Source organism: Mauremys mutica, chromosome 3 (assembly GCF_020497125.1).
Source record: "Mauremys mutica isolate MM-2020 ecotype Southern chromosome 3, ASM2049712v1, whole genome shotgun sequence".
Taxonomy (NCBI): domain Eukaryota; kingdom Metazoa; phylum Chordata; order Testudines; family Geoemydidae; genus Mauremys; species Mauremys mutica.
In genome coordinates, this window is record NC_059074.1 from 46156201 (window position 1) to 46300379 (window position 144179).

At 42.1% G+C, this 144179-nt stretch overlaps 1 protein-coding gene across 1 annotated transcript; it reads left to right on the forward strand.

The window, feature by feature from the left end:
- The first annotated feature begins 5435 nt into the window (after positions 1-5435).
- AGPAT5 (1-acylglycerol-3-phosphate O-acyltransferase 5) lies at positions 5436-112785 on the forward strand. The gene is made up of 8 exons (XM_045009000.1): positions 5436-5879; positions 37326-37395; positions 41733-41848; positions 53906-53995; positions 67645-67735; positions 87812-87973; positions 108169-108292; positions 110174-112785. Exons 1-8 carry the CDS (start codon positions 5661-5663, stop codon positions 110397-110399), a joined length of 1098 nt encoding a protein of 365 aa, XP_044864935.1. The 5' UTR covers positions 5436-5660; the 3' UTR covers positions 110400-112785.
- Positions 112786-144179: the final 31394 nt, after the last annotated feature.

Here is a 144179-nt window from a genome sequence, read left to right on the forward strand (position 1 = left end):
TTTGACATTCTGTAGATCTAATACTAAAGCAAAACACATCCCTTCATATTTTTTAAACATAAACTGGATAGCCTTCTAGAGACATCTGTTTGACTTCAACGTTGAACTCAAACTGTTCAGACTAGACATAAAGTTTCTATCTAAAATCTCTGTTCTCAAAGTTTTTCCCATAACAGCAGAATCCCTAGCTGCAGGCTAAGTGCTTTGTGAAACTGCCTGAGTTGCAGCACCCCCTGCAGGAGGTGAGCCATGTAGCAAAGAACACTTTGAGTGTAGAAGATTAGTCGCAGCTGCCCTTCTGAAGTGTGACAGGTCAATGTAAGGACAGAATGGTATAAAAGAATTGCTCTGTGACTATTTATAATAATGAAATCCAGGGCCTTGTCTTAATATAGCATTGGTGTCACAAAATGAACGAAAATGGACATTCACTTCCTGTGCAAATTAATATAGCTATAAAAAGGGCTTGTAAATCTGAAGCCCAGGAGGAATTAATTCTAAAGAAAATGTATAATTGGTGGGTGGTAAATGTGACAAACATAGCTCTCTGCCCCTCACCCTTTTAGAATATCCTCTTATCTGACCCTTAAACTCCTATAGCCATTTTAATTAGACAAGCTCCAAGTATCTGTGCCAGTCTTGACTTGCAGTTATTTGAAGCAACTACAGGCGGTGACCTGAAAAGACTGAAATTTACTGTTACAGAGGACAGCAAGAAAGTATTTGTCTAGGAAAGCAAATCAGGCATCCTCTCCTAATGGATGGTCCCTTGCAACATTCAACTATACAGAATAGCTTCCAGCTGAAAAATGGGGCAAGTAGAGCCTGATGGAGCAGTTCAATTTCAGTGACCCTGAATGGCTCAAAAAGTGTACATATGAAAACAAAAACTCCCAATGCTTTTAAATCATTACGAACTATAGAGCTGTTTACTGGAAGTGTTTCGTGCATGGCTTACATGTATACAAAGATTGAGATAAACATTAATGAAAGACCAGATTCAAAACACACATTTTAAAATGGGGTCTAAAAACTGGCAGCAATGTGGAGTTCCTAATGTTAGATGGCAATAACTTCTATAAACAAGAAGCACAAAAAGAGAAAGTCCTAACCACACAGGATGTCCCGTAAAACAAGAAAACCTCTGCTCTTTGAGGTGCAAAAAGTATGATCATAGAGATAAGCCAGTCAAAAATATATACACCCCCGTGTGAAATGCCTTGCAAATCAGGTGCAGGGAGAAATGCCACCAGAACCTCAGTAAGAGGGGGTGGGAAGGATAGCTCAGTGGTTTGAGCACTGGCCTGCTAAATCCAGAGTTGTGAGTTCAAACCTTGAGGGGGACACTTAGGGATCTGGGGCAAAATCAGTACTTGGTCTTGCTCATGAAGGGAGGGGGCTGGACTCAATGACCCTTCCAGTTCTATGAGATAGGTATATCTCCATATATTGTGTAAATACTAGCTCTTCATAGAGAGCCAAGGCCAATGTGGTCCAGTCTAGGACCCTGACTAGGCCAGGTTACTTGGGTTAGGGCAGGGATAGCCAGCCTGCCTTCCCTGTCTTGGCTTCACCTTATACTGGCTCCTAAAAGCAGACAGCCCAACTCTTGCTGGTTCTGCCTGCAGTTCATCATCAGAGGTCTTTCTAGGCAACCCCTGTAGATCTAAACTTGCTGCTCTTCCCTACCAACAGGGCACCTTCTTAGTGCAGGGAGTGCCAAGATGGTGGGGCCTCTGGCCAGGTGTAGCAAATGCCTGGTACATCCTGCCACAGTGCTCAACTCGATACCCTGGGGTCTGATATGGGGAAGTGCTGAGCTGTGGAAGCTGTTTTTCAAACGTAAAAAATGCTATATAATGCTAAGTAATCTGAAAAATCAGGTGCTAGTCATTTCTAATTAGGCACCCAAAATTACTGAATACTTTTGACCTTGTTCTCTCTCTATTTCAATTCCTTATTTGTAAAATGGGGATAAATACTACCACTCATCTTCACAAGAGGAGTAGTGAAACATTCTGACACTAAAGTGATGCACACCATAGAAGAGCCATGAGAAAATTTATAATTCTGTCTTCAGAACAGAGTTTGAATACTGTGCACTAAATAAGGTATGGAGGGACACATTGAACCATGAGGAGAAAACACAATATTTAAGAGCTACCAGATAGAAGTCCTATAAAAAAATACCATATGACTAGAGACTTTATCACAATGCATATGCACAAGGGGGACAAATTTAAGATGCAAAGTCAGGTTTGCTTCAGAATGTTATCTTTCCAGCTGCAGAAATAATTAATTTCCAAACCTAGCAGAGCATAAGATATCAGACCACAAGATCATAATGTTCTGATTACCACCTTGCTTTTTTCCCCTCTATTTGAGTTCTGGCATGATCTTATTGGCTTCTATCTCAAACCTATATCTAGACATGAATGGAATACCAGTTTTGAAATGGCATAAAAAGTATTAATTTCCACCTCTAGTAATTCAGAAGATGTTGGTTGCAAAAAATTACATCAAAACTGAAGTGAAAAAACAAGATGGTAATCAGAGTAACGTGATTTTATGGACTGTTATGTGACTTGTCGATAGTAGGAGACCTTTGGCAGAGCAGAGCAAATTATTTCCAAACAGGATGTTTTTCCAAATATTGGTCCTAGACCAGTGAACAGAAACAAAATATTGTGATCTCATGAGAAGTAACTTGAATACTATGTCATCTGTGCAATATGACCATGTTAATGTTGCTGTGAGAACTTTGACTTTCCTAACTTGTGAGTTTAAATGTTCATACTTAAGTTGGTATTCACATAGTATTTTATATTTGTGTTTGAATTTTATGTGACATTATCTGGCTTCATCCATTCTAATTAATATTTACTGGTTGTGGGTGATTAAATTTGCCAATACCATCATGTAATTAACACTGAGGAATACAGTTTTAATATTTTAAGCTGTTGCCTCTAGTGCTTTACATTTCAGGGTTCCTTCTGGAGGAAAAGGGTGGGGCTAGGCAAAATGCCATTATATGGTATGAATTGTTTAGTTTGATTTAGTAGGTGGGGGAATTTATAGGTGGAAACCCTAGTCAGAGAGATGAATACACATACATCTGTGAACCAAACAAACCGTGTTTTCAAGGCTGGAAGGCCTAATCCAAATTCCTCTCACCAACAACCAAACCGCGTGAACTTTAGGCACATCAGGTTGCCATCTCACCTTAAAAAAACAAACAAAAAACACAATTTGTCATACGGGCTGTTTCATCTAAGCTGCACTGCTTTGCAGAGACATTTTGGTTTCAACAAAATTTTCAGCATGAAAGGGGAGGAGAGAGGGAGTGTATGGCTTTAGCCTGGTAGACACACACAAACTTCCTGAATTGAAAAGCTCAATCAAAAAATAAATTGACACAATTTCATTTTCACAAAAATGTTCAAAAGATTTGGGTTTCGTTCCAGATTTCAAAAGCTGTCATGAAACAGAATGGTCTTCTGGTCAGCTCTAATACATAACATCTGAGGGCTTGCCCCATGGGGAAATTTACCAGCATAATTATACTGATGTACATTCCTACATGGACACTTATTCCAGAATAAGTGCTTCCACATGTGGAATTATACCAGTATAACTGTAACAGTATAATTATATTAGTAAATTTCCCCATGTAGACAAGCCCTAAACATCAGTACAAGAGTTGTACTCTTTAAATGACTGTGAAAAATACATGGAAAAAGCTGAACCATTTTGGCTGGAATTAACCAACCCCACAATCAGTTTGAGGCAGACACTCAGGATGTAAAATTTCAAGCTGAACAATTAAACTATGGCAAAACTATAAACAACTGAAAACAGGGTCTTAGAATGGGATCTGTCAGGCACCTTGATAATAGGTGGCACTAGCAGCCTTGTCCATATAAATGAGCAGCCCAGGTTTCCAGAAAAGAACTTTTTTGATAGGTATAAACAATCCACTGACTGGCCTTAGTAAGAAATTTTCTCTGTGGGCTGGTTATTATATAAGCATCCTCTACATGGTGCCTTGCACTTTTCTCTGAAGCAGCTGGCCACTGTTAAAGATAGCATATTGTTATTATTTATTTGTGTTGCAGTAATGCTGTGGACCCCATGGTGTTAGACACTGTACAAACATGGGTCAAACAGATGGTCACTGTCCCAAGAAGCCTGCAGTCTACCATCTAGTATGGCAACTCCTATGCAACACTACTGAAAACTGCGTCACCAGCATCCTGCTACACTGGCATCCCAGCAACCATATGCTGGGGGGACCCTCACTAAGCCTGTTCCCCTGTGAGATTAAAAATGTCATGGTGCCTGTGCACTGGCTGGCTTCAGAGGGCTCTACGATGGTGCTGGTGGGTGCCCAGAATAGGGGGCTGTGAGACCTGTGACAGGAAGGGGTGATGGTGCCTGGCCTGGGGAGCTGTGAGACACTGCATGGTGGTGGATGGATGCAGCGGACAGGGACTGAGGCTCAGGGAGGGCAGGAGGAGCTAGGTGCCCATGATAATGAACCAAAGTTTACATTAGGAAGTAGGTGCCTGGGACAGGGCTATGGGGAAGGGGGCAGTGGGTGCCTGGGAGGGGGGAAAAGAAGCATGTGACCAGGCCAGGGATTGGGGCCCTAGTGGGTGATTGGGATGGGGGGGGCTTGGGGTGTTGGACTCTGGGACAGGGCTGTATGCATGTGTGTGCGGATAGGTGGGGGTGGTGGGTGCCCAGGAGGGAGATATATCTGTGCGGATGGGGGCAGGTGTCCAGAATAGGGGTTAAGGGTGAAAGGTGCCCAGGATGTGGGGGTGGAGGGCAGCGGGTGACTAGAACATAGCTAGGAAGGGGGGCAGCAGGGCCCAAGACGGAGGGCAGGCGGGCTATGGGGGGGAAGTGGGTGCCCAAGATGGGGGTTGGGAGGAGAGGGTGGCCAGGACTGGGGGGGGAGGGGAGAGGGAGAGTGGGTGCCCAGGATGGGGGTTGGGAGGAGAGGGTGGCCAGGACTGGGCGGGGGAGGGAGAGTGGGTGCCCAGGAGGGGGGTTGGGAGGAGAGGGTGGCCAGGACTGGGGGGGGAGGGGTTGGGAGGAGAGAGTGGCCAGGACTGCGGGGGGGGGGGAGGGAGAGTGGGTGCCCAGGATGGACCTTGTGCGGGGGAGGGCGGTTGCCCGGGACGGGGATTGCAGGCGGCGAGGGCCCGGGACGCAGCACGGAGGGAGGGGAAGGGCGGAGGCCCGGGGCGGGAAGGGCAGGCGCTGCCTGGTCCCCGCCGTCGCTACCCAGCCCTGCCCCGGGGACACACCTCACGCCGCCGAGCGGGGCGGGGCGGCGGCCTCCGGTCCCTGCCCGCCCCCGGAAGTCTCCCCGCAGCCACTGAGGAGCCACCTTGTTGCGGCCCGCGCCGCCGCCGCCGCCGCTGCTGCCGGGCAATCTGGTGGGTCAGCGCTGAGCCCGGCCCAGCCCCCGCCGCCGCCGCCGCCGCGCTCGCCCTAGCCCGGGCGCCGCCCCTGCCCGTGCCCGCCGCGCGGGCCATGCGGCTCGGGGCCGCGGGCGGCTGGAGGCAGACCGGACGCGCTCTCAGCCCCGCCGGGCGCGGCGCACGTGGGTGCTGAGGGGCGGCGAGGCCGGGCCGGGCCGGGCCGGGAAGATGCTGTTGTCCCTGGTGCTGCACACCTACTCCATGCGTTACGTCCTGCCCGCCGCCGTGATGATGGGCACCGCGCCCACCTACGTGCTGGCCTGGGGCGCCTGGCGCTTGCTCTCCGCCCTGCTGCCCGCCCGCTTCTACCGGGAGCTGGATGACCGGTTCTACACCATCTACCAGAGCATGGTGCTCTTCTTCTTCGAGCGCTACACCGGCGTGCAGGTGAACCCCCGCGCCCGGCGCCGGGAGTGGGCAGCGAGCGGGGCGGGGGCACGGTGGCGGGTGCTGCATTTGGGGCCGCTGCCAGGCTAGCTGCCACGTGGAGGGCACGGGGTCTGTCCTGGCACTTGTGAATCCACCCATCGCCGTGCTGCTCGGGTGCCGAACTGTGCCACTACATGGACTGCTCAGAGCGGGCTGAGCCTGTTCACCCCGCGGCAAGCATTTGTTGCACCTAACCTGGTGCCTTCATAAATACTTAGGCAGATGTTAGCCGTGCTCACCCGACTGGTCTCACTGAGATCAGAGTAGCATGAAGGCAAAGAAAATATACTCAGACCACCCCTGGATCTTGTGATTGCCCACATAACCCTCTGTTTGCACAACCTCTCCCTTCAACCTCCTTGTCACTCCTTCCTGGTCTTGTCTCGGTTTTGCAACTAAGCAAGCTGCCCTTGATTGCCACCACTGACCTTGAAGCTCTTGAGCTGCACCTTTGGAAATCAGTGGTAAAACTCCTACTGACTTCTGTGCAGGCTCAGGCCTTTCCACTGTAAGCCCTTGGGGGGGCCCTGACTCTCTTATTTTGTAAAGAATCATCACAATAAGTTTTTATCTGGCCCTTTTCATTCACTGCTCTTAAAATGCTAGTATTATTATGCTCATTTTACAGGTGTGTAAACTGAGTCATACAGTAGGGAAGAGACGTGGGCACAATAATGCTATGGAATCCAGACATACACGCACACCAGTTAGTGTTTTTAATAACTGAACCATGCTGTCTCTTTTGCACAATCATGATAAATAGACAGTAGGTAATAAAATAATAGTCATATGAGTAAGGCAAGCAGGGTTAATGAAATTACTAGATGTTGCTATTACTACTCAAAGAAAAACTTGAGTGACCCTCCTTCAATCCTTTGCAAATAATGGATCCAAACATATCAGTAGTACTGAGCACTATGAATACAGCTTGGGTCATAATTGCTCATGTCTGACTTTGGGTTTCAAGTTGGACTTTTTCTATCATCCCCTAATTCAAAGTAGAGGGAGTGTGAAAGGGATATCTTTGAGATAAAATAGTATGTAAAGTGAAATTCCTTACTATATTGCAAATAATAGTTTAAATAATTATAACTAATGAAAGTAAACATAACTTCTCAATATTTGTACTGCTCATTTGCCTAAGTTTTGGGCCAACTGAAGTTAATAAGAGCTGTGATCACTCAGTAGCTCTGAATTCAGGTTCAAGATCTCAAGTTAGGAACTCAAGATTGATGGCCTCTCTTGCAAGTTTCAGCCTTCTGTTGCCCCTATCAATATGCATGTGTATGCCAATAATTGTACTTCATATTTATAGAGCACCTTGTCTTAGAGACTCTCAAAACACTTTACAGATATTAATGAATGAAGTCTCCTAATGCTGCTGTGAGACGGTTATATGTCCATTTAGAGTAGGAGAAACTGAAGTATAGAGATGTTAAGGCCTACATTTTCAAAAATGTCTTAGTTATGGATCCCCATTATGAGTCACCTATGCCCTGTTTTCAGAGCAACTGAGCACCCTTTATAGGTCCAACTGCAGTAATAAGAGCTGCAGATGCTCAGCACTTATGAATATAAGCACTAAGTGTCTGAAAATGGGTAACCAAAATAATGGATGCTTCTGAAAATGTAGAACTAAATCATTTGACCAGGTTCACATAGGAAGTTTGTTACAGAACTGGAGATGGAGCCCAGATCTCTTAACTCCAGTCCTGTAACAAGACTATCCCTCCAAGCATGAGCATTCTTGGAGACTTCAGGAGCCAAATAAGTGATGTGCATATTTTTATGTACAAGCTTGTTAGTGCATTTCAGTTCTAAACTTGGACTTCTCCTGTGTGGAAGTTAAATGCATAAGGAGCACTAATTCTTTTGATTTGTGATATAAACTAGAACAGGGAGGAAGGATAGTGTTGTGTTTAAGGCACAGGACTAGATTCTGGGAGTTCTGTTCCCCGCTGTTCCACAAATTGTGTGACTGTGGCCAACTCAATTAACTTTTGTCTCCATTTCCACATCTGTACAATAAAAAAAAAACAATACTTCCCTATCTCACAGGGTGTTGTTAATTCTTACTTTGTTCACAGCCTTCCCATAACATCTTCCATCCAAAGATCTCAGTACATTATTATTTATTAGAATTGATCTACCAGAGGTGAAAGGTTAGCCATTTAACTCAACCAATCTTAAGGACAAAATTCAAAATCAAGACTATATGTATGATATAAACCATAATAGAATAAGTATATGGTTCACATTTCCTATTAGGAAGGTGCCTTGGGGTAAGTATTATGAACAGGACACTTACCATTGAAAAATGCCTGCTCTGTTGAACATTCTAGCACTAACTCATAAGAAAATAAGAATAGAGAATGCCAAGGAAAGACATAGAAGGGGAAACATCAAGAAAACCACTGGCTGTGCCAATACTGTGCTTTTTTCTTAATTTCCCCCGGTTGCTTCACTACAAGTCTATCAGTGATGGCAACATAGACCGGGGTAGGCAACCTATGGCACGCATGCCGAACGCGGCACGTGAGCTGATTTTCAGTGGCACTCACACTGCCCAGGTCCTGGCCACCGGTCCGGGGGGCTCTGCATTTCAATTTAATTTTAAATGAAGCTTCTTAAATATTTTAAAAACCTTATTTACTTTACATACATCAATAGTTTAGTTATATATTATAGACTTATCGAAAGAGACCTTCTAAAAACATTAATATGTATTACTGGCACGCGAAACCTTAAATTAGAGTGAATAAAGGAAGACTCATCACACCACTTCTGAAAGGTTGCCGACCCCTGACATAGACCATCAGCTGCTATTTTTGTCATAGGATCAAGTAACCCTGCTAAGAATTGCAACAGTGGATGATCTTTGGAAAAAGTGCACTGCAGGCAAGGCTAAAAAGGAAGAGGGAACAGAAAGGGAACCAAAAGCTAACAAAGGGGAGAATCTCCAAGACCAATGCTTGTGGAATAATGCTTGTGGCTTAAAACCAGGAGATGGAAAAATAAAGGGAGTCAATTATTTTACTGAAGTCAATAAAACTACACATGAGTTTAAATGCTTTGCTGGATTAGGGCCTTAAGTGACTTGATCAAAGTTGTACAGTGAGACAGTGGTAGAACTGGAAAAGATAATTTTATTTGAGACTGTGTCCTATCCAGAATTCTTTGAAATTGTTATATTTGCATTATTTGTGGATTTTTAATGCAATAATATATCTATTCTGTCATAACTATTGGATGTGCCTGCTTTTAAAATCCTATCTGTCGTGAAATTTCCGTTGATATCAATGGGAGTTTTACCGAGTTAACACTGTAAATTTGAGGCCTATATGTAGATTATTTTTTCAACTAAATTCAATAATAGTGTATCTTATTTTTGCAGGAATGGAGAGGAGAGGAAAGGAGGTTTCTGTGTAGCAACAGCTGTTAATCCACAAAGTATCTAATTATGCACAATTTTTTCATTCCTCTAATTTAGTGTTTCTAACCAACTGAGTTTATAAAAACGAAACCCCTCCTCCATGCTGCATCTGAATTTTAACTTTATAGCAAACACTTTAAATTTAAATTTGTGAAATAAAATGGAAACTGGGATATATATTTAACTATGTAGCAGAGCTAGTCTGATATCCTAATAACCTATAGGGATTGGGACTAGAAATTAAATTTAAATATATACACCTCTACCCCGATATAACACGACCCGATATAACACGAATTCGGATATAATGCAGTAAAGTAGTGCTCCAGGGCGGCGGGGCTGCGCACTCCAGTGGATCAAAGCAAGTTTGATATAATGCGGTTTCACCTATAACGCGGTAAGATTTTTTGGCTCCTGAGGACAGCATTATATCGAGGTAGAGGTGTAATTGTTATCCGCAGAACTCTAAAACTATAAGAACCAGTGCTCCAGTATTTTTGTTTTAGAGTGTGGTTCTGGTACCTTCTTACTCAATCATCTTTTCTTCCTATATTTTCTGAGTAATATCTGCTTACCTTCCTGCCAAAAATATGTTTTTTGCTCCTGTTAGCTTTGCAGATCCCATACAGCAATGAAAGAGAGAACTAGATTTTGTTGTGGCTCTCACATAATCAACAAAACTGTTAATGAATTTTCAAATGCAGTCTTATTACTGGTAATGATGCATGGCTTGGCTTTCAGAAGCCAGAGTGAATTTACAGAGCTGGCAATTAGAAAAAACTTCCTAACCTGCAAATGAAGTCAGTTTAGACAAACATATTTTTGTGATTGTAAACATGAAAACCCATGATGCTACTTAGAACCATTTTCAGTGTATGACTATATTTTAACTGATATTCATGCACTTTATTGAGAATCACATGCTTTAAATATTTATTAAAATAAATCTGTATGCTACATTCTGATAATGCCCAGGAGCACGAGCTTGGATTACAAGTGTATAATACTCAAATGTGTAAATGCAATCTACTGAAAAATGGGGCATGGATAATCGCCACATTCCTTTCCCTCTCACACATCTATATTGTTGCAAGATCATTGTGTTCTTAAGATACGTTTCTATTTTTCTTTGAGTTGGCTGTTGAGTCCCCTTGGCTCTGCTGTGAGCTATAGCAGTGTTACAATATATTTTTTCTAGCTAGAACATATACAAGATGTTTAAACACTTTTTAAATTTAGTTTAAAGTGAATAGAAAGTTTGACAGCAAAGGATGTTAACTGAATGACTTGGTGGGTCAGAATGGCTACTGACACAAACAGGTGCAAGTCCTCTGAGTCATTGGAGTATCATTTGCTATGCTAATTGTGGATTTGGCCCCAAGTTTCTAAATCTTCAAACATATGTGGGCTGTTTGCAGTTGCTCACTTAGTGTATTAATTGTTAGGATGTCTATTGTTTCTTTTTGAATTCACCTTTATGTTCTGAAGGAGTTCTGTACCCTGGCCTATACTTCCGGGAGCCCAGAGTTTGTATGTTCTTCTTTCAAGGTGTGACTGTGAAAACTAAAATGATTAACAATACCTCTGTGATTAGAGTGCTTGAATGGCTGAAAGGATTGGTAATGGGATATGATAAAGCCTTTCACCTCTCAGTGACCATTTAGAACAGGGGTTCTCAGGACAATTTTTTGGTGGACTGGCCTCAGAGTGTGGCCACCAACTCTTGCTGGTGGCCGCTCTCATATTTTTTCCTAAAATACTTGTGGGCTGGAGCCAGAAATCCTGGGTCCAGATCCCGAAGCCCCACAGACGGGGTCTGGGGATGGAGTCCAAAGCCGTGTGGCTGGAGCCTGAGGCCTGCTGCTGCACAGCCAGAGCCCAGGGCTGGAGCCCAAAGCCCCATGACAAGAGCCTGCCTGAAGCCCAGACTGAGCCTCACTGTCCTGGGAAGGTGGGGAACTCACTGGCTGCCTGCTCCTCCAGCATTGTGCCCCAGGTGTCTCCAGAAGGGAGCGGGGTCCAACCCCTGCTGGCAGCCCCAGCAGCCAACACCAAGGCAGTGCATCCAGGAGCAACAGGGAGGGGCTGCTACTTTGCCCCCCCTCCTCCCCCCAATCACAGCACAGGAGGCTGTGGCCACGGTGGCTGCATTTGAGAAACGCTGATTTAGACTCCTATCCCAGTTGCTGTCAGGTTGATGAAATTAATGCCTGTTGTGTTTAGTCATGTGTTTCTGAGCTGGTGAGGGGTAAATGCTCTTGATTGTAATCTTTTCTAATTTTGTTTGGTATTTGTGTTGATTTGCAATGTAGAAATATTAAAGAAGAAGCCAGAGTGATGATTTCTTTAAGAATTATTTTCAAGCTGCAGGGTTTTGACAATGATGTAAAATCCATGCCTGATTTACTGAGATTTTTTTTCCCTTGTCCAACATGCACACATCTGCCTTTCTTTCTCCATCTGCACCCTCTTTGGAGCAGAAAATGTTAGAAGTGATGCTTCAGCTAGGAGCATTGTGAAGTTCTAATTTTAATAAGGCTCAAGTTACTAGGAGAATTGGATGTGTCTCACTGGTAATGCTTCCACAGCTATAGTCAGCACAACCATGTTGTTTCTAACATCGATTACAGAGTATGTGCTACACCACAAGTAGTCTACATTGTATAATATGCTTTCTGCAATGGGAGTTAAAGTTTGGACCTGTATACATTAGTAGACAAATAGTTTTTAACGCTTTAGCCTTGTCTGTACTGGGAAAATGGCATGGTGTTAGAAAATGTGCTGACTAACACATTGTTAAAAAACAGCTTGGCATCTAGTAGACAAGGACAGCTGTGTTTAAAAATGTTAGCTGCTGATGGCCAGGAATGCCTTGTTTGTCCTAGAGCTCTCACTGATATTGCCACTGGTGATGCTATAGTAACAGTCATGAGGCATGTTAGGGGGGAAAAGTCCAGTATAGTCACAGCCTCGTATTTCTGTCTCATGCTAGAAGCTCTTAGTGAAGCAAATGGGTGGCAAAAGTTTGGGAATGGCTAAGGGGACAGGTTTGAGACTATAAAGAGTGTGTTGAGGAGAATGAAAGTTACTATCCCCAGAAAGGTTTCAGAGGGGTAGCTGTGTTAGTCTGTATCAGCAAAAACGAGGAGTCCTCTAAGGTGTCACAAGGACTCCTCGTTTTTATCCCCGGAAAGGACATCCCTTTAGTGACAGGCACTACAGAGGGGTGCTAAATCTCATGATATAAGGTAATGAAACAAGGAAATGTTGGGACCTGACCCTTAGTTTTAAAATTATGACCCATTTGTTTGGGTCTGACTTCAACAAACTTTAGAAAGGATCCCTACTTTTTCACAATTATTTCCCAACAGGACATTCACAGACAGAGACTGGTTTTAGAATAAACTGTCTCACTAGGGATGTTGGATAGATCAGGTGGGTTCGGTAATATCTTTTATTGGACTAACTTAGGGATAGTCAGGAAAAGGATTCTTATTAAGGAATATGTGCCTTATATAGTACAATATTTCTTTGTGTATATTATTGTACAGGTGTTATATGATTCTGCTTAAGCACAGTGGATAAAGTTTCCAAACGTAGATACCTAACCACAAATATCTGCAACACCTGGGCGTTGTAGCCAAGGTGCAGCAAATGTTATTCCTCTTGCCGAGGTGGAGTACCAGCAGCGCTGTAGCCGCGGAGTCAGAGCGCTCTACGTGCCTTGCCAGTGTGGACGGGTAGTGAGCTAGTGCGCCTGGGGCTCCTTTACTGCGCTTTAACTCACAAGTGTAGCCAAGCCGTAAGGTAGGGGCCAGCGCTGTGAGATTCAGTTAAACCATGTAGGACCTGAAATTCAGAGGTGTTATGTTCTTATTGCTCCCATTGTCTTTGATTGAAGTTGTGGGTACTTAGCATTTCTAAAATCAAGCTTCTATTGTCCAAGCCAAAAATAACCTAAAAGCTCAGGCAATTGGCAAACTATTAAAAACTTGTTTGGACAATCTCATAAACTGCACTGTCTTTTTAATCTCCAGGTTATGACTGTACTTGATTCTTATAACGATATAAGCGATCTATGGTTATATCTGTATCTAGTACCAACATGTGGAATTGTCAAAAATATAAAGTTATGCATCTAGGGAAATCCTAAGAAGTCAAAAATATGTGTTGGCTACCACTAAAGAGAAAAGGATTTATGAATAATACAGTGGGGGATCAAAACAAAAAAGGGTTTGTATTTGAAAGCAGGTTCAGCTGCAAGAACAAGAAGATGAACTAGGATTTGCATTTCTAAACAATCATTTAAACAATCCTGTTTGTGATTGAGAGTCAGGAGATTTAATTTAATCACAAAGAGGATTGTTTAAATTGAGAGTCAAGAGATTTGACTTAATTTAACAATCCTGTTTGTGATTAAGTCAAATCTCCTGGCTCTCAATCTAGTGCTCTGTCCGCCTCAACCTCCATATAGGGATAGCAGCAAAGAATCCTGTGGCACCTTATAGACTAACAGACGTTTTGCAGCATGAGCTTTCATGGGTGAATACCCACTTCGTCGGATGTATTCACCCACTTCGTTGGATGTATTCACCCACGAAAGCTCATGCTGCAAAACGTCTTTTAGTCTATAAGGTGCCACAGGATTCTTTGCTGCTTTTACAGATCCAGACTAACACGGCTACCCCTCTGATACATATAGGGATAGTTTCTCACCTCAAATACATTTTACCCCGGTGGTGGCCGAGCAACTGTCCCTTTCTGAAAGGGTGACCGATGTGTAGCTGTTGCCTTATTTCGTATAGTGAAACCACCTTCTCTTTGTCAAGCATCTGTTTTGCAGATTTTCGTACTCTGATTGACTTTATAACTTTTCAGGAATTGTTTGAACTACATTACCCCTTTTTTGGCATCATAGTTATTAACTGATGGATAATGGATCATGGAAATATCCACAACAGCTTTATATTTAATACAACCAAATAGTTTGTGTAAAGTTGACTGTTAATAGAATGAAAAAAGACTCCTTTATATTCTGTATAGTGCCCCTCTTGCTCTGCTGTTGCCACTCACTCTGGAGTGACAGTGAATTCCTTCAGACTTAAAGTGGTATAGCAGAGTAGAATTTATCATAGGGTCCCTTAGTAGTGTTAGATTTGAAAATAGGCTTGAATGAAAGAGATCCTGACACTGCAGCTATAAAGAAGTGTTCTGTTGAGGGGAAAAGGTGGATTAACCTTTGACTTCCCTTATCTATTTTGGATTATTTTCTAAAGAACTTTATGCAGAGTGAAATGGGGGAAATCTTCTCTTTCCCCTCCCTCTGCTTTTGTCACTCAGTATGTGGACAGCAACCCCACTATAATAGACAGGGAGCTGGATGCTCGTAAGTATTGGAGGGAAAGACTAATTTGTTTGAAGTTATTTTGATTTGCATTTAAAATTAGTCATTCATACATGGGTGAATTCTGCTTATTTGAACGTATGCCTGTTTACTAAAAAATTAAATTTCAGACTGCATCATGTTTATAACATGAATATCATTTACAGAATCACACATTGCTGTTAGACCAGAAAAGTGTTGGCGAACTAAGCAAAGCACTTTTGAAAAATTTTAAATAACATTTTCAGAAGTAACTTTGGAGCCTGAGTTCCACTGAAAGTCAATTGTATTTAGGCTTCAAAATCACTTTTGAAAATAAAGAATAGCATTTTCACTATCTTCCTTTTCCATCCCTCATGATTCATTGATAAGAAGAGTTTAGGGCAGAGTTGGGCAAACTACGGCTCGCGGGACCCTCCTGCCCAGCCCTGAGCTCCTGACCCGGGAGGGTAGCTCCCGACCCCTCCCCTCCTGTTCCCCCTCCCCCGCAGCCTCAACTCACTGCGTCACCAGCGCAATGCTCTCTGGGGGTGAGGCTGCAAGCTCTTGCCAGATCGCGGCTCTGCAGCTGCGCTGCTCGACCTGGTGCTCTGTGCTGCGCGGTGGCGTGGCTGGCTCTGTCCTGGTGCTCTGAGTGGCGCAGCTGTAGCGCTGCCAGCTGCCGGTGCTCTAGGCTGCACGGTAAGGGAGCAGGGGGCGTTGAATAGAGGGCAGGGGAGTTTGAGGTGGTGGTCAGGGAGCGAGGGCGTGGATCGGGGTGGGGCGGTCAGAGGGTGGAGAACAGGGGGGTTGAATGGGGGCAGGGGTTCCAGGGGGGCAGTCAGGAATAAGATGGGGGGTTGGATGGAGCGGTGGGGGGCAGTCAGAAGCAGGGATTCTGGGGGCAGTTGGAGAAGGGGTGGTTGGATGGGGTAGGGGTCCTGAGGGGCAGTCAGGAAGGAGGGGGGGTTGTATGGGGCAGCGGGGGGCAGTGAGGGGACAGAGAGAGATGGATGGGGCTGGGGTCCTGGGGCAGCTGTCAGGGGGCGAGAGGTGTGGGGGGGTGGATAGAGGGCGGGGACCGGGCCTCTAACCTCCCCTAACCGTCCCTCCATACAGTTTTGGAAACTTGATGTGGCCCTCAGGCCAAAAAGTTTGGTTGGATGGGGTAGGAGTCCTGAGGGGCAGTCAGGAAGGGGAGGGGTTGTATGAGGCAGCGGGGGGCAGTGAGGGGAGAGGGGGGGATGGATGGGGCTGGGGTCCTGGGGCAGCTGTTAGAGGGCAAGAGGTGTGGGGACCGGGGGTTGGATAGAGGGCGGGGGCCGGGCCTCTAACCTCCCCTAACCAGCCCTCCATACAATTTTGGAAACTCGATGTGGCCCTCAGGCCAAAACGTTTGCCCGCCCCTTGTTTAGGGCATACTTTTATACAAACATTTGTACAATGTTACAGATGGCATTTAACCAGCGTGCTCTTCAAGTCCTTTGCGAGAGGTTAACTATAAGGTCCTGTACAAAAGTGTTTCTCTACCTAGAACTCCTAAAGATGTCTGTCAGAATGTCCCTGATTCTTGCTGTTAGGGGAGGGACTAAGGATAACATTTTCAAAAAGCACGTAAGTGATTTAGGCTCCTAAGTGTTGTGTCACTTTTGAAAATTTTAGCATTCTAATTATTCATTAAAGGAAGGTGTGTTCTTGGGAAATAGTTCTTACATTGCATTTGAGTCACACCTCTCTTTTGAGGAAATCCCAAATTTTCATAGGTCTTGAATGACTGTGCTACAGGATTATAGGGGAGATTATTTCAGGCATTTTTCCTATCCTAATGAAGTCAGTTGGAACAGCTTGTTCTAGGTGGGAAGTGGTTTCAAGTTTTTAAACAATCAAGATGTTCACTTTCCAGGCAATACTCTTCAGCTGTTTCAGCTGAAATTTCTGCTTGTAAATAGATTTCCTCTCACTTTACATTTGCAGTGTGTGCTTGAGGGACCTGCAATCCTCTCTAGAAAATGCAATGTTTCTGTAATTTATATTAGGACCTGCTTAAAGAGTGTATTGCTTTCATGTTCCCATTAATCTCACACTGTAAGGACTGCAAACTTTTGCTTGACTCCTTGCGTCGGCAATGTGTGTATTCTCCAGGAGTGCTTATTTTGATGCACAGTGCGCTGCACCATGGGTAAGTATCCCAATATGCAACTCGCCACTGTCCAACACACTGTCTTTTGGTAAGTTTTTGTAATGCATAGTAAGGCAGAAACAGGTGACTGGGACTATGGGGTCAAGTCCCCATCATACTATTTTCGCCACCCCATAATGCCATCTCTATTCCATAAATTTTGCGCCTATTTTAAAAATCCCATGAACCCACACAGGATTCATCACCGTGTGTCATCTAGGACAGAAGCATGGAGCCTGTACAGCTTTGCACTATGGTCATGAGCTTTGCAAGAACAGGATGCACAATCTTTGTTTTTTGTAGAGCCGCAAGAAGAGCCATGGGGAACACAATGATTTCCTGGAGGGCATACTGCTGTGGTGTTCATAGAGCAGCTGCAAATGGTGGAGTTCTCCTTCTGGGATGGAGAAGTGAGCACTGACTGGTGGGATTGCATCATAATGCAGATGTGGGATGATGATCAGTGGCTGCAGAACTTTCATATGCAAAGGGCCACATTCCAGGATCTGTGTGCTGAGTTTGCCCCAGCCCTCCAGCTCAGGAACACCAGAATGAAAGCTGCATTGATAGTGGAGAAGCAAGTGGTGATTGCACTATGGAAACTTGCAATGCTGAGTTGCTACCACCAGTCATTAGGAAATCATTTTGGAGTTGGAAAATCCACTGGGGGAGCCATTGTCATGCAATGGTACAGGACCATTAATCATCTCCTGCTATGCAAAACTGTGACACTCGGCAATTTGCAGGACATAATGGATGGCTTTGCAGCAATGGAGTTCCTGAACTGCGGTGGAGCAATAGACAGCATTCCTCTCACTATTTTGGCACCAGATCACCTTGCCACAGAGTATGTCAACAGAAAGGCTATTTTTCTGTGGTTACGCAAGTGCTAGTGGGTCACTCGGGGTGCTCCAGCAACATCAGTGTTCGCTGGTCAAGGAAGTTGTATGATGCTTGCATCTTTAAGAACATAGGTCAGTTCAGAAAGCTACAAGCTTGGACTTTTTCCTCGACCAGCAGATTACCATTCGTGATGTTGAAACGTCAATAATGATCCTAGTGGACCCAGCCTACTTTACTCCTCTGGCTCATGAAGCTATACACTGGCCACCTCAATAGCACCAAGGGAAGATTCAAATATTGGCTCAGCGGGTGCAGAATGACCGTTGGATGTACTTTTGGTAGATTAAAGGAACACTCAATTGTTTACTAACAAGATTGGATCTCAGTGAGAAAAATATTCCAATAGTTATAGTAGTCTGCTGTGTCCTGCATAATATATGTGAAGCAAAAGGTGAAAAGTTGTTGCCAGGGTGGTGGGCGGAGGTGGAATGGCCGTCTGCTGAGTTTGAACAGCCAGACATAAGGGCCATCAGAAGAACTCAATGCAGAGCTATAAGGCACTTGAAAGAGCATTTTAACAGCGAGCCACAATAATGCATCACAGTGTACAGAGCTCTACCTGACCCTGCAATTTGGGCGCCTGTTAGGAATTGTTTGGTGCTTAGCGCACATCTGTGAATATAACACTGACAATGTACATATTAATTTTGTGGCACTTGCTGTCCATTTATGATTATTACACTGTGTTTGCCACTGATCCTATGAGTTGTGTCCCAGTGTGTTAAACAACTAGTGGGTGCTTTCACTACCGTTAGGCACTCTTCAGCATATGTTGGGAACTAATAAAGATGAATTATTTTCCAAACAATAGAATTTTATTGAGTAGCAAAAACACCTAAAAAATTCTGTGCAAATTAAAAGCATATACATTAAAACCTTAATACATTTATGGAACAGAGCGTAAAGAAGAGGAAGGAACATTCATGTTCATTTTAGCTACAAATACATCAGTCATAGCTCTCACAGTTCAGTGTATGTGAAGTTGTGATTCTCCTGTATTTTCGCTGGTGTAAAGCAGTAGGGAAGGGATGCAGCCCTTGATGCCACGTGGAATGTTGGAGGGGTGGGTGTGTAGGGAGGTGCTATACTGCAGTTCTCCAGGAACTGCAAAGGGAGGTGAGCCTGGAACTGATGATCCTATTTATCCAAAAGAGTCTGCAGCATCTGTGCTTGCTGCCAGGGGAGCCCCATTATGTCCTGGTGAAGCTATCTCTCCTTTTCCTGCGGGGCCTCTTGGACCTTTCTCCTGTTTGATGTTTCCTTCTCCATATAGTTTGTGTTATTCATCGTCCAGGCCCTCTGCTCATGATCTGATGCAGCCCTGGCTTACAGAATCTCACTGAACATGTCATCCGAAGTCATCTTCTTTCTCCTCCTTTTCTGACACAGGCGTTCCCTGGGAACCCCTCAAGGCCTCAACAGCGGCAGCTACAGATAAAACACACAGAGCTATGATTGTCAGTATAGTCACAATGGAAAGTTGAAGTTAAGATTCAGAACTCCCTTCCCTTGCTTCCCTAAAGTTTTAAACAAGACCTGGTTATTATATACTTCTGCTTGGAGTGCTTGAGCATGGCACCATTGCACCAGCCATGGTGACTGTGGGTGACCAGTGGTGAGGGAAAGGAGGGGATTGCTTGATTACATGAAACTATGATTATAGGGCAATGACACTGAATATTGGCACCATTTTCCATAGGCTGTGGTGACTTTAGCTGATATCTCACTCCAGAGGGTAACAAAGGCAGAGAGCACACAGCTGCTACGGGCATCCCGAAGCCACCCAGGCCCTTTTTACTGGAATGTTTCCTGCCAAAATTATCGCTGACTGGCATGGGAAAGTGTCCTACTGTGGAGGGAGAAATAGGGCTGCCATCCTAGAAACCTTCTGGAGAGGATTGCAGAGTACCTTCATGAAAATTTCATCAAGATCTTTCAGGTAGATTCAAGGGACATCCCTGTACATAAACAAAGTGCTCCGCATGGCCCCTCCCTTACCTATCTCTACAGAGGAATGAAAAGCAGATGACAATGCTCTCTTTGTTCTACTGCTCTCTCTTCTAGTACAAGTAAATTAATGAAAAGTTGATGGCTCTGTCCTGCTAAGTTGGGGGTGCCATCACTGTAATGGGAAATAAATGTACACACTTAGCCAAAGTTCCTTTCCTGCATTGGGCTCACCCATGCTCAACTGCCAGGACTGACTGGACTGCGGTGGAGTCTCAAACAGGTCCTGGCTCATGGCATGGCCTCTTCCTCCTCGTTCATGCCATGAGCCTGTGACTTAAGCTTCGTGGAAATATCGGTTGTGTGCTGGTGGTAGGTATGCAGCTCTTTGTAAAAGTGGCAGGTCTGTGGCTTGGCACTGAATTGACTGTTGGCTTAAAGGTAATAGGTAATAATTGGAGATATACCAATCTCCTAGAACTGGAAGGGACCTTGAAAGGTCATCGAGTCCAGCCCCCTGCCTTCACTAGCAGGACCAATTTTTGCCCCAGATCCCTAAGTGGCCTCCTCAAGGATTGAACTCACAACCCTGGGTTTAGCAGGCCAACGCTCAAACCACTGAGCTATCCCTCCTTCCCTGGCCTTTTGAGATTTCTGACAGTCTCTTCACTGTCACATGGCACTACTGCTGATCCCTGCTGTTGTACTCCTTCTCTTGCATCCCCCGTGCAATCTGCTTGTAGTTTTCCATGTTTCTATGACTGGTCAGGAGCTGTGCTTGCATTCCCTCTTCTCCCCACAGGCCCAGGAGATCCTTTCTATTCCAGTCCAAAGCACATCTGGAGCATGTAGCTAGCATGGTCAGCTGGGAAGTTGTGCATGGCAAGGAAGAGCTGCTAGGTGTGCTCTCCAAGCTGGGCAATCAGGACAAGGCATTTCAAAAATTCACAGGGTTTTAAAAGGCTTCTGGTTTCCGTGACCTCTGGGCAGTGGAGTTCACAATTGTAACCAGAGCAGTCAGTGTTGGGCATTGTGGGACAGCTGCTGGAGGACTATTAGGATTGACATAAGTAGCACAGCGTCTGCATTTGCATGGTGTCAACCTCAGTATATTGACCATAGTTCAGCACTCTTGGGGAGTGGTGTTACAATGTAGGAAAAGCTTACATCAGTGGGAGACAAATGTAAGTGTAGATACATGCACAGCTTTGACGATGCAAGCCATCTGCGGTAGACCTAACTTTGTACTGTAGACTAGGCCTCACTCTCTATGGGACTCCAGTCCCAACTGTGCGGCCTGGGGCAGGCCAGTTGAGCCTTTATTTTAAAAAGTGTCCACTAATTGAAATTACTTGAAGATATTTGGCATGTGGTTGTTCAGTATATCCAAAAAAGGCCTCAATTTAGTACACAAAATTAGTGGATATTTCTGAACATTTTGTTTTTCTCTCGCTTTGTTTTCCCATCTCTAAAATGGGGTCAGTAAAGCACTATAAGACTATTTAGGCAAAAAAGTGTTAATAAAAGAAACTCAGGACTGCGTTTTATATTTTTCTTGGGCTGCTGTATGTAGGCACAGCAAGTAAATACTTCTGTAGCTAGCTTTCCTCTTATGAACTTAGATAACTGAAATTAGTGGTTTAATATTTATAAAATAAGTCTTTCCTACTGTTATCACCTGCCTCTTGTTTTTTTCAGTAAAAGATGAAGATAATGAGCCTTTTTTCACTTTACATTTTCCCCTTCCAATGGGTTATCTGCTGTGGAAATATCTTTATACCCATTTTAATAGAAGTTTTATGATTCTAGATGAGTAGACTACTATAGTTTAAGGCCTGAATATTTGAAAGTTTATATTTTTAGGGTCAAATACTAAAAATATACGTAGTCAGAGAAATATGAGCAGAATGAAAGACTCCAAAACTACATTTTTCGTGCCATTTATAATACTATTTTATTACAATTATTTTTGTATGTTTTCTTTGGCTGACTAAAATAATCCTATTTCCTTTTAAAATGTCAATGATTCCTTTTAGCTAGGAATAGCACCTGCTGGCAAGACTAGATCAGATCCTTTGCAATTCAAACTCAGGACACATTCATGACTATGTCAGATGTTCCTGTTTAATTCAGGTGGGGAAACTAGTGGAGCAAGTCTTTATATTTTAGTCCAACAAAAACTTCAACAGGTGCCTAATTTTATGCTCGGGAGTAATCTCATTGACTTCAGAGTGAATATTCAGGCATGTAAATGTTTGCAGGATTAGGGTGTAAGAATAAAAGTCAGGGCAAACAGTTGAGTTACGGAAGTTTAGTACTATACATCAAATTACATAATCAGAGTAAACAAAATAATAAATTGATAGCTCTAAATATCATTTCTAGACAGAGGAAATAAAATAAATCAAAATATCTTTTTATTAAATCCTCTGCCTCTCAATAAAGCCAAGTAAAGGATTTCTCAGACATCTTAAATTATGCATAAGGCTCTCTACAAGGTTCCTGTGAAGTTCAGTCTCTGGGGTTTGGCAACAGTTTCCTCCCCTGAAGGCAAACAGAACACACAAGTGCACTCTATTTCTGAGTGAATTACCTGCGCTAGTAATCTGGATTGGATGTAAACTGTGACCTCATTGTCTGATGAGGCTTTCAAACCAGGAAATTGCACATTGTGACCATGAAGTCTCTTTGCCCACCGTATTGCTATACTTCATATCTTATTAAGCAGTTGTATAAAAATATATGTGAAATGTAAAGGATTTTTTTCAGGAAAAAATATTATTTAAAGCCAAGAAGTTTGGAGTTGCCTTTTCTTAAGAAAATAAGAACAGTCATACTGGGTCAGACTAAAGGTCCATCTAGCCCAGTATCCTGTCTTCCGATAGTGGCCAATGCCAGGTGCTTCAGAGGGAATGAATAGACAGGTAATCATTAAATGATATATCCCGTCACCCATTCCCAGATTCTGGCAAACAGAGGCTAGGGACACCATTCCTGTCCATCCTGGCTAATAGCCATTGATGGATCTATCCTCCATAAACTTACCTAGTTCTCCTCAAATTAATGGACTAAAAAATTAAAGGATTCTTTCCTTCCCTCTCCTTTCATCTCTCCTGTCAGATGGGGGTTTGAACAATACTTGGGGGGCGGGGGGAGAGAAGAGAGAATATTTTGTTGCTCTTGAAGCACTGGTCCAGTGGTAAGTGCATTAGCCTGTGGACTGGAAGACCTGAGTTAAAATCCCTCTTCTGCCACAGATGTCCTGTGTAACAAGTCATTCAGTTTCTCTGTTCCTCAGTTACCCATGTGAGGGGGAGAATGGGGATAATAATACTTCCCTACCTCACAGGGGTATTCTGAGGATAAATACATGAAAAGGTTGTGAGATGTTCAGATCCTGTGGTATTGGGGGCCATAGAAGTACTTGAGAGAGAGAGAGCGAGTTCTGTGTTCCAACGCCTGCAGTAGCATTCTCTCTTAAGCCCCATTACAGTCAAATGAAGGAGAAGCTCTGTGGTCTGAACTACTTCTGCTGAGAAGCCCAGTATGGGCTATTCTTCTCATCAACTGACTAAGTAGGAAAGACAGAAGGGAGCCAAAAAAAACAGGATTTTTTTTTGTTTAAGTAAAAATTTGAACAACCTCAAACATAACTATACAGAAGCTGTTGTGATTTAATAGTAAATAAAACTGACATCAGAATGGTTATAAATAGTTATTTGTTTCCTCCAGTAAATCCTTTTATAAGAGCAGTAACATCACAGGACCTCAGTACACACAGTGTATGTTGGTTTCTGAATGCATACCTTACAGTTCGTTTGGTGGTTTGTGGGTGAGACGCCAGGGCACACGGCTACAAAAATATCTCCATGCTAATCAATTTCCATTTTAAAAGAAAGAAAGAAAGAAAGAAAGAAAGAAATGAAGTACTGCCCCCAAACTTACTGTATTGGAGTCTCTTTGTGGTAGGTGTTGTATTAAAATAAGCTGGGCTCTGCCCCAAAGAGCTCACAGCCAAAAACTACAATATCATAAGCTGTAGTTATTTGGGCTGTTATTGTACAATACTAATGTACTTTTTTGGGTTGAAGCTAGGCTAATGACTTTTTTAAAAAGTCACACTCACGAGATTTAAAAAAAATAGTTGCAATCTCAGTGAATTGAAAAATATTTATTTTGTTTATCTTTTTTTACAGTGCAAATATTTGCAGTAAAAATAATATAAAGTGAGCACTACACTGAATTCTGTGTCGTAATTAAAATCAATATATTTGAAAATGTATTTTATGTATTGAAAATATTTATAATCATTTTAAATTGGTATTTTATTATTGCTTAACAGTGCGATTAAAACTGTGATAAATCATGACTATTTTTGTAGTTTAGTTAATTTGTTTTGCATTAATTGTATGCATTAACTGCGATTAGTTGACAGCACTAGTTAAATCTTTACCCTTTACTAGATCTGATAGTTTAAAAGGACCTGATCCACTTTCCATTGAAGTAAATAGGAACATTTCCAGGAACTTCAATGGAAATTGGATTGGTACAAGTATCTCTTTATAGAAACATAATAACCTTTATATATACACAAAAGGGAGATCAGGCAGCACTTGAAACCTAGCACTGTGCGGGAAGAGTGAATAACCAGATATTAACTTGCATGGACAGCTGGCTTTTTCTATCTGGTTTATTCTCTTTTTCTTCAGCTCACTACTCTGACACAGTTTTCTCACTCTCTTTAGCCTAGTCACTGTTATTGTTATGTTTCAGTGCTACTTCGCTAAACAGATAACAAAGGAGTCCTGGTGCCAGAGACCTCACAATCTTAAATTAGTAACACAGGAAAAGGAGGAGATGACAACACAGAGCTGGGAGATGTGGGTAGTGGAAGATTGAAAACAATAGGATCCTGTGGTTGTTTGGAGGAGAAATGCTGGTGTGTATTTCTATGACTTCTTTAACCCTTGACTGTTTCCTATTTCTTTTTCACCTATGGACAGGAGGGAGAGTAACCCTGCTAGTATTTTTATACTTGCAATTTCTCTTCCTCTCTAATTGCCATTCCCAGTGTATTTGAAACCTTATGTAACTTTCTGATTACACAGTCCGCCCTTTCCTTCTGTAAAAGGAGCATGGTGCAAAACACTTAGCTTGGTGCTGGAATAGCGTCAAAGAGGAGAAGACTGTTACTTATTGTGTATTTTAATGTGCAGCTGCCATCCAGAAGGCTAACAGAATGTTAGAACCATTAGGAAAAAGATAGATAATAAGACAAAAATATTATAATGCCACTGTATAAATCCATGGTATGCCCACATCTTGAATACTGCATGCAGTTCTGGTCACCCCATCTCAAAAAATATATATTTGAATTTTTAAAAAGTACTGAAAAGGACAACATAAATGATTAGGGGTATGGAACAGCTTCCATATGAGGAGAAATTAAAAAGACTGGGACTGTACAGCTTAGAACAGAGATGATCAAGAGGGAATATTAGAGATCTATAAAATCATGAATGGTGTGGAGAAAGGGTATAGGGAAGTGTTATTTACCACTTCACGTTACACAAGAACCAGGAGTCACCCCACGAAATTAACAGGCAACAGGTTTAAAACTAACAAAAGGAAGTACTTCACAAACACACAGTCAACCTGTGGAACTCATTGCCAAGAGTAGTTGTGAAGGCCAAAAGTATAATCTGGTTCAAAAAATAATTAGATAAGTTCACGGAGGATAGGTATATCAGTGGCCATTAGCTAAGATAGTCAGGGACGCTGCCTCAAGCTTTGGGTGTCTCAACTTCTGACTGCTAGAAGCAGGGATTGGATGACAGGTATGGATCACTTCATAAATTGCCCTGTTCTGTTCACTCCCTCTGCATCTGGCATTGGTCACTGTCGTAAAATAGGATACTGGGCTAGATGGACTGTTGGTCTGACCCAGTATGACCAGCCTTATGTTATCCAGTTTCCTTTTACATTGGGGAAGAATTTCTGCAGCTGACACTGCAGCCGGTTAACCTGTTGGGACTGACCTCCAGGGCTCTTCTACTAATGAAGATTTGCCTATTGTGATAGACCTCTCCTCTGAGCATTTGTACCTAGAATATAATTGAGACCTGTTTTATTTTCTTTAGTATATATGGAGTTTCCTATGTGCAAAGCTTTTTTATTATTATTCTTTAAATATTTGCCTAAATGAAATGATCTCACATATTCTGTTAATCATAGAAGTGTAGGACTGAAAGGGACCACAATAGGTCATCTAGTCCAACCTCCTGCACTCAAGACAGAACTAAGTAATAATTAGAACGTTCCAGACAGGTGTTTGTCTAACCTGTTCTTAAATACCTCCAATGCCAGAGATTACACAGCCTCCCTAGGCAATTTGTTCCAGTGCTTAACTACCTTGACAGAAAGTTTTTCCTAATGTCCAAACCTAAACCTCCCTTGCTGCAGTTTAAGCCCACTGCTTCTTGTCCTATCCTCAGAGGTTAAGTACAATTTTTCATCCTCCTCCTTGTGCACAACCACCATTTATATACTAGAAAACTGTTATCATGTCCCTCCTCAGTCTTCTCCACACTAAACAAACCCAGTTTTTTCAGTCTTACCTCATAGGTCTAGATCTTTAGATCTTCTAGATCTTTAATCATTTTTTTTGTTCTCCGGACTTTCTCCAGTTTGTCCACATCTTTCCTGAAATGTGGTGCCAAGAACTGGACACAATACTCCAATTGAGGCCTTATTAGTGTGGAACAGAGTGGAAGAATTACTTCACGTGTCTTGCTTACAACATGCCTGCTGATACATTCCAGAATGATATTCACTTTTTTTGCAACAGTGTTTTACTGTTGACTTGTATTTTGCTTGTGATCCACTATATTCCCCAGATCCCTTTCTCCAGTACTCCGTCCTAGGCAGTCATTTCCCATTTTGTGTATGTGCATCTGATTGTTCCTTCTTAAGTGGAGTACTTTACATTTGTTCTTACTGAATTTCATCCTGTTTATTTCAGACTATTTCTCCAGTTTGTCCAGATGATTTTGAATTTTAATCCTATCCTCCAAAGGACTTGCAACCCTGCCCAGCGTGGGTATTGTTCACAAATTTTATGAGTATACGCTCTATGCCAGTGGTCACCAATCCGTCGATTGCGATCCACTGGTCGATCCTGGAGCCTCTGCCAGTCGATCACGATCTCTAGGCTGCTAAAAGTCCAGTGGCGCAGCTGGGCTCAGGTAGGCTGCCTGCTTGCCATGGCCCCACGCCGCTCCTGGAAGCAGCTGGCTGCTGGCACATCTCTGCGGCCCGGGCGTGTAGGGGGCAGGGGGGGGCAGCGGGTCTCCATGTGCTGCCCTCGCCCCCAGCACTATCCCCGCAGCTCCCATTGGCCGGTTCCCTCCCAGGGGCCACAGAGACGTGTCAGGAGCCAGCTGCTTCTGGGAGCGGTGTGGGACCACAGCAGGTAGCCTGCCTGAACCTGGCTTTACCACCAGCTGAGGCCACTTGTGGTAAGCACCTGCAGCCTGCACTTCCCCCCCCCCCCCCCGCCCCGCACACCAACCCTCTGCCCTAGGTCAGAATCTTCTCCTGCACCAAACTCCCTCCCAGAGCCTGCACCCCAATCCCCTGCACCACCCCAAGCCACCTCCTGCACCAAACTACCTCCCAGAGCTCACACCCCTCACCCTCTCCTGCACCCCAACACTCTGCCCCTGCATGGAGCCCCCTCCTGCACCCAAACTCACTCCCAGAGCTTGCACCCCTCATTCTTGCACCCACGCTCAGCCAATGCACACCCCACAGTTGTGAATGTTACACTGATTTGTGACAATCCCTGAAGGATTTTGGATCTATAAACCACAAAAGACACTAATAAAAAGTAAAATTCACGAAATGTCCAGTGGATTATATGAGATTACGTGCAGTGTGACCATATGACTCCTGCACCCAAACTCCCTCCCAGAGCTTGCACCCCTCACTTCTGCACTCCAACCCTCTGTCCCAGGCTCAGCCCAGAGCCCCCTCCCACATTCCAAACCCCTCAGCCCCAACCCAGTGAAAGTGAGTGAGGGTGGGGGAGAGCAAGCGATGGAGGGGAGGGAGGGAGGAATGGAGTGAGCGGGGCCAGGCCTCGGGGAAGGGGCAGGGTAGTTGATCTTATATTCAAAAAGTGATCATGTGCATAAAAAGTTTGGAGACCACTTCTCTATGCCATTATCTAAATCATTGATGAAGATATTGAACAGAACCAGACCTAGGACTCATCCCTGCAGGACCCCACTTGATATGCCATTCCAGCTTGACTGTGAACCACTGATAACTACTCTTTGGGAATGGTTTTCCAACTAGTTATGCTCCCATCTTATAGTAGATCCATCTAAGCTGTATTGTGCTAGTTTGTTTGAGGAGGTCATGCAAGACAGTATCAAAAGCCTTACTAAAGTCAAGATATACCACATCTACCACTTCCCCTCTAACCACAAGGTTTGTTACCCTGTCAAAGAAAGGTATTAGATTGGTTTGACATGATTTGTTCTTGACAAATCCATGCTGACTGTTACTTATCACCATATTATCTTTTACGTGTTTCCAAATTGATTGGTTGGTTGTTTGTTCCATTATCTTTCCAGGTTCTGAAGTTAAGATGACTGGTCTGTAATTCTCTGGGCTGTCCTTACTCTATTTATAGATTGGCACTATATTTTCCCTTTTCCAGTCTTCTGGAATCTCTCCCATCTTCCATGAGTTTTCAAACATAATCGCTAATCGCTCAGATATCTCCTCAGCCAGCTCCTTAAGTATTCTAGGATATATTTCATCAGGCCCTGGTGACTTGAAGGCATCTAAGTTGTCTAAGTCATTTTTAACTTGTTCTGTACCCTATTTTAGCCTCAGATCCTACCTCATTTTCAAAGGTGTTCACCGTGTTAGATGTTGATCGCTACTAACCTTTTTAGTGAAAACTGCAACAAAATATGCATTTAGCACTTCTGCTATTTCCACATTTTCTGTTACTGTCTTTCCCTCTCATTAATCAGTTAGCAACCTCCGTCTGTGACCTGGTGGTTTGACTATGACCAAACTGGTGTTTTAAAAATCAGTGAGCTAGACTGTAGGCCGCAAGTCATATTGCATAGACTACAAGCAGGGCTTTGAAATAACCAAAACTGACTAACCAAGACACTAGCATAAAAGTCAGGGTGAAAAATAGATTTGTAGGACTGGAAGGGACCTTGAGAGGTCATCTAGTCCAGTCCCCTGCACTCATGGCAGGACTAAGTATTATGTAGACCATTCCTGACAGGTGTTTGGAGATTTTTAAGAGCAGGTTAGACAATGGTGGAAATTCTACATCTCCCTAGGCAATTTATTCCAGTGCTTAATCACCTTGACAGTTAGGAAGTTTTTCCTAATGTCCAATCTAAACCTCCCTTGCTGTAATTTAAGCCCATTGTTTCTTGTCCTATCCTTAGAGGTTAAGAACAATTTTTCTCCCTCCTGCTTGTAACAACCTTTTATGTACTAGAAAACTGTTATCATGTCCCCTCCCAGTCTTCTCTTCTCCAGACTGAACAAACACAATTTTTTTCAATCTTCCCTCATAGGTCATGTTTTCTAGACCTTTTATAATTTTTGTTGCTCTTCTCTGGACTTTCTCCAATTTCTCCACATCTTTCTGAAAATGTGGTGCCCAGAACTGGACACAATACTCCAGTTGAGGCCTAATCAGCGCGGAGTAAAGCAAAAGAATTACTTCTCGTGTCTTGCTGTGCTTCAACAGTCATATAGTTGCAATTTAAAGCCTAAAACAGTTGTCTACTGTACTTTCTATAGTGTCAATCAAATTTCTGGTTAAAAAACTTAGCTCACTACATTGCTCTTCTCTTTAACTTACTTTCCTTTCCTGGCTTCACTATGCTATTTTTCTCTTCCTATGTTGTCTTCAGTGTTCCCCCCACCCTTCTCCACTTGCCTCAATCTCTCTCACACAAGAATGTACTCTTCTTACTTATGCCACTGGTCTCTCCCACTAATGCATCCGTAAGGCTTAAACACTTTTAACTGGTAGTTAGAGGACTAAACTTACTAGCCAAAGTTTAATATGAAAGGCTGGACTGAGGGTGGGAGGTATTCTCCAGTGTAACTACCAACAGCGCATGCCTCCTCTCCCCACCTCAAGCTGTTGGGATTGACAAGACTAATCAGTTCACTTTGCTGCAGCTTGGCAAAATTATAAGCAGCAGGAAGGAGGCTGGAGCTGTCTGTCTGCAGACTTCAGAGTACAGCACTACATTGTTGACACTAATCTCACTTTGCAACCATAAATGTTAGGCTTTATTGTTCATAGGAAGGCCTAGGTTGCCTAGAAGTTGAAGGCACTTGCTGAGGAAAGCTTCCCACACTCGTCATGGGCAAGTAGATTTTTCAAAATCCATCTCTGAGCATTAGGTCTAGTCAGGGTTTTCAAGACCCCCAGTCAGGAACTCCTGCCTCTATCTGTATACCAGTTATATGTCATAGCTAATCCACAATGTCGAAGAGTCAGAAATTACATTTTTTTTTTTGCTATCTGCTATGGATCATATTAGACTGATTTGAAGAGAGATTTTTATAATGTACTTTCTAGAGCCATCTTTTAAGGTCTTTGTGAGACTTTTCAGCTGAACTTGCTAAGGAAAGTGTGTAAGCGAGACCGCCCACCAGGGAAATAACCCACTTCCTTCCCTGACGGACCAAGGGACACACCCCACCCATGTATTTATCTGCGACACCGATACTGACTTGGATTCCTTATTCATTCCATGGGTGGTGTACCCAAGCCCACTTATCCACTGACAGTTTAAAAACCCTTGCACCCCAATCTGGGTCTTTGCCGGTTATGCGATATGTATGTATCTTTTCATCCTTGCAAATGATATCTGTAACCCCCCATAACCCAAGCCTGACCCCAGATGTACAGTACCTTCCCTCTTAACTCATGTATATTTCCTTTCAAACATTCACTTTAATAAAAATTTTATTTCTGTTCCATAGAGTCCTTGAAGTCTCCACTAGTCCTATGTTTAGTTCCCATGAAAATTCTAGGTACACAGCACTGAAAACAAAAGTTATCCATCCAAAGGAGTAGAACGACAGGAGTGACAACAGTGCAAGCTTCTCAACTGTGCCCTGCTGTGTGTCTCAACGCAGACCTCTTAGAGTGAGAGGGTGGCCCTGTAATTTCCATCAGGTTCTTCTTGCCAACAAGGCTAATGAGGACTTACATGATGTAGTTTCAGTGCAGTTCCTAGCGGATGAGTGTCTAAATTCAGTTCACTAAGGCCACCAAACAGCTGTCAGATGGTAACAACCTTTTGCTCATCACTGAAATGGGCCAAATTGAAATTGGTGACCTAGAAGTGAAAGTCTTTACATCCTGTTAACCTGAGCCATCCTGTCCTTCAAGACTTGACAGTATTTGGATCCTCTCTTTCTCATTTATAAAATAAGAGGTAAAAAAAGGCTGGAAATATTCTCTTCAGTTCAAAACAGGAAAAGATTCATTTTATCTAGATAGCTAAACAATGCATCTCTTTTATTGGATATAGCTGTATTTTGTGTTTAACATGTGTCTTGAATAAATCAATTTTTCTTTGGTCATGTATATGGAAAAACTGTTACGGACATGGAGTACTCACTTTTTCTAAACAGATTTTTTTCAAAGTAACATAAAGGTGCTTTACCAAACTGGGATTATAAAAAATTAATTCTAGGGAAAGATCCAACGCTGAAGAAATAAATAATGCAGATTTCCTCTTGGACGTGGTGGATAATCCTAGCTATAGTATAGGATGCTATCTTTGGAAACAGTACTATTTGTTTTTTAATAAATTAGAAAAATGAATTTAGTCAAAAGTCAATCGTGTATCTCAGTATTGGTGTAGGGTTTGGGGGGAGTAAGGGAGGCACTAAAACTTTGTTTTTTAAAATATTTGTTTCCCACTGGATTTTTCTGTAGATTTATCCCTCTTTTGTTGTACAAGGTTAATGGTAATACACAGTTTTTGTTTCTTATTCTTGCAAGACTTAAATGTTGTGAAATAGCTGGTACTGTTCAGTGACCTTCTGCATAAGTGTTTGTTCTTTGGGATGGATTTAGCTAGGGTTTTCCCTCCTCATCTGAAGCATTATCTTTGCCAGGAAGCATGTCATTTGATTCAGAAAAATCTACAGAATCATAATTTCAATGATATCACCCTCTGTAGCATGGCCAGTGGAGATTTGCTGCCCTTTGTTTTCCCCTAGCTCCAGGTCTTGGTCAATGTTCCTTCTAATTTTTTCCATCTATGTATTGAATTAATTTTGTTATGTGCACCATTTCGAGGTAATGTGCGGGTGTGTGCCACCAGTAGAAACAAAAAACCTAGATATAATATATATTTTTAAGAAGTTACCATAGGGATAATTATTCCAGCCAGGACAGATTAGGCATTTTAGAACTCACTACTCACAGAATTAAATTTAAGCATAAGAGGGAAATAAAAATTATGAAATGCATAGACCAATCAAAACACTAAAATAACACACTTTGAAAGAATAATATTACAGAGAATATATGTGTATTGCATGAAGTATCAAGAAGTAACAACAACAGTAATACAAGTATGTGTTGGGAGGTGAGTGTGAAAGACAGACACACACTCTGTGTGTGTGTGTGTGTGTTTGTGAGAGAGAGAGAGAGAGACATGTGCTGCCCCTTTAAGTAGATCAACACTCACCACTCTGAAGCCTGCTTGTTCAGACACAGCAGCAGCTACCAGCAAGCTCCGTCCCACTCCTGAGCCCTGTCATCATATCTCTCCCTCCCCCCCCCCCGGCTCTGTGCTGATGGGGTACAGGGGCGGGGGGAGGAGGACTCCCTGACATCAGAGCCCCTCCCCCAGCTCTGCACAGCAGGCAGAACGCTCCCGGGAGCAGCTAGCCAGGGGCTCCAAGGCAGAGGGCAAGGGCAGTGGGGATAGGGGCACCTGAAGTGCGCGGCACTGAATAGACTGCTGGGCGGCCATGCATCTTAGAGGGAATTTAGGTGTTAGTGGAAATTTTGATAATACAGTGCCATCAGTCGCACTGGTTATTATTAAAAATCCTTTCTCCCATGAATACAATGGTACCAAACATGGCAAATCTAAACAATTATGTAAATATATGTTCAAGAAAATTTTTACCACATCCTTTCAGGATATGAAACTACTGGAAGGTTGGCTGGAAAACCAAATTATCTTTTTCTGGAAAGCATTTGATTAGCCTCTGAAGACTTTTCTTGCTCAGAAGATGCTTGGAATAGCTGAGACAATCACTGATATGCAGTGTGGATGATGATCCGTGTGACAACGTGTCTAGCAGTGGTGCCCTAGACTAAGACGACACTGATGATGACTTTGATTTGAATAAATGTTTTCAGGCCTACATGTCAAGGCTAACTTCCCTAGAATGACCAAAAATCAGTGTCTATTTTATGTAAGTAAACCATCCCAGTGTTAAAGTATATTTTTAAAAAGTTGATTTAAAAAAGAAAACATCTTCTCAAATATATAGCTACATAATTATTCTAGGCTTGTCGCATTTTATACCATTGCATTCATGGGAGAAAGGACTTTTGAATAATACCCAATTTGATCCATTTCCAACTAAATTGTATTATTAAAATTTTCACCAACCCAGAGGATCTGGAGCTGGGAGATGGGGACAGCAAGTTCCCCCAGCACTCTGCAGAGGGTGACACCATTGAAATTATGATTCTGTGAATTTTTACAAATCAAATGATACCTCCCTGGCCTTTCTATCACTAAATTGCCAATGGAATAAGATTTACTACATTATGCTCCCACACTAAAAAGACAAAGTTTAGTTTCACAAACTAGATGATTTATGATTTCAGTGGAATTCCTGTAAATGAGTTGTAGAATCAGGCCCCTAAACTGTTGCTTTGTTCCTGAACAATGTGTAATATCTACAGATGGCATTAAAATTTTAAAATTAAATTTAAAATTTCTAGTGTAATGCAGTGACCAAAGGGGCTAATGTTATCCTGGGATGGTATAAACAGGAGAATAGCAAATAAAAGTTAGAGATTATTCCCTCTTTGTATTTACGCTGCTGTGACTGCTGCTGGAATACTGTCTAGTTCTGCTGTCTACAATTAAAAAATAATGTTGATAAATTGGAAAAGGTTCGAAGAGCCACAAGAATGATTAAAGAATTGAAAAACATGCCAGATAGTGATAGACTGTTTAATTTAACAAGAGACGGTTAGGTGGTGACTTGATCACAATTCATGGGGCACAAAAATTTCATAATGGACTTTTCTGTGTAGCAGACAAACATATAATGGGATCCAATGGCTGGAAGTTGATGCTAGACACATTCAGACTAGAAATAAGGTGCAGATTTTTATCAGTTAAGGTAATTAACCATTGGAACAGGTTACTGAGATTTGTGGTGCATTTTCCATCAACTTTTAAAATCAAGATTGGATATTTATTCTAAAAGATGTTCTCTAGATAAATCCAGAGAAGTCTTATCGCCTGTGGTTATGCAGGAGATCAGACTAGATGATCACAGTGATCTTTTATGGCCTCACAATCTATGAAATCCTTACATAAGAAAATGCTCAGACAAATTCCATGAAGGTTTTGGAGGGCTGTCATTCAAGATATTTTCCTTGTTGACTGGAATTCAAATTACAAAGACAGATTTAAATTAGAGTACTGACTCTTGGACTAATTTTAACTCAGTGGGAGTTACACCCATTTATATCAGGCCTGAATTTGACGTGAGTGTCTCTTTGCCATATACTGATGTAATTCTCTGCAGACATTGTAATCAAGTATTGTGTGTGTGTGTGTGAGAGAGAGAGAATAAATCCACTAAAGCAGTAGTCCAGTATTTTCTGTGTTTTCTCTGTCTTTAGTAGTAGAAGAGCTGAACATGTATGTAACGTAGTTTTTAGAAAAAAAATGGTTACAGGGATTATGAATAGGAAAGGTGAAAATAAGTGTGGCAGACTTCCTTGGGCGTGAACAGAGACATCTGTTCATAAGAGCCAAGAACTAAAGCTAATCCACAGAAAAATGTTTTGAGACAGTTTTATTGTGGAAGTTGGTGGTTGGTCATGACCTGATTACATTCAGTATGGGCAGAGGACAGTCATAGTATCATAGAATATCAGGGTTGGAAGGGACCTCAGGAGGTCATCTAGTCCAACCCCCAGTCCCAACCAGTAATATATATTTAGTGTTTCAAAAGGGCTATTTTCCCAAAACTGAGGAAAATTAAGACAAAAAGTGTGAATCAAAATTGGCAGCTTCTTTTAGAAGTTTATCAAATGGCCAAAAAGTACAATGCCACAATTAATAAAGAGGACATCTTTGGCTAAAAGCCCATCCTGGGTCAGTGCTAAATTAAAGGCAGCAATTAGATATAAAAAACCAATATATAAGAAATGGGAAAAAAGGGGAAAGATGTAACAATCAGTATAAAGCAGAAGTCATGAAGTGCAGAAAAATTATAAGGAAAGCTAAAGATAACAGGGAAAAATCCATGGCTGGCAGGGATAATAACAATAAGAAGGGATGGGTACGTGTGTGTGTGTTTATAAAGTTTGTTAAGAACAAAAGAGATCCTAGCAATGGAAGAGTTCCATCACTAGACGGAGATGGTAAAATTGTTAGTTTTGATGCAGAAAAGGCAGAAATGTTCAATAAATATTTCTGTTCTGTATTTGGAAAGAAGTGGGATGATGTACTCATATCACATGAGCATTAAGTACTTTACAGTCAGTTAGTAACTAAGGTGACTGTTAGACAATATCTACTAGGAATAAACATTTTTAAATCAACAGGCTCAGATAACTTGCAGTCAAGAGTCCTAAAAGAGCTGGATGAGGAGATCTCTGGCCCATTGATGTTAATTATTAACAAATCTTGGGGTACCAGGCAAATACCAGAGAGTGGAAGAGTGCAAATGTTGTGCCAATGTACAAGAAGGGCAAGCGGGTTGACCCAGATAAATGTATGCCAGTAGTTAGCCTGACATTATTCTGAGACAAAATAATAGAAAAGTTGATACAGGAGCCTGCTTTAAATTCAATTCAATTGATAGAGAATAGGAATATAATTAATGTCAGTTGACACGGATTTATGGAAAATAGGTCTTGTCAAACCTTATTTTATTCTTTGAGATTGCTGAGATTGGTTGATAATGGGAACTGCTTAAATGTAATAGACTTTTGTTAGCCATTTCATTCACACAATGTTCTGATTAAAAAAATTAGCACTGTACAAGATCATTAAATGGGTTAAAATCTAGCTAACTGATAGATCTCAAAAAGCGGTCCTTAGGAAATCATCATCTAATGGGGTTGTTTCTAGTGGGTTTCCATAGCGATTAGTTCCAGGCCTGATGCTATTCAACATTTTCATCAATGATCTGGAAGCATAAATCAGAGTTGATAGCAGATGATGCAAAGATTGGTGGAGTGGTACCAAAATGATGACAGGGCATTTATACAGAGCAATCTGGATCACTTGGTAAACTGGGCCAATTCAAACAAAATGTCTTAATACAGCCAAATGCAAAGTTATACCTCTAGGAATATGGAAAGTAGGCCATGCCTACAGATGGAAGGATTGGATCTTGGATACCAGTGGGTCTGAAAAAGGTCTGCGGGTCCCAGTGGACAAAAAAACCAACATGAGCTCCCCATGTAATGTTATGGGAGAAAGGGTTAAATGTGATTGGGCCCAGTTCTTGTGTTCACATTTTAAAAAGAATATTGAAAAAAAGGTGCAGAAAAGAACCACAAATGTGATTTGAGGGCTGGAAAAAATGCCATGCCGCAAGAGCTTAAAGATCTAAATCTGTTTAGCTTATCAAAAAGATCAAGAGGTGATTTGATTGCATAAATACCTTCACAGAGAGAAAATACCAGGTACTAACATGCTCTTTAGTCTAGCAGAAAAAGGCATAACAAGAAGCAATGCCTGGAAGCTGAAACCAGACAAATTCAAACTAGACGTTAAGAACAAATTTTTAACATTATGACACACTACCAAGGGAAATGGTGGATTCTCCATCTCTTGATGTCTTCAAGTCAAGACTGGATGCTTTTCTGGATGATATGCATTAGTCAAGCACATGTTGTTGGGCTCAATGTAGGGGTAGTTGGGTGAAATTGTGTGTTCTGTGTAAGCCAGGAGGTCAGACTAGATGAGCTAATGGTCCTTTTTTTGCCTGAAATGCTATGAATTTATGAATCGCATCGGCATAAGGATCTGCCTGCCTGGATCCCATCGCAGGATTGAGACTCAATTAAACAAATGTATTTCTTATTTCAGGAGCAGTGTATAGACATTACTCACTGTTCGGAAATAGATTGTACACATGATGGTTCCTGATAGGATCTCATTAGAGGTTATTTTAATTAATGGTGGTAACTGGCTGAGAAGTTCTATTGCTTATTATTCATTAAGTCTCTTTATTAATTGAAGTAATGAATGTAAATAATGAAGTAATGTTTTATTTCTTTTTTAGATTATAATCTATGGAGATTTGCCAAAAAATAAAGAAAATGTAGTATATTTATCAAATCATCAGTGTACAGGTTTGTATCTCATTTGTTTGCACTTTTTTTTCTTAAACTAAAAGGTAGAAAAGCAGAATCTTAAAGCTGTTGGGCATGCTATTTAAAGAGAAATATTTCAGATTTTTCCAGTACAATCTTAAGTATAACAGCGATATTAAATATAGACAGTAAATATGTTTTAGCTAAATCTCTGTAGTATTTATGTAATCCATATTTTTTAAGAACAACTTTAGCAACAAAGTAGGAGATTTTTTTTAACAGAAAGTCATAAACTGACTTTGAAAATTAATATTATAGCCACTTATTTCTTAAATTAATTTCTTAAAAGGAGGGTGTCACAGATTAACTCAGATTATTAGCAAATATGAGTCCAGACAAATATAATCTCCACATCAGAACCTGTGCTCTGAATTTCTTTTGGTGTTTCTGGACCTGAACCTGCAAAGTGTCTTTGCATATGATCCTACTTAGCACTGGGTGTAGCTAATGAGAGGCACTTGGCACCTTGCAAGGTTCAGCCCTATCCGAATTACCACAAAATGTAAGTCATAACATTTAAACTCTAAAATCAAGATGCACCCTAAACGGAGGAGATGAGGAGGCAGCTTAATTCAGCAAGGAAAAACTCCTGAAATTATTTCCTCTCAAGCACCTTTCAGGATCAGGCCCTGAGTACCTTAATTTCCATTGACTTCAGTGAAGGCACTCAGCACCTTAGAGGAGTAAGACTTTTAGTCCAATCTACTATGCATTATAAGGTAACTTGGTTTAGCTGTGCTTAGCCAAGTTTCCTTATGTCTGGATTTCTCTACAGGGAAGACAGATACCACCTGTAACTCAAGGATCAAGGTTCAGTTACCTCCCTGCTAAACATTTGATTGGGTCTGTGCACCTCATCAAACAAAGGTGTCGGAGTGAGAAATCCCACTGAAAACTACAGCTAAGAATTGGTACCTACAAACTTATGTGCTTTATGGCCCATTTGTTTTAGCTTTTCTCAGAGGATTTAGGTGTACAGTAGGCTGATATGTGAAGATGTTGGTATTTGATTTATGTGGTGCTGCTTGGTACAGGCGTGAATTGACAGTATTGCATTTTGTTTTTGTGACTTTAAAGGATTTGCTGGGTGCTCAAACCTTTTTAGTTATTCTAAATTGAACGAAAGGAAATATATTTATGAAACTGTCCACAGCATAGTGTCTGGGCAATGATCAACAGTAATGTTTCTATACCTAACTTGTTGATCATTGTCAACTCTGGATGAGTCTCACCCATCATTTAAATTATATAGCACTCCCATTAGGCAAAAGCCCAGGAGAAAACAGTCTTGCACTGTGCCCTGAAGGTCAATGGAATCTGGCTTTGCCAACCTAGTGAGAGCAGCAAGTCCCAGAGCTAAGGGCCCTCCACTGGAGTGATGCCACTGTGTTTCTTTTGATTGATTTGACAATCTGTTCTTGCTTTAGATAAGTGTTTTGTGCTAATCATCATTGATCTTTGCAGCTGATCTAAAGAGCAGCATTGAAGGACTCCAAAGGAGAAATCCATGGTGTCCTCAGAGGTAGGGGGTCATAAAGAAGAAAAAATTAAATGGCAAGGAAGGGAGGGAATCTCTCAAGCTTGAGTACGCACATACGAAGTAGGGAACCTTTCTGGCTTGGAGGAGAGGAAAGTATATTTTTCATACATGGTAGAGAAAACTAGTAACGTAAACCAAAATTTCCTGATAAATTGAGTGCACCTGATGGCTCTTTACACTAGCAAATTGCAGAGTCACATGCCTAAATGCCACAAATTGGACTTTCAGTTGATCAATGAAACTGGAAAACAGGCAAGACTCCTTTAAAATATATTGACTATAATGCTTAACATATTAAAATAAGATGATCGTCTTCAAATGTCTGCTTTCCATATTGTGGGACATGTAATATGGAAATGGATTCTGATGCCAGGTATTTCAGAAAGATGTAGTTTGTGTATGCACATGTGCATATACACAAAATGTGTGTCGTTTAAGGTTATTGCAAGCAACATGCCTAATGCAAATCTTCAACAACAAAAAGTTAAGTAACAGTACATACCATCTGTTCCTCCATCCAGAGAGAGATACCTCACCACTAGCACAACCACTGCATACCACAGGTAATGTGTATCAGCTGTAACTCTGCCCCATAGGGAATGCCCCTCTTTCAGTGACCACTTTCTGAAACATCCACTACAGTTATCTTCATAAAGACCAGGTACCGCCCACTATTACTTCTACACAGTTTTGGGAATCCACATGAACTCAAGCTTTATAGAATATGCATGTACTTCAATCAGTGTGGCTACTTGCGTGCATAAAGTTATGCTTGTGGAAGATCAGCCCTTTAATCTTTGCAGGTAATTGATGACAGAATTTCAGGTGTCACCAAGTTTTTGGATCTGGAACTAAATTGGTTTGTTTTTTTTTCTTGTTAAAGATGTAGTGAAGTGCTGTCCGTGCATGGGAAATAACTGCCTGGAAGGAGTACTGCAGAAAAGAATCTGGGGGTTATAGTGGATCAAAGACTAAATAGGAGTCAACACTGTCATACCACTGTAAAAAAAAAAAAGGGGGGGGCGGGTTCTGGGGGGACATCATTCTGGGATGTATTAGCAGAAGCATTGAAAGCAGGACACGAGAAGTAATTATTTCACTCTGCTAAGCACTAATAAGGCCTCAACTGGAGTACTGTGTCCAGCTGTAGACACCACACTTCAGGAAAGATACAGACAAATTGGAGAAAGTCCAGAGAAGAGGAACAAAAAAGATTGAAGGTCTAGAAAACATGACCTATGAGGAAAGATTGAAAAAAATTGGGTTTAATCTGGAGAAGAAAAGACTGATGGGGGAGAACATGATAACAATCTTCAAGTACATAAAAGATTATAAAGAGGATGATGATAAATCGTTCTTATCCACTGAGGATAGGACAAAAAGTAGTGGGCTTAAATTCCAGCAAGAGAGATTTAGGTTAAATATTAGGAAAAAAAATACTTAGGGGGGTTGTGGAATCTTTGTCATTGGAGATTTTTAAGAACAGGTTAGACAGACACCTGTCAGAGACAGTCTAAACCAGAGGTGGGCAAACTACGGCCTGCAGGCCCCTCCTGCCCGGCCCCTGAGCTCCTGGCCTGGGAGGCTAGCCCCTGGCCCTTCCCCTGCTGTTCTCTCTCCCCCGCAACCTCAGCTCGCTCCACCGCTGGCACAATGCTCTGGGCAGCAAGGCTGCGAGCTCCTGGGGCAGTGCAGCTGCAGGGCCGGGGCCTGACCTGGTGCTCTGTGCTGCGCGGTGGTGTGGCTGGCTCCAGCCTGGTGGCGCGGCTGTAGCGCCACCAGCCACCGGTGCTCCAGGCAGCGTGGTAAGGGGGCAGGGAGTGGGGGGGTTGGATAGAGGGCAGGGGAGTTAGGGGTGGGGGTTGAGGGTGGGGGTGTGGATAGGGATCGGGCAGTCAGAGGGCAGGGATCGGGGGTTAAATGGGGGCAGGGGTTGCCAGGGGGCAGTCAGGAAGGAGAGGGGGGATTGGATGGGGTGGTGGGGGGCAGTTAGGGGCAGGGGTCCTGGGGCAGTCAGGGGACAGGGAGAAAGGGTGGTTGGATGGGGCAGCGGTCCCGGAGAGGGCAGTCAGGAATGAGAGGAGGGGTTGGATGGGATGGCAGGGGGCAGTCAGGGGTGGGGTTCCGGGGGCTGTCAGGGGACAGGGAACAGTGGGGTTGGATGGAGCAGGAGTCCGGGGAGGGGGGCCATCACAGGACGAGAAACAGGAAGGGTTGGATAGGGGGCAGGGCTGGGCCATGCCTGGCTGTTTGGAGAGGCACAGCCTCCACTAACTAGCCCTCCATACAATTTTGGAAACCTGATGTGGCCCTCAGGCCAAAACGTTTGCCCGGCCCTGTCTAGACAATACTTAGTCCTGCCTCAGTGCATGGGAATGGACTAGATGATCTGTCAAGATTCTTTTCAGTCCTACATTTCTGTGATTCTATGAAACAAAAACAAACAAAAAAAAACCAACAGCCACTTCTTGGAATGGAATATTTAAAGTTATGAATGAACAGGAGTAATTAACGTGTTGGGAAAAGTTGACAAGGAAGTAACAAATAAACATGTTTCTGGGAAGATTTCTTAGTATTGTCATTGAAAAATATCAGTCATCCCGAGTGTTTACTACATGCTTTTTTCCTCTCATGAGATTTCTGTTATGAACATCAGAAGCATAATTACTGTTTCAGAAGCACTTTAGTTCTATCCTGTGTACAAAATGTTTTTTGTTTCCTCAGGAATATTTGAGGCCCAGTTTGACTAAAGAGTTCTGGGTTTTTGTCTTTGCAGTTGACTGGATTGTTGCAGACATGTTGGCAATCAGACAGAATGCTCTTGGGCATGTCCGATACGTTTTGAAAGATGGGTTAAAATGGCTTCCCTTGTATGGGTGGTATTTTTCTCAGGTAACTCCCATTTGTTTGTTTTTTTTCCTACTGTTTGCACATGTAGCATACAATTTATTATGTTCTTTACTGTCTATTTCTAACTGTCTACTTGTTCAAAAGGAACATCAGTGAGTCAGAATGTTCTTGTTGTGCCTTTATTTTAACAAGAAAATTGATTGGTCTCATTCAGAGGGGTGTACATTTGAACATCTAGATAACATTGATGTAAAAGACAGCTGTTTATCAGAGGATTGACTCAGCTTTTTAACTAACATTTCTTAACTAATCTTTCTAATTAACAAAATACTGTGTTTTAGAGTAATATCAGAATTAAAATCATGGGGCAAAATTTAGAGGTGGTGTCTAACTTGGGGTCCTTTATGCTTGTTCTCCCTTTCAGATATTTACATATGTGTGCTTGTCAATGTGTAAGAGCCAGATTCTCCTTTCATCCTTCTGTAAATTGGGGTAATGTCATTGAAGACAGTGGAGTAATACTGATGTAAAACCAGTAAGAGAGGAGAACTGGGAGAATACTCTCTCAATCATTTTGTCAAGGGAGGTTGAAGTTTGCCTTCATGCTATTGCCACTACAGAATGGTCAGGGTTGCCTTAACCTGCAGGTGTCATGAGATCTGCACAGATCTCGTTACACAAATAACGGACTAGTGCTTCTGCACAATTGTCTAGGCCAACCTTTCCCGCATGACAACGTGGCTCCTTTAGTACAGCAGAACCTCAGAGTTACAAACACCTTGGGAACGGAGGTTGTTTGTAACTCTGAAATGTGCACAACACTGAACAAAACGTTCTGGTTGTTCCTTCAAAAGTTTACAACTGAACATTGACTCAATACAGCATTGAAATTTTACTATGAAGAAGAAAAATGCTGCTTTTAACCATCTTAATTTAAATGAAACAAGCACAGAAACAGTTTCCTTACCCATCTCCATAGCTTTGGAGGAGTAGTTGTAGAGATGGTTTACTCAAATTCAGTGCTGCATGGAGCAAGCATCAAACACCCTGTGGATATGGAGGAGAGCATGCCACAGAAGGTATCTGCTTCCTTACTCCTCTCAACTCAATACACACAGAGCCCAAACCCTATGGTGCTCCAGGGAAGGGGCTTCTAGTGAGAAGAACAGGGGAGAATGTGCTATGGAGACAATGACCCTTCCTTCTCTGTTCCCTTCCCTACCCACTTGAACACCCAAGCCAAAGTGACAGTTTCTGATGCTCTTTTATTTCTCCTCTGCCATGGATTAGCAGAGTGCAAGAAGAGAATATGATCTGTGGAAAGAGCACTACTATTGCCCTTGCATCTAGTCACTATGTCTCTGGTGGTCTAATTCTGCTTTTATTATAATGCTAACAATTTATGTTCTCTATTGCATCCACTATCACTTGGTGTCCAAAGTTGTTTTTCGTAATTTTCCAAAATCTTGCAATGGCTCTCTGGAATATTCTGTGTTCAACTTCCTGACTACTATACTGATCGTTAATAAACTGTTCCTCTGGAAGTTAGTGTGAATGTAAGCTACGCTTTTATACAGAACATAGTTATTAAATTAAACCTGTGTAGTTTTGTGTGCCCCACAACACTTTTCACACTATTAAAGACATTAAACACAGACGGATATATTACTAATCCAGGAACACAAATGGAAGACTGTTTACAGACACTAGTGTGTATTTAAGAAAATGTATTTAAATTACTGAAAAAGGATACATCAGGACTGAAGTGCAAGCTAATAGATATTTTTATTGTCTTTATCACACCAAACACTGCAAAAACATAAAACACTTCCTCTTCTTCCTGTTGATGCTCTGTCAGTGATGTCACTCACACTCCACTAAAACTTTCCAGTGATATGTACTTACAGAATACTCACGGAATTTATATTCCCTACGTCAGGTAAACATCCCAAAATACACACATTTTGGCTACCTAGTTGTGCAGAATTCAGGCGCTAAGGAAACATATTTGTAAACATAGGTCATTGTTGATCTAGAAACATGTTTTAAAGTACAGAGGGAAAAAACTGAAAATATAGACAGTGTGCTTATGGACTTCCAGACATCTGTTTTGAGCCTACACATATATTTTGATATTATTCAAAAGCAAATACAGTAGAAATTCAGTATAAATTAGGGAATTGGATCTATAGATGATTGCATAGCTAACAAATTCCTTTTTTTTAAATATGTATTTCTAATGGTAACAAAGAAAGAAGCTCCTTACATTCATCTGCTATGGCACAGGATTGTTCTATTAGCTAAAAATATAATAGCTGTGTATCTAAAGTTGGCTTTAATATTTTTGTGTGCATCTGCAGAACAGTTTCTGACCAGTCCTTCTCCACTAAAATGCAACCATGCTGGATAAGAGGTCAGCAGAGAATTTTGGGGAAAATTAAGCAAAAAATATTATATATTCTTTTTCTATGCTTCCTTCTAGTCTCCTACTAGCCATCACTGCTTGTCTGGGTAAGTAGCCATGCCTCAACTGGCTATTAGCCTGTGGTAGTTTTGTGATTCCCTTCTGAAGTGGAGTGACAGAACAAGTAGAGAGCAGTTAATGCACCATTGAATTTATGCTCCATTTTGATGCTATTTTTTGGAAAGCAATATGCTAACTGTGGCTCTCACTCTTCAAACAGAATATCATTGCTAATACTACGTGGACTTTTGCAACCCACAAAGCTCATTTGGGCAAGTCCATCCTCAGTTTCGCCAGTGTCTAAAAAGATGGACAAATTATATAAATATTTACCCCAAGAGGATTTTTCAAACTCTTTGGTAGTAGAAGCTGCTGTTCAGAGACCTAAGGGTGGATTAGTACACTCTATTTACTCAGATAAAAATAAAGAAAATGAATTTATTGGGAAAAAAAAAGTATCAGAGGGGTAGCCGTGTTAGTCTGGTTCTGTAGAAGCAGCAAAGAATCCTGTGGCACCTTATAGACTAACAGACGTTTTGCAGCATGAGCTTTCGTGGGTGAATACCCACTTCTTCGGATGCAAGTAGTGGAAATTTCCAGGGGCAGGTTTATATATGCAAGCAAGAAGCAAGCTAGAGATAACGAGGTTAGTTCAATCAGGGAGGATGAGGCCCTGTTCTAGCAGTTGAGTGAAAACCAAGGGAGGAGAAACTGGTTCTGTAGTTGGCAAGCCATTCACAGTCTTTGTTTAATCCTGAGCTGATGGTGTCAAATTTGCAGATGAACTGGAGCTCAGCAGTTTCTCTTTGAAGTCTGGTCCTGAAGTTTCTTTGCTGCAGGATGGCCACCTTAAGATCTGCTATTGTGTGGCCAGGGAGGTTGAAGTGTTCTCCTACAGGTTTTTGAATATTGCCATTCCTAATATCTGATTTGTGGCCATTTATCCTTTTCCTTAGAGACTGTCCATTTTGGCCGATGTACATAGCAGAGGGGCATTGCTGGCATATGATGGCATATATTACATTGGTGGTCATGCAGGTGAATGAACCGGTGATGGTGTGGCTGATCTGGTTAGGTCCTGTGATGGTGTCACTGGTGTAGATATGTGGGCAGAGTTGGCATCGAGGTTTGTTGCATGGATTGGTTCCTGAGTTAGAGTTACTATGGTGCGGTGTGCAGTTACTGGTGAGAATATGCTTCAGGTTGGCAGGTTGTCTGTGGGCGAGGACTGGCCTGCCACCCAAGGCCTGTGAAAGTGTGGGATCATTGTCCAGGATGGGTTGTAGATCCCTGATGATGCGCTGGAGGGGTTTTAACTGGGGACTGTATGTGATGGCCAGTGGAGTCCTGTTGGTTTCTTTCTTGGGTTTGTCTTGCAGTAGGAGGCTTCTGGGTACATGTCTGGCTCTGTTGATCTGTTTCCTTAGTTCCTCGTGCGGGTACTGTAGTTTTGAGAATGCTTGGTGGAGATTTTGTAGGTGTTGGTCTCTGTCTGTGGCGTTAGAGCAGATGCGGTTGTACCTCAGTGCTTGGCTGTAGACAATGGATCTTGTGGTATGCCCGGGATGGAAGCTGGAGGCATGAAGGTAGGCATAGCGGTCGGTAGGTTTTCGGTATAGGGTGGTGTTAATGTGACCATCAATTATTTGCACCGTAGTGTCTAGGAAGTGGACCTCCCATGTAGATTGGTCCAGGCTGAGGTTGATGGTGGGGTGGAAGCTGTTGAAATCGTGGTGGAATTTTTCCAGAGTCTCCTTCCCATGGGTCCATATGATGAAGATGTCATCAATGTAGCGTAGGTAGAGAAGGGGCGTGAGTGGACGGGAGCTGAGGAAGCGTTGTTCCAGGTCAGCCATAAAAATATTGGCATATTGTGGGGCCATGCGGGTGCCCATAGCGGTGCCACTGATCTGGAGATATATATTGTCATCAAATTTGAAATAGTTGTGTGTGAGGATAAAGGCACAGAGCTCAGCAACCAATTGTGCTGTGGCATCATCAGGGATATTGTTCCTGACAGCTTGTATTCCATCAGCGTGTGGGATGTTGGTGTAGAGAGCCTCTACATCCATGGTGGCCAGGATGGTGTTTTCTGGAAGGTCACCAATGCATTGTAGTTTCCTCAGGAAATCAGTGGTGTCACGGAGATAGCTGGGAGTGCTGGTGGCATAGGGTCTGAGTAGAGAGTCCACATATCCAGACAGTCCTTCAGTGAGAGTTCCAATGCCTGAGATGATGGGGCGTCCAGGATTTCCAGATTTGTGGATTTTGGGCAGTAGATAGAATAGCCTTGGTCGGGGCTCTAAGGGTATGTTGATTTGTTCCGGTGTTGGTGTAGGGAGTGTCCTGAGTAGATGGTGCAGTTTCCTAGTGTATTCCTCAGTGGGATCTGAGGGAAGTGGCCTGTAGAATTTGGTGTTGGAGAGTTGTCTGGCGGCCTCCTTTTGGTAGTCAGACCTGTTCATGATGACAACAGCACCTCCTATATCAGCCTCTTTGATTATAATGTCAGGATGGTTTCTAAGGCTCTGGATGGCATTGCGTTCTGCACGACTTAGGTTATGAGGCAAGCGATGTTGTTTTTCCACAATTTCTGCCTGTGCACGTCGGCGGAAGCATTCAATGTATAGGTCCAGACTGTCATTTCAACCCTCAGGAGGAGTCCATGTGGAGTTCTTCTTTTTGTGCTGTTGGTGGGAGGGTAACTGTGTATCAGTGCGCTGTTCAGTGTTGTCCTGAAAGTATTATATTCTCACATAGCATATTCTCACCAGTAACTGCACACCGCACCATAGTAACTCTAACTCAGGAACCAATCCATGCAACAAACCTCGATGTCAACTCTGCCCACATATCTACACCAGCGACACCATCCCGGGACCTAACCAGATCAGCCACACCATCAGCGGTTCATTCACCTGCACGTCCACCAATGTAATATATGCCATCATATGCCAGCAATGCCCCTCTGCTATGTACATCGGCCAAACTGGACAGTCTCTAAGGAAAAGGATAAATGGACACAAATCAGATATTAGAAATGGCAATATTCAAAAACCTGTAGGAGAACACTTCAACCTCCCTGGCCACACAATAGCAGATCTTAAGGTGGCCATCCTGCAGCAAAAAAACTTCAGGACCAGACTTCAAAGAGAAACTGCTGAGCTCCAGTTCATCTGCAAATTTGACACCATCAGCTCAGGATTAAACAAAGACTGTGAATGGCTTGCCAACTACAGAACCAGTTTCTCCTCCCTTGGTTTTCACTCAACTGCTAGAACAGGGCCTCATCCTCCCTGATTGAACTAACCTCGTTATCTCTAGCTTGCTTCTTGCTTGCATATATAAACCTGCCCCTGGAAATTTCCACTACTTGCATCCGAAGAAGTGGGTATTCACCCACGAAAGCTCATGCTGCAAAACGTCTGTTAGTCTATAAGGTGCCACAGGATTCTTTGCTGCTTCTTGGGAAAAAAAGTCTTCTCATCTTTCACATTAAGTTAAATTCCATGAATTACCAAGACACAGTGTGCTAACAATACCATCTTTTGAAGAAAATGTCAGTGTTTATTGACTTGCTCCTGAATGAACAGAGGAAACTTGCACGTGCTATCACAATAGAAGGTCTCCAAGTAGCATGACATGCTTTGATAGCTCTAGATGCAGAAGCTAGAGCTGTAGCAGAAGCTAGAGCTGTAGCTACTACAATTTCTATGAGAAGGTATGCTTGGCTTAAATTTTTGGGACTGCCTCTAGAGAGCTAAAATGGAGGATCTTGCTTTTAAAGGAGGAGGACCATTGGGTACCACCGCTGATGAGTTTCTGTAAAAGATGGAAAATAGATACACTGCCAGTTACTTGGGCATCTATCAACAGCACAGGAAAAGGCCACAAGTACTAGGTTTTAAGTTCCAAAGACAACACTACCCTTGATTGTCTTCTCACCTTACTCAAAGGAGACAGTAATATCACCAGCAATAGCCTCCTTGGCAGTTTTTCTCAACCAAAGAGCTTCAAACTGAGATCAAGAGGCAATTAGGCATCTTGAGTAGCTGTGTTATTGGGCAGTATGTCAACTTAGTGACCTAAGGCCCGAGAGCTCTGATCCAGTCTTAATCCAGGTTCACTCCCCTCCATTTGGAGACTGGCTATAACATTTTTTTCTGCTGTTGGACTTTTATAACCATGGATAAGGTTTTTTTCACGGAGGTCGCAGAAGTCACAGAATCCATGACTTCCAGCCTTGAATTCAGCCATGGCAGCTGGGCGTGGCAGGGTCCCCCCCGCCCCGTCACAGTTGGCGGGGGGGACTCCTGCAGCTTCCATGTGGCAGAGAGCCCCCCGACAGTTTCCGGCTGCCATGGGAGGCAGGAGCTCCTGGCCATTGCAGGCAGTGGGTGGACCACGCCATAAAATCAACCAGAGCTGGGAGCAGGCTCCTGCAGTGACCAGCCTCTGCAGTCAGTGTGGGGGCCCTGCAGCTGAGCTCCCCATTTTGTCATGGATATTTTTAGTAAACGTCACAGGCAGGTCATGAGCAATAAAGAAAAATTAATGGAAGCCTGTGACCTGTCCGTGACTTTTACTAAAAATATCCATGACAAAATCTTAGCCTTACCTATGGACAGGTGGATTTTAGAGATTGTCCACAGAAGATATTCAATACAATTAAAAAAAAAATCCATCCTTCCAATCACAGTCTCCTTCCCTCTCACAAGAACCTGCTGAGATCAGAGATTCTAGCTCTAGGAATAAGGAGGAGGTAATATGTACTGCACCTAATAGAACCTGCATCACTCAATCCTTGAGATTGTACTTCTAAAAAAAAGTTTATAATCTAATTTAAATTAAGCCTGCACGCTTATATAACAGTAAAAGTGAATAAAATAATAGTGCTGTACACTGATATAATACCATTCACTTGAGAACCACAAAAGGCTTTGTAAACGTGAGTCGTATCAGTATCACGATCCTGCTATGAAGTAGATGGCCCTCATGCTCCACGACTTCCACTGGTTGCCTAGAGGGATCAGGAAGGAATTTTTTCTGCAGTACACAATTGGCTAGCTGTAGTGTAAGTTTATTTATTTAGCCTTCCTCTGAAGCAGAGACTGGCCACAGCAGGAAACAGGATAACAGATGGTTTGGACTAGTGCTCTGAGGTGGTACAGCGAATTCTTTTTCTATATGTTGGACTGGTGTATCTTGCTCACATGCTCAGGGTTATAACAGGTTGCCAGATTTAGGGTTGGGAAGCAACTTCCCCATGTCAGATTGGCTGGGACCCTGGGATTTTGGTGGTGTGTGTGTCGGGGGGGGAGGGGGCTAGGTTGGGTTTTGCCTTCCTTTGAAGCAGTGGGCATGGTTCATATGCTGGGATCATCTGGGCATCCCTCACCTAATCAGGTCCTTGCTATTGCAGAAGTCTTGGGTATTCATGGCACTTTGGTCTCTCTCAATCTCTCCCCATGACACAAAAAAAAGGTGGAAGTCTTTGCCTTACATTACACCTCAATACTCAAAAGCTCAATACTTTCATCAAGACATCTCGTTTCTGTATGTTACCCTAGCCTCTATCATACCCTCCCTTTGAAAGATTGGCTTGCAGCTTGTGATTTAAAGGATAGGCATTTACATATTTCCTCTTGTTCTTATTGCAAATACCTTAGTTTCATATTGGGAGAGGACTACTTCCAGTACAGGATCCTTCCATTTGGATTTTATGCTGTCCCCATAGTATTCTCAAAATATCTATCACCTAAGAAGAAAGGGAATTCTCTTGTACCCTTATTTGGAGGATTGACTAATAAAAGTGTCATTAAAGGAACATCTTTGTAATGCTCTCTTCTGCACATGTACTGTCTTCAGAAGTATGGTTTCATGATAAACCCTAAAAAGTCCCTCTAACAAATCAGTTGTGAAATCTTATCTCTGTTAGACTCTGAGATAAGCAGAGTGCTGCTTCCTCAAGAGAGGTCCCTGAATGTAAAATCAGCAGTAGAAACTTGGCACTCTCAAAGGGTAATGTTCTATCTCAAGTTGATGGGACTTTTTAACTTCAACAATATACGCATGTCTCAAAATAAAAACTTTACAGCACTGGCTGTCAGCCAACTACAGACAAAGTACAGACAGATGAATCAAAAGCTTTCCATTCCAAAGAAAGTGCTAATATCTCTAGATTAGCAAGGTCAACCTTACGATGTCCTCAAAGGGGTACCATTCAGTCCTCTTCCATCCATAACAGATACTGAATAATCCAACATAGAATGGTATGCTCACTGCTGCAGGTTCGCAGTCCAGGAACATTGGAATTCCCCCCAAAGACAACATTACATTAAAACCTTATAGAGCTTACAGAGCAATTTGTTGAGCATTTAAAAACATTCTAACCTCATGTCCAGCACAAAGTTGTTCAGGTGCTTATGGACAGCATCTGTAATATTATATATAAACAAGCAGGAAAGTGCCCATTCTTAATTTTGCAGTGAGGCAACAGGAATGGTGCCCTCTCCACAACATGTGGCTATGCATCTGACAGGGAAAAACAGCAATCTGGAAGACCAGCTAAGCAGAATCATGATAGCCACCGGTGAGCGGTCACTGAAAACTTCAGTGATACAGGAAATCTTCACATGCTAGGGACACCCATAGACAGACTTCTTTACAATGAAAGAAAATGCAAAATGTCAGAAGTTTTGTTCGAGAGCAAAGACAGACAGACATTCAATTTCAAATGTGTTCCTCAGATCATAGAGCCAAAGTCTCCTATATGCCTTTCCTCCTATTATGTCTAATAACAGAGTGCTGGGGGGGGGGGACATAAAGAAGATAATTTTAATAGCGCCTATTTGGCCCAAGCAGCAATTGTTCACAGATTTACTACACGGCTCAGAAGGGATGTACAGAACGCTGCCTGTCATTCCAGATTTGCTTACTCAACAGGATGGTTGAGTCTGCCATTCAGACACAAACTCTGTTCACCTTATTTAGGTTTCTAACAGAACTGAATTTATTGCCTATCTTGTTCCACTTCTGTTCAGGCTATATTAGTGAGCTCTGGAAAACATTACATTTTAAAATGGAAAAGGTTCACAATGTGGGCAGAGGATGACGATAATGATCATGGCCTCAACCTAATGTATACCTGAGTACTTCCTCCAGCTCAAAATAGCATCACTCTCTTCAATTTAAGGTTCATTTATTAGCCTTATCCGCCTTCCATTCTCTCAATGATAATAAATTGGTGTTTGCTCATGAGACATTTACCATCCTATTGAAAATCCAGCATCCTCTTGGGATCTTAATATAGTTTTCATATATTTAGGCCTGGTCTACACTGGGGGCCTGGGGGGGGTGCTGATATAAGAGATGCAACTTCAGCTACAAGAATAACATAGCTGAAGTCGACGTATCTTATTTCAACTTACCTCCCGTCCTCACGGCACGTGATCGACGGCCGCGGCTTCCCCTTCCACTCCACTTCTGCCTCTCGCCTTGGTGGAGTTCTGGAGTCAACGTGGAGTGCGTTCGGGGATCGATTTATTGCGTCTAGATGACACGAAATAAATCGATCCTCGATAGATCAGTCGCTATCCGGCAGGTGGTGTGGACATACCCTATATGAAACATCTATTTGAGACTATAAGAGAATGTTCTTTACTTACATGTTTAAATCTCTCAAAGATTTTTATTGAAAAAAATCAATGCAAGTAGTCTAGTACAGTTCTTAGAAAAAGCAGTAAATGCAGCAATGATGAAAAGATTATTTGGTAAGATAACAGATTTTAATTTTGAACATGCAAAAAGATTATGTATAATAATGAGGAATTTATTTTTGAGGCAAATTTTATTTATATCCTCTTTTATCTTTTTTGCTTTAGTTGTGTTTCTCTCTTTTCAAACTTAATAGTGCAATCAGTCTCTCAGTTTTAAAATGTTAATAGTAATACATCTGGAACAAGCTATAAAACTAATCTTTTCCAGGAAATGGTTTAGTTTTTCATAAGGTTTCCAAGTGAAAATGCTATTATTGTGAAGAATCTTTTGCCTTCTAAAACAAGTAGTTATTTTAATTTATCTGAGTATCATCAGTATCTAACGTTCTCTTTGCAATTACCAGACTTTCTTTTATTTGTGAAAGTGTATAATAGTGTGATATGGTCAGTGCTGCTTGTTACTACATACGCACATACATACATGTATCTACAATACGATACCTATTACTTGTCTTCAGTATTTGTCTTCTGTTGCTATTTACAGCATGACACCCAGATTTGAAAATTCTGATCTGCAAATACTTATGCAGGTGAATAACTTTACTCATGTGAGGAGTCCTATTAATCTCAGTGGTACTACTTGCATTAATAAAGTTACTTCTATGTGTGTATTTGTAGGAATAGACCCTTGTGTCAGTTCCAGTGTTGTCTTCTGATTCAGTAACATTGTTAAACAAGACAGGTCAGGTCAGTGGTGAGCTGGAGCCAGTTCGCACCGGTTCGTGCAAACCGGTTGTTAAATTTAGAAGCCGGTTTAGAACCGGTTGTTAAAGGGGTGGGCAAACTCCGGCCCGCGGGACCGTCCTCTCTGGCCTGCCTGAGCTCCCGGCTGGGGAGGCTTTCCCAGCCCCTCCCCCGCCTTCCCCCCTCTTGCAGAGCCTGGTGCCAGCGCTCTGGACCACTCCTGGGAAGCTCTGCAGCTCCTGCCGCTTTGAGCGGCATGGTAAGAGGGTGGGGCTGTGAGCTCCAGCGGGCCGCGTGGCATCCATACATGCTGCCCTGAGCAGTATGGTGAGGGGGCCGGGCCAAGGAGAGGATGGATAAGGGGCAGGGAGCGGTTGGAGGGGGCAGAGGTTCTGGGGGGGCGGTCAGGGGATGGGGAACGGGGAGGGGGTTGGATAAGCATTGGAGTTCTGGGGGTCTGTCGGGGTGGTGGTGGATGGGGTTGGGGCAGTCAGGAGACGGAGCGGGCGAGTTGGGTGGGGTCCTGGGGGGCAGTTGGGGTGGGGAGGTCTCGGGAAGGAGTGATCAGTGGACAAGGAGCGGGGGTGGGGGTTGATGGGTTGTGGGTTCTGAGGGGGGCAGTCGCGTGCAGGATGTGGGTGGGGGTCGGATGGGAGTGGGGATAAGCTGTTTTGGGAGGCACGTGGGGCTTGTACTCACCAGGCAGTTCTCTACTGGGTCTTCAGCGACACATTCTTCACTCGCTCCGGGTCTTCGGCGGCACTGAAGGACCTGCCGCTGACATGCCACCGAAGACTCAGAACGAGTGAAGAAAGTGCCGTCAAAGAACCGGTAAGAAACCGGTTCCTAAGATTTTGGTAGCTCATCACTGGGTCAAGTGCTTTCTAATTATTTGTGTGGACATTGTGCTCTACATGTAGAACACTTTCTTATATGTAACTTTGTTAAAGAGTATGTATTGCTTATGCAAATGTAAAATGGTGTGTCTTTCATCCTGAGAGACAATGTTCTCTACTATGCAGGCTGCTAATTTTATCTCAATAGATGCTTCTAATGACCTGTCACCATAATATCGAAAATTGTTTTTATCTAAATTCAAACATTTGTTTTTTCATCAGATGTAGTATGTGATAAATACTAAATACTTTTTATTTTTAAATTTTTATGTCCTAGCATGGAGGAGTCTATGTAAAACGAAGTGCCAGATTTAATGAAAAAGAAATGAGAAACAAGCTGCAGGCCCAGGTGAAAGCTGAGACTCCAGTAAGATTACACTTTTTTCTCTTTATTATTATTTTTAAATAATCAGTCTTTGTAACTGGAATTACAATTACAAAAATCAGAGGAATTAGAAATAACTAGTATCTGTAAATTACAAGACAAGCAACCGTGTGCATGTTTTCTTTAGGTATTTTCACTGATTATTCGTAGAGCTACCATTATAGCAGCTGAGTTTCTTTCCAGAAACAGCCAATTTCACTGTTCCCTATATTTTTAAATAGCGTCTTGCTTACTGTAGTAATGCCTGTCAGACTGATTTTTTTCTAACTGTATATCAAATTAGTTTGATCTTTTGAAAGTCAAGAAACATTCTTACAAAATGTTAATCAATCAGCTATCAGGATGATTAATCATTTTTAATGTAAGTGACATTTTAAAACTGAATAACTTTGTCTGCTACAGGGAAAATCTCTTGATAATTTTCTATTTGAAGAACAACTGTTATTGCCAAGTGACTTTTCTCATGACTCCCTCTATGGTCCGTGGTTCACTGGTTGGAATCACTATGCTTTCATTTGTAGTAGTTACTGTACATTAATATGTTATGTTTTCCCCCTTGTTGGCTTGGTGCATTATAACCTACTTGGTAACACTTGAGATCTCAGTTGATCAGCTCTGCTTTAAATTATATGAAAAAGGAATCCTACAAAAAGTGGAAACGGACAATTTGCTAAGGATGAGAACAAAAGAATAGCACAGCATGTAGGGACAAAATCAGAAAGGCTAAGGCACAAAATGGGTTACATCTACCAAGGAACATAGAAAGACATTAAGAAGAAGTTCTATAAGCACAGTAGGAGCAAGAGAAAGACAAAGGAAAGTGTAGGTCCTCTACTTAGCGGGGAAGGAGAGCTAATGATGGATGACATCAAGAAGTATGAAGGGTTTAATGCTTATTTTACTGCAGTCTTCACTAAAATAGTTAATTGTGTCCAGATATTTAACAAAATTAACCTTAATATTTAGATAAGTTAAGCCTGGTCTATACTTAAAAGTTAGGTCAACATAGCTGCATCCAATCAGAAATGTGAAAATCTACACCCCTGACCCAGGTGTAGCTATGCCAACCAAACCCCCGGGATAGACACAGTTATGTCAACGGAATAATGCTTCTGTCATAGCTTCTTTAGCCAAACAAAAAGAGAGGCTGAGAGAGATATGACTGCTCTCTATAAATATATCAGAAGGATAAATACCAGGGAGGGAGAGGCGTTATTTAAGTTAAGGGCCAGTGTTGGCACAAGAACAAATGGATATAAACTGGCCATCAACAAGTTTAGGCTTTAAATTATTTGAAGGATTTTACCAATCAGAGGAATGAAGTTCTGGAACAGCCTTCCAAGGGGAGCAGAGGAGGTAAAAAAAAAAAACGAACTGGTTACAAGTCTGAGCTTGTTACGTTTATGGATGGGATGGGATGGTGAGGTTGCCTACAGTGGCATATGGCCTGTCTGCATTTGCTGTAGCAAATGTCTGCAACAGCCAGAGATGGAATAGTCAACAAGGAATGCTCTGAGTTACTACAGAAAATTCTTTCCCAGGTGCTCAGGGTCTAACTGATCACCACATTTGGGGTCAGGAAGCAGTTTTCCCTCAGGTCAGTTTGCCAGGGACCTGGAATTTTTTTGCCGCCTTCTGCTACATGGGACACGGGTCACTTGCTGGTTTGAATTAGAGTAAATGGTGGATTCTGTATAATTTGACGTCTTTACATCAAGATTTGAGGACTTCAGTAGCTCAGCCAGAGGTTATGGGTTTCAGGAGTGGGTAGGTGAGGTACCGTGGCTTGCAATGTACAGGAGGTCAGACTAGATGATCATGATGGTCCCTTCTGGCCTTAAAGTCTGAGACTGAGATGCTCCCTGACCCAATCTCAAAATGTTGATGGAGGGCATTGTTCTACAAAGTTTTCTTACACTGAGTAGCACTTACTCATGCAACTGTTCTTAGTGAACTTTTGAAAACGTTTTTCAAGTGAAATTGGGACTGTTCCAGCATTTTAGCAATGGTGTTGGGGGTGAACTGATCAGCATAGCCAACATAAAAATGGGTGTACTGTTTTATAAACTTCTTTCCAACCAAAGAAGAGAGTGTAAGTTTACCAGACTGAAATAGAACTGTCAAGATTATACTTACTAAACCAAATGCTCATGTCTGTTAAGATAAAAGAAGCAGTGCTACTGAGTCATTATTTCAGGGGAGACTTAAGTTTCCATTATCTACTTTGTCTGAGAATAGTTTAAATATAGATGTTGTAAATACCCTTTAATCTACAATTACTATATTGAAACAAGAAAGTGATAGCTTTATGCACTTAAAACTATTCATATAGATACTTGGTAGTTCTGAAATCTAACATGATATGTCCACAAGACCTCAAATTGTGTTTTTAATGGAATACCTTTTAGTCAGACAGAGTTTGTGCCATTGAATTTAGCGCAAGCGTAGATATTGACCCTGACATGACAAATAATGGTAGACATTCCAGAATAATAATTTGTTTACCTGATGCTGCAGTCAGGGCAGAAGAGCAGTGTGACAACATGCAAAAAATAAAACAAATCCTTTTATTTAGTGTTTCTAAAAAATCTTATCTTATTCATTTCTTTAACTGTCAGGGAAAGGGTTGTTTGCAGATTGAGAGAGATGGGGGAATCTGTACTTGGGATCACTTTATTATTTATCATTTTCACCTACAGTTTTAACAAAAGAATCAAAATGATTAATGTTTAGGGTTTCTGGATAATGCCTGCTCTCATTAACAAAGAAACTTGAGAGTTCAAGGAAGACAGGAATGGAGTTGAGGCAGACCAGCTCTTAGTTTAGTGCAGCTTTTGGTTACATATATATATTTTTACTACCTCATGTCATGTGGTCCCCTTCATTTTTCAATCGTTAAAAAAAAAAAAAAACACTTGAGTAAAACGGAAAAAAAAATGACCTCCTCACTGCCTCCTGTATTAAACTGCTGCAAAGATAAACTGCCCATTCATGTCTCTGCTGCTCAGAGTGGTTTCATTCTTTCCAGATAGTGTGTACCAGCTTTCTTTCAAGAGCTGGAATTTGATTTTTAGACGTGTTAGAAATTCTCACAGTATAGTAAGCTAAAACTTCTTGCTAGAATTTGGAAATTATCAACTACTAAATTGCCGTGTTCTTTCAGGAAATTTCACTTGCTTGCTAAACCCACATTGAAATGGATAGTCAGCTGTGCCAGTATCATACCTTTTTATTTTTAATAGGCAAAGCATTTAAGTACCTGTGCAAAAGGGAAATAATGGAAAACCCACCCACAAAACTATTAAATTGTGCTACTTCGCTATCAGCTATTTCTTATATAATTGTAACATTTTGCACTTGCATCATAAGAGCAATAACTGTTTTCACAAGAATTTGTAGGGTAGCTTTATAATCATATCACCATGAAATAGGGGCATTATTACTATTTTTTTAATATTACTACAGCTTGTGTATTAGTATTGTTGCAGTCAGAAAAGTGACTGAAAAAATTACTTTAGTATTCAATATTCTTCAGCAATTACTGATCTACTCAATATGCTAATTTATAAATAAAGTTGACCACTGGCTCTGGTCCTAACTGCAAGCTGTGAATCTTAACTTGTTTCCTGAAAAGGTAGCCTGTATTCTCTCTCGCTAACCATCAAGAAGAACAAATCCAAAATCTAAATCCTGCCTCCCGTATGCTGGAGGACAGCTTGGAGGTGTTCCAGGTGTTCTGCCCATGAATCTGAGAATATAGCCACATCATCAAGGTAGGCGACTGCAAATTCCCCAAATCCAGCCAGAAGGTTATCTACCAATCTCTGGAAGGTGGCGGGTGCATTTCTCAGTCTGAAAGGGAGCACATTACATTCATAAAGCCCTACATGGGTGATGAAGGCTGACCTTTCCTTGGCAGGGTCATCTAGCAGCACTTGCCAGTACCCCTTAGTTAAGTCTAAGGTGGAGATGAACTAGGCACGTCCCAGTTTCTCCAATAGCTCATCTGTGCATGGCATTGGATAGTTTTCTGGGCAAGTTTCAGCATTTAGCTTACAGTAGTCCACACAAAAGCGGATTTCCCCATCTGGTTTGGGAACCAGAACCACTGGAGAGGCTCATGTGCTCTCAGAGGGGCAGATTACACCCATCTGTAACATGTAATTGATTTCCCTTTCTATTGCGGTTTTGGCTTGAGGAGCCATCCAGTAGGGTTGGGCTCTAATAGGGCGAGCATCACTTGTGTCAAAGGAGTGGTATTCCCGTTCTCTCCGTCCTGGGGTGGCTGAAAACATTGACGTGAAGCTGGTGCACAGCTCCTGGATTTGCTGTCGCTGCTTACACCCAAGGGTGATGGAAAGGCTCACCTCATCTATGCCATCGTTGCTTTTTCCTTCATAGTAGACTCCTTCAGGCCACTCAGTGTCATCTCTCTCCTGGGCTGTAAACTGGAGAACCTTGATCCCTTGGGAATAAAAGGGCTTTAATTAACATGGCATACTTTAGGTTTTAGGGTAGGGTCTCTCAGGTGCTCTTGGACCATAAATGGCCCCTCCTACGACGCTTCCATCTTATTGGCCTGGAACGCTTTCAGGACCATGACTTGGTCTCCTACTCCGAAGGAACGCTCTCTGGCATGTTTATCGTACCAGGCCTTTTGCTCTTGTTGAACGTCCTGTAGGTTTTCTCGAGCAAGGGCTAGAAAGTCTTTGAGGGTGTTTTGCAGGTTGGTTACAAAGTCAAAAACGTTAGTTTCTGGAGAAGATGTAATCTCCTCCCCTTTCTGCTTCACCAACTGTAATGGCTCGTTAACTTCGCGGCCATAAAGAAGTTCAAAGGGTGAAAATCCCAAACTGGGATGTGGTACAGCCCCGTAGGCAAAGAGCAACTGCTGCAACACTAGGTCCCAATCATTGGAGTGTTCATTCACGAATGTACGTATCATGGCCCCCAAAGTCTCATTAAACTTCTCCACTAGGCCATTCATTTGATGGTGGTAAGGGGTGGCAACCAAGTGGTTCACCCCATGAGCTTCCCAAAGACGTTTCATGGTCCCTGCCAGGATGTTAGTTCCCGAATCCATAAGGATGTCGGAGGGCCAACCTACCCTGGCAAAAACGTCTGCCAATGCCTGGCTCACGCTTTTAGCCCTAGTGCTGCTTAGAACTACTGCTTCCGGCCATTGGGTAGCAAAATCCATGAAGGTCAGTATGTACAGCTGTCTTCTGGGTGACTTCTTTGGGAAAGGACCCAGAATATTCACAGCTATATGCTGAAATGGAACCGCAATGATGGGGTGTGGCTGGAGAGGGGCCTTGACCTGACCTTGGGGCTTTCCCACCCTCTGGCACACCTCACAAGACCAGACATAAGTAGAAACGTCCTTGCCCATTCCCTCCCAGTGGAATGACTTCCCCAAACGGTCCTTGGTCCTGTTCACCCCAGCATGGCCACTAGGGTGATCGTGGGCTAAGCTCAAGAGCTTTTCCCTATACTTAGTTGGAACTACCAGCTGTCTCTGAGGATGCCAGTCCTCCTTGTGCCCACCAGAAAGAGTCTCTTTGTATAAGAGTCCTCCTGCTATAACATACCTGGACCTGTTAGAAGAGCGGAGAGGCGGTGGATCGCTCCATGCCGCAATCCAAGCTCCCTTGTGTTGATCATCCACATCCTGCTCTGTCTGGAACTGTTCCCCTGATGCTGGAGACATTAATTCCTCGCTGGGTTGTGGACTTGGGCCTGGTCCCAGTGGGAGCGATGCAGGTGATGGGGTTGTTTCCATTGACTGTGAACCACTCTCCACTGATGCACTAGATGGTATTTCAGGCTCTGGTTCAGTCTCTTGCACTGGTCTAGCTGCTGCTGCAGGTGCAGGCTCTGTGGCGCCCTTTGGTGCTGCTCCCCTGACTCTGGTGGGGTTGCAAGCATAGGTTCTGGTGCTGACCGCTCTGCCAGTTCCGATCCTTGCGTTGGTTCTGGCTGGGTTCCAGGAACTGGATTTACAACAGCTGCCACGGACTCTGGTCTGGAGTCCCATTCCACCACCTCTGACTGCGTTCCTGTAGGAGGCTCAGGAATGGAGTTAGGTGTGGAGATCTGTTTAGCCTGGCTGCGGGTCACCATCCCCACCCTTTTTGTTAGCCTCACATGGTTGGCTAAGTCTTCTCACAGCAGCATGGGAAAGGGGTAATCATTATAGACTGCAAAAGTCCATATCCCTGACCAGCCCTCGTACTGGACAGGCAACTTGGCTGTAGGCAACTTAAAAGAGTTGGCCTTAAAGGGTTGCACTGTCATTTGGGCCTCTGGGTCAATAAATTTGGGGTCCACCAGGGATTGGTGGATAGCTGACACCTGTGCTCCAGTGTCTCTCCACACAGTAATCTTACTCCTGCCCACACTCAGCTTCCCTTCGCTCTGGGAGTATTTGCAAGACATCTCAGTCTGAAGGCTGTTGGTGGGACTCCGGGGTGATGAGTTGTAGTCGGCTGGTGCTCCTGGGATAGTTGACCTTCACATGCCCCAGCTCATTACATTTAAAGCATCCCCCAGCTGACTGTGGGCTGGGGCAAGGTGGGTGGTTAGAGAGTGGGGTGGTGGGACAACAGGGCATCTGGGGTCTCCCTGGCTGTGGGGGGGCGGGCTTTGGGCTGATCCCGATGGTGGGGTGTCGCCTCGGGTTGTTCCTTCTGGTATCCACATCAACTGCTACTAGCTTTTTTTCTTTTCCGCCACCTCCACCCATTTGGTTCCGATCTCCTCCGCCTCAATTACAGTTTTGGGCTTTTCATCTAGGATGTACCTTTCTATTTCCTCAGGAACACCCTCTATGAACTGCTGCATTAGGAGAGACAGATCTTCCAGAGATTTAACACTTGCTCCTGATAGCCAGGCATCCCAATTTTTTACAGTGTGGCAGGTGTGTCGGGAAAATGCCACATCTGGTTTCCACTTTAGGGCTCTGAACCGCCGACAGGCATGCTCGGCTGTTAGCCCCATTCTAACTCTGGCCTTTTGTTTAAAAAGTTTGTACTCGTTCATGTGTTCTTTAGGCATTTCAGCTGCCGCCTCTGCTAAGGGTCCACTGATTTGCAGCCTCAACTCCACCATATACTGGTCTATAGGGGTGTTGTATCCAAGGCAGGACCTTTCGAAATTTTCTAAGAAGGCCTCTGTATCATCGCCTACCTTGAATGTGGGGAATTTCTTGGAATAGGGAGCGGTACCTGAAAAAGGATTGTTAGGGTTACCTGGTGGACCCAGCTTAGCCCTTTCCAGCTCTAAGCACTGCAGCTCTAGCTCCGCCTCCAACAGCTTTGCCTGCATTTCCACCTCCAAGCACTTTTCCTGGCTCCTCTCCTCCGTTTCCAAGTGCATCATCTGTAGGAAGAAATATCCTTGTCTTCTGCAGTCAGAACTCGGTCTGGATTAAGGGCATCCCTCCAGCTTGGCACTTGGATCTTGGTCGAGGGAGGGCTGACCCTTCCCTCCTGGGAAGTTCCCGGTCCCCCATCCCCTCCCTTCATTTCCGTCATGGAGCTGGATGTCTGGACTTGATCTGGGTCTGTCTTCTCTGTGGCATGCCACTTTGGGAAGACTGGTTTTTCTAAGGTTTCGGTGCCTGACCTCAACCTCATGCACAGGGCTGCCCTACGCTAACTTAACTATTTAGTTGTCAAGAAGATAGAAGAGAAAAAAAATGGCTTGTTGGACTCCCTGGCTTTGCAGGCCGATCCCTTTGCGAGCCTGTTTCCCCTCAGGCAGCAAATAAAAGAAAAGAGGGGGCGGGGGGGACTCCCTGGCTTTCAAGCAGCTAACAGGAAAAATGTGTCCTTTTAAAATCCTGAGGTCTGTGCTTCTGGTTCAAAACTATCCCACCATGCTGCCACCATGTCAAGGCTGAATCTCCACTCTGGCACTTTGAGTGCAGAAGGTGGGGGCCCGCAAGGATTTTAAAAATTCATACTTGCCCCTCTCGGCTTGTATTAAACTTCCAAGGTTACACCTTTTCTTTGACCTTGGCTTGGTAAATGCTGCCACCACCCAAATGCAAAAAAACCCCAATGCTTAGACCCAGGAAGGAGCACTTGGGAATTCCTCCCTGTGGGGTACCCTCAAGCCCTTTCACTCCCCGCTCCGGGGAAGAGCTGACAAAGAAAACAAAGAAAATTAGCTGTTGCTACCAGCTAATCAAACAACATGCACAAACCTTTTAGGATACGAAAAATCCAATTCTGTTCTTTAAAAAGATAAATTTTATTAAAAACAAAAAGGAAAAAAATACATCAGGAACTTAGGTTTTTGCTATATTTTAAAAGAGCAATTCCAAAAATTAAGCACCCAAAATAGCTTTCTTGTGGTTTAGCTTAAAGGTTACAAGCAAAAAAAAGCATCAGGGGTTAGCACAGAGGAGATTCACAAGCCAGAATAAAGAAATAAACCTGATTGTATCTATCTAAACATTCCTAATTTACTTACATATTTGGGGGGGTTCAAATAAGTAATTCTAGGTATGATCTCATACCTGGCTTAAAGCTTTACACAGCATTCCTGCTGCCCTCTGCTCCCCTCTTTCCCGGAGAGACACAACAGATACAAAGGGAAAGCTTCTTTCCCACTTTTAAAAAGTTCTAGCCTTCCTATTGGCTTTTTTGGTCAGATGCCCACTCCTTTTCTTTTACCTGTGGGCTTGTTTAACCCTTTACAGGTAAAGCAAGGAAAAAACAGACACCAAGAGGGATTTTACAGCTAGCTGGCTGGCTGGGTGTCCATAAAAGGGAGCTACCCCTGCTTCATTTATCACAGGAGCATAAACTCTAGCAAATAAAATGTAAAAATATAATTAGGAAGGCCAAAAAAGAATTTGAAGAACAGCTAGCCAAAGACTCAAAAAGTAATAGCAAAACAATGTTTAAGTACATCAGAAGCAGGAAGCCAACTAGACAATCAGTGGGGCCACTGGATGACTGAGATGCTAAAGGAGCAATCAAGGATAAGGCCATTGCAGAGAAACTAAATGAATTCTTTGCATCGGTCTTCATGGCTGAGGATGTGAGGGAGATTCCCAAACCTGAGGCATTCTTTTCAGGTAACAAATCTGAGGAACTGTCCCAGATTGAGGTGTCATTAGAGGAGGTTTTGGAACAAGCATATAAACTAAACAGTAATAAGTCACCAGGACCAGCTGGTAGTCACCCAAGAGTTCTGAAGGAACTCAAATGTGAAATTGAAAAACTACTAACTATAGTCTGTAACCTATCATTTAAATCAGCTTCTGTACCAAATGACTGGAGGATAGCTAATGTAATGCCAATTTTTTAAAAGTGCTCCAGAGGTGATCCCGGCAATTACAGGCCAGTAAGCCTGACTTCAGTACCAGGCAAACTGGTTGAAACTATAGTAAAGATCAAAATTGTCAGACATATAGATGAACATAATTTGTTGGGGAAGAGTTAGCGTGGTTTTTGTAAAGGGAAATCATGCCTCACCAGTCTACTAGAATTATTTGAGGGGGTCAACAAGCATGTGAACAAGGGGGATCCAATGGATATAGTGTACTTAGATTTTCAGAAAGCGCTTGACAAGGTCCCTCACCAAAGGCTCTTAAGCAAAGTAAGTGTCATGGGATAAGAGGGAAGGTCCTCTCATGGATTGGTAACTGGTTAAAAGATGGAAAACGAAGAGTAGGGATTAAATGGTCAGTTTTCAGAATGGAGAGAGGTAAATAGTGGTGTTCCCCAGGGGTCTATACTGGGCCCAGTCCTATTTAATATATTCATAAATGACCTGGAAAAAGGAGTAAACTGTGAAGTTGAAGAATTTCCTGATGATGCAAAATTACTCAAGATAGTTAAGTCCCAGGCAGACTGTGAAGAGCTACAAAAGGATCTCTCAAAACTGGGTGACTGGGTTACAAAATGGCAGATGAAATTCAGTGTTGATAAATGCAAAGTAATGCACATTGGGAAACATAGTCCCAACGATACATATAAAATGATAGGATCTAAATTAGCTGTTACCATTCAAGAAAGAGATCTTGGAGTCATTGTGGATAGTTCTCTGAAAATATCCACTCAAAGTGCAGTGGCAGTCAAAAAAGTGAACATAATGTTCGGAATCATTAAGAAAGGGATAGTTAACAAGACAGAAAATATCATATTGCCGCTATAAATCCATGGTATGCCCACATCTTGAATACTGCATGCAGATGTGGTCGCCCCATCTCAAAAAGATATATTGGAATTGGAAAAGGCTCAGAAGAAGGCAACAAAAATTATTAGGGGTATGGAACAGGTGCCATATGAGGAGAGATTAATAAGACTGGGACTTTTCAGCTTGGAAAAGAGACTACTAAGGGGGGATATGATAGAGGTCTATAAAATCATGACTTGTGTGGGGAAAGTAAATAAGGAAGTGTTATTTACTCCTTCTCATAACACAAGAACTAGGGGTCCCCAAATGAAATTAATAGGCAGCAGGTTTAAAACAAACAAAAGGAAGTATTTTTTCACACAACACAGAGTCAACCTGTGGAACTCCTTGCCAGAGGATGTGAAGGCCAAGACTATAACAGGGTTCACAAGAGAACAAGATAAGTTCATGGAGGATAGGTCCATCAATGGCTATTAGCCAGGATGGACGGGGATGGTGTCCCTAGGCTCTGTTTGCCAGAAGCTGGGAATGGTCGACAGGGGATGGATTACTTGAACCTGTTCTGTTCATACCCTGTGGGGCACCTGGCATTGGCCAGGAAGGCAGGATACTGGGCTAGATGGACCTTTGGTCTGACCCAGTATGACTGTTCTTGTGTTCTCATGAAAGATTGAAAACATGGTGTGTGGTTAGTCTGGAGGAAAAAAGACTGAGAGGGGACATAATCTTAATGTATGTAAAAGATCATTATAAAAAGGAGGGGTGATAAATTGTAGTCCTTATCCACTGAGGACAGGACAAGAAGTAAGGGGCTTTAATTGCAGTAAGGGAGATTTAGGTTACACATTAGGAAGAAACGTCCTAACTTTAAAGGTAATTAAGCACTGCAACAAATTACCCAGGAAGGTTGTGAATATGTGAATGTCTGAGATTTGGAGGTTTTTAAGAACAGATTAAATAAACACCTCTCAGGAATGGCCTAATGCTTAGTCCTGCCTCAGTGCAGAGGACTCGACTAGATGACTTACTGAGGGTCCTTCCAGTCCTAGGATGCTGTGACAGTGGTTCTCAAACTTCTGTACTGGGGACCTCTCTCACATAGTGAGCCTCTGAGTGCGACCTCCCCTTATAAATTAAAAACACTTTTTTATATATTTAACACCATTATAAATGCTGGAGGCAAAGTGGGGTTTTGGGTGGAGGCCGACAGCTCGCGACCCCCCCATGTAATAACCTCGCGACCCCTTGAGGGATCCCGACCCCCAGTTTGACCACTATGACCACTCTACTCCCTGTCATTCTGGACTGGTGTCATCTTTGACTCCTCCCTCTCTTTTCCTCTACACATCCAGGCTGTGTCCAAGTCCTGTCACTGTTTTTGTCTACAGCCTTTAAATTCCATCCTATTTTTTTCTCTGTCCATGCAGCTGAACTTTCTTATTCAATCTTTCTCATGACAATCAAGATGTTGCCTCTTTCTCTACACTTTTGCAAACCACCCAAGTTGCTCCCTCCAGTTAGTTTAAAATGTAGCTACTAAGATTTCTGCATGTTGCCCTGACCATATCATCTCCACTTGCTCACTAAGGGCTTGGCTACACTTGAAAGTTGCAGCGCTGGGAGTTACAGCGCTGGTCGTGCAGCTGTGCAGGACCAGCGCTGGTGTGTGGCCACACTCACAGCTACCAGCGCTGGTGTGTGGCCACATTTGCAGCATTTACAGCGCTGTTGGGAGTGCTGCATTATGGGCAGCTATCCCAGCATTCAAGTGGCAACAACGTGCTTTTCAAAAGAGGGGGGTGGAGGGTGGTGTACTGTGACAGGGAGCGGGGAAGATAGAGAGAGTGGATTTTTGCAGCCAACACTGTGTGTTAGCTTCCCTGGATTGAAAAATCACAAAATGTTCGCGAACCCTTAGTCTTAATTGCAAACAGCCTGCATCCAACGCTGTTTCTCTGTCAAGCAAACTGCTTGCCTCTCATTTGATCGTTCACAGCCAGGTACAGATAGCTCCTGTTTGCTGTGATCAGTGTTTGTTTTTTAGATAAGCAGTTCAATGGAGCTCCGATCGGAGTTCACAACAAAACAAAGAGAGGCTGCATAACAAAACAAAGAGAGTAATTTAGTTAAAAGCATTCTGGGATATCTCCTTATTCCCTGGAGGCCAATAAAAGCGCTGGTGTGTGTCCACACTCCAGCGCTGCAATCGCTACACCCCAACCTGGCCAGGTGTACAGCCAGCGCTGCAGCCAGGGAGTTGCAGCGCTGGATGTGCCTTGCAGGTGTGGACGGTTACTAATTGCAGCGCTGGAAAGCCTCTACCAGCGCTGCAACTTGCAAGTGTAGCCAAGCCCTAAGTTCCACTGCATAAATCTTAAGCTTCTTTTCCTACCATTTAGGGCTCTTCGTAACTTTGACCTTCGATAATGGTCCATTCCTGTCTCTTATCACATCCCTTCTCCCTCCAAAGACTTCATTCCACAGATGCCGGTCTTGTCTTCTCAGGTGTTGTCTTCTCACTCCAACGTCTCCGTAACTACTACTTCACTGCTCTTATGTATGGAACGCCTTCCTTTGACTATCTACAAAGCCACTACCTTTTTTCTTTCTTCAAATCTTTTTCCACAAGACCCACCTCTGCTATGACACCAGAGAAATCAGCTATTTGGGTTAACCACAACTGTCTGACATGATTTTACACTGAGTAAAATCAAATCATGTTTAATTTCATGCTAGTTAACATTTGCTACAGCATGGCATTTCCAATGCATATTATGTATGTTTTTAATGAAAATCCAATCAAAGTTATGGGGCATTGTCATGTAACACTGTGGAATTTATATTGGTCAACTAATAGACCTTCTGGTGATTATGGGGTGTGAGATAAAGTTTAACATAGTGAAGAAAGTTAAGTTAAAAATAACGTCAGTGGTAAAGCAGAAAATCCAGTTTAGATCCCCTGTGATATGTCAAGGGAAAAGAGTAAACACTTTAAATATAAAGTTCATTCTGCCACTGTATTTCAAGTTGAATACTATCTATACTACTGAAGATTATTACATGAGAACAGGAATTTTGTTCTTAGCTCAGCTGCTCCTGCTGTTTATTTCCTCGGTTGATTTCCTAATCTTCCTTTTGGTATGTGGCTTTTTTATCTTTCCTCTTAAAATTTGTTAAATCACCTAATGGACTTTTTACTGCAGACTTATAAAACCCTGAAAATTGGGTTAATGACTGAAAATAGTTTTAAACCCTAAACTGTAGCATTGCAAATGAACCAGCTATGTATGTGACATAGTTAAAAATAAGCCTCCTATAGCTTTGTAGTGAGTGTTGATTTTCTTCCAATACTTGCAACTGTATCTGGCATGTGATGTTAATCTCCTGTGTAAGGCCAAAATTGTATTAATGTTTTCAGAAATTATCTGCTATGTCTGATTTTAAAAATATGTGCATATATATTTTTTTAAATCCCACAGATGTATCTTGTGATTTTTCCAGAGGGAACTCGTTACAATCCAGAGATGCCAAAAGTCATTGCAGATAGTCAGTTATTTGCTGATAAAGAAGGTAAGCAAAACTTCAAAGAATTTTGGTGAATGAAGAGGGAGGGAACATTATTCTTTTATAACATCACATGTATGTGTTTGTGTGTGTATGAGTGAGATAGAGAACGAGGGAGACTTTTTTTTGTATTTTGTAACGTATAAAAGATTACTTCAAATGTCTTCTGATTTGAATTAGGAATTAAATTTGTCCACTCCATAAATCATTCTTAACAAAATGACAACCTTTTGTTAAGTGCTAGGTTTTTTTGTACTCTGTTTTGTACAAATCCACCAACATACCAATGTTGTCAATTGGCCACTGGATGTCGTTTTACCGATCTCCAAGTGAATGTAGCGATGATTATACTTCCTCATAAATTTGTAGTTGTTACTGCCTACCCAAGCCATACGAAAGAAGAACAAAATCAGCTACCATTTTTATCTTATTATTGATTTACTGATGTTTTTAATAAAGAAATAGTTTACTTTTTGAAGTTTTAATGTATGTATGTTTGTACAAACCTGTGTCCATTTTCAAAAACAAGGTTGTCTGTTTGATTTTTATCTATAATATCTATACTTCAGGGGAATTACTTTAGAAGAGCTTTTAGGAACATGGATCAGACTACATCCTGCCTCTGATGATAACCAGAACTACATGTGTAATGAACCCATTGTATAGAATGACCCACCAAAGGGAAAAGTTTGTTCCTAGCATTCATTCCTAAGAGCCCTCGTCATGGATCAGGTCCCCATTGTGCTAGGTGCTGTATAAACAAACAAAGGATAGTTCTTGTCTCAAAGAGTTTACAATCGACATACAAGACAAGAGAGTACAGATGGTGGAGTATAAAGGAACAATGAGACCGTATCAGTCAGCATAATAGAGTGTGGTCTCAGCGCACCGGTGGTCTAACTGTTGAGGTTGTTGTAGGCATTATGACAGAGGAGAGTTTGAAGGAGGATAATGAGTTAGTTTGGCAGAAGTTTATGGGGCGCTCCTCGCACGTGGGCAGGGAAAGCAAGGGGAAAAGCATGAAGGTGCTTGTTTGAAAATTTAATAAGTAAATTGGAAGCTGATATCATGAGCCAGTTGAAGGCAGGAGTCAACATCTCAAAATGTTTACACTTTTAAGTATAGCTGTTGGGAGAATGCATTTCCTGGGTTTTGTTTGTCTTTTTTCATTTTTTTTTCCTGTTGATCAGAAGTGAAATAAAAAATACAACAATGGTTCTCAGAAAGTCATTTCTGTGACACTGAATTGAATTCAGAAGTATGTGAATCGGCATGCTGATATTGTCAGGCTATTGAACTTTTGTTAATTTTAGCCCAAAGGGATATAATTTTTTTTCCTGCTTCTCAGGAAGAATGGAATTTGTGTGTGTGTTGTGTGCATGTTTAAGTCAAAATGTATACATCTCTTCCTGTTGAAAATGAATGACGGGTGTTAGTGGTATTTTTTCCTGGTCTTAATTATATTTCTGCTATTTTGTCACTTTATGATGTTTTTTCCATGGTCCTTAATGTTTCATAGCATCTGTTTACTTATTCCAGTACCTTCTGAGTGATATATTCTGTTCTTGTTCTAAATCTTAAGAGAAACTCTTGTTTAAAAACACTAAAAATTGATCCTTTTAATATAAATATTTCTAGGCTATTGTCATAAACATACAGCTAAGGGTAGCATAAAATCCCTCTTTACCCTGTAAAGGGTTAATTCCTCTTTTACCTGTAAAAGATTAAGAAGTTCAGATAACCTGGGTGACACCTGACCAAAAGGACCAATAAGGGGAGAATATACTTTCAAATCTGCGGGGGAAGGTTTTGGGTGTCTCTCTCTGGGAGCCAGCCAAGAAACCAGGCAGGGAATTTACATCTTCTTAAATATATCTGAACTAAACATCTAGTCTTGCAGAAATAGTAAGTAATAGCAGAAAAGAAATGCGTTAGATTACCTTTTGTTTTAGCTTGTGAATTCCCGTCTAAGTGGGAGGTTTATCTCTGGTTTTGTAACTTTAAGGTTTTGCCCAGAGGGGAGATCCTCTGTGTTCTTGAGTCTTTTGTTATTCTGTAAAGTACTTACCATCCCGATTTTACAGGGGTAATTCTTTTACCTTTTCTTTAATTAAAATTCTTCTTTTAAGAACCTGATTGATTTTTCATTGTTTTAGGATCCAAGGGTTTGGGTCTGTGTTTACCTGTACCAATTGGTGAGGATATTATTCTCAAGCCTCCCCAGGAAAGGGGGTGTAGGGACTTGAGGGGATATTTGGGGAAGGTAGGGCTCCAAGTCGCCCTCCCTGAATGTTTGTTTAATTCACTTGGTGGTGGCAGCATACTGTTCAAGGTGGAATTTGTGCCTTGGGAAAGACCTAAGCTGGTAAAAATAAGCTTCGGGGGTCTTTCATGTGGGTCCCCAGAGTTGAGAGTGGGGAAGGAACCCTGACAGCTATAAAATGCTTTCAGTTTTAAAGTAGAATCTTCCTCATCTGCATTTTTCTAATTCTCACATTTTTGTTGGGGAAAAAATGGTCTTTCCTCAGCCAAGATATACTAGCTCAGTGTGGATTTGTTCCTGCTTCCATTCATGACAGTGAAAAGAGTCTTAAAGTAAAGTTTACTAATATGTTATGAAATATAATAAAAATGAACTACGGTTGTGAAAATACTGCATTTTGTTTGTACCATCCTTTTTTGTTCACTTGTAATTTCACAAAATTTAGTAATTCAGAATTCATTACCTACTCTTTAAACTTTGCTTTACTTGGACAATAAAAATAGTCTGGTCAGTTTTATCTTTTGTTACAGTCAGTTTGACTTTGATTCTTATGCACTAGCATAATGCATCAATGTTTGGGTTGCAAACACTGTAGGAGGGTTTTTTTCTTTAAAAAAAAATTGAAACTTGAACAAAAAGACAAGGAGACATTTCTCATGATAATTTTTAAAGTTTATTTTTGTTAAACTTAAATTTTGATACCAAATTTATTGAATATAATTCTCTTAAAATATTTGTTCAGAATCAGTTGAAGCGATGAGACCTAAAGCATAAAAGTTTGCTGTAACTACTATATGAATATACAAAATTGTTGAAGATCACAAAGCTGTCCCAGATCACAGAAAAATCTGTTCTTTCGTACTTTGTACTGATGTCTGAGCTCTGGAAACATTGACTGTTTTGAGCATGATTCTGAGTATACCTGAGAAGTTTATTTTGCTTTTACAAAGTGAGAAGTATGAAAAACTTTCTCTATTTTTATCTTCTGTAGGCCAAATTGATTCCCTGGAGAAGATTTCTGAAAACAGGATGAATTTATTCCCCCCCCCCGCCCCAATCTTTGGTGTATCAGATTGATATGTATCTTCATCTGATTATTGATATTAGTTTAACATCAGTTATAAAAAGGCTGCACTGACTACACTTTCAGATTGACTGGATTGCAAGATAGTTTTGGGACTGTAGAGGAAAAAAATCAGACACTTTGGTGAACATCCAAGGATTTGATTTGCAGGTTACTGACCTCAAATACATGCCCATGGCATAATGCAATCTGAAAATGTAAATAAGCTTAACTGCGCATGGATAAGATAGAAGAATATCAAACACAAAGAATTTAAGGCAGTTGAGATCTCTGGTGAAACAGAGATGATTTTTATTTATTTTTATTTTAGTTTTATTAAATAGACTTCCACGTGATGGTTTGCTGAACCATGAAATTTGGGATCTTGTCTGCCTGATTTGGTTAGGAAGCCTCCTGTTTCTAAAACAGAAGCAAATGAGAGGCATAGAATTGTTTCTGCCTTGTGGCAATCTGAGTATGAAGAAGATGATACTGAAGATTGTATTCCAAACTTCCCTGGGAGGAAAATGGGCCTCCTCCTTACCCCAGTGCTCTCAGAAAAAAGAATAGGGTTCTTTAACGTGAAAAATGAGCTCAGTGAACTGGATTTGAAAATTGCCATAATGCGCTCTGCCAAGTTCTCGATTGAGTATACTGCCAGGTTTTTTGTTTACAAAAATCCAAAGGATGCCAGAAACTTCTGGAGGCTAAAGATGGAGTTAGGGGGCATTAATATTCCTGTTGGGAGGGAGAAACTGAGATGGACACACACTGATTAGACAGTACAATCAAATATTCCTGTATATCTGATGAAAAATATTATAAATTGTTCCACATCCTTAAACCTGTGTGTGCAAATAGGAGTTAATTTATAGCCTACAATCTATCCCATAGATAGTATCTGTAGATATGAAGATGGATACAAATTCATAGTTCAGGTCTGTTGATTTTAAAGTATGAAAAGTACAAAAGAACAGCTTTTTTCTGTGATCTGGGACAGCTTTGTGATCTTCAACAGTTTTGTATATTCATATAGTAGTTACAGCAAACTTCTTTATGGCGGACTTGCTTCAGAAATAACTTATCTCCATAACATTCCTGCAGTACATCATGCTGGATACAGTAAAGTATTTTGGATGGAGGCTGTGCTTCAGACTCAAATTATGCCCCAATGAGTAGGGGGCTGAACCCTAATGGGCTGCTGTGAAGTTAATTTTTTACTTCTACTATAGCGGAAGTAGAAGTAACTTTGAGCCAGGGGAAGCAACCTCCATGACATTGCCTACTAGCATTTCGTCAGTAGAGAGGCTTTCAAAAAAATTCCCCATATGTTCATTTTGTTGTTGTTTATATTTGAGCGAGGAAGCACTGTTATTGACAATTGGTGAAATAGTCAGTGAGAGTTTTGCCACTGAATTCATTTGGGACAGGATTTCACCCAGTGCTTGTAAGGTACTTTTGAATATGTAAAGGACTATAGAAGCACTGTTGTTTATAAACATTTGTTTTTTTTATTTTAAAAATCTTTTACTCTTCAAGATCTGAGATAAATGTTGTTATTTTTCACTTTTTAAATTATAGGCTGAGATTTTAAAAGGAGCCTAAAGAAGTTAAGCACCCAAATCCCACTGTAATTCCTTTAGTCTCCATTGAAAATCCCAGACATGAGTGTATTCTAAAATACTAAATATAGGCATTACTTTATTGAGATGTTGATTATGGTGAGATACTTTTATAATCAAATACTGAGGTGACATCAACTCTAAGGAACTAAAAATATTTACTATTCACATTCAGTGGGTGCCAGAAAGTTCTAGGCAACCTCTTACATTTTAGTTGGAATAAGAATAGTCAACATTTTAAAAACAAAATCAGATATTTGGTGCATTTCAGAAGCAAAAAATGTGCTCTCCAGAAAGAAGTATTTAATGAGCCCCAGATATAAAAGTGATTTCTGTGAGGCATGATACAGCAATACTCAGAGAAATGAGGAAGTTCTGTAGAGAGAGGGAAATCACTTGAACCTTTCATTCAGCTTGGTGCCATAAATATAACAGTTCCATTCAAGAGACCTTATAGGCATGACAATCTATGCAAGTTTTGCCAGAGTGCAAGAAAGGCCCTCAGCTATCTGTCAGAGACAGACACAACCCACCCATGATAGGGTTACACACTGTCTGGATTTGGTCCTCTGTATCCATTTATTGTCTATTCTTGGCATGGTGTAGGTGACTGTGTGTAATACAATGCCGTATCTCCTTTCTCCCGCACAGTTGTTTTCCTCATCACTTTCTGATGATATGTCTTTTTATGATTCCTGATAATTTGAGGAAATTTCTTACAAATTTCTTTGTATTTGGGGTATTGGAGTAGAAAGTCCCTTTCAGTTCCCCCTTTGTCACATTGTGTGCATAGTCACTCCTTTCCAGGTTTAGACTATGGTTTTTGCCTCCCACTTTCCATATTTCAGTTTGTGGTCACTGATTCTGCAGGTGGAGAAAATCTTTCCTACTTTTGCACATTTCATTGTGGTGAGGTAGTCAGCTATCTAGTTGTCATAGTTCTGTGTATGATCTGTAGCAGTCTAGCTTGTTGGTGTCTTTGATTTGTTCTTTCCAATGATGTGTATTTTAGGTAATGGTCTAGCATCTTAAGAGCTTTCAGTTTTTATTGTTGACTGCACTGGTCACAGGTTTTGAGTTGTTGCGCCTGAGGAGTAATAACATATAGGTGTGGATTGTATTTTAATTTAGATTTAGTATTTGATCATTTAGTCCTTTGTAGTGGAAGTAGTGTTTATTGCCTTCTTTGGTAAAAATCTACAAACCCTTTATAGCATATTACTGGCCCTCTGCTGGAGACGAATATTTCTGTAAAAGGCACAAAGTATACTTACATTTTTCTTTACACTTTTACATCTAAGCTAGTAGCTGCTCTACACTTCACTATGGATACCATGTTTAATTGTGATCTTTCTCTAGTGGTTAGGCCAATATCATCACAAACAGGAAAACAGGACCTTATTTTCAACATTCCATTAGGTTTAGTAAAACATGAAATTCACTAGATTTCATAAGGGGCACTCAGAAGTTTTGAAAACAAATGGCAATGAACTTGAGCCTTGCCATTCTTAAAATTTCTTTAGTAACTTCTGAAATGATGAGCAAATATTTTTAAATGGTCAAAAATTAAACATGGCTACCGTAACCAAACTGAGACAAAACAATCTTCCCTGGCAAAATACATTCAGGAATTTTCTATAAATGTCTATGCCAGAAATTAGACACATTTTTGCACACATGTTCATACCCACACCAAATAAAAATTAATTTATTAAATGAAGAGACTTGAAAATATTTATTTTAAAATGTTATTTAAATGTAAATATTATCTTGATTGAGATTGCTCTTTCAGTTTAATCTTATTCTGCACGTACAAACATTTATCTTAAATTGTCTGTGAAAGTGATATTTCAATTGACTTAATTAGGTCCTGACACTGGTTTTGGTTTGCGTTTAAAATAATTTGCAATATTTTTATATCTAGAAATGATTATTTGGAACTCTTATGAGCAAATTAAATAATAAATGCAGCACAAAACGTGGAGAGGAAGATGTAGAATAAATTGAAAGTGTGACTCCTGTGTTGCATTGGAAACATTGGAGAGTCATGCTTAGGAAAAAAAACATAAGAGCTCCCTAGCGTCCTTTGTTTCTTTCCATGGGGTGTCTAATACTGGCAACGGTATGTTAAGCAGTTTTGTCTGGGGTTGGTTTGCTATGGGAAAGCCCTGCTGCTTTGGGTGTTAACTGCAAGGAAAGAAACTAAGTATGTAGTAACAGCAGTCTATCTTACCCAGAAGGGTTTGTAATACTTGTATTAATGTCTTGAATTATCATTTGAGTCCCAGCTCTTGGCAATGCAGAAATGGCATTCTTGACTGTGGTGGGTTGTTACACAGCACTTCCCTTTAGAATTGTTCAGTGTCACAGGCAGGGTAGGATAGGGGCATTCTCTTTAGCTTGTTCTAAAAGAGACAGTAATAAGGAAGGGACATTGTTATCCCAAGCCATAATCAAAGGCTAAAATGTTTAACCTAAGGTTCCATACTTAGGCATCTACATTAAGTAACCTGATTTTCTTCTTCGAGTGCTTGCTCATGTCGATTCCATTCTAGGTGTGCGTGCCACATGTTCTGTTTGATCCAGGGGATGGACAGGGGCTCCCTATCAGACGCATTTCTCATCCCATGGGTGGGGGCTCTAATGTATGATTCACACGGTTCTAGTGAAGATTATCCTAATAGCCCCCATATGGCTTCACCAGCACTGGTTCGGAACTTTGCTGAACCTTTCGGTAGCCGCGCTGCTGTAGCTGCCCCTCTGGCCAGATCTGCTGTCCCAGAACCACGGACGTGCGCGCACTCACACCCAGAATGGAATGGACTGGACATGATTAACACATCTCGAAGAACAACAGTTACAAAAAGGTAGGGTTTTTTTTCCCCCAGAGGGAGTTGAGCAATAGTAATTCCCATTAAAACCACTGGCAATTATGTTTTCTTGGCACTGCTGAAAATCTGACTACTTTTTAGATGGCTGGCTTTAGGCGCCTACATTTGAAAACTTCAGATTTATCATAATTATCCAATTTCTGAGTATGCTCTTTTTTTCTTAGCATAATATCAATTTTTTCATTATGAGTATATCCTTTCAACTATGTGCAATGAATTTTGCCTGCCATCATCAAATTACTGGTATATAGTAGAGAAGATGAGCAGGCTCATGAAGAATTTAGAAAACAAGCCCTGGAGAAATAAAGTATACCGTATTTTTCCGTGTATAAGACTATACTTTTTCCTAAAATCCTTAGACTAAAAATTGGGGGTAGTCTTATACACGGAAGTAAGCCCCCTGTTCCCTGCCCTCTGACCCCCCCCAACCCTTATCCACCCCCCCACCCCGGAACTCCCCTGCCCTCTCTCCAACACCCCCTCCCTGCCCCCTTACCGCACTGCCTGCACGTGGCTGGCGGCGCTACAGTCCATCCGCGGCTGGAGCTGGGAGCGCGGGGCCGGGACAGGAGTCACGGGGCCGGAGCCGGAGGATGTGGCGGGAGCCGGGCGGCCGGAGCCACGGGGCCAGGCAGTGTCCGGGGACGGGCATCCGGGTAGGTGGGGTCGCGGCCGCCGCAGTGCCCGGACCGCACTACCAGAGCCGGGCGGCCGGGGAAACGCGGGGAGCCGGGCGGCCGGGGAAACGCGGGGCTGGGCGGCCGGGGGATGCGGGGACGGGCGGCCGGGGAGCCGGGCGGCCGGGGGACGTGGAGTCGGGCGGCTGGGGACGCAGGGAGCCGGGTGGCAGGAGTCGCGCGGCTGGGGAGGGACGCGGCAGGAGCCGGGCAGGGCCGCTGCCGGAGACCAGTCGGGGCGCACAGCCCTCCTCGTTCTCTCTACCCCTACCTCCGCGTCCTCTTCCTGGGCCTGAGCGGCAAAGTCAGGGGGGGACAGCTGCAGCGCGGCTGGAGGGCAAAGAAAACAAAACAAAAAACGTGTAGTATGGTCGGAACGGCAAAGCAGGAGGGAAAAAAACCAATCAAAGAAAAAAAACCTGCGGCACAGCCGGAGCAGCGGAGGGGAGGGACCTGCAGCGTGGCCGGAGGGGCTAAGCAGGGAAAGAAAACAAAACAATACAAAAAAAACCTGCGGCATGGCCGGAGCGGCAAAGCAGGAGGGGGAAAACAAAACAAAACAAAAAACCTGAATTTGGGGTTAGAAAAGTGGGGGCGTCTTATACACGGAAAAATACGGTATTTGATAATCAGCAGTAGGGTTCTGAGGTGACAGATATGCAATTTCCTGCAATATCCTTGAAAAACCTTATTGAATTAAGTTTAAGTATCTTTGGAGTCCATTGTATTAAATGCAAAGGTTATGTGTTATTGTAGGCTGGGTTTCATGTAACTTTTGTCAGGGGAGGTGAATGCAATTTTCCTACCCCCAATTATGCAAAAAAAGTCTAGCCTTTTGAAGCTGCTCCCTGAGGTGTGGACCATTGTCCATAAGAATGATAGTCCTGGCTCATACCAATAGTCCATCAAGCTCAGTGTCTAGTCTTCCAACAGTGGCCGATTCGTTATCAACATTGAAATTTCATCTACCATTTTGTTGCCCAGTTACCCAGTTTTGTAAGATTCCTTTGTAATTCTTCACATTCTGCTTTGTCTGATCACCTGTTCTTGGAACCTGAAGATCAAAGGCCCAAGTTGTGTAAAGGAAAGACTGAATCATTCATGGTTGTGCTAATTATGAGCTCAGGCTGTTATGAACTTGTAACCACAGAAAAAACCCTTGGTGGGGTTTGAAGGACTGACTCCTTCCAGAGCCCTTCAGGTGTGACCTTTAGTAAGCTTATTAACAGAGATGACGTGTGGGGGAGCATGTGAGGTCATGTGCCCTCTCCCTGACTTCTGCCAGTGTTTGCCAGCCCTGCTTGGCCACATGGTGCAGCCAGACCCCTCCTCTCTGCCAGTAGCTGCCAGAACCAGCAAGCTGCGTGCCATGGGAAGACGCAGGAGCGACAGCTGGGAGCTTCAGGGAGGGGCTGCTGCTTTCTGAGAGGGGAGATTGAGGGTACGTCTCCTGGGGGAAAGGGGCAGAGCGGGACTCAAGCTGTTCAGGGGGCAGCCAAAACTAAATTGTGGGCCTCCCATCAGCAGGTACAGGTCGTCTCTGCTTATTAGCATGTGTAGGTTCTTTTATTTGTATTAATATTTTTTTCTCTGCAGTGCTTTCACCTTACAAATAAATGTGCTTGCTTACAAGGAGCCATATGGTAACTTGTAACTGCTGACAGTTACATTGTTCATAGCGCTCAAAAGAGAAAGCAGAGCACAGGTGCTGGCCTGTTTAGTCAGTCTGGCTTGCTGGGGAAATCACAGTGTGGGCAGGGAACTGTGGAGCCTGGAAAAACCCCAGTCAGGAGGGCAGGTGATGGCTGAGGAGCCCAAGGGAGGTGATGGCTGAGGAGCCAGGAGCCTAGAGTTGGGTGCCATTGGTAGACCACAGATGGGGAAAACAGGTTTAGTTGCCCTGAACTATGATATCTGGTAATGCAAGTCCAGCCCTACATTGGATGTCCCAAAGTCATGAACAAAATGACATTGTCACCAAAGTAGAAGTGTCTTTCAAACACAGCAGTGAGATGGTTTGGTGTGTTATATAGCCTATCTGACATACGGTACGTTCTGCATCATGGTTTGCATTTTAAGAGTTCACGAAACAAAACAACTTTCACTTGCTACTTGTCTGCATGTTTTCACACTTTTCCTTGATGTTCCCCCTTCACCTTCCTCCTCTGTCTCCAAAGTCCCTCCACCAGGAAGTTGCATATTTGTTCCTTTCTTGGGGATTTATAAATTTATGATGCTAGACTCATTTTAAGATTGTGGCCTAACAAATGGTTTTCCGTGTGTGGGGGGTGGGCGGGGATCTGGTAAAGTGTATCATATTGGTTGGATAGCAGACAATGTCTTTATCTGAAGATACTGGAAGCAGGAGATGTGAAATTGCCACAGAGCAGCTAGCTCACCCACTGTGGAAATAGCAGTGATATTTTTGTAACCTCGCTCTTGATCAGTTCTCTAGCATAATTATTGACATAGTTCTCTACAGTCTATTCCTGTAAAGGGAGAGTATGTGACCCTAATAATATAAGAGACTCCCAGGTTAGCAAGAGCTTCTTCCATACGTTACTTAGAACTATCTTTCTCTGTTTAACTTTTAAAAACAAAGCTGTTAACTATGTAGAGAGAAGAAATTGTAAGATTAAAGAAGTGTTATTACCAGATGGATAAAATGCATCTAGCTTATCCAGCATGTCAGTAGAGTTTATCCCTTATCAATAGATGTAACCATACAGTAGAACCCTGATTTTATGAACATCAATCTTTGAATGATCAGTTATATGAACCATTTTTCTGCTGTATAAGTCAGGTTCCTGCTGCCAAATATGACTTCAGTCCTTCATCCAACATTCAAGCAGTTGTACGGGTTTAAAAACTAAGAGATTTGATAGCAAGGGATTCAGTTCTCTCAAATAAAAATCATTTTTATTGTATACATTTGTTACCGTTCATTATGTATACTATGCACTGTACCTACTGTAATTTTCAGGTGTTCATTGTTATGAACTTTTTGATTTTATGGACTGTTCAATTCTCAGTTAATTCATAAAATAGGGATTTTTACTGTATATAAATCCAGTCAACTGGATACTGATCTATCTGAACCCATTAGAAAGTGTTTGAAAACAGCTAAACTCAATGATTCCCTCTCCACTTTTCATCCACAGAAAACACCATTGTGGAGTTTTAAAATTAACATTGCCAAATCTTGTATTTTTCTCCATAGGCCTCCAAATTGCTCAAAGCCAGTCTGTGAACCATGATAATCTACGTGGGGATTGCTGTGAGACAGAATACTTTGAAGGTGTCCATAAATGTTGTTAGAATGTAATGAGTATGTCCATAGATTTTTCTTACTCGTTCATCTGTTGGTTGGGTGGAGTTTCCAATAAGTAAGTTTTGGAATTTCAAATGGTCCCTGAATTTTTGGTAATCACAGTAGTGATTTTTTTCTTGCCTTGCAAAGAGAAGACTTTTAATTTATCTCTGGAGGAGGAAGATTGGAGGGGAAAGGAGGTGTTTATATTTCCTGTGTTCTTACCTCATGGTATGCTCCACAGTTGGGTTTGTTTTGGGTCAGAGACTCTGTGAGAATCCTAATGTGTAATTTTTGGAAAAGTTGATTTTGGACTACTCAGAGAGTTTGTGAAGATGTTTGTTTTACAAGTTAACAAGTTTTATGGATTTTGTCGCCATGTTAGACAGTATCTCTGTCAGTTCCTCTGGGAAGCCTTTGGTGTCTGATTTTTAGATTAGAACAGGGGTAAGCAACCTATGGCACGTGTGCCGAAGGCGGCACGTGAGATGATTTTCAGTGGCACTCACACTGCCTGGGTCCTGGCCACCAGTCCGGGGGGCTCTGCATTTTAATTTAATTTTAAATGAAGTTCTTAAACATTTTAAAAACCTTTATTTACTTTACACACAACAATAGTTTAGTTATATTATAGACTTATAGAAAGAGACCTTCTAAAAAACGTTCAAATGTATTACTGGCACGCGAAACCTTAAATTAGAGTGAATAAATGAAGACTCGGCACATCACTTCTGAAAGGTTGCTGACCGCTGGATTAGAACAATGTCCAGGTTAGTCCCTTTGGACTCTCACTGGAGATACTCAAGGGAGTCCGATTCAAATTAGATTTTCCTGTGTCTGAACATGGTAGGAAATAATATCATGGCTCCTCTCCTCCAGATATGTTCTCTCTTGGTCTGTGGTGAATACCTCTTGGGGTAAGATTAAAAAGAGGGAACCAGCTGACCTAACATTAGTCCTGGATGATCACTCAGCCAGGTTTCTTGTCCAGTGATTTGTCTGCAATAAAAATATGAATGGTAAAAAGCATATTAGACAGTGATCTTTAGTTGATCAACCTGACTCTGAGGTCTAGGTTTCGGTCTGTTTTGGGCTCTCGTGATACAGGCATTCCAGATTCATTATAACTATCCATTGATCTTTCCAGGCTCTGGTTGGCATTTTGTCTGTTCATTGCCTTCAGATACGACTTGTATCGAGGAGGAATACAAGTGAATTGTCAGGCATTTATATATCTATTTTTAATTAAAAAGTTAATTTCTGAAGATGGTGGTGGCTTGGGCCTTCATACTCATGAGGGAAAGCTTCCCATTCATCTCTGCTGAGTAGTTATTTTTTCTGGGTTGAAATAATCTTGACTTCTACTAGAATCTGTTCACCAGAATGATACTTGAAGCATCATTGTGCTCTTGATTTTCTTTAGATTATCTGACCATTTTAATAGAGGCCAGTTCTTTTTTGGATTTATTGGCCTCCCTAGCTTGTTAAGACTTTGTATTTTTTATAATAGTTTACTAACTTGATAAAATTAAAAAATTAGCTTCTCCTCTATATATTAGCAATGAGAATAGCATTACAAGGTAAAATATGACATTAGATATTTAGCTTGTTTTCTTTGGCTTTTAAAGTAAAATCTCATGACCTCAAATACTTTAACATAGAGTCTTAACTTTGTATTGCCCAATATTAAAAACAGTTTAAGCACAGCGTGTTTTGTAAATTGGATGCAGACAGGCTGTCAAAATAATTGTAATTAGTTGATTTTAAATTATGGTATGTTGACTTTAGCAAAGATTATCAAGTGATTGCAAGAATATCTAACATTTTTATAAAACAGATACTTTTAAAAGATGTGTTGTATGCCCAGTACTTTCATTTGTCTACAGTATTCTAAGCTAGGCATATTAAATAGTGCATTACAGTTTTTATTTTTTAAGATATTTCTTGGACCATCTTCATTATTACCCAAATGGCAGGCCCAAAATCAGAGCTTACTTTGTGCTTAAGCCTTCAGAGCTCACCAGTAACACCTGGAATGGGAAGGAACTTCATTCTACTTTCATAGTTAACAGCTTCCCAGTGACCACCCTAATCTCCAAAACAGGATCATATTTTCAAACTTTCTTATTCTTCGAGTGCTTGCTCGTGTCCATTCCATGTTAGGTATGTGCGTACCACATGCACCATTGCCAAAGATTGTTTCCCTCAGTGGTATCCATCAGTACAGCTCTAGCACCCTCTGGTGTCATGCACTTATGTGCTGGTATGAGGGGTGCCGCCGGCCATGCACCCTCTCAGTTCCTTCTTTCCACCCATGGCTGTAACAACCCCTCCTGCTTCGGCAAGGCTTCCCTCTCCCTCTTGGCAAGGGGCTGGGGCCGGGCATGCCCCAGTCCCTTGGTTTCAAACCTTGTGCTTCTTGAGTCAAGCCTATGTCCATGAGTGACCCACACTCCAGCTGCCTGAAGTTTTTGGGAGAGACTCACATGAGAGACTGGTGCCAGATCTCTCTGGACTTTTGACCCCGTACAAAAAGGGACACAGAGATTAGAGGTTATCCTAATGGAAGCCGCATTCAGACCAGCCTCAGAGCCAAGCTGCTCTCATTCTGCACCAAGCACTTCAGACTCAGTACAAAGTGCTCCTCCAGCACCACATGCTTCCCAGCACCATTCCCCATCTCCGGTGACGAGGAAGAAGCACAATAAGCAGCACACCGACAGAGGGCGCTCACCAATGCAGAAGGAGGACAAACATGGGGAAGGTAGTAGTGTGACCCGCGCCAGGCCACTCCTCCAGCCCAGGTCCCATGGCAGCACCGTCAACTCCATTCAGAGCATTGAGTCTATCCACCTTGAGGTTGCACATCTTCTGAGAGCTCGGAATGCACTGGCAGGTCACCTGAGCAGATCCTTTTCCTCTCACCATGAGTGGTTCCTTCACCCGGAGGTCACCAGGTTCATCTTCCAGAGGTGGGGGTCTCCCCAGGTAGACCTGTTTGCGACCAAGCAGAACAGGAAATGTCATCAGATTGGATGTTTTTCTAAAAGATATAGTCTATGAATTATTTGGGGAAGTTCTATGACATGTGTTATACAGTAGGTCAGACTAGATGATCACAGTGGTCCTTTCAGCACCCAGTAGCTCCCAAATAGACACCTAAATGAATGACCGGGTCATGAAAAGAACTCTGTTCCCATTTAAGCCTGATTTCCAGTAGTACATCTCCCCTATTGAGATTAACGATCCCATTCATGCTCATACTTTTTTTTTTAAAAAACTAACAAAACACACACTTCTCAGTGAGTACCATGTACACGCGCGCAGTTTGAAAATCAAGTCAGAATAGAGTTAATTGAACATGCGCAAATTATAGAGCATTCCTTGAATGTAGGGAGAGTTGGGTTTGGGTTTGGGTTTTTTTGTCTGAATGGATGTAAATGTTTCCAGAAAGATCTACGTGGTGATGGTAGCAGGGGGAATGACCAATTTCAGGCCACAGGAATATATTTGGGAAAATTGAGCAGCATTAGGTGTGTTGAATGGAATGTCCACTCAATGTCCCCACACCCATAACTATATAATTGCAGGTACAATACTGTAATATTCAGCAGTACATTTACAGAATAAATATTTTGAAACAACACAGTGATATTGTTTGAAGTGACAGTTCACAAAATAAAAAAATATGGCAACCATATTATGCTTCTAAATGTTTACATAATTGATGTAATATTGAATAAACAGATATCACTGGGGCAAGTAGGGTTTGTTGTATATGCAGTGTACCTCATTCAGTGCACTAAATGCCCCGATAACAACTATGTGGGTGAAGTGAGAGAATCATTACATTCTTGAAGGAACACGCATAGAAAAATGATAAAAGACAAAAACACTATATCACCTGTGGGTGAACACTTTTTTTTTCACAAAGCAATCACTCTATAGCTGACTTCTGAGTCCTCATTCTCAAAGGATGAGGACTTCACCTTCAAAAGTTGAGCCTGGGAGCTTAAATTCATAACTTTGCTAGATACTAAAAATCATGGACTGAATAGAGACAGTTGATTTATGACTTTTTATAACCCATTTAACCCTCTTCCCCCCTCCAGCTTTTTTTTTTTATGATTATTCCTTTCCCCTCTGTGACTGGAGAGGTGTTAATGGGCTAGTTCACCTTGAATGATCTCTTGAAATGTGTTAACTACTTATGCTAAACAATCTGTTCCACCTTGTATTTAGCTGTGACACTCTGGGTATATATCTACACTGCAATTAAAAACCCATGGCTGGGCCATGCCAGCTGACTTGGGCTCGTGGGGCTCGGCCTTGCGGCTGTTTAATTGCAATGTAGATGTTCGGTCTTGGGCCGCAGGGACACTGTGAGATGGGAAGCTACCAGAGCTTGAGCTGCACCCAAGCCCAAACGTCTGCACCACAGTGAAACACCCCCTTACCCATAACCTTGCAAGCCTGAGTTAGCTGGTTTGGGCCAGCCCCGGGAGTCCAACTGCAGTGTAGACATACTCTTTGAGTACCTTTCCAAGACCTGAAGAGCTCTGTGTAAGCTCAAAAGCTTGTCTTTCTCACCAACAGAAGTGAGTCCAATAAAAGATATTACCTCATCCACCTCGGCTCTCTAATATTCTGGCACCAACATCGCTACAACATTGCATATTCCTAAAGAAGCAAGATAGGGATGATGTCTTTTACAGATCCTTTCAAATTTAAGGATCCCAGAGCACTTTAGAAATGAATTGTTTAATAGCACTCAGCAGTACTACAAGGCAGTTTCACAATTTTAGGTCAGGAAGTGAAGGAAATCCCAGAAGTTCTCCCCAAAATACTTCTAGGTGTCTCAAACTTTGTCATAGCGTTCTTATAGCCTTCTGCGTTGTGAAGATTTATTTAAAGAATGTGTGGTAACAGAGAGTCACTGACAAACCTTTTTAATGTTGCAATGATTTTGTCAAGTCCTAAGCAAAAAGAAACTGTTAATATTTTAACTCTGTAAATTCAAAAATTCCTTAAGCAGTACTGCAGCATTGAATATATTTACTCTCTGCTTTGGAAATTCTGGTGTTCAGTGAGCAGGCGGCCTGGGGAACATTTTTGAGACAGAACCAACAAAAGATAGAATATCTCCTTGGAACAGTTGAGGCTAAAAGTGAGTAACCTCCAAAGCCTTCTAATATTTTACTTGGAGAAGAAGTTTTGTTAACAGCAAGAGACTGGAATTTTTCACTTCACGTGCGGTTCATTTTATAGAAGTATTTTTAAAACATCAAAACATTGATTTCAGATCACCTGTTTCTGAGATTCAGTGTACGTTCAAACTCTGTGGAACTGGACCATAGTTTCACTATCAAACACAAATAAAGTACATATATTCTGGTCATGCTCAAAAGTATGTTTTCTTATATAGAAATGGGTATGGTCAGCCAAAGCAATCATGGATTTTAAACATTTTGATTAAAACTTTTAGGGTGCTATGAAACTATGTACTTTTTTTTGTCCAGTCACATAGATCTTCAGACTGAACCAGTGTGCAAGCCAATGGGCACCTTGGTGTTCCTCAAGAAAACTCTGAAGGTTTAGCTGTTCAGGGAGTGAGTGTAGATCTCTTGACATTCCTTCACAGTTGTTTTCTTAATTCCACATTTCCCCAGCCACATCTGCTCAACCTATCTTCTGTTATGCACCTGTCAGCTAGAAGTGAGCTTTTTTTTCCAGTTTTTGTCTAAGCCATTTCTAAGGCCTCAATTCAATGTCTGACTTTAAGCAAGCCATAGTTCCATTAACCAATAGTCAATGAGATTATATGTTTAAGTTAGACACATGCTTGAGTATCTTGTTGAATTAGACCTTCATCTGCTCATATTTACTGGGTGAAAAATGCAGCGGGTATTCTAGCATCCCCAGGAGGAGTGAGTGTTCTATCCACCTCACTATGTGCCTGCCTGCCTTAATGGAGTTGAGAGTAAGTTACCTTTGGAAACTGCTTTCCCATGAATTGTTGAACTAGTCTTAAGATATATTTGCAAATAACAAGGTGTTTGTTTGCCTGGGGATATAGTCTTCTGGAGACCACATAAAACTTTACTGACTTTAATGGGAATTGTTATAGTTTATTGATGGAAGGCTATGGGCCCTCTTAGCAGTCATTGGCAAATACCATTAATTAGTTCTCATATCTTGAGGTTTTTTAGCCTTTTTTCCTCCTCCCTGGTGGGCAAAGAATTCTTTCCCAGTTGTATACAAAGGAAGATACAGAATAAACTGGGAGAGTATTCAAGGTTTATGAGTTCTTCAGTTAGCATGAAGAGATATTTTCTAATGGAAACTTTTGAAAGCCCTCTTTTTTTTTTGGTTGGTTGGTTGTTTTTTTTTTTTGTTTGTTTTTTTTTTAAGCACAGGTGAGGAGTAAATTTCACAAGAATAAAACTTCAGTTTCCAGTTGCTATACAGCTCCCAGGTCAGATGTGCAAAGACTTCATTTTTCATTCTTGAAATGCAAAGTGTTTTTAAACAAATATCTTGTCAGTTACGTTATGAAAAATTATACATCAAATGGATGTGCTGAGCCAATCAAAACACACAGCTGCATTACTACTGTCCGAAGGATGGGTTGTTTAGTGATCCAAATGGTATAATTAGCAATAATGGAATAGAAATGAGGAAAGAACAATTCAGGTTGAATCGAAGGGATAATATACTGTAAGAGAGATCTCTTAGACTGTATAGTAATCTCTCAAGTGAAGTTGTGAAAGCCCCACTGCTTGAGTCCATTTTAAACTGGAGTGGTCAAAGCACTCAAGTATATTCTCTAGGGAACAGTTATCCTTGTCTCTTTTCAGTCTCTGGCTTCTGTGATGCTCCATGATTCACATTATTATCAAAATATTATTTCTGTAAAATATATGGGATATTTCCTGATACTCATTTCACACCTTAGGTATTATCACTTTCCTTCTATCCTATCTCAACATGATATCTCTTATCTGTTCTCTGTTACTGGCTTGATTTTATAAAAGTGTGGAAACAGGATTAATCAAATATCTCCAGATTAAATGTGATGTGGAGCTGGAGAACGTGCATGTTTTTACTGTCCGTCCTTGCTTTTTTCAAAATTCCTTAATAGTAGAATCCCATTTGTGATGCTGCTGCTATATCAAACAGTGTTCCTTTGGCAGTGGTGGTATAAGCAACAGTGATGCTATGTTGTGCAAAGTGAAAACACAATCGTAGAGAAAATGGGATGAGGAAGGGCCAGGAACAGAAGTTGCAAAGATGTATGCGCACACAGAGAGAGGGACTGCACCATTAGTATAGCAGCATCATTTTAGTTAGGAACAGAATTCGGTTCCTCATATGAGGAAAGACCTTTGTTTGCTCTTAATCAGCCACTTCTGGCAAACTGAAAAATTGGAGTTGATGGGCTATCAGAATAACGACACTTATGACTTCTCAGACAGTGGGATGGTTGCGGTTATACAATGCCTTTTGAAAGAGGGAGAATTAGTATTTAGGGAGGAGAAACAATGTAAGCATCTTGAAATCACCAATTGCACTTTGTCAGTGCGGCCAAGAATAGCATCCTGTCTAATCACACATAATTTGAATAGATTTCTATGTCACTGATCTCGAGGAGTAATGGAACTCAATATGTAGTGGGGAAAAAATTGGTTGCACACAGGGAGTAAGATGTTGGGCAAATATTAAACTTGTTTGAATTTACCTGTGTTTACTTCTGAGTTGGTTCCAGGATACAAACTTTAAGGAAACCAACTTTATGTTCTAACATTTTTTCACAATTTCAACTCACTTTATACCACTGAGAGACAGACAGAAGCTATAGAAGGACATTTTTCACACACCCCGCTCACAGAATTTAAATGGTGTTCATTACTACTTAGAGAGGTTCCCAAACCTTTCCACAGTGAACCATATCTTTAATACAGAGATTGTTTTGTGGACCAGCCTCCCTTTCCATTAACAATCACATAATGTTTCTATTGCAACTACAGCAGTTGCTTAGGTAAAAATACATTAAATATGTTTTATCTTTTTAATGCAGTTTAGCAAATGGATATCAGTAGGAGAAACCAGCAATATGTAGCCAGAGCGCTCTACACAGACCATAGTTTGGAAACCACTGACCAATCATCTTTTGAAAATGACTTTTCCTTTGTATATTTTCAGTATTTAAGTTCAGTTAATTTTATCCTTCCGATGTGTGTTTGTGCTCTTTCCTAGGGCTTGCAGTATTAAAACATGTGCTGACGCCACGTGTAAAGGCAACTCATGTTGCCATTGACTCAATGAAGAATTACTTAGATGCAGTTTATGATGTTACAGTAGCATATGAAGGTACTGTGGACCACAAAGGGCAAAGAAAAGTGGCACCGTCCATGACTGGTGAGTTGACATTATTATTTATTAATTCATACATGCACTTATAAAAATACAGGGCCAGATCCATCGCACAGCTCCATTTGCACTGCTCAGATGGTTAGCAGCAGCAGAAAAGCTTGGTGGATGCAACCCAGTGAGGACTTCTCACTGGAGATCTGTGAATGATGAGCATATACAGTGACTCCTACACAATTCGGTAGAAGGGTTCCCAAACTGTAGGCTCCTACACCAGGTCACTGCTTCTGGCCCTCAATTCCGGGAGTATTCCTATGGCCAAGTCGTACCAAATGATTAAGATGAACTCTTGTGGCCATTGGCAGCTAGGTGACATTAACTTTTAAGCTTGTGCTGACTCCAGGTTTGGGAGACTATAAAAGTTACTTAAAGCCTTCCTCTCTGGCCCTCCTATTTTTGTCATGCCTTTGGTTTTCTGTGGAACGCCTTAGACTATAACTGCTAAAATTTACAAGGGAAAGTATACACTTAATAACATTATTTGGAAAATTACAAATAAAATTATTACAGTTTAATGTAATCTAAAATCTTATAGAAAATATAGCATTTTGTCTCCTAGGCCCAACCTAGTCATATGGACACATGTCCAGTAAAACTTTAAACAGTGTCAATTTTAAATCGACATCTTTTATTGCACTGTAGCTTTTCCAGAGTTTTTTTTAATATAACCTTCTGCTCTCATAAAGTTCAATTGCCTTCAATTATCATGTGCTATTAGGATGAATTAATGGAGATTTCTAACTAAACTAATTAGTAGTAGTTCCTTTAACTCTCTTAAAACAGGAGACAGGATTTTATTTTTTTTTATTTTATTTTTTACAAAGTAACTCAAGTTTCAGAGCAGCAGCCCTGTTAGTCTGTATCCGCAAAAAGAACAGGAGTACTTGTGGCACCTAAGAGACTAACAAATTTATTTGAGCATAAGCTTTCGTGGGCTACAGCCCAAGTAACTCAAGTTTACTTGCAACCGTATTGACATGCCAGATGTTTTCCTTTCACCAGCTTCAATTGATGAATTATCATCACTTCTGGGCATCACTATCTGGATGCATTAAGTTGCATCTGTCAGTAATGAAGGCCAAAATGTTCATTGTCAAACCCGATCTTTAATTGTAATTTGTCTTTTCAGCACATTAGAAATCTGACTTTGCATACTAGCTGACTAAGCCTTTTTGACTTCAGAGTCTGCTTTGGTGCAGTTTGTTTTTTTTTTCAGTCGGAGCAAGAGTAAAAAGGATTGCATTAAACTTTTTGCTATGACTTGTTTTTTTCCCCCTATTTAAAAAAATGTTCAATGTTCTGAACTCAAAGCATTTTGTCTCCTAGGCCCAACGTAGTCATATGAACACATGTCCAGTAAAACTTTAAACAGTGTCAATTTTTAATCAACATATTTTATTGCACTGTAGCTTTTCCAGATTTTTTTTAATATACCTTTCTGCTCTAATAAAGTTCAGTTGACTACCCCATTACTGTTATAATAGAATTTTGTTTATTAAATATATGATATTATTTATTTGTCTAGTTATTTTAAGAAAGAATTCCATACATTATTACTTTTCATCTTAAAGTTCTCGTCAAACTTTTTTGGCAGCTCCCTAGTACTGAGTATTGCTAAGGTGCACTTTTATAAAACCTGATTCAGTTTGTAATTCTGCAAGCCTGATGAACATCTGTAGTAAACATTTTGAGAACACTATTTTCCATTCAGTTCTTCAATCTTAACATTTAGCTTTCTTTCTCTTTTTTTTTTTAAATCTTTTTGAACTTTTATCTTGTCTTAAGTGTTATGATTAACTAATATATTCTGTCTATTTGTAAAGTGCTGTGTAAGCTTATGGTGATAAACAAATATATTAAAAAATTTGAGATGTATCCTTCAGCCAACTAATTGTGAAGGTTGAGATGATTATGGCCTCACACTTTTCTGTACTTTCAGCAACAGAAAAACTAATGAACATTAGTGATGAACATTCAGCTAAATAATTATTTTATTCATAACCAAGTAGCCATATGGAACATCTATCCAAAACATACCAGATTCTTGTAGTAGTCACATAATCTACATAATTTATTATTGGACATATAAGAACTAGGGCTATTAAGTGATTTAAAAATCATGATTAATCGTGCAATTAAAAAAATTAATCACGATTAATCATGCTGTTAATAATAGAATACCATTTATTTAAATATTTTTGGATGTTTTCTACATTTTCAAATATTGATTTCAATTACAATACAGAATACAAAGTGTACAGTACTCACGTTATATTTATTTTTGATTACAAATATTTGTGCTGTAAAAAAAAATAAATAGTATTTTTCAGTTCATCTCAACAAGTACTATAATGCAATCTCTTTATCTTGAAAGTTGAACTTACAAATGTAGAATTATGTACCAAAAATAAAAACCTGCATTCAAAAACAAAAGTGTAAAACTTCAAAGCCTATAAGTCCACTCAGTCCTACTTCTTGTTCAGCCAGTCATTTATACAAACAAGTTTGTTTACATTTGCAGGCGATAATGCTGCCCACTTCTTGTTTACAATGTCATCTGAAAGTGAGAACAGACATTTGCATAACACTGTTGTAGCCGGCGTTGCAAGATTTGTACATGCCAGGTGTGCTAAAGATTCGTATGTCCTTTCATCTTCAACCATCATTCCAGAGGACATGCGTCCATACTGATAACAGGTTCTGCTCAATAATGATCCACAGCAGTGCAGACTGATGCATGTTCACTTTCATCATCTGGGTCACATGCTACCAGCAGAGGTTGATTTTCTTTTTTGATGGTTTCGGGTTCTGTAGTTTCTGCATTGGAGTGTTGCTCTTTTAAGGCTTCTGAAAGCATGCTCCACACCTCATCCCTCTCAGATTTTGGAAGGCACTTCAGATTCTTAAACCTTTGGTTGAGTGCTGTAGCTATCTTTAGAAATCTCACACTGGTACTTTCTTTGCATTTTGTCAGATCTGCAGTGAAAGTGTTCTTAAAATGAACAACATGTGCTGGGTCATCATCCGAGACTGCTATAATATGAAATACATGGCAGAATGCGAGTAAAACAGAGCAGGAGACATACTATTCTCCCCCTAGGAGTTGAGTCAAAATTTAATTAACACATTTTTTTTAACGAGTGTCATCAGCATGGAAGCATTTCCTCTGGAATGGTGGCCGAAGCATAAAGGGGCATACAAATAGCAGCAAAGAGTCCTGTGGCACCTTATAGACTAATAGATGTTTAGGAGCATGAGCTTTCATGGGTGAATACCCACTTTGTCGGATGCATGTATTCACCCACGAAAGCTCATGCTCCTAAACGTCTGTTAGTCTATAAGGTGCCACAGGACTCTTTGCTGCTTTTACAGATCCAGACTAACATGGCTACCCCTCTGATACTTGGGCATACGAATGTTAGCAAATCTGGCATGTAAATACCTTTCAATGCCAGCTACAAAAGTGCCATGCGAACGCCTGTTCTCACTTTCAGGTGACGTTGTAAATATGAAGCTGGTAGCATTATTTCCTGCAAATGTAAACAAACCTGTTTGTATGAATGACTGACTGAACAAGAAGTAGGACTGAGTGGACTTGTAGGCTCTAAAGTTTTATATTCTTTTGTTTTTGAGTGCAGTTATGTAACAAAAACAAATCTACATTTGTAAGTTGCACTATCACGATAAAGAGATTGCATCACAGTACTTCTATGAGATGAATTGAAAAATACTATTTCTTTTGTTTATCTTTTTTATAGTGCAAATATTTGTAATCAAAATAATAATTTAAAGTGAGCAGTGTACATTTTATTCTGTGTTGTAATTGAAATCAATATATTTGAAAATGTAGAAAAACATCCCAAGATAGATAGTTAATACATTTCAATTCGTATTCTATTAACTGTACGATTAAAACTGCGATTAATTGTAATTAATTTTTTTAGTTGTGATTAATTTTTTTAATTAATCATGTGAGTTAACTGCAATTAATCGACAGCCCAAGTAAGGATATATGAAAAATTACGAAGATGGTCATATTTGTCATTCTCTGGAACCCTCAAGCCACAAAATAGAAGAAAAGTATATGTTCTGAAAAGACCATTCTACCATTTTCCAGGCAATAGCCTAAGAACTGTTTTGTTCAAAAATTAATATAACATGGTTTGAGGACACTGGGAATCAATACAGAAAAACTCCTAAAATTAGTATTATAAAACATCCAATATATGATAGGTACATATTCATGTCAAAATTAAGAAGCTAAAGTTGACATTTCTTTTTCAATTTAGCAGCTTTGATTGGAATTTATTGTATGGAAAACAAACTTTTGATAAGCACAACTCTAATTGAAGGCAATAGATTTATTATGTTGAAGCATTATTTCCCATGTGAATGAAATTTTACTTCCATATAGTTAAAACATAGTTCTCAAGAAATTCAACGTGCTTTCATAACTGTAAAACAAAATTCTTCACAAGAGCCCCTGTCATTGTCTCAGAACCCGTATGTGTCTAGGGACTTGGTTAATTCTTTGCTCACAATTTGTGTTCAGTGGTAGTCATGAGTAAGGCTACATTTTAGTCACGGGTATTTTTAGTAAAAGTCATGGATAGGTCACAGGCAGTAAACAAAACTTTATGGCCCGTGACCTGTCCATGACTTGTACTATATACCCCTGGCTGAAGCTTGAAGGGAGGTGTGACTAGGGAGTGCTGTGGGTGTTTGGGGGGGGCAGCCCAGGGTGCACTGCAGGTGCTCAGGGGACGCTGTGGTGCTCTCGGGGGTGGCCCGGGACCCCGCTGGTGGTGGGGGAGTGGGTTGATTGGCAGGGCTGGCAGGTTTCCTGCTTGGCTCCTTGCAGCTCCCCGGAAGCGGCGACATGTCCCTCCCTCGGCTTCTGTGTGCTGCCCCCACCCCCAAGCGTTGGCTCCGCAGCTCCCATTGGCCGGGACAGGGAGGGGAGTCAGACACCCGTAAATGGTTAGGCCCTGCCCCCTAGATCCTGCACACACACAGGAGCACAGGGAATGGGGCTCAGACACCCCCAGAGAGGCATGGTCCTCATATCTCAGCAGGGAGAGGGGCTGTGACCCTCCTAGATGTTCCTGGCACATTCACAAAGGTAGTGAGTGGGGCTCAGACCCACCCAGATCCTGCCCTGCACTCAGAAGGTGAGAATGTAGGTGTGAGGTAGCCCTGCCCATTTTCTCCCCCTGCTACTCCCTTCCCTGTGTCCCTCACCTCGTCCACCCCCCTCCTATTGAGGTAGGCACAACCCCCCTGACTCCTGTTCCTCCCATTCTCCCATCCATAAAATGCCCCTCCCCTTCCAGCAAGCATTTGCATGTCTAATTTTTTTTTTTTTTTTTTGCAAAAATACTTTGATTACACTCACCATCAGAGACAGGTTTTTAAGCAATATGCCTTCTGCTTGAGGTGGGACTCAAACTGACACTCATTGGATGTGCCAGTTTCAGAAGGAGTACTGCTTATCTTGAGCCATCCAGTTGATATGAAACTTTCAGCACTAAATCCCATTGGCTCCTCTGTCTGTGTATGCTCAGTGTAATCTGTTTGGTGCAATGCCAAACATTGCAAAGATTGAAGTGCCTAATTAAATAACTAAACTCTTTGGCTAATAATATTTTAAAGGCTAATGGATAGCATGCACTCTATTGGAATTGCTCACAAGCACTTGAGACCCTCGTGTGATTATGTCAGCCCTGGTTTGATCTGTATCTGCACAAAAATTTGCTGCCAGAACATGTCAGTTTTAAGAAAAGCTATTTGATTCCAGGGATATGTCTTGAGAACTCCTTGTTTAAATAGCCCCAAATTTGGATCACTGACCAAACCCCACGCCCCCAGGAGGCACACAAAATTTAAAGGCAATCTGAGTAACCATGCAGATTTTAGAGTACTTAGAAGAGTCGAACTTCAAACATAAAGGTGGTTTTAATCTTAACTATAGCAGAGTTGGTGCAGGGCTCCTTACCTCTGTCATACTGCATCACATCCAACCCCAATCACTGACTGAAAGTTCTTCCTATTTGTTGGTTATTCATTGCCTCTTGTGACATGAGTGAGTGGTCTCAGTCAAGTTTCTCGGCGACATCACATCACTGCCTGGAGCAGTCAGTGCAAACAAGTGGTGGTTACCTTCTCCCAGACCTCTAAAGTTGGTATCTCCTGGTAAGGGATGAGACAGTTCGGTGGACCAGTGTGGGGAAGCTTGCACTGCTAGTTACCTGTTTATTTTTAATAATCTCTGTTAGACTCCAGTGTTGTCATTGGCACTTCAGTGAACACTAAATTCATATTTGCATCTTTATATACTCTGCCTGGAGTTTTTAACACAAGCAGATGGTATTTATCTCGGGATTCTAGATTAAATAAAGTGTGAAGTAGTAGTGTCTGACAATGATAAACACTGAATAAAAATAGCAAGTGACATAAAGATAGACTCTGTGTTAAAGGAGCCAAAGGAAATCCTGAGAATTACTGACAGCCCTATCGCAGTTCCAAACATGGTCTGACAGGTTTGGTTTTGTTTTATAGTTACTACAGCATTTTGATCAATATAACCTGAGAGGATTAAACCAGTTTGACATCCTTTGAGGGAAAATTGTGCCTTTCTTATTCCTTAAATTTTTGGTACAATCTAATAAAATGGTAGGTAAGTAACCCAGTGAGAATAATTTCAAAAGCATTTAGATTAAATCCCTCAAAAAATGATTAATTAAGATTGAATTGCTATGGATTAATTATCGATATCTTGTGAATTAAAAGATGGCTAACAGATAGGAAATAGTCATAATGAGGAGGTAATAGTGGGTTAGCCAGAGTGCAGCGGCAATAAAAAGAAATCAGAGATATAGAAAATAATCCTCATCAGGAGCACTGTCCAAATTTTATTTCACCTTTTATGTCTTAAGCTCCAAAGAAAGGTAATAGAGATAGCTAGAGATATGATGTAAGACTCTGAAACTAGATGTACTAACCTGTTAAAGAGAAGAGTGAGAGGGGCTTGAATAGCTAATTGGAATGATGATGGTCATAGTGAGAAATGATTGCGTCACATCACTTCAACCGGTCCCTTAATATAAGAGCAAAGGGACACTTAGCAAAAATTAAAGAACAATGAATTTAGAGCAAGGGAAGTAAAGAAGACACTACCATTCTTGATGCTGCGTATTGTCGGCATGTGGAATTCAGTGCTGCAGAAAGTAATTGACCTGAGTCTGTGGCTGACTTTTAAATATGACTGGATAACTAGATGCCATGAATAACCCCTCAATATATACAAGCTAAAATAAAAATAATGCTCATATTTCCTGGTGTAAACTTTCCACTTGAAAGATGTGGGAGGAATTTTCATTTAAGAAACTTTTAGCTTGAATGGCAGTTTTGCTATATTTTACATATCACATGACTTTTTTAAAAACAAAAACCATGGTTTTACCCTGAGAAGGTATTAGAGAATATTTATTTAAAATTAACAGAGCTTTAAACTGGGGTAGGTAAAAAGATAATATTAAAGCTTAAGTGAAAATATGCTGTGTTTATTCTATATAGGAATAGAGACATAATGGTAGAACCATATAAAGATTAATTCTGGGAGCCCCTCTAGGAATTGGTGGTTAATGAAAATGCTGGTACTATTAACAAGGAACTATTAACATAAATACATTTAAGTACATGAATTAAGTTTTTGCCAGTCGGGATCATAACAAAAGTAATGTCTTGTGGTAATGTTCATATGCTTAAGTCTTTCAGCAGTGAAACAATGAATAATGTGCTTCTATTTGGTCATATGAAAATAATCTAATAAAATACTTTCCCAATAATATCAATTTCTGGAGAGTGCATATACCCTGTAGTAGTTTTTTCTATAGAAAATCGATTCAGATTAATGGAAGAAATCAGGCTATTCTGGGCATGTCTGATGTCTGTCACAGTTTATGGAGCTAGCTGCTGCACCTTTGACTCCTTACTGGTCTCTTGAGGGCACACACTTCACCTCCCCCTCCGCCCCCTCACCCCCCTCCAGATGTGAAGCCTCATACCTTTACCTGTCTTGGGTGGAATTTAGCAATTTTCACACTCTTAGATTAGGACCTGGGCTAAGGTGCCCGGTGCATCAACCATTATTGTGCTGCAGGTCTGACTGAGTTTGGGCACCTGTGGTAGTCTGCGGCCTTCTCAAATGTGTTTTGTTTTGCAGTAGGAGCCACACATTTGGGAAAAAGGATTTTAAAGCAATAGTCTACATGCATCTATCTTATCTAAAGGCTCATAATCCTCTGATGATAATCTAGGCAGGCCTGACTTCTTTAGGCACCCCAACAGGATCCTGTGTGTGGCTGGTTCCCCTGAATAACAACTGCCCCTGTCTTCAGGGAGTGTCTCTTTTCAACCTTGCCAGAGTTCTTCTGTGTTCCTGGGCCTTTTCTGGAGCTGGTCAAAATCAGTTTTGTAGGTTCGCTGGAGGAGAGGTAGAAACATCAAGCTAACAGTTCTGGCATTGTCCCTGAATGATGTTTGCTAAGAGGTGGCAATCTTGAGCTATTCTTTTCCTTCCTGCCTGTTTTTTCCAAACAGCCTTCTATTGAGCTAAACCAGTATATTCACACAGTAAGTATCCCAGTAATCTGCCCAACATACAGTATTCATATGTTATTACAGAGCAGCTTCAAATCTCTCACAATGGATCTCTACACTAGAGGAGAGTATTTACTGTATATTTTCAGTCTGTCTGACAGAATGGAAGGGGTTTATTCAGTGAACAAGGCCCTGTAAATATTACTGTTCTCTGTCAAATATTGTCTTGTTTCAACTAAACAGTTTACATTAGCCCTTTCAACTCTCTGATCTCCTGTGCTAATAGCACTATAGAAAAACACAGTGTACCACTTACCTTTTTAGAATAGCAAAAGCTAATTATTTGACAGCCTCCATCTCTAGATCTACATGTCTTGGGAACCTCGATCTACATGTAATTTCCTGAAGAGAGCCTGTAATTCAGAAGTTTCTAATTACCTGTTTTCTTTGGCCTTAAGAGATTAACAATTTCATGATGGATTTATCTTTAATCAAGTAATTGTTCCCTGGATTGTCAGACAGAATGTCCCCTTCCCCACAATGCTACTTCCCTGTACAAGGTTGCTTCCTTTCAACAGCCAACATTGCAATGGAATGTTACTATTTTTCACTAGAACCAGCGGTGAAAGGGTTTTCTGTCAACTGGATTCCAGGTGGTTACAGATGTGAATCTGAGAGATACACTGGCACTCAGAATTAATGTTTGATTTACTTGTTGGTTGCTAATTTTGGATATAAAACAGTAAAAAGCAGTGAGGTCTAGTGTGTCTTACTTTACAAATCAAATCCATTAATAATGGTTTGAGTCTAAAGGTTCAGTCTAGACTAATGATTGTAGTGAAAAACATTATAAAATAACTAACGGATGACACTTGCAGTTTGGACAAAGCTTTACTGACATGACTTGTCGCCATAATAGGCAGGGTTTATATACCACAACTTTCAATATTCTGTTGCTAAAAGGATACATTTTTAATTTTATTTCTATTAATAAAATCTACTTCAAATCAGATTTCAACCTCTTGTGATGTCATGTTCAGAGTGTTCCAAACATTGCCAAAGTCCTTCAAGGTTAAAGGGGAAATCCGGATCTGATATTGATATATATTGTAGTATATAGGAAGGAACTGGTTACTGTGTTGTAAATAGTTTGGGAGCTCTCTAGTAGCCCTCCATCTTCAATTGCAGAAGCCATTAGAACCCTCAGAGCAGCAGTGAACATAGGTACCTAGGTCTTTTGGTTTTACGTAGTTAATAAACACGGTTATGTGGAATGCCAACTTTGCCAGTGTGGTTTCCCATATTCATTTCAGTTGTACTGAAAGCAAGGATGCCACAATTGGCATTGAGGATGTGATGATCCTCATCCAGGTATACAGGTTAACTGGAGCAATATTTGTTGTGCCAATGCTGAAAAAGAATGGTGCTGTCCTTATCTGTGAGCATTTCAAATATTGCATTCAAACCAGTATTCTTTACCTAGAATAGAGAATATGTTTGCCTCAGTAACTGGTGGTATGCTGTTGAAGATCAATCTAGCCCGAGCCTATCTAAAAATGGGGATTGAAGACAGTGAGAAGAAGTACCTCACAATTAACACACACAGAAAGTCTTATTTCAATATAGCAGGGTAGTGTTTGGAATAGTCAGCACCCACTTTTTAGTAGCAAGACCCGTATCAGGAATTAGAGTGTTCCGAGTACTCAGTGTTATTTGGATGATTAACTGGTCACAGGATCTAAGAGAAAATGTGAATTTTTCAAAGATTCAGTAGCATGTAGTGGGCACATCATTGATAAAGATGGTTTCCGTAAATTCCAAGAAAAAGTTGAAACTATCCTTAAGGCACCTGTAATGCAAAATGTGTCAATCACACTCCTTTCTGAGGATGGTCAGTTATTAGCATAGGTTCCTACCTCATGCAGCAACAGTGTTACACCCCCTGAATGAATTATGACCCAACGGACAGAAATGGCTTTGGTCCGTACAGTGCAACAAGGCTTTTGATGAAGCCAAGAAGCTCATATAATTTGAAATGGTTCCTACACACTTAAAGGCATATTTTCTATTAATTTAGCTTGTGACACTTCCTTGTACGGAATAGGAGCAGTAATTTCATGTGTAATGGAAGATCATACTGAAAAAGCCTATTGTCTTTGCTTCTAGATCTCTTACCTCAGCAGAATGTAACAATGCTCAAATTGATAGAGAAGGGCTGAGTTTAGTCTGGGGAGTTAAAAAGTTTCACCAGTATCTCTATAGGAAACAATGTACTTTTATTACAGATCATCAACTGCTAGTTTCAGTTTTTAGAAAAGGAGTACTGGCAATCACTGCAGCACAGTGACAGAAATGTGCAACATTCTTGGGTGCTCACTGTTCCAGTAGTGAGTTCACTGGTACCAGCCAACATGGTAATTCAGATTGATTATCACATCTGCCATTAGAAGTGGCAGGAAAGGATAATGAAGTGGAGGCACAGAGAGAAGTATGTTCTATACGGCACAAATTGAGCCCTTGCCAGTAACAAATGCCATGATACAATGCGAAATTTAAAATGATCCAGTGCTGGCTAAAGTTCATGACATTACAATTAGTGGATGGACTCAGATATGCAAATAACTGTGTCCAGTTTTCTTAGCTTGAAAAGATTGCATAATATGTAACACTAGAGTGGTTATTCCTATTTAGCCAAAGTTTCACAAACTACAAGAATTACCCAAAGGACAACTGGGAATTGCAAAAGTGAAAGTCCTAGCCAGGAGTTTTGTGTGCTAGCCTGGGATTGATAGACAAATAGTGAAAATGGCAAAACAGTGTCAGGGTTGTCAGCAAACTCAGTACATGCTCCATTGCATCCTTTGGAGTGCCCAACTACCTTGTGGCAACAAGTCCTTGCAGACTGTTTGAACCATTTATGGGACATATGTGTTTGGTTGCAATAGTTTTAAATGGCCTGGAGATTCTGTATGAATTGAGCTAGTTCAGTGAAAGTGTTAAAACTTTTGTTTTCAAGGACAGGAATTCCCGAACAGGCTGTAAGTGACAATGGAACTCAGTTCACATAGAAAGAGTTCCAGTTGTTTGTCAGAAGAAAAGGTATCAAACATGTTGACGTTGCACTCCATATGTTTTATGGAAATATGCTTATGAGTGTGAATATGGTGTAACTGGAATTTGCTATATTCAAAAAGTCTCTTGTAAGGTATCATAACAAAGGTTATAACCTACTGAATATATTCCTCCTATTTGTATGTATGTAGCATTCTTGTATCTGAAGCTAGAAATAAGAAGTATAACTCTGAGGCCCTATTGTAAATATACAAAATGTGGGCCATTGATGTTGGTTTAAAATCTTGATGGCTCACATTGACTAGGACAATTGGTTGTAAATGTGGGTAATGATACTGGAATCCATCTTAAATCTGGTACTTTTCCATTTAGAAGGGGAGGGGCGGGGACCCAGAGAGACGAAAAAATTCCCACCTTGTGCCAAAGCTATAAAAGGGGGTGGAACAGAACAAAGGGAGCTGCAGTCATGAGAGAGCCCCTGTTTTCCACCTAAGATGTCTGTTGGAACTAACAAGGACTGTACTGGGGGAAAGGACTGGGCCCAGACTAGGAAGGAGTCTCGTCTGTGAAAGAAGCGTATTGGAACAACTCTGAGGGTTAGATATTATCTGTAATCAATTTCTTAATTTATTAGGCTTAGACTTGCGTGGTTTTGCTTTATTTTGCTTGATGACTTACTTTGTTCTGTTATTACTTGAAACTACTTAAATCCTACTTTTTATACATAATAAAATCACTTTTGTTTATTGATGAACCCAGAGTAAGTGATTAATACCTGGGGGAACAAACAGCTGTGCATATCTATCAGTGTTATAGAAGGCAGACAATTTATGAGTTTACCCAGTATAAGCTTTGTACAGAGTAAAATGGATTTATTTGGGGTTTGGATCCCATTGGGAACTGGGTGTCTGGTGCTGGAGATAGGTGACCTGCTGAGCAGTTTTTGGTTAAAGTCTTCAGCTTTGGAGGCGTGGACCAGACTTGGGTCTGTGTTGCAGCAGGCTAGCATGTCTGGCTCAGCAAGGCAGGGTTCTGGAGTCCCAAGCTGGCAGGGAAAATGGGCTCAGAGGTAATTCCAACACATCAGGTGACAGTCCCAAGTGGGTCTCTGTGACCAAACCCGTCACAAATGTCACCTTGTATTTTTACCATCCTGCCACAAAGGGATCAGTGAAAAGATTTATTCAGATACTTAAGCAAGTGATTCATGCTACAACCCTGGATAAAGGTAGCTTGCAAACAGGTTTGTAGGTTTTCCATTGGCCTATAGGAATTCAGTTCATGCTACTACAAATCAGGGGCCAACCATGTTTATGGGTCATAATTTAAAATCTCACCTAGACTTGTTAAAACCTGACCTACAGAAGGACATTTGAAAGAAACAGTGTGATCCACTGGCCACAAATAGTCCCGCTGCACATCTTCATGCAGGAGGAAACAATCTTAGCAATTTCCAAGAATTCATGAAAGCCTGGTGTGATTACATCACAGACGAGTCCCGTCTTATTGGGTAGAAGTAGCACCAAATATGTAGTGGAAAAGACACACAAACCAGTTTTTGAGCACAAGTTCAACAGGATATTCTATACCTGTGATGCCTGTTGAAAATACTGAGCCTTCAATACAGCTACAGACAGTGACTTGTATGGTGCCAGTGAGCCTTGTGTCCCTGTTTCTTCTACAAACGACCCTAATGCTTCAGAGCAGGAAGATGCTATTGATCCTGCTATACCAGAAAGTGCAGGCACTTTCAGAAACTGTTGCTATACCTATGAGACGTTATTTAGAAAGAAGTCTTTAACCACCTCTGAAACTTAATTTGTAGCATTTATATTAGTAGTTTATAAAGTAATACATTTATAATATTTTGTATGTCCTTTCATGCAAAGGGGGGAAGACTATAGTGTATAGAAATTGGGTAATATTTCTTTAAATAGTTTGGGTGACCCACTATAGGTCTCCCAGTCTTCTGTTGCAGAAGCCACCAGAACCCAGTCACAGCAGCAGTGTACATAGGTAGCTAGGATGTGTTTATTTGTACAGTCAATAAACACAGTTATTTGGAATCCATCTGTGACAGTATGATTCCACAAAAACCTAATTTCTGGGGAGAGAAGAGTTTGAGGCTTTTCATATACATCATTCAGTGGAAGTTTTATATTTATATAAATAGTGTTTTTGTGTTTCAGGGAGTGTTTGGTATTTGCTTTGCAGTTCATCTTTTATGGACTCGTCTTTGCTTTCCTCGATACAGAAGACTGAAAATGTTAATCTAGTTTGAAAATATGGTATTAATATATAAAAAGTGGTGGAATTTTACTGGAGCCTAGCTAGTGGAATACCATTGACTAGATATTTGTTTGAGACTGAAATACATTTGGGATCTGATTGTCCCTTGGAGACTATCAGTGATGTTTTCTAAGAATCCAAATAATACATTATAACTTTCTGTGCTATGTTACCATGAATTCTTTCTTGTATAGTGGGCTTGGAATTTCACTGTGTACTAATGGACTTAACATTCTTGCCCTTAAAACATTGTAAATTGCCATATTTTCCTTCCTCTTGCTTTGATTGGTCATTAGTATCATTATAGAAGTTTTATGTTTTTAGATCTTAAGTTGCTGCTAAATCATTTTGTAAGTCTGAAAGCTTTTATTAGCAAGTTATCACCCATATGAGAGTCAGTCCTCTTTGGTCCCATGTGAATTATTAATGTTCATTTAACACGTATTATACTTGGTTCTTGATTTATGATCATAACAAAGTTGTCCCTAATCAAAAGTTTGATACAGTGCATGATTCTCAGTTATGTTGTATCTTTTGCAGAGAAGTTCAGACTTGTTTGTTCCTCCTGTTTATTGTAACAAATTCCGGCGAGATCCGAGATTTGCAAAGCCTGTCAAATGTTGGTTTTTAGGGCCGACAGCTCTAAAGTTGAATTTAATTTATGCATAATAAATTGCTACAATAAGGTTTCTTAGCTTAATTACAAAAGCCTTTTGGGAGTTAAACTGATGTGAAATTAAAGGTCATGGGACTACCACAAATTTCTGGAGGTTATAGTGATAAAATCCATCTGTTTCTTCTCAAAAGCGGCAGCTCAATAAATTGTTCTTATCCGCTGGTGTACTTAAGTGGTTGCAGTGACATTGTATGTCTAAAAAATAAAAAAATGGATTAGTCACATTAAACGCTAAAATGAATTGCCTATTAAAAATAGCTCAAATAGCTGGCATGATTGTTTGCATTTGAGCATTTTGTATAGCTGTACTGGAGGGCAGTTTAAAAATGGTCCTGGGGCTGAGAGCAAGGGGATTGGGGTGGGGAGGAAAAGGATCTTTTAACACTTGTAGCGACAGATAAGAAAGTAGCACAGCAGCCTTGGATGCAGGCCAATCTGGCCATCCAGCTGCAAGGGTGAGTTTGGTGCAGATATGAGTGAAGGGATTAGGTTTACATAGTGAGGAAACCTTGATGGGTAGCAAGGTTTAGGACTTTGATTTAGGTGAGTTAAACTTATGCTGTGCTGAAAAGCTAGAGGAGGAAATAGGGGTACACATGCATTGGCACTTGCTGGGGAGAGGCAGCATCTGTGCTCAGATAAATGGAATTTCTTTGCCACGAAAGAAGTTTCTTTTTAGGTTTGATTAAAAAATCACATTGTTTTCGAGCAGCAAATCATGAGGAATCAAATCCTCCTTTGTTTAGCTGTATGGATAAAACTGCAGAAACTTTGAAACATTTTTTTCTGTTTGCTTCTATTTATCTACATATGTTCTGTTCCCTTTTGTTATCGGTACAGTAATGGGGTAATGTAGTCCTTTGCTATTTTACAATGACATTGGGAGGTAATCAATATTCTTCTACAGAGTTGGATAATAGTTGTAAAAATGCCATATGGCTGTTATCAATGGTTTTGAAATGCTGTTTTAGACTGGTTGGGGTTTTGGTTATGTTTTTACTTAATTATGTATAAATAAATGTCAGGGAAGAGCTGTTTGTTCCTTTATAGAATAAAATCATAAAATAAAACTTCAAATGATAAATGTACGCTGTAAAAGTTCCACCATACTCCAGAACAATATTTTTAATATCTTTTAAAGGTAAATGGATACATTTGTATATAGCAGTGGTTCTCAAATGTTAGCAACCCAAGGGCCCACATTTTTATGTAAAATTTTTTAGGGACCTGCCAGCCCCCCTGCTCAGGCCACACCCCCGCCCCAGCTCTTCCCACCCCCTCTCACTACATCTCCCCTCCCTCCATTACTCACTCTCCCCTACCCTCACTCACTTTCACCAGAATGGGGTAGGAAATTGGGGTGCAGCAGGAGGTGTGGGGTGCAGGCTCTGGGAGGGAGTTGGGGTGTGAGAGGGGATGAAGGGGATGGGCTCTGGGAGAGAGTTTGGATGTGGGAGTAGGTGCAGGGGGTGAGCTCTGGGAGAGAGTTTGGGTGTGGGATGCAGTGCAGGCTCAGGGCTGGGGCAGAGGTACAGCAGGGGATTCAGGGTGCAGGCTCCGGCCGGGTGGCGCTTGCCTCGGGCAGCTCTGGAAAGTGACCGGCACATATCTGTGGCAGCAGCTCCTAGGCGAGGAGACATGGGGGTCTCTGCGCGCTGCCCCCACCTGCAGGCACCGCCCCCGCAGCTCCCATTGGCTGCAGTTCCCGGCCAATGGGAGCTGCGGAGTTGTTGCTCGGGGAGGGGGCAGTGTGCAGAGACCCCCTGGTGCCCCTCCCCCCCATCCCCAGAGGCCACAGGAATGTACTGGCCGCTTCCGGGAGCAGCGCAGAGCCAGGGCAGGTAGGAAGCCTGCCTTAGCCCTGCTGTGCTGCTGGATGTTTAGCACCTAAAATCTCCCAGTTTGGCTTCAGTAGCCCCTGGGAGATAGAGGGATGGGGAGGAGTTGATCAGCGGGAACCACAGACCCCCCTGGAGTACCCTCAGGGACTCCCAGGGGTCTGGGGACCTGAGATTGAGAAATTCTGGTATATCTGGTAAAATGCTGCCTAAAATCAAGTAGAAAAAAGACTTGATATGACCATTTGTTTTGATCTGACCATTCCAATCATTTGTTTCCTATAATCCATTTTTGCATATTTTAGAAAGTTCCATGTTTAAGGCTTCTCTCCCTTGCCCATAGGAAGAGTTGTGTCCTAATGAAAGTTAATTAGCAGCATTTATTAAGACACAAATAAAGCCCCTTTGGTTTTAAAATATGAATTGTGCACTCTTAGGAATCCCCACTCCATTAGTTTCAGGATTAGAATCTAATATATGGATCTCTCATTTGTTTTGTTAAAGTATTTCAGAATCTTAAATGTGTGAAAATTGAAATACTTAAAAACTGTTTTCCTCTAAAGAGAGTCTGTGCCACCTTCTAAACATTTTGTCCTGTATCACATATTCCCATATCAAGATGTCATGTGCGGTTTCATTGTCCACCCTCCCCATCCCCACCTTTAGGGGAGGAAAAAAAAGTCAGTGTGACGTTGTGCAGTCTATATGGTTTTATAAAAATGTAATAATAAGTGAATATAATGTAACTGGAATATGCTTCATGCAAAAGGTCTCTTGTAAGGTATCATTACAAAGCTTATATTCTACTGAGTGTGATCATCCTATTTGTATAAATGTACCACTCTTGTATCTGAAACTAGAAATATGAAATATAACTCTGAGGGCCTATTGTAATTATGTAAAGTGTGGCCATTAATGGTGGTTTGGAATCTTGATGACTCCCATTAACTAGGACCATTGTCTGCAAATGGCTGTCTTTTACCTGTAAGTCTTCCTGTATATGTGTGTGCTGGCAAGTGAGTAACGAAGTCTTGCAGTGACATGTGGTCATGTCAACTGAACTGGAATCCATCTTTAACTTGGCATCTTTCCATTGAGAAGGAGGGGATGGGAACTCAGAGAGAGACAAAAGGATTCCCGCCTTATGTAAAAGATATATAAAGGGGTAAAACAGAACAAAGGGAGAGAAGGAGCCATCATGAAGAATCCCCTAGCTACGACCTGAGCTGAAACAAGAGCTGTACCAGGGGAATGAATTGTGCCCAGGCCTGGAAGGTGTCCAGTCTGAGGAAGAATCTTACTGAAGCATTTCTGAGGGTGAGATTATCTGTATTCAGTTTGATTAGACATAGATTTGTGTCTTTTATTTTATTTTGCTTGGTGACTTTTGTTCTGTCTGTTACTACTTGGAACCACTTCAATCCAACTTTCTGTATTTAATAAAATCACTTTTTACTAATTAATTAACTTAGAGTATGTATTAATACCTGGGGAAGCAAACAACTGTGCATATCTCTCTATCAGTGTTATAGAGGGCGAACAATTTATGAGTTTACCCTGCATAAGCTTTATACAGGGTAAAACTAATTTATTTGGGTTTAGACCCCATTGGGAGCTGGGCATCTGAGTGCTAAAGACAAACACACTTCTGTGAGCTGTTTTCAGGTAAACCTGCAGCCTTGGGGCAAGTAATTCAGACTCTGGGTCTTCATTGGAGCAGACGGATGTGTCTGGCTCAGCAACACAGGGTGCTGGAGTCCTGAGCTGGCAGGGAAAACAGGAGCAGAGGTAGTCTTGGCACATCAGTTGGTAGCTCCCAGGGGGTTTCTGTGATTCCACCCGTCACAGTCAGGGAATACTAAGATCTGGCAAGTACAGCTTTTGCAGCATGGTACCACATAATAGATACTGATGTGGTTGTGCAAGGATGGGTTTCAGCTTTGACAGGCTATGATGTGGTGCATATGTCTCTGACTCTTTGCTCAAGTTTTAACTATACCTCAACATACCCCATATCTTGCCTGGTTACACTGTTCACAAAGTAAAATTACAGCCACTTATTATATGCACCGTGGCCATCAGTTTTCCGTCTGTTGTCTGTCTATAATATATAAAGGCATTTTTGGACCGTTTTCAAGTTTAACATTGTCCAAATGTTGAGGTACTGCAGCATCAGGATGAAAAGGTGTGTTAAGGGTTTCTGTTGGTGGGACACCATGGTTACTACCTTTTAAACTTACAATTTCACCATTATTCATGGACACAAAGTGATATCAGCAAAAAATCCAATACAGGATGTAAGATCCGTTAGTATCTAACAATTTAAACAGTTTAGCTGAGGTAACAGCTTCCACTAGGAAGAGTTCTGTTCATAATTGGCTTTGTATTTACATAGTGAACTGCTCTAAGCATAAATATGAGGTGAAGCAACAATCAAGCAATATAATGCTCTCTATAAAAACAGAAAAGTAAAGAAGTATCAGAGGATCTTTCTCCTAAGCAGGTGACTATATTTTAAAACAAGTTTACCATCATTGAGATGATATTGATTATCAGACAGTGTAAAACATAAGTATACCCAATTCTCTATCAAGAACACAGAGAAGCCAAGATTCACCGCCTACAACTAACATCACCTACAGCTGGCATCACCTACAACTTGTCTCAGGTGATGCCAGTATAAAAGAGTCATTTATATATCTCAGACAGCCAAGTTAACTAAAGGGAAAAAATACCCAAGTCCTGTGTAGTTCACTTTCCTTTAACAAACTATGATTACTGTGTTCTGACAGGCTGTAACTTATTGATTTAGGATGCATAACAAGCCAATCAGGCTATTTCCCCAGAATCTTATTGAAGTGTTTTCATTCAGTGTACATTAAGTAAATGAAATACCTGATCTGGGAGTAAAAGATACTATCAATCCTACACAGTCCATTCTAACTAAGAATAGGTTGGAATTTTCACTCACTTTACGCTGTTCTATCAGGAATGACTTGATATTAAAATCAGTAGCATTATACAATGTAAAAGTATGTAATCCCAGTCAAACCCAGTGACTATTGACAATTAATGGAAGGCAGAAGAAGTGTATGTTTTGAGGACTGCATTTGATTTTTAGTTATTACACACTTAAATTATCTGTTATTTCGATTCTAACCCACATCCTCTTAGAGATGTCCAGGGAAGTTTACAATAGTTTGAATTTTGTTATACAATATTTCAAGCTAGGAGCTATTTTTTTAAAAAAATCTGTAACTTCTGATTTTAAAAGGGACAAGAAATGGGCATTAGATCTTAAGCAGTTTAAACCAAAATCTAAAAATCATAGGCTGGATAATTTTATGACCAATAACATGTAATAAAATATGCTGAAACAGAGGTAATCAAATCTCGCATTACAGAACATCAGCTGATTGCTACTGGGATCTGGAAGGAACTTTCTCCATGTTGTACAATTGGGTTGATGGATTGTTGAAGGTTTTCCACACTGTATAAGATAATGGATAAAATTTTCAGAAGCACCTGGGTCACTTAGAAGCCTAAATTCCCCCAGTGACTTTTGAAAATGGTACTTAGGTTCCAAAGTCACTTAGACATTTTGCTCTATATTTATCTTTATTATTTTGTATTTATTTGGAGAATGTTTTTTCTGCGATGTAAAAATTACTTACAAGACTTGGTTATGGGTTTTTTTTGTTTTTTAGAGTTTCTGTGTAAGGAATGCCCAAAAGTTCATATTTACCTTGATCGGATCGAACTGAAAGATATTCCAGAAGAACAGCTGTATATGAGAAGATGGCTTCATGAACGCTTTGAAATAAAGGATAAGTGAGTAGCGATAGTCATGTCACAGCTGAGACTTAAGATTTGATATGCTTCAAAGTAACTTATTTTTAGTATTAACACAATAAACAGTCTTAGACCTCCTAAACATTTCCATGGACCAGATCACCCACTCTGCTAAGAACCCCATGGTAGGGGTCAGTTTCCCCCCAATTGTTCCATTGATGGGGGTAGATGGTGTTTCCCAAATTGGAATGTCCTATGGGGGCGCGCGCACAGTGGATCCACATGAGGGTCTGGCATATTTACGGAGGTCTGTGCCTCCACATCAGCTCAGATTCCCCTCCAGCTCTCTCTTGTTCCCATGCAGCATAGTTCAGTAGGAACTGGCCTGCCAGAGTTTCCTCAGTTGGCAGCTGCTCCTAGATATAAATAAGTGATAAATAATTCATCTAGTAAGTTCCTAACCTTCTGTATACTTGCATACATCCTATAAGTGAAAGGCTGCAGGGCCGGCTCCACACCCCAGCGCTTGGGGCGGCATTTTGCCGGGAGGGCGGCAGGCAGCTCCAGCAGACCTTCCGCAGTCATGCCTGCGGGAGGTCCACCGGAGCCGCGGGACCAGCGGACCTCCCGCAGGCATGACTGCGGAGGGTCCGCTGGTCCCGTGGCTCCGGTGGACCTCTCGCAGGCATGACTGCGGAGGGTTCGCTGGTCCCGCGGCTCGGGTGGACCTCCCGCAGGTATGCCTGCGGATGCTCCACCAGAGCCGCGGGACCAGCGCACCCTCCGTAGGCAAGTCTGCAAGAGGTCCCCCAGAGCCGCGGGACCGGCGACCGGCAGCACGCCCCCTGCGGCATGCCGCCGTGCTTGGGGCGGCCAAATTCCTAGAGCCGCCCCTGAAAGGCTGCCACATGTGACTCAATGGGTTCTGTAGAGATATATACCATTTCAAACTCACAAGGCTATAATTGTCCCTGGTGTAACTTCATTGAGGTCAATGAATAGATAAAATTGATCTTTGAGCCCATGTGGAAGGCAACTATAGATCTAGGCATATATGGTCCTCATCACCATAGTATTTGAGCATCTCACGACCATTAATAAATTTTCTCTTCACCACACTCCTGTGAGGTAGGAAAGTCCTGGTATCCCTATTGTGCAGATACAGAACTGAGTCACAGGCAGAAGAAGTGACTTCTGCAGGGTTACATAGGAAGTGTGTGGAGCCAGGAACTGACTGGAGGTCTCTAGTCCCAGTTCAGTGCCCTGTTCACTAGATCATCCTTCCTACCTAGATACATTACTGCTTGGCATGTGCATTTTAGGGGTATGAAACATTCAGTATTTTCAGAATTTAGTTACATGCTAAAATATTACTCTCTAAAAACAGTACAAGGAAACTGTTTTTGTTGCTGAGCCAATAAACCAATATCCACTGTAGACCTTTTGACTTCACCATGTAAGAATAAAATGTTCATGTTTATTTCCAGTACCCTTTGAGTCTCCTGAGACTTCATTATCTTCCCTGTTTTGTTACATGCAGACACTTTTCCTTTTGTTCACAGAGTTGCTTTTGTTATGAATTATTGACAATAAAATATTATTTTATTTAATATTATTTTACAGGATTGGGGACTTGTTTTGCTAGGTGCTGAGTAAACATAAATGTAGGCACAATAATATACATTGATAAGACAGGAAAAATCATTTGTGTTGTTTTAAGGGATTAAGTTTGAGCACCCAGGTACAGAGCATAAGTTTGATTGTCAATATACCTATAGCACGTTGTCTGTTATTACAAAACTGTTGCTATACACACTGCTAAATAAGTATTTGATAGGTAATAGAGGATAAGATATAAAATTATTAGATGAAAGAAAACTGCTTTAAACATGAACTAATACATGAATTTGTCTCTCACAGGTTACTAATAGAGTTTTATGATGCAAAGGATTCTAAAAGAAGAAACAAGTTCCCAGGGAAATGTGTTCATTCCAAACTAAGTCTCAAGAAAACTTTACCATCCTTGCTGTTTCTAGGTGGCCTGACTGCTAGTATGCTTCTGACAGAATCTGGAAGGAAACTTTATGTAAAAACATGGATATATGGGACTTTAATTGGCTACCTATGGGTTAGTGTTAAAGCATAAGTAGATGCTAGTCTCCAGTGAGAGAAATGTGCTCTCTTGTCTTGCACATTGCACCAAACTTTTTCCTGAATTTATAAAGAAATGTAAATAAAGCCTTATTGATTGAACATTGGATAAATTGAAATTTGTGACTTACACCTCTGTGTGGTTGGTCTGGGGAAAATATACTTAGTTTTACAAATTTGCTACTGATTTTGCTGTAAAAATGACAGATAAACTGAGTTTTATTACACATTGCTTTCCCCATGAATGAACATCCATCTGTATCTGCTGAAGATTAGTAGAAGTATGTCTTTATAGATACATAACTTAAGTGGACCACTGAATGTATTTACTAACATTAATTAAGGGGATATATATATTCTTCTACTACTACTATTCATGTTTAGTTTTTGTTACTTTTCAATTAATTGCAGCAACTCAGTTATATCTATCCTAGCTGCATTACAGCTAACAGCAAAGCAAATGTTTTTCAGTATCTTGCTTTTCAGTTTTATCTAAATATGTTCCTCAGAAACTGATCAAGTAAATTCGTAAATCATGAAATGTTATGCAAGTCAGAGAAAAAGTTCCTAAGAACTGTTGTTCATCGGGAAGAAGTTTTGTTTATCTAGTGCATGGTCTTTTGATTGCATTGCATTATTACCTGATTTAATTATTTTACATATGCAAAACATTGAATTATAATTAATATTATTGAACCAACAGCTTATTTTGTGTATCCTATGTTTGTGCAGAAGAGAATATGTGCAGTATAATGAAAGTTTAATTGTGGCCTAACCAGATTGTAGCCTACCTTATGTCTAAATCGCCAATAGTTTGTTAAAGATTCAGCTCAGCTAATAGAACTGTAGAGTGTATGTGCCATAAACAGTATGAACATTCAGAAGTTTCCTGTTACCTCATCATTATCTCGAAGCAAATGTAATCTGTATAATACATAGTAATACTATTACTTCAACAGGAGTGTATATTATGGTAACAAGGAACTTTCAGATGTTCCTACTAAACTTAAAGCATGTGCCTTTGTCTGCTAATCTATGATTTAGCCTGATATTCATTGTCAAGAAATCATTTAGTGTTATAATATTACATTAGACTTTCACAGCATCCTAGTTAATGTTCATGTCAGATGGATTGAAGATTTTGGTGTTGATACATATGGTTTGCACAGTAGAATAATTGTGAAAGAAATGCATATCTGACCAGTATTTCACCTGCTTGAAAATATTTTAAAAACCCTTGTTGTCAGCAGGCCTATGGTTCCCGTGGCTATTGTGTCTGTGTGTTATGTGGGGAATTTCCATTTCCTCTTTTCCAGGGAATAGGCTATCTGCACGAGGGTCCAGCTAGAGAAGAGGATCCTGTATTATCTTCTTCCATTAGGAAATCAGACTCCCAGAATCAAAACACAAGACCTAGAGTATGCTTTTATCTCACTTCTCCAAGCTTTAAATGTGCATCTCTTATTAGCTTTAATGGCATTTACATTGCATAAACTCCTTATGCATTAAAATAATAATATACATCTTGAAATTATCATTGTTCTCAAATTCCATCATAGTCAGAATAATTGAACAAGTGCTTGCTTTTAATACATATTTTTTTTTAAAAATTATAGAAGAATATTTACAAGTCCACCTTAAAAATGATCCAGTGCAATTTTCAGTTTGCAATTCTGTATCCTTCCATAATGGATTTTGTCACTGGACATATTTATATCATTCACTTATGCAGGAGGTGTTGATGAACCATCTTAAAACAATGACAGGGAACAATGTTTAGAATAGTATTGTTGTGAGGTTCTGAAACCATGGAAAAATAAGCCATTTTATGTAACAGCCAAACGTGCTTCCCATGTGCGTCATACAGCTTGTGCTGTTCTCAACAGAATGGCCAATGGATACAATCAGAACGCAGTGTTCTCCTGTTAATCTGACTTTGACATATGAAATGTAAATTTACAATGAATCCTCACTGTGTCATGATTTTATGTAACAGTCCAAAAGTTAAGAATAATACTTAACTGTACAACAAAAATAAATGCAAACTGCTTAACTCACTTGTAGCAAAATTACTGCTGTTTTGAAGGTCCTAATGACTACAATTTTGGCTCTCTCATGTTAAACTATCTAGAATATAATTGATTTAGTGAAACAAAGCAACTGGCCTGTTTATTTTGAATGTCATTCTCCTGGCTACTCTTACACAATTTTTTTTCTCGCAATTAGTTTATACATTTTTGAAAATTGTTATGAATTTGCTCATGTATTGGGTGTTCGGAGCATTGTATGCTATTTCTTAATATGCACTGATGTCAACTTGAAATATTTCTTTATTAAAAAGAAAAGAGCCAGATGCTCATTCAACTTTTTTGCTGTTCCTACTCTTGTTTGAAGTATTTTTAAGCTTTTATGTTTGTGACTGTTTACAGCTGAATTATTCTTTACAAAAACAGTCAACATGTATGATTCTAACACTCCTCAGTAAAAAGGTTTGTGTGAACGAAAGTCAAATAAAAATGCCCTTGTCTTTCTTTTCTGTGCTGCTAAAAAGTTTCAGAAACTTGGAATGTTTTATAAATGCCCATGTTCAGTACAGTACTAAGGAGATGGTTAGACCGTGGTAGTAGCTTCGGAACTGAGAATGCCTGCAAGATTTTGTGTATAGTATTATTAATCATGTTTATTACGGCAGTACCTAAGGACCAACGAAGAGTGGAGCGCTGTACAGAGTAGTTGACAATCCCTGCCCCCCCCCCGAAGAGCTTGCAGTCTAAATAGGCCAGGCAGACAGAGAGTGGGGGGTGGGGAGGAAAAACATGCAAAGCAGTGTGATGGCACAAGCCATCACTTCAGTGCCACGACTTTTTTGGGAGGGGAGGGGAGTTAGGAGGGGATAAGCTGAAGGAAAAGGAAGATGAGTGAGCATGACAGGGCAGGAGAAGGGGGGGGCAGTTGTGGAGTGAAGCTGAGATGAGGAGACGAGGAGAGGCAGGTTTGAAGCAAACAGCCAATTAGCACAGAGCAGAGGAAGTCCAGTCAAAACTGTAGGTGCTTCTGTCACTGCTCCTCCAGACCAGTCACTGGCTGGCCCCACTGTGGAGTTCTTTTTCACCAAGGCCACGGTCGGGGTGGGGGAGTGGAGAAGGGAGGCACCATCTGTGTCCTTGTGCCCCCAGAGTTGGGGAGGAGCCTTCCTTGCAACATTCTTCAGCTCTGTGTAGCTCAAAAGAGATGACTGCTCTCTATAAATGCATCAGAGGGATAAATAGCAGGGAGGGAGAGGAGTTATTTGAGCACCAGGGTGGACACAGGAACAAATGGATACATACTGCCCATCAACAAGTTTAGGTTTGAAATGAGACAAATGTTTCTAACCATCAGAGAAGTGAACTTCTGGAACAGCCTTCTAAGGAGAGCAGTGGGAGCAAAAAACCTAACTGGCTTCAAGACTGAGCTGGATACATTTGTGAAGGGGTGGTTTGATGAGACTGCCTACAATGATTTGTATCCAATCTGCAATTGCTAGTACCAAATATCCCCCATAGGCTGGTAAGGGCACTAGATGGGGAGGGCTCTGAGTTACTGTGAAGAATTATTTCCCAGGTGTCTGGCTGATAAGTCTTGCGAAAATTATCAGGGTCCAACTGACCACCATATTTGGAGTCAAGAAGGAATTTTCTCCCAGGTCAGATGGGCACCCTGGGTTTTTTTCCCCTTCCTCTGCAGCATTGGGCACAGATCACTTGCAGGTTTAATTTAGAGTAAATGGTGAATTCTCTGTAACTTGACATCTTTAAATCATGATTTGAGGACTTCAGTAACTCAGCCAGAGACTAGAGGTCTATTACAGAAGTGGGAGGTGAAGTTCTGTGTCCGGCAATGTGCAGATCAGACTAGATGATCATGATTGTCCCTTCTGGTCTTAGTCCATGAGTCTATGAAAGCTTGTCTTTCACAAAAGAAGTTGGTCCAATAAAAGAGATTACCTCACCCACCTTGTCTCTTAGTTTGGCATGTTCAGTACTGCTAGATTTTGTGAATAGTCATATATTTTAGGTGTCTGTGTGCCAACAGTAAGGAACGGAAGTGGAGGTTTTGTGGAGCTTGTTTATTTTGTTGAAAAATAAATAATGGAAAGTTTTTAATTTTAATTTTTAATTTTTTTTCTCACACAGAGAAGGAATCCCTTAGTCTGGGGACTGTAGGATTAACCATGCCCACAAAGGCCATAGAAACAGTTAATAGGCTACAGATCTTATCACCTCCCAGCCTTCTGCCTTATAAGCTTGGGAACTGCAGCACAGCCTTTGCCTGCTATGGCTGGGCTGCAGTGAACAGATCTACTCCAAGTATAGGAACTTAAGTGGAAGTGGTGGCGGTTTTTGTCAGCTCACCCTTGCCAGTATTTTTTCTTCTTTTGTTCTTCTGGCCTGTCTCACTGATGTGGAGTCCTGTGGTCCCAGTGAGAAGGAGCTTGAAATGTTTTACAGCAACTTGCTGAACATGAAATAAATAGGAATATTATAGTTATGTTTGCACAAGTCTGGTCGATGATGCAATTCAAGCAACAAAATATGTAGATAATCAAGTGAGTGAAAACCAGTGAAAAATACCAGTTCATTTCATTAATTTAAAATATCTACTGTAACTTACGGTAATTGAGTTCCCTATTTTGTAGTTCATGTAACCTTGTCTTCTGAGAAATGGTTTGGCTTCTTATACTTTCTATTTTATGAGCTGTGTCCCTGTTCTGAAGGGGTCGTGACCCATAGTAATTGATTGGATTTTGCTGTTCTATGTGTGGAAATTAAATATTTAAGCCAGGTCTATATTAAACATACATTCCACTAGAAATGAGGGTGTGGGGGGAATAATATCAAAGGAACATACTATTGATTTTGAATGTGCACAATGATAAGTAAATATTGAAATTGGAACCATCTCTTCTAAACGGTCTCTTGTATCTGGTTCATGTTTATACAGTGAAAACTTACCCTTATTAGTTATTCTTGTACAAACTGAAGATTTCTAGGCTGCTGTTTAATATTTTTATCTTGTATAAAATTAAGTCTCCAGTAGAAACAACTCTGCTTTTTGTTAGATTCTCAATGTGACTACAAATTCGATGTAGGATTTTCCATCAAACCAGAATTAATCTAACCTACAAACCTGGTTGTATTATCTGTGTGTGTTTTATGGCAGTCATGGCCAGGGGAGTCCCCAGCAGTGCAGCTCCATTGGCCAGAGCTACTGCAGAGGCTCTGTGCAGACTATCCTGGCCAGCTGTTGATGTCCCAGAAGCCATATGGGGGGGATGGGAGCCTGCTCTGATCTCGTATTCTCTTGAATTCAGTGGACTTTGTATCAGACTGATGGAGGAGAGTCAGTGGAGTATCGAGCTGACCCCAGAAGGCTCTCAAACTTGGCAGATATCCTTGCATTATCTTACCTGCACATTTTCAACGTGGTGCACAGGTAATTATACACACTAAGTCTTGGTGTTATGAGCACTTTCCTTTTTTTAAGCCTTTGGAACCTTGATTGCAGAGGTTTAGGTCATTTATTTAAAAAAAAATACTGTGTATGTGAATTTGTGCTAGTAAAATACAAGATTGGCAGCCCTGCAGAACAAGGGATGTGCTGGTACAAGCTTCCCTGCTGATGTGCTTCGCCCATGATCTTAGAGGGATTGTCTCTAGGGATGAAAGATTAGTTCAGTCTCTAGAGAGTCGCTATAGATCTGGCTGGACACGACTAAGCTTGCATATACCTTAATTTGAGTGCAAGGTTAAACAGGGTGTGACAGGCTGTGTGCAGGAGATGGTGTTTTCAAGTGAGTTGAGGTAACTGGGAACTCCCTGAACTGATAAGCTTCAAATGCAGATAAGGTGAGGACATAAGTGATTGGTCCTTACATGATTTGCAAAGCACTTGGTCCTTACATGATCTATAGGATGTCCAAACCAATTAGATTCAAGAAGTATAGATGTTAGTAGCTAGTAAAAATGTGCATTGTGTGTGATATGGTTTGGAATTATGGTGTTACCCTGTACCTAAGCCACCTGTATCAGGGCCTGGCCAGCATGGGCTTAGGGCAGTTACATGCCTAATAAAAGTAACCTGAGTGACGAGCTGGAGTTGAACTGAGGTTTTTGGATCCCAGAAAGCTGGATGAAATGTTCTCCCAGAACTGGACAAGGTGCTTTGAGCAGGCCAAATGGAAAAGGTCTTGGAGAGAATCCCAACATGAAGCCCATTCATTCCTTGGCTTCTCTTTTAGGACTACTAATAAAGAAGCCCGTTAGTGTGATTGTGTGTGCATCTTTTCACTAAGACATGAACTTGGACCAGTCAGTCATTTCATAGAGGCTATCTACCAGCCATCCCATAGTAACCACTTTCAATCTCTACCTGCCCAGGCTTCATTAGAACCAGAAACTTGGAGCTGAATGCTCCTTACTGTCCTGTTATCCTCCCCATGGCCTGTACAGTCAGCTGGGTTCAGCCATTGTATGAAACCTGATTTCATGTTGCAGTTCTTGGCTGTGGGGAAATGCTGGGCTTTGGTGCACAACAAGGAAGGAGCGGAAGGAAATTTATTTTTGTGAATTAAGGGTTAACTCTTCATACCTTAAGGAAGCGTTTACCTATTCTCAGTAAATTGTAGTGAGGACAGGTATACTCCACCTAGCCATTTTAATGTTCTCGTATATCATGGCACCTGTGCCCCCAATACAGCATGGCTCCCCACTACCAGTTTCTGTGAAAAGATGTGGGTGCGTGCGCACACACCTCTCTCTCCCCCTCTCCTGGTCCCCTACAATGCTAGTAAGAGAGTTCCGATTACCCAGCTCGAAGCCAGCTGTACTCTTCCTGCCCAGTTGTTTTCTGCAGTTGGCCTATGCTTGAGCATGCAACCACTCTGGGCCCCATGGCAGGAAGCATCTAACCCTGTCTTCTGCTGCAGGCACATGCCAGCTCCCCAGTGCTGCTGCTCTACAGTCAAGTATTTCTCAGTCAGGACTTTTGAGTTCTGTTCCCAGCTCTGTCACAGACTTGCATGATGCCCTGGGGAAATCACCCTCTCTGTGCCCCACTTTATAAAGAATTAGAGATATGAGACAACTTGCTTCTGAGTCTTTCCAAAGAGGTTTTATTTGATCAAATCAGAGCCAAATGTCTTGTCCACTTTCCAGTACTCAGGAGGCTAAACTGTTCTGTGCCAGGCAGAGAAGAGAGATCAAGGTGATGCCACCGGAGGCCCCTACCCCATGGCAGGGAATGTTACGCTGAGATGGTCCTAGCAGGTGATCCCTGCTCCATGCTGCTGAGGAAGCTGAACCTCCCTTCCACAAGTCCTTGCCAAGCTGATATTGGGAAAATTCCTCATCCCTGATGCTGATGAGGAAGATGGGGGGGGGGGAAAAACCCAGGATACATCTGGCCAGTTGTGCAGAGGTGGGAGGGGGAAGGATTCTTCCTGACCCTTGCAAATGACCAGCTGAAGTCCTAAAGCATGAGATTTGATTACATCATTATTTGAATGCAGAGCTTCAGGGGTTATAAGCATGCTGAGAGCAAGGCTGAACTTCCTGTTCTCTCCATGACCTAGAAGGGAGGGAAGGAGGCAGATGGATGTGGGGAGGGGAGAGATTTGTGGTCTTTGCTTGGAGCTAAAATGAAATTCATGTCAGGGGTGGGACTAGAATACCTCATAGGGATAGTGCCTTAAACACACACTGCCTTTACACAAGATAAATCCAGCATGTCCCAGACCTAAGGAGCTCATAGACTAAATAAGGGAAGAGACAGAAGCAGGAAAATTCCATCTGATTGTATCTCTGTTGTGTGAGAGCAAAACAAGCTCAGTGCACTGTCTTTGTGGCGTGTACTGGGCTTTGCTGAGGGATCCCAAGATCACTTTCACTGTAGTAAGGATGCTTGTGGACCCAGGGTATTGACTGAGTCTCCTCTTTATCATTCTGACTCCCAGTGAAGGCTGTGCCATCCCCAGTGGGATATCAGTAGCGACAGAGACAGAGAAGAGGTGTCTGCTCCTGACATTGGGCTCAGCCTGACACTAAAACTGAAGAAGAGAGAGCTGGTCCTGGCTGAAAAGGGCATTGTGAAACCCCCTTGATCAAGCCAGCTGCTCTGAAGTTTCTGCCCAGTGAAATGGCTGTATTTTGAGTAGCACTGAGAGCAAATGGTAACTCCTGGGAGTTGTAGTTTTGGTGCCTCTTGTTCCTTTTCTCCCCTATGGGCACGGCTCTCTGGCTGGACTCTGACAGTGCACCTGCAGTCACAGGACTCCCATGATGCACCACACAACTCAATGAGAGATGAAATCCCAATTCATTTTGGATCCTTAGCAGAGAATGGGGACACAAATCCCCTGATTGAACTACAAATTCCCTGGTTTCCAGTGTCCTTGCCCAGCCAGTCACCGTCTTCCCATTCCTCTCCAAGGCTCCTAGTCCCAATCTACCCCCACCATCCTCACAGGTACATCTCTTGTCCCTCTGCATTCAAATCAGGAAGCTTCCACCTCCATGCTGCCTGAGCCCAGCAGAGGGATCAATGAGAGCACAGGAGAGACAGTCTCCCTGCTTTCAGTTCTGGTGCCCAGCCCTGGCCTGGCCTGCCTGAAGCAACCCAGAGCAGCAATTCCAAGCAAAGTCCTGTTTAGCCCTGGGCTGCATCATGCTCAGTGTGACGGAATCTTTGGATATTTTAGCTGCTAATCTAATAAGGCTCTAGTGAGAATGTCCTAATTGAGATTTTTCAAAAGCTGATAATTTTGCCAAATTTGATTGGATTTTCATGGAGACAGCAAAAGGCACATTCCTGTCACATAGGCCACCCCTTCTATCGCATTTCAAGTCCCTGCTACAACGAAGGGGAGTGCTAAAGCTTTTCAAACCAAAGGTTGCTGAATTTTTGCCAAAACATCTTTTTGCCTAGGTTTGTTCTCAGAAATGGCTGCAATGTTTTGGCTGAAATTTTCTAAAAAATTCAGCATGAGACACTCGTCATATGAAATTTCAGCCAATGTGAATAAAGTTTGGCAAAGTGATAGGGAACGGAAAACAGGGTTTTATAATGGGAACTGTTGGGCAACATTAATAATAGGTAGTTCTGCCAGCTCTGTCTATAATATCTCTGTTTCTAACACTGATGATTATTCTGGCATCTAGCTCTTCCCCAAATAGTTTCCAGAATTAGGATGTGAACACTTGTTATATCAATTTTTCTGGTTTCTAAATTACCCATTGGTATTAAACTTAAAACCTTTTCTTCCATAACTCCTAGGAAACTCACCACTGGATAGAACCTTGGGTTTGACCAGTTTCCAGGCTTTAAGAGTAGGCCACTAAGGAGGTCTGTGCCGGAGGAGAATAAGGGTCAGGGGCCACAAGAGGAAGGAGCTGTGTAGAACTCCTTCCTACAGCCAGTCCTGCTTTGCCTTGCTACATTTTCTTGGTGGGAGCTGCCTCCCTCGTCTCCTCAGCCTAGGGAGCTGCAATGTGAGGCAGCACGTGTCTGTAGCAGAAGCTAAGGGGCTTCCTGTCAGGGAGCCCAGAACAGCTGCATGCAGAAGAGCAGGACCGCTGCTGAACACAAGTGAGCAAGGAGGATAAGCCTGATGTCTTGGGGTGGATGGGGCTCTTCAAAAACCTGTAATGGGAGCTAGCAGAGGGCTTAAGAGGAGGTGATCTCATTTACACAGGAGAGGGAAAGAGAGAGAACTGTGTTAGCATAGGATATAGGCTATATGCAAGTCCACAGGATAAGTATATTAGTCTGAGGCATTGCAGGACATTGTAGTATACTTGTCCTGAGGGAGGGAGCGACCTTGCTCACCAGGTGATTTCTCTCAGCTCTAGTATTTACTACCATCTAGTGGTGAGATGGAAAATACCAGCTTTACTCAATTTCCATTTAACCCTATAAATAACGGGGAAAGGAAACAAGTTTTTCTCAGTCTCCAAGCTTTAGAGATGCTACCCAGCTCCGTGGTGCCCCGGACGATCTTTTCAATTTCCTGACATAAAAGAAGACAGGCAGCTGCTGGGAAACATTTTCAAGTTAAGTTGTTATAGTTAATATAGATGTTGTTTTTCAGTGAGTGGAGCTATAGTGGGGAAATTCTCAGCTAGGCTATGGCCCTGACCCGCTGTTTGCAGATGGAAATTGTGTCCATAAACAAGGCCTCTATATGAATTACAAATGTGGGTCTTAGCAGTTTCTACTACCTGTTTTGTACCTGCCATGAAACTATTAGGATTTGTGCCCACAGTTCAACTGCAGTGCAAAATTGTGCGTGCAGATTTTGTGCTTATAAAAGTTATGGGTGCAAACTGTGCCTGCAAAAAGGTGCTGATCTTTATTTCTATGAAAGTTTAATATATTTTTAGCAAGAAGCCATTATCCTAAATCTCCTGTGTCTTTATTCTCAGCACTTATGAAATTCTGTTTCTCCAAACTGATACAGAAACAAAGGATTTCTATAGAATTCCCTTTCATTGTGGCACAATAAAACTGTCTCATGTCTGGTGCTAGTTTACTATTAATGCCATAACAACTTGTATTACTATTCCATAGAAAAGTAAAGAGGATCCCTCTTACTTCCAACATCAGAAATTTTAAGTGCTGATACACTGAAATAGTTGGCTGCTCCAATTTTGTAAAGGGACCTTGCAATGCACAAGAAACATACTTGACTGACAGTTGTGCAGGCTGGGAACATTCTGCTTTATTCAGCTGTATACAAACAGAGGGAAGAAAACACACACTAAACAGGAAGCAAGAGAGGGCTAGAGTATGGCTCCAACCCATAATACTCTGAGTTAACATCTTGATAATCACTTTACCACATTCAACAGTTCTAGTTGAACCTAAGTTAGGGTGCCACTCTGAAGATTTAAAGAGAGACATTTTCAGAACCAGTGGTTCTCAAACTTTTTTTTTTAAGGGACCACTTGAAAATTACTGAGGATCTCAGTGAACCACTTAATGATCTTTCCAAATGTTGTTTGTAGGGTGACCAGATAGCAAGTGTAAAAAATCGGGACGGGGGTGGAGGGTAATAGGTGCCTATATAAGAAAAAGGCCCCAAAATCAGGACTGTCCTTATAAATTCGGGACATCTGATCACCCTAGTTGTTTGTACTGTTAGCTAACTATTGAAAAGCGCTTTGGATAAAAGCGCTATATAAAAAAAACCTGAATAAATAATTAACATGGTTTTGTTCTGCAAATAAAAGCACACAACTCATATTTTAATATCAGTAGTCTTACCTCTCTAATGCGATGGATGTGCCCTTTCTCCCCTGCTGCGGAAGCTCCCAAGCTGGGGCTGGGAAGGAGCGGTGAGTCTCTCCCTCACTCCCGCACTGCAGTGGCCCCCAAGCTGAGGCTGGGAGAGAGGGGGGTCTCTCCCCCACCACAGCAACCACAGAGCTGAGGCTGGGAAGAAGGGCCAACACTCCCTGGCAGCTGCAGCCCTGGAGCTGGGGAAAGTTGCCACTTTGGCCCCTGCAGCCCTGCATGTACCAAATTCCCCCCTACCCCTCTCTTCTCACCCCGCTGCCCTCTCCCACCTATACCCTATTCCCCTCAAGGCCACCACCTCACCTTACATGTGCGTCTTCTCCAGTGTCCAGGCACCTAATTAGTGGAGCCACACCTGCATGGCTCCACTAATTAGTTGGGTGGCCCTTCATTCTCTCGTACAGCTGCCCAGGCACACACCTTAGAGGGAACTATCCATGGACCACAGTTTGAGAACCTCTGTATTAAACAATTTGGAGCCTCCTTTGCTGTTGCTTTTAGAAAACAGTGGCACAATGATGAATCTTATTGCACTATGTTTTATTCAGGAAGCCTGCATAATGCACAAAGGGATAGATTTAATGTTTGAGAATCACTTTGGCTTGCTAACAAATCACAAAATTTCTCTAGTGTTTGTTTTGCTTGGTGTTTGCTTGCTAAAACCTGGACTGGGTGGGTGGGAGCTGAGAGAGCACTAAGGAGCTGCAGCCACAATGTGTTTTTACTGACTGATTTCATCAATCGAAAACAAGTGTATAAATAAGCCACTTGGCTCACGGGATGGACTTTTAACATACAGTTTTTCGATATGGGGCAGTTGGACCTGCTTTCATCTCACATTCTCCATTGTACCATTGAGCCCCAAACAGCTAGCCGCTCTTCTGTGCTGCATCCTGGCTTCCAGAGCTCTGTGGAAATCCATGGAAGGTCACCTGTCGTCATATACTGTCCCTTCAATCTGAGCACTGAAAGCATTTTGCAGACATTGATGGATTGAGCCTTACAGTGCCCTGTGAGGTAAGGGGTAATGTTGTTCCTGCTCTGCATATGGGGAGGCTGATATTTGGAGAAGGTGATTGGAAAGCCAAGGTCACACAGAGAGTCTGGTAGTGTAAGGAATAGAACCTAGTATGACTCAAAAGGAATCTGTGTTTGTGTGGAGAATTAGAAGCTAAAATCTTGCCTTTGAAGGCTCTAAATCAAAATACCCTTAAGCCCAGAAGCACTGAATGCAAATCCATGCCTCACTCCTCAGGACTAACAGTTTTGTGGGTTATATCCCACAAAAGCTTATGCCCAAATAAATTTGTTAGTCTCTAAGGTGCCACAAGGACTCCTCGTTGTTTTAAGTTTCTATTATGTTCTCTATTTTTGCAACACCAGAGAGAGAGAGGGAGGGAGGAAAAGAATCAGTTTCCCTGACTCTGACTTTCATCACTTGTATCACAGTACTGTAGGGATATTCCCCTCCCACTAGTGTGCATGGGAAGGGATACAACTGCCTTTGTGAACTGGTCTGCCTCCAGATCCAATGTTAAACACCTCAGATTCTGCACTTAAGTCTTTGACAGTTTATCTGTATTGTGGGGTGCCCTCAGGGAGGATGTATTAACAGGAGTAGCATATGTAAGACCCAGAAGCTAATTGTACCACTCTACTCAGCACCAGTGAGGATTCAGCTGGAATATTGTGTCCAATGTTGGGAATCACACTTTAAGGAAGACGTGGACAAATTGGTTAGAGTCCAGAGAAGAGCAACAAAAATAAGAGATTTGGGAAACCTGACCTATAAGGAAAAGTTAATATAGTTGGGCATCCACAGGAGAGAAGACTGAGAGGGGACATAAGTCTTCAAATATGTTAAGGGCTCTTCTAAAGAGCATGGTGATCAGTTGTTCTCCATTTCCACAGAGAGTGGGGCAAAGAGTAATCATCTTAGTTTGCAGCAAGGAAGATTGTTTAATTGTTAGGAAAAGCTTTTTAACTATATGGATAGTTAAGTACTGGAATAAGTTACCAAGGGACATTTTGGAATCCCCATCATTGGCAGTTTTTTAAGAACAGATTAGACAGCCCCCTATCTGGGATGGTCTGGGTATGCTTAATTTTGCCTCAGCACAGGGGATGGACTAGATGACCTTTTGAGATCCCTTCCCTCCTTACATGCCTATAATTTTGTGATCTCTGATCCATAGGTCCTGTGCTATATCTGAGTAGTAACTATTCTGATTACCTTCAGGTGGCACTGGGGACCCTGGTTCTCTTAGCTCTTGGACTTTGTGATGGGCCTGCCCTGTTCATCTTAATCTTTTCTTCCAAGGAAGAGTCTCCTTTCACAACTCTGCCTTCCTGTGCTTGATGGTTTGGAGTTCAGAGGAACAAGTTCAGAGAAGAAGCCTTCTCCCAATAAATTGCGCAGATTACGGCTCGGGAGCCAAAGGAAGCTCAATCAACAAATTGTACCCAGATAGTTGATCCAAACTCATAACTGTGAAGCACATGGACATACCACACTCCCTGCTGGTTTGGATTTAGGAATAGATCTGCTATTGTATAGGCTCTACTTTTCACTATTTCCTGGCTTCTTAACAGGTGGTGCCATAATGCTAGCTGTATTGAATCTATCTGAAGATGTCATAAGAAGAGGGTTGCCAACAAACTCACTTGCTATTAAGATACATTCCCATATGAAATATTAGAAAGGGCACAATTCATCTTCTGGGAGTGCTTACTGTACTTCATACACCAAAAGATGGACCACTGCTGTGATCCAGGCTGGCAATTAATATGTTCCTATTGCAAAACAAACAAAAAAAGAATAAAACTCTCAGACATCTGCAGTTTGGTCTACATAACTATCGGGGAACACTCTAAAAAATAAAAATGATAGGTCCACAAGCTATATTTACAATATTACTACAAATATCTTTAAAAGTTATCTTTAAGGTAAGGTAAGGTAAGGAAAGGCATTGTATTGGGGGAGGATAGCTCAGTGGTTTGAGCATTGGCCTGCTAAACCCAGGGTTGTAAGTTCAGTCCTTGAGGGGGCCACTTAGGGATCTGGGGCAAAATCAGTACTTGGTCCTGCTAGTGAAAGCAGGGAGCTGGACTCAATGACCTTTCAAGGTCCCTTCTAGCTCTCAGAGATAGGATATCTCCATTAATCTAATAATCTTGTAGGATGGTTAAAAAAAAGTCAGATGGGCATTAACAATATTAATGCTCTGTATTGGGGGGGGGGGGATTGGGATTCCTAAGTTTTGCAAAATATTCCTTAGAGCCTGATATCGCATCCTGTTGCCAACGGGCTCCAGCTATACTGTTCCTTTCTACTTGTGTTTGAAAGTTTGTGTAAATAATAAGCTTGTTATGCTGTTGATATGAGTTATTTGTCCTATGTGGAAGGTTCACTTTCTGTTTGGTGTTGATAATCTTTTAAACATTGCTGTTGTTTAACTTTCCATGCAGAGTGATACACGATGAAAGGCTGCATTGTATTATGTTACATTTTAATAGTATTTCTCACACTGACATAATGAAATACCTGCAGTGGAGCCAGAGTGTCCAAGGCATCCTGGTGTGTATTCAACAATATACGAGATGCAGCTGTGCATATTTCAACTAGTGCAATTGGTGGTCAAAGAAAACTGAAGAATCTAAAATGGAGGAACTTGTCTAGTCTAACATTACAGAACTGGATGCTGGAACACTGCGTAGTTTGTTCATGGAGAGACTTGGGGCCTGTATCAGCTGAACAGTGAAAGGATAGACTGATCTGTCTAGAATAGATAACTGCTGTAACTTTTATAACAGTATGTATCCTTCCTATAACCCATAACCTATACTGCCTTCACTGTGTTGTATCCCCTTCTCTGTGTATCTAACGCCCACTCTTACTTCTTATTCAAACCATAACTTGTACTGTCAACAGCTTGGTTTAATAGTTATTTTAAAAGTGGGAGGAAAAAGCAAAAGAAAAGGAAGAAAGTGGTGCTGGGAAGAGCCCTGCACTGCAGGGGAACAGACTAGTTGACCTAATAGGTCTCTTCCATCTCTCATTGCTGTGATAATCCCTGCTGTTTAGGAAAACTAATACGAATAGAATGAATTCAATGCACAATTGTGTTAAGCTGTTCTGTATTTGTTTTGGGTTTATCTTGCTATTTCTCATCCCACGCTCCCCTCTCTCACCTTTGTCTCTCTGTTGGTAAACTTTTCTAAAGGTTTCTTTCACTTTCTGCAGGTCTGTTATCTTCCCATTTCTTGGTCCCCTTCCCCTCCATTGGTTTCCACATCATCTTTCTCCTAACCTCCGCTCTTTCTCCATTTGCTTTGTGTACTATTCTTGTTCCTGTGTGCCATCTTTCTCAGCTCCCTTTCTCTGTTACTTTCTCTCTCCCCTCCCCCTCTTCCCGGTTCTCCCCCTTCTCTTTCAGGATGGTTTTTTTGTTCTGTCTTTGACTGGTCTTGTAATTTTCTTTAAATATGCGATGCCTGATCTTCCTCTCACTCATAATTGCTTTTACTCCACTGAATTCAATGTCACCCCGGGCACCTGCGCTGGTGTGAGAAGAGGAGAATCCAGCCCCTGGCACAGCACAGTACTTGAATAAAGGAGAGGCAGCAAAAATCTCTGGGCTAAATGCTCCCCTCTTGTTGGGGGAGGGGAAAAATCCTTCAGCAGGGTAAAACCTGTTAGAACCCTCTCACCGAGACCCTGGTGGCATTAGTGCCATATTCTGCACCCAGCGGAGCACAGGGGTGAAGCCTTTAAACTCATTTGAACATGAAGATCCAACTCAGCAGAGCCCAGGACATAGTGGTACAGCTCATTGGCATGACTTTCCCTAGCTATTGCTTAGAAGTAATATTCCCCTCCCATAATCCTCCCACATTCTAAACCCGTATTTGGGGCTCCAACCACAGGTTCTTAGGAAAGGAGGAGGTGCCATGTAGCCCCCTTTTCTCCACTCATTCCATTGGTGGCAAATCATTTTAGCTACTTTTTCTTCCGTATTGTCTGCCTTTTTGCTCTGAAGCAGAGGGAGCACTTGTCCCATTGGTCTTTTTTAACGAAAGCCGGATCTACTCACAGTTTTTGTACTGGCATAATTATTTTGGTTAGGGAAGTGATTTTTTCCCCCCAAAATAGTTTTACCAGTACAATACCTGGTATGAATACAGTTATACTGCTATAAAGGTGCCTTATACTGTTCTAGCTTATTCCCCTTCCTTCATTTGTTTAATCAAGGTTGTGCCCATCACAATCTTTTATTGTGGCATCCATCTAGAGTATTTTTAATTTGTGCAAAAATGTATAAAAGCAAAATTGAGGAAATAGACAAAATAAAAATGTCATTTAAAAAAAACCTAAACTCCTATTTTTAAGCCAATCTCTCAGTAATTTTAGTCTTTCTCGTTTTTCAACTCCTAGGGTTCTTAATGCTGCTAGCACTGCATTAGAAATCAGAGGAAAGGCTCCCAAGAAGTAGTCAATCAGTCTGCAATCATAAAAGTTACATTCAGTACACCCTTCTTTAGTCAGAACTATTTAATATATGAAACGTGGTCATCTCTCCTGATGCCTATTAATAATATTAAAAATTCCCTCCGTCATCCAAAAACTTGATTATCCAAACCCAGTCAAAGTCCCCCATGACACTGGGATAATCAAGACTGTACTGTAGTTTCTTCAGCTGCCCTGTTTCCTGCTATGCAGGGCCATCCTTACTTTTCAGACTCCGGACTAAGAACAATATTCGTGTGTTCAAGTTTCGTTTCCCACATTGTGTGTGGGTTTTTTGTTTGTTTTGGTTTATAAAATTGGCAGTCGAGGGCTCTGGAGAAATGATTTTCTTGGACCTGACCCTTTGAATCACCTTTAGTTTGCAAGTACAGCCCTCAATGACAAAGATCAGCTCAATGGATGTTGACCCATTTGAAGTGCAGAACAGCTGTGGTTTGGGTTTCTGAGAGTCACAGTAACTTTTGAATGCTTTCTGAGCTGCAGTCTGTGTATTAGCAATTGACGCTGATGATCACAAGTGTTGAGGATCATTGTACGTTAAAATTGCTACAAAGAGCTACTGTAAAAATTGGAGCTGCTCTCTGACCCCAGCAAAATAGGGAAAGAGACTTGAGAAGTGTCAAGGATATATAGGTCACCTATCCCGATGCTATCTACACTAGAAGTCTGGCTTGACAAAATCCATGATGAAAATAGCCTGCAATTTTTGTGGCTTGTACATAGGGAAATATAAATATACCACAAATCATAAATGCTTAACATTTATTTTGGTGATGTGCATGAAATAAATACTATATTCAACTTACAGAATGTAAATTTTTCAAGCCAGGAAAAACATTCCTTCCCTCTCCCACCATGTGGGCTTGGGAGAAAACTGCAGAGAGGAACCAGCCAGAGACTCGAGCTGATAGGGGTGGAAGCTGCCAAAGCAGGGACCTTTGGTTCATTGGACACACAGGGTGTGTCTACACAGCAATGTAAACCCCTGGTGAGTGGAACTTGAGTTATCTGACCCTTACTTAGAGAACCCAGAGCTTGAGCGTCTACACTGATTGTTAACCCTATGGTAAGAATTTTCTCACACAGGCTGTAACCTGGGGCTCTGGCGTTCATGCTGCAGCATGGAGACCCGAGTCAAACCGACCATACCCCCAGACTCCATAGTACTCTCCTGAAATGTGGCTACTCTAGCTCTTTGACTGGTGTGCATTCTGGAAAAACTTGACTGTCCACCCTGCAGGTTACTGGAAGTTTGAACAGCTGCCAACACAGCCTGCTGAGCAGTCCTTTTGGTCTGAGAGCTCCCAGCTACCAGAACCAGTAACATAGAGGAGGCACCTTTTGAAGAACTTCTCTTGCTTGCGCTTTCACTCCTGTGTTAGGAAATGGGCAGAGCACCTGTGAGGTGGTGGTGGACATTTCAATGGCGTTTTCTGACCCACCAAATATACCTGACACAGTTTATGATGGAGCGGAAAGAAAAGGGGATGGCAGAGGAATGCCCCCAGGCCTGGCAGACTCAAATTGGCTGATGCTATTCATGACACTTGATGCATCTGTTGAATCACTTCTGGTGCAAGGCTACAGGCACAGACTGGTGAAATCACATCACCAGGCAGACCTGGGATGACCAGCAATGGGTCCGGAACTTTCGCATGAAGAAAGCTACATTTCTGGAACTTGGTGAACAGCTTTCCCCACCCCTCCAACATCATGAATGTGGGTGGCCATCACGGTCCAGAAGCAGAGTGCTAAAACCATCTGGAAGCAGGCCACACTGCAGTGCTACAGGTCTGGGGCCAACCAGTTTGATGTTGGAAGGTTGACTCTGAGTAAAGTGGTGAAGGAGGCTTCTGAGGCAATCAGGCATGTGGTTTACCCCAAGGTGACAGCATAAAAGATATTCCTGAGGTAATTGCTGACTTTGAGACAATTAGATTTCCAAACTGAGCTGGGGCCATTGATGGGACTCACGTACCCATAGTTTGCCCTCCTCAAGGAGCACAGGAGTACATAAACAGCAAAGGGTGCTACTCCGTTGTTACGCAGGCCCTCATGGACCACAGAGGGCGATTTATGAATGCCAATGTGGGTTGCACTGGGAAAGTTAATGATGCCAGGGTTCACTCAGAGCTCAGGCCTTCTCTATCATCAAAGAATCCATAAAGGAGATAAACTCCATAAAAACCTTCTCTAGAGCTGCCAAAAGAATTTTTTTCTAAATTCTTTTGACAGTTCCCAGGTAGTGACCGTTAAGGCTGTTTGCATCTTTTGCACACTGTAGTCCCTCAGCTCCCACACATGATTTGCCCACTTTTGAAGCCTGCCCGTCTTTGGGGTGGATCCTGTGGTCCTTTCTATCAACTCCATTGTCCTGGAGTCATGGTAGTGTGTGTCCTTTCTACCAGGAATGTCCATCAACCCAAGTAGGGGAGACAGGGAGTATCTTCAACCAGCTACGTTGAGGTAAAATCTACCTGGCCCTCATCACTGTGGTTTCCATGGAGTTAACTAGCTTGAGTTTGCTTTCCTGATGTAAAAAGGCAGCTATTCTTGCAGTAAAGACATGGGGCATGGATAGTGGGTGGGGTTATCTAGCATAGTTCCTCCTGATCTGACCAACCACTGTCACATTTTCTTGTCTAAACAAACCTGGAGATTCACATTTATACTCTTCCTCCAGTGCAAAATTATAGTTTGAGTCATCAATTTCCTCTTTCAGGACAGATTGTCTCATTCCCAATTGTTCTAATGTTACCCTGGATCATGTGGAACAGCAATTATTTTGTTGACTGTTTTTCTCATTTTAAATATATTTAAATATAACAGAGTGGGAGTAGTGTCAGGGAAATAAGTGTCATTTCAGGTTCTCTGACACTGGAAGGAGGCGGGGTGACTCAGAGATTCCCTCCTTCCCCATCACCTCGGAACTGTTACCTTGTGTCTGAGCCATGCAGAGTTCATCCCTTCATATTCCTTCAGTTCCCAAAGGGTCCAGTGAGGTAGTGTTCTTAGCTGTCTGTGTTTGGGAATGGTGCTTGGACGTCTTTGATCCTAAATCAAAGTCACTCTGGCAGGAGATGAAAGTGTCACAGACCTGGAAGGGGATTTCAAATGGATCCCAAGCACACTTCCAATCCCATTTTCTCTCTACTGGCAAAGCCACTTCTCGGCAGGTTGGCTGTTTCTTCCCCCCGTTATGAAGATGCTAAAATTTTTATAAATAACACTAATGAGACAGAACTGAGGAAGCAGGTTTCAATGGATTATGGGAGAATCTCTCATCCTGATTCTGACACATCAGTTATAACCTACTCTGGAATTTCCCTTTAAATGAAAATGAAAGTGTCTTCTAACACTCTACAATATGGGGTTTGTATCTTTCATGACGACTCCTTGGTCATATAACTGTATGTTAGTTTTTTGTTTTGTTTTTTTTTGTTTTTTGACAGAAGGTAGCTCAGATTTATTGGGCAATTTCAGACAAATGACCATCATTTGTTTTTTTCCCCATCCCTGCATGATGAAAATTCAAATGCAGGTCAGGGGGTTGGACTAGATGACCTCCTGAGGTCCCTTCCAACCCTGATATTCTATGAATATCTCTGTCTTAGTTCTAGACCTACTTCACTGCAAGTTCTATGCAGCAGCATCTGTCTCTTGCTGCCAGGGGCGGCTCTAGGCACCAGCAAAACAAGCTGCTGCCTAGGGCGGCAAAATATAGGGGGCGGCAAAAGGCTGGGGCTGGGGCCCCAGCTCATCCTGCCCCTGCGAGCCGAGGAGCGGCCTGTCCCCTGCAGCCAGGCAGGGCCGCGCTACCGGCTCCGCTTGGGGGAGAGGGGGGGCCCCTTACCGGTAGCGCGGCCCCGCCTGGCTGCAGAAGACGGGCCGCTCCTCCTCCGCTTGTTCCCCGGGTCCTAAACAGCCCAGCAGCAGCTTGGCTGGGGGGGGCGGGGCTGAGCTCCGCCCCGCTCAGAGCTGCGTGGTCAGGGGGCGGGGCTACAAGCTCCGGGCCGAGCGGAGGCAGCTGAGGTCAGCTTGGAGCTTGCGGCCCCGCCCCCTCCCCACGCGGCTCTGAGCGGGGAAGAGCTCAGCCCCCTCCGGAGCCATGCGGCTGCCGCGCGGTGAGCCGGGGGTAAGCAGCCTGGGGTAAGCAGCCGGGGCGGGGGAGGGGGTGGCTAAGGGGCAGGGAGGGGGCACAGGTTCTGTGGGGGGGGCGGTCAGGGGCCAGGGAAGGGGGGTTGGATTGGGGGGGTCTCAGGGAGGTGTTTGTCAGGCACCCCCCGACCCCATTACCCCCCAGGCCCAGCCCTGACCCCCAGCTCCAAGCCCAGCCCCTAGGACCTGGGCACCCCTCCGGCCCCATCCCCCTCACAGCCCTGACCCCCAGCTCCAAGCCCAGCCCCTAGGACCTGGGCACCCCCACAGCCCCATCCCCCTCACAGCCCTGACCCCCAGCTCTGAGCCCAGCCCCTCTGATCCAGACACCCCCCTCACCCCATTCCCCCCACACCCCTGACTCCCAGCTCCGAGCCCAGCCCCTCTGATCCAGACACCCCCCTCACCCCATTCCCCCCACAGCCCTGACTCCGAGCTCCGAGCCCAGCCCTTCTGATCCGGACTCCTCCTTGACCCCATTCCCCCCACTGCCCTGACCCCCAGCTCCGAGCCCAGCCCCTCTGATCAGGACACCCCCGACCCCATCCCCCACTGCCCTGACCCCCAGCTCTGAGCCCAGCCCCTCTGATCCGGACACCCCCGACCCCATCCCCCACTGCCCTGACCCCCAGCTCTGAGCCCAGCTGTTCTGAGGTGGGCACCCTCCGACCCCATCCCCCCACCCCAGACCCCCAGCTCTGAGGCGAGCCCCTCTGAGCCAGACAACCTCCGACCCCATCTCCTCACAGTCCTGAGCCCAGCCCCTGTGAGCCGGGCACCCCCCAGAGCCCAGCTCCCCACCCAGCCCTGGGCAACAGCAGCACCACCTCCAGGCAGTGACAGCCCATTGGCACCAACCATCACCATCACCCAGCAACAGCCCATTTTGTAATTGCAAATGTATACAGACCAGTAAAGCATTTAATGTTTTTAAATAATGTATTTGGTGTATTTTCAAATTATTACAAATTAATTTTCACTAGTTATTTTTTACATTTCCAAATACATGTTACTATAGTATTGCAACTTTTTTTTATGGAAGGGGCCCCCAAAATTGCTTTGCCCTAAATCCTCTGGGCGGCCCTACCCAGTGTGTGAGAGGAGCCGGGGAGGGAGGGAAACGGGGTCCCCTGGAGCCGAGCCCGGGCTGCGATGGTGGCGAGGGGCTCCTGGAGTGTGTGAGGAGGTGAGCGGCCAACTGGGTTTGTCGGTGCTGAGCAGGTAGCCCCGCAGCCGGAGATCCTCGCCTTCCCTCCTGCCAGGGCTGGGCCAGGGCACCGTGAGGCTGAAGAGCAGCAGGTCCAGGGAGCTCTCCAGGTCTTTGGCCGCCAGCATGTCGAGGGTGAGGGCGGTGAGCGCTAACTGATCCACCTTGGCCACCAGCAGTGCTGCGAAGCCCACGGAGGGGGCCGTGTTCTTTGCGCCACCCCGTAGCCGTGCCGCCACCTGGAAGTACTCCCGCTCCGCGCCGCCCAGCAGCTCCACCCACATGGGGACAGAGTCACAGCTGGGCCAGGGCTCGGCTGCAGTGTGCTGGTAGCGGATCCCACATTTGGGGGGGAGGCCAGTGCTGGGGCAACAGGGGGTGTGAGTGGGGGGTACTGGTGGGCGGGGGGGGCTCATGTTTGGGGGGGGGCAGCCAAAAAATTTTTTGCTTGGGGCGGCAAAAAACCTAGAGCCGGCCCTGCTTGCTGCGGGTATCTATGGTGCCTATCCAGTGGAATCCCAATCGCAGCTGAGACTGCTGGGTTCTATGGCAACACCACAGCTACTCATAATAAAACAGTCTAAGACTCAAAGGATCTTACTAAGCAACCACATTTATGATGAATAGCTGAGAAAAACATCAGATTAAAACAAAAGAAATGGTGCAATCCCTGTAATCTTCAATCTAGGTGTAATCTGTACAACTTGTGTAGTTACCACAGAGATGGAAAGGATTACTTGTCTAAAGTAATCCACTCCCCCAACCTTCAGTCCTTCTCTGACCCCTTGGCAGGTCAGAATGTCAGAATTTCCCCTTGGGATAAAATGTTTTGTTGTGATCTCGCTTTGCTCCCCAGGAACCAAATCTTTTATAGTCTGTGTCCCTTTAGATGATGCAGGTGCAACAGTATGCATCCTCATATCAGGCAGGAAAGTGGAGAATCACATCAGCATTGCAAACTATGTAATGTTTGATCAGGTGCACTGTCTGGGGGCTGGGAACAGGCAGAGTTTAAACAATCTCTTATGTGTACAATAGCTATTGTCCTCTATATCTGTTAACTCCAGAGCTAGAAAGGGGAGATGTTGTTTCCCAATTTTCTCTCTCAAAGTCTAGCATTCAAAATACCCCTTTGATTTTGCCTTTAGCTAAAGTGTCAAGGTAACAGGATCCTGGTTTGCCTATTAAGGGTCTCTTTTCTCACTTGGAGCATTAGAGCTAATAAGATTTGGGGCCTGGATCTCCATTACCTTCCCCCTCATGTTATCATTTATACTTGTGCAAAAAAGGTGTAAAATGCTGCCATTTTGATCTGGAATATTTTATACCCACTTTGCAGGGCTGTAAATGGTTGTTCAAGGCAGTGGAGCAGCAAGCCCTATAAGGCTCATATTTCTTAATCATCCTATTTTCTCTCCAAACCCTCAGTTTCACATGATATAAACTATTGTTCCCTTTGTCGACCCAAGCAGCGAGTCAAAGTTCAGGGCCCTGGGGATGTTCCAGTTGGAAGTAGAAATTGAGGGAGTCTGGTACTTTCTTTGATGCAGTTTTGTTTAATTACAAGGAACGTACAAAGTCCTGCTTCTCCAAATGCAAGAGGCATCAAGAACAAAAGGAGCATTTTCTTACTTTACAGTCCCAAGCCTCTTTAGCCAACAGACCCAAAAACACACTCTTTAGCTTTTTCCAGGGTCACACAGTGCTCACCAGCTACTGCTTGGCTTTCTTGTCCCCCTCCCCCTGCTTCTATTTCTCTGTTCATGTCTGTCCTCAGTTTCTGTGTGTTTTCCTCTCTCTCTCTCTCTCTCTCTCTCTCTCTCTCTCTCTCTCTCTCACACACACACACACACACACACACACACACACACACACACACACACACACACACACACACACACACACACACACACACACACACACACACACACACACACACACACACACACACACACTGCCATACTGTGTCAGATCAATGGTTCATATATCCAGAGTCCCAGCGCTTCCCCTTCCAGCTTTTGGCAGTCACATGATACTCAGACAAAAAGCTCCTCGGCCTACACAATCCAAAACTCCCGGGTGGGGTCTATTAGGCTTTATTTTAGGTAAGGCCCTGTCTCACAACTATTTTGAGTGAAAGGGGCATTCACCCATCACTTCCAATGAGGTGTTTGTCTTTAACTCCTCTCTCCCACTCTCTCTTTACATATAAACTAGCTAAATTGATTGTAAGCAACTTGGTTCAGGGCTCTCTCTCATTACATGTAGTTGTTACTTTGTAAAGAAAGAGGTGCCAGGGCTAAAAATGGCATCCTCCACAGAGTGTGACCTCACATGCACTGTAGGTGCGAGGTCATGCCTTGCATGGAGGTGTAGATTGCATGCATTACTAAACACCACTGACAGAAGAGGTGCTGAGGCTCAGCACCAGCAAGCCTGGCACAAATTAAGCTCTGGTTACATGTCTATAAAATGCCTAGCTTGCTTTTGGGTGTAATGGGATCCCTGGAAGGAGGGTGGTCTATTGCACAGGATTGGTGCCCAGGATTCCCAATGATGCCCAGATGTAGACTCCCTGTAAAACCTTGGTAAATCACTTAATCCATGTGTCTCAGTTCCCTGTCTGTGAAATGGAGGCAATACTTCCTTACTTCACAGGGGTATTATGAAGGTGAATTAATTAATGACTGTGAATTGCTCAGATACTAATGGCAAAGGCCATATTTAAATGGATAGTAAATGTGCTGGGTTATATATGCTCTTTGAGGCTTGTAAGCGGAACACTCTTGTTCCAGGTCTGGCTGTAGTAACACTTGTATCACAGGGAGGGAAAGCATTTCCAAAAAGGGGAAGGGAATTGTCTTGGAAAAACAGACTGCAATTTATAAAGAAGCCCTTCCTGCCAACCCCTGCTTCAGGGCCCAAGGGCAGAGTTCCTTGAGGAGGGTGGGCTGAAACTCCTCTCTTCCCTCAGTAGGGAAAAACAAGACTGGTTATTAGTAGCCTCCAGCTGACCTCTCTCCTATTATCATGGAATTTATCATGGACTGGGATGGGAGAGCCACGCTCCAGGGGTGGAGGGGTGATGAGCACAGGACGGGGGGTGGGAGAACCAGGCTTGAGAGTGGAGGGGTGATGGGGGGCAGGCTAGGGGGGAAGGGGAGCCCTCCTTTGAGGTGGAGGGGTGACAGGAGCGGAACAGCTGTGCTCCAGGGGTGGAGGGGTGACAGGGACAGGATGGGGGGAGGGAGAGCCATGCTCCAGGGGTAGAGGGGGATAGGGGCAGGGCAAAGAAGGGGGAGCCATTCTCTGAGGGTGGAGGGGTGATGGAGGCAGGATGGGGGGAGGGGGAGCTATGCTCTGGGGGTGAAGGAGTGATGGGGGCAGGACTGGGGAGGAACAGCTGTGCTCTGGTGATGGGGAGATGACTGGAACAGGACCAGGGAGGGAGAGCCATGCTCCAGTGGTGGAGGGGTGACTGGGGCAGGATGGGGGGAAGGGCACAAAAGAGGCTGAGACTGGGGCCTGGACAGTGAACCCGGCCACTGGCCCTGCTCCTCAAATGCCACACTTCAGGATCCCTTCCCCCTGGCTAGGGGCGGCTCTAGGATTTCTGCCGCCCCAAGCAGGGCGGCATGCCGCGGGGGGCGCTCTAGCGGTCGCCGGTCCCGCGGCTCCAGTGGACCTCCCGCAGACGTGCCTGTGGAGGGTCCGCTGGCCCCGCGGCTCCGGTGAACCTCCCACAGGCATGCCTGCGGATGCTCCACCGGAGCCGCGGGACCAGCGGCCCCTCCGCAGGCACGTCTGCGGGAGGTCTACCAGAGCCGCGGTCCCAGCGGACCTTCCGCAGGCATGCCTGCGGGAGGTCCGCCGGAGCCGCCTGCCGCCCTCCCGCTGGGACGCCGCCCCAAGCGCATGCTTGGCGCGCTGGGGTCTGGAGCCTGCCCTGCCCCTGGCTGCTAGTACCTCTCTCCACCGGAGCCAGGCAGTTCCTGAGTGATCCTCCAGCTCCAGCAGCAGCTGCTCTTCCCGCCCTTCTGGCAATGGAATGGAAGCTGATTGAGGACCAACTTTTGGTGTCTGGTCAGTTGTACTGACAGGACACTGTCAGGTCCCCTTTTCAACCAGATTTTCCAGTCAAAAACTGATACCTGGTAACCCTAAGCTGAGACCCAGGCAGCCTGATATATGGCATCCATGACAGCCATATTTGTTGTCCTGGGTTTTGGCAAGGCTTGCTGGGAAATAGGAATATGTATATAAGCATCACCCTTCTCACAGACCAGGCAGAAATTTGGAAGGAGCCTGCCTGACTGGAGGAAGAGGCATCTTTTCAAGAAGTATTGGGTAAGCAACTTACTGCTTGTTTTATCAGGTAATATTTCTTTGTAAAGACTCTGAGGCAGATACTTCAATAAAATATGTGGTACAGACCCTGAGACTGGATGTAGGGATGTTTCCTCTTTTTTCATTTAGAATCATATGAACCAGAGACCCTGACAATGGGAATTTTTGTTAAAAAATTCAGGGACTTTCGGTGGCTTGGCCTGTAATCATAAATGATAATGTCTCTATCTATCTACATACTTTTATGGCCTTTCATTTCTTTGGAATTCTTTGTCTGTCCTGCTGCTGCACAGCCCAGTGTCTGCCCTTTGCCACTCAGATCTTCTCTGGAGCATTGGTGAAAGGAAGTGCTGTGTGTGTCCCAGAAAGCCGTATTAGCACATTGTTGCAGCCACACTGGCCAACTATCACCAAGAGGGCTGGTGCAGTAGCAGAAATAATCTTTTTTTATACCATGTGAGTGAAATGGCAGCCATCATGCTGTAGAAAGCAGCTGGTGGAAGACCTGGTTCTGATCAGACCTAGCTAGATTAGGGCCAGGGTACACTTGAGACATGTACAAGGGCAGCAGCAGCAGAGGCTTAGGGATGGGAGTGGGCCTGGGAGTCCAGAAAGGCATCAGTAAATGATTGGGAATTTGATGTTTATACACCAAACAAGAATGTCGCATTCTCCCTAGGGTAACATTCATACGTTGCCTGGCTTACATTTGTTTGTGTGCAAAGAAAAGACACTTGTCCCTGATAAGTGAGCGTCAAAGCTGAATAAAGATAAAAATTCCAAATACAGATGCAGATAGTGAGAGCAGCTGTCCAACCAGCCTGCTGGAGAAGATATAGCTGTATAAATACAATACATCCCTTTTATCATTAAACGGCATACAGAGGCGAGTTATTTATTTAAAACGTTTGCTCTCAGAGAGCCTGCCTTGTTGAGATACACATCTTGCTTTTATGAGAGTCCCAGGGGATGCCGGTTAGTTATTATTTCACGCAAGCATACTTCAACAGGCACTCAGATAATTACAATGCATACCACTCATGCAAAAAGTGCAGACAACACTGAGCAGTCGTGATGGCACTGAGAAGCTTTCTAAATGAAGATTAAGATTTTCTTAAAGTCAGAAAACAGGGGTGCTTGTTCTAATAGACTAGGGAGCTGACTCCAGCTTTCTTGGGCACAACAACCCTAAAGCCTGCCTCCCACCGTCCATTGGAATGCTGGAGACTTTAATAACAATAGCACTTAAACCTTTTAGACTGTGGATTCCAAAGCTTTACAAAGGGAGAAACTGAGGCCTGGAGAGAGAAATAATGTAGCCAAGGTCACCCAGCAAGGCCAGTATCAGGAACTGAACCATGGTCTCCTGATGCCCCATTCATTGCCCTGTGCATTAAGATGCGTTGTTTCCTTTAATACAGATATATATTACAATTTTTATGAGTGTTATCAGAGCTGGCTTTCAGTCTGCATGACCTCTTTCAGGTGATCTGCAAGGGGGGAAAGTTGGTGTTTCTTACAGATGGACTAAAAGGCTACCCTCTGGATAAGGGCAGGTTTTTTACAGAACCATAGTGGCTCTCTTTCTCCCACCCTTTTAGCAGAGTATCCTGAGAATACTTTACACGTGGAGGTTAGTACTTCCCTGCAGGACACCTGTGCCACAGCCATTACCCCACTGCTCAACGCTTGGTCTTCACATGGTTTTAGCAGCATCACTCCACAGGACAGAGCTGTCTAACTGAGGGGTACATTTCTAGTGTATATAGGCTCGGGAACAGAACTTCCATTAACAACACTAGCTAGAGCTGTGCATCTAATCCCTTGTGCATTACCCCAGTCCTGACCCCATTGAATTAAATGGCAAAACACCCATTGACTTACAGGTGACAACTTGCCTTATTGTGGCCACATGCAGACAATCTTTAAAAAATATATTTGCACACAATACTTTAGTGAAACCTAGCCAGGTTAATGGAGTTACACCAGTGTAAAACTGGAGTAACAGAGGGGTGAATCAGGACACACACACACACGCCATGTGCACTATTTCCCCCTCCACTTCATTTTATAGTTGCTCACCTTAAAGCTACAATATAGTATTTCCCACAGAACTTTCACACTTTCCCCTTATCTGGCTGCTTAGCAGGCTTCCTCCCACAGAAGTCATGTACACTGCTACCAGTGGGTCGGCGCAGGCTGCAGCCACTACCCCAGGACTTGCTAGGCAACTACTGAAGAGCATGGGGGGTGGTGACAAGAAGTGGTGGAATACTTTCAATTCCCCGTCCTCCCCCCTCCCCCCTCCCCCGCCCCCCAAAAAAGAGGAACATGCGCCAACACTTAGAGGGCCTGAGTTGACAGGACGGAGCTATGATCTGTTTTATGAATTAGATATTGACCAGAGTGTTTCCAGGACTGGTGGAGACTGGTTCACATGTGGCCCCAATCTCTTTGTATTAGTTCTGGTAAATACCATCAGTACGGAGGAGCTGTCTCAAGCCTTGTGTGCATATATGGTCTTTGACTGTGCAAGGAGCTCATGCCGAGCTCCCCAACAGAATGATCATGGAAAGAAGACAGCTGAGAAAAAGAGTGGCCTAGTGGTTATGGTAATGGCATGGGCCTCAGGATCTTTTGGGTTCAAATCCTAGCTCTGCTGTAAGCTTCCTTTGTGACCTTGGGCAAGTCACTGAATATCTCTGTGTGTTAGTTCCCCATCTTTTAGAATGGGAATAACAATATTTCCTTTCTGCTACCTTTTGATTTATCTATTATTACAGACTGTAAGATCATTGAGGCAGGGATTGCCTTTTACTATGTGTCACCCAATGCCTAGAGTATGGGGGGGAGAGGGGATTCCTCGCGCTGTTAAAGGCTCTTGCAGTAACCATTAATAATGATGGGAATGAAAGAGGAACATTGGGAATGAGCAAATCTTGGAGCACATGTAAAACTCTTGTACAAAAACGTACAGAGAAACTAAGATAATGAATTTCCATAATTTTCAAAAGTCTGTCAGTATTTTGAATGGCTGCCGACTTTAAATCTAAACTGACATGTTTCTTATGTTACTCTGTGTAGGGGGAGATAATTGCATCTCATTTCTCCACGGTACACTGTGTAAAATGCTGAACATCATTTCCACTCTGTCTGTTCTTCTTAACTCTGAGGAGCGTTAACTACTTTTGATTCTTGAGTCCCAGAAAGCCACTATTTAGCAATTAACTTTTTTTTATGAACTACTAAGTCAAATATGACTGAAAATGCCAACAAAAATAAGTCTGAAAAGATAGATAACATGGCTGTGCCAATAGAAACAAATTGTCGCACTATGTTTCCAATGTATTTAATGAACATTTTGTCAAATGAAAAGTTATACTGATTCTGCCTCTCTAAAAATAATTGTCTTAAAACTGGGAATTTTTAAAATACAAATAATAATCCTATGCTGCAGCTTTAAAAGCATAAATTCTTCAACTATTCATATGTGTTTCTTTTGTGACCTGGAGTTCAAATTTCTCTGCTGTTTCACTGCCTACGAACATAAGTTTAACCATTAAAGTGAAGCTGGAAAAAGCATGTTTGGTTTTGCGCTCTAACACTGTTACACAATCATGAAGGCTGAAGTTTCTTTCTGTTTTCCTTCTGCAAACTGCGAAGGGAAATAGCTGCCTAGTCTCGTGTTTCAAAAAACATTTGTAGGCCTCCCAGTCTGTACATGAAAAAGGGATTCTTCCATTCAAAGGCACCTGATTAGAAAGATTTGTTTAGGGTTTTCCTCACTTTATTACTTTCATTGTAGAAGACTGTTCGCAATGATAGTACAAGAGTGAGAGCTACATGGTCTTTCGCAGCAAGGCACAGGGGTTCTTGTTTGTAAATGGTCTTGGTAGCGTAATTTTAGTTAGGTCAGGGCTAGGCAACCTATGGCACAGGTGCCGAAGGTGGCACGCGAGCTGATTTTCAGTGGCACTCACACTGCCCGGGTCCTGGCCACTGGTCCGGGGGGGCTCTGCATTTTAATTTAGTTTTAAATGAAGCTTCTTAAACATTTTAAAAACCTTATTTACTTTACATACAGCAATAGTTTAGTTATATATTATAGACTTATAGAAAGAGACCTTCTAAAAATCTTAAAATGTATTACTGGCACACGAAACCTTAAACCAGAGTGAATAAATGAAGTCTTGGCACACCACTTCCGAAAGGTTGCCGACCCCTGAGTTAGGTGCTTGTTTGTGCATCCTAAATACCAGGTAGCATGCTCTGCAATGTATTGCCATTGCAATGTGAATTACAATATCAGTAGAGTATGTTTTATTGAGTAGACTCTTTAGTAGACTTCCAACCTAGTTTCCTGGCAGGTTGTTTTCCTACTAATTTTATCTCCCTCTCCCCTAGTCTGCACTTTTCTAATGTAAAGCACTGATAGATCCTTTCCTCTGGTTGTTAGTGGAAAGAAAGCAAGTTGGCTTACTTGGACAGAAATGGTGATTTATGAAGGCTGAATGGATGTGCCCCACAGAAAAGGTGGGACTAGTGTCACTGATTCACCCTTTGTCCAAAGCGGTATGAGGTTAACAAAATTATTCTAGGCAATGAATTCCCCTTGAAGTGTGAATAGATATCAGAATCACTGATATAGCAATTAAACGTAGTTTGTTGTATTTAAATTCTCCTTTTAATTTTTAAACACTTCTTAGCAATCTTTGATTATCTGAATAGTGTGACAGCCAATGTAGGTGATGTACATATGGTGACATTACAGTTGGAACCTGATGATATAGTCCAGATACAATAAGTTAGTCTTTGCTTCATCCAGCCCACTAGACAAAGTAAACTGATGAAAAGTTATAGTCTAAGAATACAGGAAAGCTAAAATAGTTTTCACTAATTGTCAGGGACGCAGACTGGACAATTGAACAGGAAACATTGTCCAATATTTGCTTCTCTTTACAAAAATTTGGTGACAAACACCCATGTTGATTTTAATATGATAAAGCACTAAATCATTTAAGTAATGTCCGCTACTTCTGAAAGTCATGTGTAATGGGGTGTGTGGTAGACCTTCTTTGGAAAACCAGTGGGATTTGTGCTCCTAAATCTTTCTGGTAAGTCTGAAAATCACCTTTATGTGAGTTGTGTATTATGGGGGAGATTTTCAAAGGTACAGAGGGGAGTTAGATACTTTAAAAATCTTTCCAATAATACACAACTACATAGGGTTTTCAGAAGCCCCTAAAAGTTTTAAGAGCGCAAGTCCCATTGGTTTTCCAAATAAGGTATAGCTACACCCCATTACATACAACTTTTAGAAGTACCTAACTCCCCTTGAAAGTCTATGGTTATCGGGCATATAACTCCACTTTGGATCTTTGAAAATCTCTATCTACAAGTGTAACTGGAATGTGAAATGAATCCTACATATTCAGCAAAGTTTTCAGAATAATGATTCAGCTGCAAATTGGTTATGATCCCACAGAACATAAGTGGGGGAATTAAAATCCTGGAACATGATTTGTCAAACAAAAGGGAGGGAGATTTAGTCAAATACATAAGATATAAATATGAGGTTAGAGATGACATTTGGCTGTGAGGTCATCTTTAAAACTTTTCCAATTTGGTTTGCAGCCAGCACACTGCCTAAGCTACATATTTTTGTTTAAGAGTTTACATGATATGTGCTTCTGCTTGCATGTTCTTTCCTACCATTTCAATCACTGACGGGACGTTAAATGTTAGCTGTGGAATACTTTTCTTTTAGGCACAACACATATGGTCTGAGTTGCTTTGCTTAAATGTTTGGAAATACAGAGACCAACTGCCTTGACAGAGGTATCATACCTGTCTTGTCCACTCCTTCCTGTTATGAAGTTCTAAAGATTAGAGGTATTTGGAATTATTTATATTTTTTCCCATGCTTGGATAACTCATCTTTTGGTTCAAATATGGACCTGTTAGTGAGTAATACCAGTGATCATTTTGACCCTTTGTGGATAGCTATCATGTATGAAGCATTAAGATCTTGAGAAAGGATCATGTCAGTGGTCAGTCAAATCCTGTGGGCCTCTTTTCTGTTTTTTTTTCTGGAAGAGATTTGTAACATAGCATTGAGATTAAAGAGCTCATTCACTCTTTTGATTAGATTATGGGGGAGGGTCTGGGACTGAAACAAAAGAGTAAGGAAATATAATAGAATTTTAATATTGTGTGTGTGTGTGTGCATATATATATATATATATATATATATATATATATATATACATACATATTAAATCACTTCTGCACTCTACCTGAGAAGTGGCTACATTTCAGTTGTGGGTGAAAGAGTGCAGAAGTGATTTAAGAAAGGAAGCAAACAATACCATAGACAATGGAAACTGCAGGGAGAATTGAAGTAGGCAGAATGTTCTTAACTAAACTAGGTTGGCCAAGACCCCTAGATCCACTGCTCTAATCTTTAGTATACAAAATGTAATGAAATGTTGGCATATCCCCAGAAGAGAGTTTTGCTTAAACCACTTCCTGTGTAGTTCACTACCACAGATCTCAGTTCTGGGTTTAGGCACATTTCCAGCTCAAATACATGATCCTAAACAGCAGCATTTTAAGTTAAATTTCAAACAGGATAATGAGCATCTACAATATTTCAAAATACAATCATTGTTCTAAATTTAAATGTAATAGCAAGGAAGAATGTTAGAGAATATTCACGAGTCTAAACAATATATAGGATAGGAATATATATGATGGGCTCATTGTTAGTCACTACTTAACATGTTTAAAAACAGTTCTTTGCATTTAGTAATGTCTGTTTTTCACCAACTTTTTTCACTTAACAAATATCCCTTCCTCTTCCCTCAGGATAAAGTGAAAACTGAAGAGCTGGTAAAGCTAACTGGCTATGGTGACTTGCTGAGAAATCATTGATAGCAGTAGACATTTTATTAAACTTTTGCTATTTAATAACGTAGTGCAAAAAAGTCTTTATAAAATGAAGTCTTAGGGTGTTGGAAGGAAAGATGAGATAATTCCCATGTAGCCTCATAAATTTTCTTCCTAGTCAATCCTGAGTCAATGAATGCTAATAAAATTCTCATGAGAACACAGTATCCGTCCATAAAAACTCCTGAACTCCCCATGGGAATCGGCTGGTTTAGAAGGGTTCAGGGGTTCAAGTCTGTGGTTTATTTATTAAA

What these genes read in the sequence shown, in the direction of transcription:
- AGPAT5 (XM_045009000.1), top strand. Translation starts at nt 5,661, where the DNA reads ATGCTGTTGTCCCTGGTGCTGCACACCTACTCCATGCGTTACGTCCTG. An exon ending in ATGGGTGGTATTTTTCTCAG is followed by an intron (nt 41,849 to 53,905) that starts GTAACTCCCATT and finishes TTTATGTCCTAG; the next exon opens with CATGGAGGAGTCTATGTAAA. An exon ending in AGTGGCACCGTCCATGACTG is followed by an intron (nt 87,974 to 108,168) that starts GTGAGTTGACAT and finishes TTTGTTTTTTAG; the next exon opens with AGTTTCTGTGTAAGGAATGC.